This window comes from Zea mays, chromosome 3 (assembly GCF_902167145.1).
Source record: "Zea mays cultivar B73 chromosome 3, Zm-B73-REFERENCE-NAM-5.0, whole genome shotgun sequence".
NCBI classification, from domain to species: Eukaryota; Viridiplantae; Streptophyta; class Magnoliopsida; order Poales; family Poaceae; genus Zea; species Zea mays.
In genome coordinates, this window is record NC_050098.1 from 167,022,417 (window position 1) to 167,166,595 (window position 144,179).

Consider the following 144,179-nt stretch of genomic DNA (forward strand, 5'->3'; position numbering starts at 1 on the left):
TAACACTGTTATTCTGAATTTCAGACCTCAGGCAGTCTGACAATCCAACTTCAGGCTCAATTATCTCTAAACTTCTCTTAACAACTATGCTTTCCTTCTTAAGCAAAGTTGTTCTCCTATGTTTGGTCTTCAACTTTGATGTGGTGACCTAATATAAATTCTCACTATTTTGAAAGCTACACAGTCCCAAAGTTGGGCCTATAACCCTGATTTCACACTTAGCATAGGAATCAAAATTGGGGTCCTTTTTGCAAATGAGTCCAAAACTTAGGGTTTGGCTTGTAAATTCACATATATGTGACCCAAATGACTTAAGATACTTATTTGACTTGGTTTTTGCACTTTAGCCCAAAAGTGGACTAATTTTGCACATAGGCCCCTAGGGTTTAGTTTTAGGGTTTTCCAGGGTTCCAATTAGGGTTTTTGGTATCCCAGGGGCATAAATGTGATTCAACTTTGTTTTTGGGGATATTTTATGACTCTTTCCCTAAAGTCTTTAGGTTTTCTCATCTTGGGTTAGGTTTTGCCCCTTTGGGCCTGATTTAGGGTTAGGTTCCCTATCCAGGGTCCTATTTGCAAAAACACTTAAACAATACAACTTGTTTGAAATTTTTACCTAGTGAATGCACTCTAGGTGTATCAAACATATGCAATGTCAATGCTTATGATGTCATGCTCAAGTTTTAGTTACAGTAACACCAGGGGTGTTACATCCTTCCCCCCATAAAAGAATCTCATCTCGAGATTTAAAGTCCTAGGGTGAGTAATGGAAAAGAAAATGTGTCACATTTTTATTCCCTTATTTCTGGTACAAGGCAGGGGTGGTGTGGGGGTTCACTCCTTTATTACAATAACTGTACACATTTTACAAATTACATGAGGCTAGAAAGCCTGGGAAATTCTTATTCAAAAAGTCTTGAGTTTCCCATGTAGCCTCTTCCTCAGAATGTTGGTCCCATTGTATCTTGTAGAACTTGAGAGTTTTTCTCCGGGTAACCCTGTCCTTTTGATCCAGAACTCGAATAGGATGTTCCGAGTATGTTAAATCTGGTTCCAGGACAACATCTGTCACTTCAATGGTTCGATCGGGAACCCGAAGACACTTCTTCAATTGCGACACATGGAACACATTATGGATAGCAGACAGAATTTCGGGGAGTTGCAGTCGATATGCTACTGGCCCACATTGCTCAAGTACCGGAAATGGACCAATATACCTGGGTGCAAGTTTCCCTTTAACCCCGAAACGTGATACACCCTTCATTGGTGAAACTTTCAAGTAGACATAATCGCCCACCAGAAAGCATAATGGTTGTCGTCGTCGGTCTGCATAACTCCTTTATCGAGTTTGAGCTTTCTTCATATTATGAATAATTTTCTGAACCTTTTCTTCGGCCTCCTTTACCATATCAGGCCTAAAGAAGTACCTTTCTCCAGGTTCAGACCAATTTAGCGGAGTTCGACACCGTCGCCCATATAAAGCTTCAAAAGGTGCCATCCTGATACTTTCTTGATAGCTGTTATTGTATGAAAACTCCGCTAAGGGAAAACATTCATCCCATTTCTATGAGAAGTCCAGAACACATGCCCGCAGCATATCCTCAAGTATTTGGTTGACCCTCTCAGTCTGTCCACTTGTTTGAGGATGATAGGCCGAATTGTGGAGCAATTTGGTACTCAAGGATTTATGAAGTTCTTCCCAAAATTTGGATACGAACTGAGGTCCACGATCCGACACTATAGTTTTTGGAATACCATGCAAACTGAGAATACGGTCAATGTATAATGCTGCATAAGTGGCCACTGTATATTTGGCCCTGACGGGTAAGAAGTGGGCAATCTTTGTGAGTCGATCAATGATAACCCAAATAGAATCATACCCTTTGGCCGTCCTGGGCAGTCCCACAATAAAGTCCATACTTATGTCTTCCCATTTCCATGTTGGGATTGGCAAAGATTGTAATGGACCAGCAGTTTTCATGTGTATGGCCTTGACACGTCTGCAAGTGTCACACTTAGCCACATAGCGTGCAATCTCGATCTTCATCTTTGTCCACCAGTAATGTTGCTTCAAGTCTTGGTACATCTTAGTGCTTCCGGGATGAATAGAATAACGACTAAGATGTGCTTCATCAAGAATTTGCTGGCGGAGTTCTTCATTTTTTGGCACTACTATGCGGGTTTTAAACCATATCACACCTTGATCGTCTTCCTTGAAACATTTGGCTATTCCAGCCCTTATCTTCTCTCGTATGTGCTTCATACCCGGATTATCCTTTTGAGCATCAATTATCCTTTGCAAAATGATTGACTCAAGCTTTAGCTGATTCAGAGTTCCTTGTTGGATCATCCCCAGGTTTAACTTTTCCATCTCCTGACACAAAGTGTTGTCAGAGCTCTTCACCATAAGACAGTGGCAGGAAGCCTTACGGCTTAGTGCATCTGCCACCACATTGGCTTTGCCTGGGTGATAATGGATCTCCAGTTCATAGTCCTTAATAAGCTCAAGCCATCGTCTTTGCCTCATATTTAATTCTGACTGGGTGAAGATGTACTTCAAACTTTTATGATCTGTATAAATATGACAGACATTTCCCAGCAGATAATGACGCCAAATTTTCAGGACATGAACCACAGCAGCTAGCTCCAGATCATGAGTTGGGTAATGCTCCTCATGTCGGCGCAACTGCCTTGAAGCATATGCAATTACTCGGCCCTCTTGCATTAATACACAGCCGAGTCCACTGCCTGACGCATCACAATATACATCAAAAGGCTTGGTGATGTCCGGTTGAGCTAATACCGGAGCAGTGGTTAATAATGTCTTCAATTTTTCAAAGGCTTCATTACACTTAGAAGACCAATTGAATTTAATGTCACTCTTCAGTAAACTTGTGATTGGCTTCACAAGCTTAGAAAAATCTGGTATGAATCTGCGATAATATCCAGCTAGTCCAAGAAAACTCCGGACTTGGTGAACAGTGGTTGGGGGTTTCCATTCCAGAATATCTTTGACTTTGCTAGGATCTACCGCAATTCCTTTGGCCGATAACACGTGCCCCAAAAATTGAATTTCCTCCAGCCAGAACGCGCACTTGCTGAACTTGGCATACAGCTGATGTTCCCTCAGGCGCGTCAATACAATCCGTAGATGTTGAGCATGCTCCTCTTCATTATTAGAATATATCAAGATATCGTCGATGAAGACCACCACAAACTTGTCCAACTTGGGCATGAACACCGAGTTCATCAAATAGATGAAGTGGGCAGGAGCATTTGTTAGCCCAAAGGACATTACCAAATATTCAAATAAACCATACCGCGTAGTAAACGCGGTCTTCGGTATATCCTCGGGCCGAATACGGATTTGGTGATAGCCCGACCTGAGATCAATTTTGGAAAATACCCTCGCCCCAGTCAGTTGATCAAATAAGATGTCGATCCTTGGAAGAGGGTACTTGTTCTTGATGGTGACCTCATTCAGGGGTCGATAATTCACGCACATACGTAAGGTTTGATCCTTCTTTTTAACAAAAATGGCGGGGCAACCCCATGGAGACAAGCTTGGCCGGATGAATCCCTTATTTAGTAGATCTTGTAATTGAATCTTCAATTCCGCCAACTCATTAGGGGGCATACGGTACGATCTTCGGGAGATGGGGGCCGTACCGGGCTTTAGCTCAATTACAAATTCTACATCTCTTTCAGGGGGCAGTCCAGGCAAATCTTCCGGAAATACATCTGGAAACTCACATACTACCGGAATATCCTTGATCTCCGGTACAATGGCTTCATATATTCTACCAGAAGCTTTGGCTGGATTGATTACGGGGAGAGACAAAAGATTCTCTTCTTGATTATACCTCAACCTGACGGTTCTGAGTTTAGTGTTGAGAATTGCCTTGTGTTGGGTTAACCAATTCATACCCAAAATTACATCTATATCCTGGCCTTTCAGAACAATCATGTTAGCAGGAAAGTTTCGTCCGGCCATTGTTACTGGCACTTCATAGGCCACTTCTCTAGTAAAAATGTGTCCCTCAGGTGATTGAATTTTAAATCCCTCTTTTGATTCATGGCATGCAATGTGATGTTGCTCCACAAATTTCTTGCTAATGAACGTATGCGAAGCACCAGAATCAAAAAGAATAATTGCAGGGTGACTGGCCACGGAAAACGTACCCATCATCACCGGTTCTCCTTCCGGTGTAGTGGCCACTTGGGTATAGTATACTCGCCCCGTCTTCTTTGTATTCCTCCCCACATTATTTCCCTTGGGCTGAGTTGATTTCCCAGATCCTTGTTGAGCATTTGATTGATTTTGCTTGGGATATGGGCAGCCTTTGATGAAATGTCTCGACTTGCCACAATTGAAACATCCGGTTGAAGAGCTGGGCAAAGCAGGGAATCGAGTGCCCGGAGCACCCGACTGATTTGTGATAGTGGGGGTATTGTTGGGACGGATGATAATTGGCTGCTTGAAAGGGAATGAGGGTGGACGAGAAAAAGTGTGATTTTGGCTAGAAGGCCGGATCACAAACCGTTGCCTCTTCGCCAGGCCCTGACTAGGCTTCTCACCACCGAATCCCTTGTTCTTCCCAGAACTTGCGTATTTTGCTTCAACAGATAAGGTTGTACTGACAGCCTTTCCATACGTGAGATCTATACATGTCGCCATCTTTCTCTGCAATCGGTCATTTAGACCCCTCATAAAGCAGTTCTTCTTCTTCAAGTCAGTATTCACCTGATCGATGGCATACTGCGACAGGTGATTAAACTTGTTGAGATACTGATTGACGGTATCTCCTCCTTGTTTCAGCTTCATGAACTCTTCTTGTTTCATATGCAGAACACCTTCGGGTATGTAGTGCTCACAAAAGGCTGCTTTCAACTCTTCCCAGCTGACTTGATAGTTGGCAGGTTGAATGGCCACAAAATTTCCCCACCAGGTACTGGCAGGGCCACGTAGTTGTTGTGCTGCGAATAATGGCTTCTGCGCCTCTGAACAGCGGAGAAGACCAAACTTTTGTTCAATAACCCGTATCCACTCATCGGCTTCCAGCGGGTCCTCTGCCTTGACGAATAGCGGTGGACGGGTTTCCGAGAAATCCAGATAGGTGGTTTCACGGGGGCCTTGCTGATAACCCCTTCCACCCTGCTGCTGGAGCTGTTGACCCGCCATTTCCCTAAGGAAGCGGGTATTGTCTGCGGTGGCGTTCACCAAGGCGGCAATCGCCTCGGCCAATGTGGGAGGAACCGGAGGTGGATTTGGGGTGACATCCCTTCCCCCAGAAGTTCCCGCTGTGTCCTGTCCTCGAGTCCTGGTAGGCATCTGAGGCAAAGAACATTTGAAGACATAATATGCCAGAGAAAACCTTCCATTTTACATTACTATAAAAAGTAATGATACATACTCGATGTTACATAACAGGATACATTACCCATTATACAAAAGTTCAACCTATTATACAACTTACTACTTCTACTTCTACAACTACACTACTACTCCTGCTTCTGATTGTTCTTGGTAGCTTCGTCGTCAGGGGTGGGAGACCATACGTCGACCAGCCTCAAGGAAGGAGGGGGCCTAAAAAGGTCTAACTCTCCACCAAGCGCTTCTCCCGCAGTATGCGAGGGTCCGGCTTCAGACCTGACGGGATCCGCAGGGACATTTGGGTGTAATTGCGAATACAATACATGAACTTCTTCATGTAAAGTATTGCAATATACCTGCAAGTTGTCAATAGCAACGCTAAGTTCGTTGACTCGTGCTCGAGCCTTCGCTTCCTTAGCTAAAGCTACTGAGCGAGATTGCACTGCCCAATAAATTAGTCCTGCATTGTAACTCTGCTTGAAGTTGATTCACGCGGGCTTCGAGATCACCAATAGGATCGTTACTCCCGCTACTGCTGTCTTGCTCTTGCTCCCGTGGGGCAAGTTGGTGTCGAGGCACACCGATGGGTCCAGTATGCTTTCGCGCCGTTTTCCTTGTACGCGGCGGCATTTGCTAAGGGGGAAAATTTATTAGTATAATTCTTAGCATGATGCATGAATAAGTACAGAATCAACCTTAGTCGATTCAATCTTCTATACATTGCACTCTCCCTAGCTGGTCTTTGAAATAAACTCTTCAGAAATACTTAGGTAAGAAGAGAAGCAATTTTCTAGATAAGTCATAGAAAATTCTTTTGAAGATGCTACATAATATCTGTCAAGAAGGGCTACGCTCCGATACCAGCTGTGACGGAACCTCCCAAGTAATTAGGCCCACCTACAGTTGCCCTTGTCCAACGGACCTCAGACAACCCTGTAAGTGCCCCTGAACTACTTGACAAGCTCGGTATCTTTCCTTACCTTTCCAGGAACGTCTCACCCGTCTTGCAGACATTACAGAACATCGGAGATATAGATATGCGGAAGCGATTACATAAACTTACATTTATTAAAAAGTAAGACCAAGTTGTTTATTACAGACCAGAACTATATAACGAGTGCAGAGTAATATTATTACACATACCAAGGGAGGCAAAAACTCCTCCCGACAGTTATCACACAAAAAGTCTTAATGGAGGATCCTTTCCTCCCGCACTTCACTCTTGCTTTTCTTCATTAGGAACCACCTTGGAGCAAAAGCAACAAAGGTTTGTCGCTTCCTCACCTAAAAACAACGGAGGGATAAACCCTGAGTATGGAATTACTCAGCAAGTCTTACCCGACTAAGGAAAAGACTCTCAAGGGTATGCTGGATAAATAGGAATCAAGGGGAGGCTTTAGCAAGAATCAACTTAGATACTTTTGCAGAAATAGCTTACTAAAGTGAGTCCTTACTTTCTATATTTTAACGCTAGATTGAATATTAATAGACACTGTTTGCATCTAGTCTAATTTCATCATCTCATCAATACAACATCCTTTTTATTCATAATGTTCACATCTTGACTTAGGTTGCAGGGAAGTGACCAAGTCTTCATAACCGCGAAGGTATGGCGATCCGAATCGATTATACTCAGCTGAGGATCTCCAATCCCACGACATATGTAGCACTTAACCCTTGCATATGTCAACCCGCCACCGGGGTTCTTAAGACCAGATCAGGTTCACGCAAACCGAGAGCACAGATACACCACCGTCCAGCCTCTTGCCACAGTGGGTACACGCTACTCCCGCCACCGCTCCACGCCCATTTCGTGTTATCTTATTCTGGCCTTAGTCTGCCCGAGGCAAGGCTTACCCATGACGAGGCATGTGACCAGTTAAAGGGTCCTCGATCAGCACGCCTACATACGCATTCAATCCTTAAACAACCTGGGTAGAACATCACCTGTTCCTAACCCAAGTCTCGATTTAAGTACTTCCATCCTTAGGATTGTTTCTATTCCTTAGGATGAAAAGAGCATCACAGGGAACTTTGCAGTAAGATCCCACCACGCTCTCAATGAAAGTATTCTTGCAGGTAGAAGTCATCTTTCCTCAGGATAACCCCTGAGCTAGGCAGTATAGCAAAAGACAACCTCTATCCACAAGATCTAAGCAGGGCTAAGCATTTTTTTTGTAAATCAAATTTTGATACTTCACCAGAAGTATCTATAAAGGTGTGGATATCAAGGAAAGCAATGCATCAAAGGGTTCCAAGCAATTCCTATGAACCTAATGCACATTTCACTTGACTTAAAGTGTGCGAAAAAGTATTTAAAAACACAAGGAAAGGGTTTGCATGCACCGGGGCTTGCCTTCGTTAACAGGTGAGTCTGGCTCGGATCCACAAATATCAAAGTAGAAGCAGTTGCCTGCTTGAGAATCCGAGGGTGGTGGTGTCCTTTCTTCGGTGACTTCCACTTCTTCTTCGCGTTCTAATCATAACCATACATATGTATAAGAATGGATGCCATGGAATGCTCATGAGGGTGCAAAGATAATATAAACTTATTATCTAAATCTTGAATACAACTTTCCTTCACGGAACTCCGAGAACTTAGGGTTTCCGGAGTCAGTAAAGGAGTTCACAGGGCAGGGGGGTGTTTTGGGGTTTGGTGATCAAACAAGGTCCAAGTCAATCCAAACTCTACCCAAGGCTTCTAAATAATATGAGGAGCTCATATAAAAATTTTGAGCATTTTTGGGATTACCATTTATCTTTTAAAAATCCAAAACTACTACTTTTAACTACTTTAAATGCCTTAAAATTCCTTATTTAACCTAAAAATCACAAAACTATTTTTATTAAATTCTAGGGAAAATAAGAAACCTAGGAAAATTGGTTTCATAATTTTACCATTTTTCTACATTTTTTTATAATTGTTTTGGCTCTGGAAATAAAAGAAAAAGAAAAACCAGGGAATAGTACTGGGCTGATTGCAGCCCAGTGGCCCAGCTTAGAGGGAGAAAGGCGCCCGCGCCCGGCGACTTTGCACAGAAACCCCCGCGGTTCTGTCTAACTACGAACGAGTTCTTTTACTATTTAACAGAGTCACTGACGTTTACAGATGGACCCCCGCACTTCCATCTATTCTCGGTTCGAGGTCCCCAACGGCGTTCACGCCCAGCCGAGCTCCGGCGAGCACCTACGCCGGCCGATTGGGGCTATTACTGGCGCTCTCCGACGACTAACACCTAATTCATACCTTAATCGGTGTTTCCCCTAACATAATTTCACCAATCGCGCACTAAAACTCTCTGGCCACGGTAGCCGAGAACATCACGGCTAGGCGGTGGCGTTCCCGGTGATCCCTGGCAGCCCGGTTCAATTGGGTGGGTCGGTGAGCATCACAGACGCATGAGAACGCTTAGACAAGGGAGCAGAGGACGGGGACTGGCCGGAGTACGGCTGGCGACGGTGAGGCTCGTTTCACGGTGGCGGAAACCGGTTTTGGGGAGAACTAGGAATTCTCGAGCTCTAGTGAGGGACTGCTAGCAATTAGCGGTGGCTGAGCGCGTGAGGATGTGGTGAAGCTCACTGCGGGGTCAATTTATAGATCCCCGGGGCGGTGGCGCTCAATTTGAGCGGATAGCGGAGGCGGCCGGAGATGGGGAAGAATCCTGGCGCGCGTGAGTACGTGTCCTATGGCGTGGCAGTAACTCCGGTGATCGACAGGCAGTTAAAGGGGGTCACGGCGATGTGGTGGCGTTGTTAGGACACGCGGCGCACGGTCGGACGGCGGCTATCACCGGCGTTCTTACCGGCTTCCACCGCGATGACACAGTACGGTGGCCGGAGTTCTTTAACGACTGGAGCTTATCCACGGCGGTGATCTCCAGGTGTTGTCCACTGACCCTGAGCACACGTCGGGCCGGCAGTTGCACGAATCGCGGCGACAATCGGTCGCCGGCGGTGAGACTCTTCTGCCGTGGCTGATCTGATCTGTTTGAGTACTGTACCATGGGAAGATGGTCTTCAGTCTATCTGACAGACAAAGTTGGAGCCCAATTTGCTCCAATTTTTATGTGAAACCTATGCCAACTTTCTGTAGTAAAGTTGTAGAGCTATAATTCATCTATAACTTTGCTACAATGTGCTCCCACAAAAAGTCACTGGATCCCATTCAAAATCGAGCTCAAAGTTCATCCCATAACACTATTATTCTGAATTTCAGACCTCATGCAGTCTGACAGTCCAACTTCAGGCTCAATTATCTCTAAATTTCTCTTAACAACTATGCTTTCCTTCTTAAGCAAAGTTGTTCTCCTATGTTTGATCTTCAACTTTGATGTGGTGACCTAATATAAATTCTCACTATTTTGAATGCTACACAGCCCCAAATTTGGGCCTATAACCCTGATTTCAAACTTAGCATAGGAATCAAAATTGGGGTCCTTTTTGCAAATGAGTCCAAAACTTAGGGTTTGGCTTGTAAATTCACATATATGTGACCCAAATGACTTAAGATACTTATTTGACTTGGTTTTTGCACTTTAGCCCAAAAGTGGACTAATTTTGCACATAGGCCCCTAGGGTTTAGTTTTAGGGTTTTCCAGGGTTCCAATTAGGGTTTTTGGTATCCCAGGGGCATAAATGTGATTCAACTTTGTTTTTGGGGATATTTTATGACTCTTTCCCTAAAGTCTTTAGGTTTTCTCATCTTGGGTTAGGTTTTGCCCCTTTGGGCATGATTTAGGGTTAGGTTCCCTATCCAGGGTCCTATTTGCAAAAACACTTAAACAATACAACTTGTTTGAAATTTTTACCTAGTGAATGCACTCTAGGTGTATCAAACATATGCAATGTCAATGCTTATGATGTCATGCTCAAGTTTTAGTTACAGTAACACCAGGGGTGTTACAGATTCTTTCTCCCATTTTCCTTTTTTATTAGAAATAGCCTAAACTAGTGGAGATTAATTATTTATTTTTGCCAAAACCTTAAGAGTCATGACATGTTGCATCATGCTGAGTTTAAAATGTTCTTTGAAGTGTCGCACAAGTTTGAATTTATTTGAATTTGAAACCTAGTTTGAATTTAGATTCGAAAAACCCTATAGAAAAAGAAATGGAAAAGGAATTAGAAAATTTAGAGAAAAAGAAAAGGGGAAAGCAGCCCAAACTAGCCCACCAGGCCCAGTCCCGCGCGCGCGCCTGCCGCCCCTGACAGGCGGACCCCGCCTGTCGGCGCTAGTTTCCTTCGCCCGTGTGCTCTCTCTCTTTCTCTCTCTGCCTCGCGGGCCCGGATTTCCAGTCGTCAAGCCGTTGCCCTGCACGCCCCTTTCCTCTATCTCTCTGCGCCATGGGCCAACCATGTCAGTTCCGCCTTCTCCACACTCGCCGTGGACCGGCGCTTGCGCACTCGTGCACGTCGCCGGGTTTCTCGGCCACGACGCCCACCCACGCGCCCAGCTCCCTTATTTAGATCCCCGCCAGTGCCCCGCGCACACCCCTCACCTCATTTCGTGCAGCTTCACCCTCTCTCGCGCTCTGCCCTCGCCGCCAGTCACCGACGGAGACCCACGCCCGTGTTCCCGGCCATCCAGCTCACCGGAGACCGCTCCAAGCCTCCCCGAGCTCTGCCCCGAGGTGAGACACCTTTGCCAGTGCCCAATTTCCCTTATTGTGTTATGTGCTCGGCCAATTTCGCCTTCGCCGGTGCTCGGCTGCGGCGGTCCGCCGTGCTCGCGTGGTGGCTGGCAGATTTAGCCTGGTCTAGTTCACCGTAGTAGACCCCTGTGTCACCCCTGCCTCTGCTGAAGTTAGCCAAGGCCTTAGCGCGCCTTAATTCCCCTCCTCGTGGTCGGAATGGCTCACCGGAGTTTCTCCGGCCCGCCCGAGACTTTCTCACTGCCGTTCTCCCCTCTCTGCCCGTGGATTCGTGGCCTCGTCCCCGCCATTGAATTCGCCATGGCGCCCTCTTCCCCTCTGCCCAACTCCGGCAACCCTGAAGCCAGCCTAGCTCGCGCCTGCCTCAACTCCGGCGACCTCACCGCCGCGGAGAGGAGCGACGCCGCTTCGCGCACATCTGTTTCCCCGGTCTGATCCCCTCCGTCCGATTCAGATCGAACGGCTCGGACCGCGGGATACCGCTTCGCGCACGCGCGCCTGACGCCCCGGCCCGCCTGTCAGCGCCACTCGCAGCCGCTCATCCTTCCCGGTCTGATTTCCCTCGTCCGATCTTGATCGAACGGCTCGAACCCCCTCGGACCCCCCTCCGTCCGATCTTGATCGAAAGGCTCGGACCCCTGCAGTCGTCCGTTTCCCTCTGGTGCTAGGCCCGCTCGGTCAGCACGCTCTCCCCCCTCTGTCGCTGACACCCCCTGGCCCACTTGTCAGTGCTCGCCCGCCTGCGCGCCCGCCCGCGCGCCTGCCCTCTGCCGCAGATCTAATCTCAGCCGTTGGTTTTAGATCTGACGGTTAGATTCACCCGATACCCCTTCGCGCGGTAGTTTTCTTAAAGAAACCCCCTGGTTTTAGGAAATCAACTCGTCGTCCTCTGTTTTAGCGCATGGGTCCCTGGTTTGTTTTAATTAGACCCCTAGACTTTTATTTAATCACAGATTTAGCCCTAATTTCATATTTCAATCTTCAAAACTTGTTTATTTCATATCTTTTTCATATGAACTCCAAATTTAGTGGTTCAAATTGCAAAATGTTCACCAAATTATTTTCTATTCAAGTAAAATATGACCAACTATAATATGTACACTTTAATTTTTACACTTAGGATATAGAATTAAAGTATACGTTGATTTATTTATTTAATGAAATAAATAAAAGGAGAACCCTAGGAATAAAATATATTTAATTTTGTGAGATTAGTGTTATGCATTTCATGGATTCATTTTTGGTTTAACCTTTAGACCCTAATGTGGTAAATAGAATTAGGAATGTAATTATGGATAATACTAAAAAGATAATCAAATTTCCAAATGAGAGTAGTTTATCTTATAATTCTTACTTTCATTTGTTTTAACCACTACTTAACCTTTTTGAGCTAGGTTCCAAACATTTAGAGAGTAATCAATTCCCCAATTAGGATTAGTCCATTTTTATAACTTGACCTCATTCCTCTGTACTTAATATTGTACCTTCTTGAGTTGTGTGCCAACATTTGTACATGTGTGATGTGATGTTCATTTTTACCTTCCAAATGTATTGAATGTATGCTCGCTTTACTTAGACAACGAGCAGCTCGTGGTTCCTGAGTGTGTTGCCGAAGATCCCTCTGAGCAACAACCTGGTGATGGCAAGTGTCCTCAGACCTATCATGTCCTACTTTACTTTATAATTCATTGTCCCGTATTACTTTAATGAAACCTAAGGATTGACTAGTCTGTACTTAGCTTACCCTTGTTTACCTTTTTGGGTTAATCATGGTTAGCTTATGCTATTGCTTTAACTTAATCAATGAACATGATGTGATCTTTTATGATACGATGATGTTATCCCGATGGGGTCCTTGTGATTACTTTAGGGGGCTTAGGATGTTTCCTGAGTACCTCTCCGTAAGGACCTGTTTGGGGAGTGACAACCTGGGATAACAGTGCAACCATGAGGGTGGAATGGGACGCCCTTAACTGATTAATTAGAGGAACCAGAGGAGTAGTTGGCTTCGCCGTAGGGCCATCAATGGGGTTCGGGCACAGTACTTCCTCTGCCGAGGTTGGTTGCAGAGGTTCTTTGATTTGGTTTTGTTAGTCACCCTTCCTTTGGGGAGATGTACTGTGTTTATCAAACTGGAGAAACCTAATGGGCGGCTATGGCCTCTGGGAAAGCTTTGTAAAGGCTACGTAGTGAGACCCTGCTAGCTCACCTTGGTAGTGATCAATGGGGAGGCTAGAACCCCGGGCAGAATGGGAATCATGGCTTGTGGGTAAAGTGTGCAACCTCTGTAGAGTGTTAGAAACTGGTATATCAGCCATGCTCATGGTTATGAGCAGGCTTGGGATCCTCTTCGATTAGAAGAACGATGGTTACTTTTATGATGATGATTAACAATGATGCTATAAAATCTGATCTTTGGTATTCCCTTGTTTGAGGAAGTACTTTTGGGTAATAGTTGGGTTATTACTAAAAGTTGGCTCCACTAATAATAATAAATGCTTGACTAACTTAAAAGCAACTGCTTAGCTTCAACTCCATATACAGCTAGTCCACCTTAGCCAAACGGGACATTTGCTGAGTACGTTGCTGTGTACTCACCCTTGCTTTACAAACCACCCCACCCCAGGTTGTCCCCATTGTTCTTAGTGCTCAAGAGGTGAAGTTGGTAACATAGATGACTTTGAGGAGTTCCAGGAATACGACGAGTTCTAGTTCTTTTTTAGTGGCAAACCCCCAGTCAGCTGCCTGTGTAGGCTTAGCATCTACGTTTCGTATTTCCGCACTTTGATATTTATGTTGAAAAATGGTTATGTATTAGACTCTGTGGATGTCTTGGACATCTCGATGTAATAAAGTACCTTTCCTCTATTTAATTCAAGCACTATGTGATGATGTCCAATTATGTAATCACTGTGTACGTGAGTTCTGATCCTAGCACGTACATGGTTCGCATTCGGTTTACCTTCCAAAACCGGGTGTGACAGATCGCTAGACCCATCACTCGTGACGCTGCTCGCGGGTGTCACTTCCACGACGCTCTCGATACCCTGTTGCGTCGGGCCTTCGACCGACACACCTGGTCTATCGAGTACCGTTGTGTAGTCTACCAGCATCGTCGCGGGCTATACCCGGACCAGTGGGAGGCTACTTGTTTGGTGCGCCATCCGGACGATGATCTCCGGGGTGTAGAGGCCTTCTTAGAGCACTATTCTATCACTGAGAGGGACACTGCCGAGGCAGCCATGCAGAATGCAGCACGACGAGCACTTTCTCAGTATTGCTTGTTGTTCAGCGGGGTAGCTGATGGCCTTGACCTGAAGTACTACCCTCGTTGTTCAACCGACAGTGCTAGAGGTGTGATTGTCTCGCCAGTTGGTGAGGGCAATCCCAGGCTGAGCAACATGGTCAACTTGGTCGCCATGCTCAACACAGAGTTGGACCACGCCCTTGACGAGTTGGGCAAGGTTTGGGTAGAGGTTGCGGAATTACGTGATGAGTGCGCTGCACGCCACTATCTGGATGTTGGTTCTCCCGCCCCTATCGAGATTCAGCACCCTTACCGTTCACCGCCCCGTGGTCGCTTCGACTATGGTACCCCAGACTGCAGGACCCAGATAGATTTGGATCCCTAGATCGATAGAGTTGGAGTCTGTAATAATGCTTAGTTCAGTGTCTTTGTCTAGTCAGTTTTAGTTAGAGTTAGTTTGCTTATCTTATGTTGGATGCTTGTTATGATGGACATGTAATGAAGTTGGATCTTTGTAATCATTGTCACCAAGGTGTGGGTATCCCCTGCAACTTGGTGTAGTTATTAATAAAGTCAGTTATTTAGTTGGGTAATCCATTTATTTCCACTTTCCTCTTTATCTGAGAAGTTGTTAGTGAAGATGATCAATTGTTCAGTGCTATAAAGATTTTCCATACATCTTTTCTTATGCTGAAAGACTGCAGAGTTAGATTTGATATATATATGAGTAATTTCTACAGTTGTCTGAGAACAGACACAAAGGTGCGAGGCGTGCTCAGCCAGAACAGCAGGCACTCCAAGAGGAGACAGCTCCGCAGCAGCATTTGCCACCGCCACCACCGATGACCATTGAGCAATGTTCTTGATCTAGACACAAGCAGTTCAGGCAATCGGACAGACCCTAGCGGCAATGCAGCAGGTGCAGCAGCAGCCACCACCACCTCAGCCTCAAGTGCAAGTTCAGATGCCACAAGTGCCCAGAGACAAGCGGGCAGAATTCATGAGGGGCCATCCCCAGTCTTTGCTCACTCTGCTGACCCCATGGATGCCGAAGATTGGCTGCGTACCGTGGAACGTGATTTGCACACTGCTCAGTGCAACGATCGTGAGAAGGTGTTGTATGGTCCCCGACAGCTGAGGGGAGCAACACAGTCTTGGTGGGAGTCTTACCTCGCCACCCATGCCAACCCTAAAGCCATCACTTGGGAAGAATTTAGGGACAATTTCCGTCGTTACCATGTGCCCGAGGGACTGATGAAAGTGAGGAAGGAGGAGTTTCTCGCCCTGAAGCAAGGTCCCCTGTCCGTCAGTGAGTACAGGGATATGTTTCTGCAGCTGTCGCGTTATGCCCCAGAAGATGTCAACACGGATGCTAAGAGGCAGTACCGCTTTCTGAGAGGATTGGTTGATCCCCTCCATTACCAGCTGATGAACCACACTTTCCCTACCTTCCAGCATCTAATCGATAAAGCAATCATGACTGAAAGGAAGCGTCGGGAGATGGAGGACCAGAAACGCAAGATTGGTGGACCTCAGGTTGGGAGTAGCAGCCATCCTCGCTACTCAGGCAACTCACCTCAACCATTCAAGCAAGGTCACCAACATCAGCACCAGCATCAGCGACAGAACCAGCAGCAGCAGTACCAGAGGCTGTTTCCTCAGCAGCAGCAGCAGTACCGTCAGAACAACCAGCAAGGAGGAAATCAATACCAGCATTAGAGCAACCATGCAACCCATCTTCCTGCCCTAGCAACCAACCAGACCAACCAAGCAACGCCAGCGCAAGGAGGAAGTCGTGCATGTTTCCACTGTGGGGAACAAGGCCACTGGGCGAATCATTGCCCAAAGAAAGCAGCTCAGCAGCAGCCAGCTCCCAATGCCCCAGTTAGACAGAATGCAATTCAACAAGGCGGCAACAACCGTGGGCAACCTCGTGCCCAGTATGGAAAGGTGAACCACTTGGAGGCCGACACTGTCCAGGAGACTCTAGGAGTGGCACTTGGTACGTTTTCAGTCGAGTACCATTCTGCAAAAGTCTTATTTGATACTGGAGCAACACATTCTTTTGTGACTGCATCATGGGTAGAATCACATAATATACCAGTAGCACCCATGTATCCACCTATGAGGGTTAGTTCAGTTGGTGGAAGAACCCAAACAAATGGATTTTGCCCTAGTACAAGAGTCCAAATAAGGGGGATAGAGTTCCCCGCTGATCTAATAGTTATGGGTAACCAGGATACAACTATAGATGTCATCCTATGGATGAATTGGTTAACCATGTACCAAGCCAGTCTTAGCTGTGACAAGAGAACAGTGAAGTTAGTGTCCCTATCAGGAGAAGAAGTGTTAGTGGAGTTGGTCTTGTCTGGACCAAGAAAAGGAGACTGTCACCAAGTCACCGCCCACATTGAGGAGATTAAACCATCAGAGGCTATCAATGTAGTATCAGATTTCCCAGATGTATTTCCCGAGGAGTTACTAGGTATGCCACCTGAAAGGAAGGTTGAATTTGCCATAGAGCTTATACCAGGCACCGCCCCTATTTCCAAGAGAGCCTATCGAGTGTCTGGACCAGAACTGGTGGAACTCAAGAAGCAGCTTGATGAGTTGTTAGAGAAAGGCTACATCAGACTGAGTACCTCGCCTTGGGCAGCCCCATTGCTATTTGTGGAGAATAAGGATGGAACAAAGAGAATGTGCATTGACTACAGATCCTTGAATGAAGTTACTATCAAGAACAAGTACCCCTGCCTAGAATTGAAGATTTATTTGACTAGTTGAGAGGAGCTAGTGTGTTCTCAAAGATAGATCTGAGGTCAGGCTACCATCAGCTCAGAATCCAACCCTCGGATATACCGAAGACAGCATTCATCACCAAGTATGGACTGTATGAGTTCACGGTCATGTCATTCGGTTTGACGAATGCGCCAGCTTACTTCATGTACTTGATGAATAGTGTGTTCATGGACTACCTTGACAAGTTCGTAGTGGTGTTCCTTGATGATATCCTTATATATTCCCAGAATGAGCAAGAGCATGAGGAGCATTTGAGAAAGGTACTTCAGAGGCTACGAGATTGTCAGTTGTATGCCAAGCTTAGCAAGTGCGAGTTCTGGATCAGTGAAGTCCTATTCTTGGGTCACATTATAAACCGAGAGGGATTGGCTATAGATCCGAAGAAGGTAACAGCTATCTTGGACTAGAAAACACCAAAAGATGTCCGAGGAATCAAGAGTTTCATCGAAATGGCCGGTTATTATCAGTGTTTCATTGAAGGTTTCTCCAAGATCGCCAGGCCAATGACAGCCTTATTGGCAAAGAAGGTTGAGTTCAAGTGGACCCCAGCATGCCAGAAGTCCTTTGAGACATTGAAGGAGAAGTTGGCAACAGCACCAGTACTGATTCTGCCAGATGTTCACAAGCCATTCTCAGTATATTGCGACGCTTCGTATACCGGACTGGGATGTGTGTTAATGCAGGAAGGGAGAGTAGTGGCATACTCGTCCTGACAGTTGAAGATTCATGAGAAGAAATATCCTACTCATGATCTGGAATTAGTAGCCGTGGTTCATGCATTGAAGACCTGGAGGCACTATCTTTATGGGCAGAAGTGTGATATCTACATGGATCATAAGAGTCTTAAGTACATATTCACTCAGTCAGAACTGAACATGAGGTAGCAAAGATGGCTAGAGTTGATCAAAGACTATGAGCTGGAGATTCATTACCACCCAGGCAAAGCAAATGTGGTTGTAGATGCCCTAAGCAGAAAAAGTCAAGTCAACATGTTGGTCGCTCACCCGATGTCGTACGAGCTAGCGAAGGAGTTCGACAGGTTGAGTCTCGAATTTCTGAACAACACTCTAGGAGTGACAATTGAGTTGGAACCCACTCTAGAGCAAGGCATCAGGAAAGGTCAGAAGGATGAGGAGAAGATCAACGAGATCCGGCAGCTGATCATAGATGGAAAAGGCAATGATTTTCGTGAAGATGCTGAAGGAGTGGTATGGTTCAAGGATAGAGTGTGTGTTCCCGACATCAAATCGATCCGGGAACTGATTCTTAAGGAAGTTCATGAGACAGCATACTCTATACACCCTGGCAGTGAGAAGATGTACCAAGACCTGAAGAAAAGATTCTGGTGGTACGGCATGAAAAGAAAGATAACAGAGTATGTGGCAGTATGTGACAGTTGTCAGAGGATTAAAGCAGAACATCAGAGACCTACAGGTTTGTTGCAACCGTTGCAGATTCCTCAGTGGAAATGGGATGAGATCAGAATGGACTTAATAGTCTGTTTGCCCCACACTCGTACTGGTTATGACTCCATCTGGGTAGTAGTGGACCATTTGACAAAGGCGACCCATTTCATACCAGTCAATACCACCTACAACAGTGCAGTGTTGGCCGAACTATACATGGCTCGGATTGTGTGCTTGCATGGTGTTCCGAAGAAGATAGTATTAGATAGAGGCACCCAGTTCACCTCTCATTTTTGGCAGCAGTTACATGAAGCCTTGGGCACACATTTGAAGTTCAGCTCAGCTTATCACCCGCAGACAGATGGTCAAACAGAGAGAACCAATCAGATTCTGGAGGATATGTTGAGGGCTTGTGCTTTGCAAGACAAGATAAGTTGGGACAAGAGATTACCATATGCAGAATTCTCTTACAACAACAGCTATCAGGCCAGTCTGAAGATGTAACTATTCGAAGCGCTCTATAAGAGGAATTGCAGAACTCCATTGCATTGGGACCAACCTGGTGAAAGACAGGTGTTCGGTCCAGATATTTTGCTTGAAGCCGAAGAGAACATCAGAATGGTCCGAGAGAATTTAAAGGCAGCGCAGTCGAGACAGTGAAGCTATGCTGACATCAGAAGAAGGGAACTCAGTTTTGAAGTGGGAGACTACGTCTATTTGAAGGTGTCACCTATCAGAGGAACCAAAAGGTTTGGTGTCAAAGGCAAGCTAGCACCTTGTCGGTGTTTCGAAACCCGGGGGGTCTCTGGACCGACGAGTGAATTGTCGCCGCGTGCCCCAGCCCAGATGGGTCGACGCAAGGCGGAACGCGAACGGGGGAAAGGAAGCAGCCGGAGGGAGGCAGGCGTGTGAGAGAGCGAATCCCGCGGCCTTCGTGTTAGCCCCGCGCCTGAGTCGGGTGCGCTTGCAGTAGGGGGATACAAGCGTCCACGCGGGAGTGGGAGCGAGCGGCCTTGAGCGAGCGTCGTCCCATTCTTCTCCGCGCGGGCCAACCTTCTGTAAGAGGGCCCTGGTCCTTCCTTTTATAGGCGTAAGGAGTGGATCCAGGTGTACAATGGGGGGTGTAGCAGAGTGCTACGTGTCTAGCGGAGGAGAGCTAGCGCCCTAAGTACACACCGTCGTGGCAGCCGGAGAGGTTTTGGCACCCGATTCGTGTGGTGTCGTGGCCGTTGGAGGAGTGCTGGAGCCTGGCGAGAGGACAACTGTTGGGGCTGTCGAGTCCTTGCTAACGTCCTCTTGCTTTCATAAGGGGGCCGAGAGCCGCCGTCGTCACAGAGCGTGCGGGGCGCCATCATTGCCTATCTGGCGGAGTGAGCCAGATGGGACGCCGGTCTTGTTCCCCGTAGCCTGAGTCAGCTTGGGGTAGGGTAATGATGGCGCCTCCTGTCGATGTGGTCGGTCCGCGCCCTAAGTTGGGCGATGTGGAGGCTCCTCCGAGGTCGAGGTCGAGTCTGTCTTCCGTGGTCGTGGCCGAGTCCGAGCCCCTGGGTCGGGCGAGGCAGAGACCGTGGGCTGAGGCCAGGGCTGAGTCTGAGCCCTGGGGTCGGGCGAAGCAGAGTCCATCGTCTTCCGGGGTCGAGCCCATGTCCGAGCCCTAGGGTCGGGCGAGGCGGAGTTCATCGTCTTCCGGGGCTGAGCCCGAGTCCGAGCCCTGGGTCGGGCGGAGCGGAGTTCACCGTCTTCTGGGGCTGAGCCCGAGTCCGAGCCCTGGGGTCGGGCGAGGCAGAGTTTCCTATGACGCCCGAGGCCGGCCTTGGCTACTGTCATCCTCACTCTGTCGGGTGGCTCAGCAGTCGGGGCGGCGCAGTCGGCGCGGCGCAGTCGGCGCTGTCCTCTTGTCAGACCGGTCAGTGGGGCGGTGAAGTGACTGCGGTCACTTCGGCCCTGTCGACTGGAGGGCGTGCGTCAGGATAAAGGTGTCAGGCCACCTTTGCATTAAATGCCCCTGCGATTTGGTCGGTCGGCGTGGCGATGTGGCCAAGGTTGCTTCTTGGTGAAGACTGGGCCTCGGGCGAGCTGATAGTGTGCCCGTTGCTGGAGGGGGGTCCTCGGGCGAGACGTAGGTTCTCCGGGGTCGGCTTCCCTTGCCCGAGGCTAGGCTCGGGTGAGGCACGATCGTGTCCCTTAAATGGACCGATCCTTGATTTAATCGCACCGATCAGGCCTTTGCAGCTTTGTGCTGATGGGGGTTACCAGCTGAGATTTTGGGGCCTTGAGGGTACCCCTAATTATGGTCCCCGACAGTAGCCCCCGAGCCTCCAAGGGAGTACTAATACTCGCTTGGAGGCTTTTGCCGCACTTTTTTGCAAGGGGACCAGCCTTTTTTGGTTGCATTCTGTTCCGGTGGGTGCGCGCGAGTGCACCCGCCGGGTGTAGCCCCCGAGGCCTCGGAGGAGTAGTTTTACTCCTTCGAGGTCTTTGTGCGCTTCGCAACACTTCGGCTAGTCTAGTTGTTCCCTCATGCGAGTTGGCCGTAGCCCGAGTGCACGGTCGGGTCCCAAGTTCTCGGCCTGGTATGTTGACGCTGTCAACGGTTTGGCTGCAGCCGGTTTTGCGAGAGCAGCCCCCGAGCCTCTGCACAGGGCGAGAGGACGGTCAGGGACAGACTCGACTTTTTTACATACGCCCCTGCGTCGCCTGTCCGCAAGGAGGAGGGGGGGAAAGCGCCATGTTGCCCTCAGGTGGCACCGAACATGGTGTCTCCAGTTAGCTGCTGGCGGGTAATCCGAGCGGACGTCCGTGCCCCATTTGATAGGGGTCGGCTAGAGGCCCAGAGGCGCGCCCAAAAGTACCTGCGGGTGATCTGCCGGACCCAGTCCCCTGTCGACGAGGTCCGAGGGCTCGATGCCTCCCTCTGATGGGATTCCGTTACAAGATCGTTCCCGCTGGTCTCGGAAATGTCCTAGGGTACCTCGGGAGCATAGCCCGAGCCTTGGTTATGTATCGAACGTACCCATGGTCATCCCTCGCTCTGTGTCTGAGGTGACTGTGAACCCTTCGAGGGCCAGCCTATGAACCCCTGATCAGTAGTGGGCGCGGAGCCCGAGTGGCCTGAGGCGTTCGTTGAACCCTTCGAGGGGCCGACCATCGAACCTCTGACCAGTAGTGGGTGTGGAGCCCACGTGCTCTGAGGCGGCTGTTGAACCCCTCCGAGGGGCCAGCCTTCGAACCTCTGATCAGTAGGGAGGCTCGGAGCCTGTTTCCTTCACGGAGAAGGGTCCTTTTCGGGGTATCCCCCTTTCCCGGTCCCTGTTGTAAGAGAGAGAAAGAGGAAAAAGGAAAAGGATGCGAAGTCGAATGATGTGGCGTACCTTTTTCGACGCGGTCATTATGGCGAAGGTGAAGCGTCGCTTGCTTCTCCCGCCTGAGGCGCCGCCTGTCCTGCCGCGGAGTTAATGCGACGGGGTGAGCGGTTCGCGGGGCGGCCGTTGGGCGTGCGCGGGCCGTTCGAGGAACGGATCACGGGCGCGTCGTCTTCACGCCGTGAGAGAGGGCTCCCCCGCTGCCCCTGGATGGGATGTGAGCTTGGCTGACGACGTGACCGCTGCTTCTACCCGCCTGCCACCGCCATTACTGCCGGCCCAATTTTGACCGCATTTGACCGTCGCGCTTGACTGGCACTGCAGGGTTGCCTCAAGTCGCGGTATTGACTCCGCAGTCGAGGAGGCGCGGTAGTGGCGTGAGTGGCGGTGCAGTTGTTCACACGTAGCAGCCGGTGCGCCGGTTGCATGACGCGTGGGCCGGGACCTCCATGTTGGGCTCGTTGGAGTCGAGGAGGTGCGCCCACTTGGCGCGGTTGCATGCCGCCTGCATGGCTGCCCGCCCTTTCGCCCGCTGGTCTGGGCAAAGGTGGAGAACTGCTTGTAACCGCCGGGTGGTTGCATGCACCGCGCGCGCGTGGCGGTTTGGCTTCTTCTCCCCTGGACCGGCTTGCATGACGTGTGGGCCCCAGCCCCCGCGCCGTGGGGGGAGAATCTTGGAGCGTGTTGGAGAAGGCTCGACCCGCAACGGTTGAGGGCGCAGGTAGGGAGAGCCACCTTTAAAAGGGGGGCGACCCCCTTGGAGGGCAGCCATGTCTTCGCGCTCCCCACATGCATTGTGTCTTTCCACCTTCCGAGCCCCCGGGCGGGGGACGCCCGGAACCCTTCCGTCTTGTCGTCGGAGGAAACGCAACTTCGTGGAAGTTGGTACCTTTCAGCCATCGTTCGGCTTCAAGGATTTTCATCATGCAGCCCGGCTGCACCCCTCCGCCGGCGGTCACCCAAGATGGTGACCTCCAGTTCGATGGTGGGGGAAAGCGAGCCGGGCCGCGGCCTCTGCCCCTCCCTCAGCCTCAAGGATTTTCATCACTAGTGCTGGGGAGGGGAGTGTGCCGAGTTGGGGTCGGCCCCTGCGTGGGCGGTGGCCCGCTCCTTCCCTTAGTGATCGGGGGGAGGGGCGTCCGCCGTTCGCGGCATGGGCAGCTGCAGCGTGCCCAGCTCTCTGAGCCGAGCGGCTTCGGAGCCGCTCCCGGTGCCGCCTTCCGCCACGGCAGCTGGAAGAGGTTCCGCCGCCGATGAGCTTGCCGGCGCCACCCGCGGACCGACCTTCAACTCTACGGCCTTCTGCCCGTCCTTGCCTCACGAGTTTGGGCACGGGCGGGGGCCTCCTGGCAGCAGCATCCGCCCTGAGGTCATCGCTGCTGCTGTTCGGCCCCCCGGAGCAGAAGTCTTCATCGTCGCCGCTGCTGGGGCGGGCGACGGCGAGCCGTTCGTCGGTCTTCTGTTACTCCGCAGGCCCCCCAGTCGTGTGGGGTTGTTCGTACCTGCGGAGGTGGAACCGGAGTTCCGTTTGTAATGGCACCTTGAGTGCCGGTGTTTTGTTCATTGTGGCTGTCGAGGCTTGAACGTGTATGTACTTTTGGCGGGGAGCCGTGTTTTTTCTTCATTTCGAGCACTAAGACTCGCCTTGTCGATTATCTGAACCGCTTCGCCAAGCGTGAGTCGCCTCGTGCGAAGGAGACGAGTGAGGTATCCGTATCCCTGGAGGCGTAGGAGTCCCTCAGCTCGGTCGGCCTTGCTGTCCGAGGCTTCTCTTGCTTAGCTAAAGGAACCCCTCGGCCACACTTCGATGAGCCGAAGCTGGAGGTAGCGGTGTCAGCACGGACGGAGGCAGAGTTGGCTTCGAAAAGGAGGTGCGGTTGGCCAGAGCCTGGCCGGGTCGTCCACTAGCGGAGCCGACGCCAGAGTTGAGCTGCCGAGGCCACAAGCCGAGATGATGTCTTTGGGGGACAGCTGGCCGAGGCCTCGGGGTGGCCGGCCGAGCCGCCTGCTCGGGCCGGATTCTCGAAGAAGACCCTGGCGGCGATGGCCCGGGTGTGGTGCTGATGTCGTCCTTCAGAGTGGGGGCCCTCCGACCGCGTCGCCGTCCGAGGCTAAGTCAGACCCCGCTGAAGGTGTAGTTGATGCCGAGGGTGCTGCTGCCCCTTCGGCTGTCGACGTCCGAGCCTGCAGGATCAGGTCAGTCTTGTAGTGTGTGTATGTTTTCCGCGGCCGGCGAGGCCTAAACACACCTGTCGTCGTGTTGTAAAGCTGCATCTCTTTTCCTCTTGTTTCGAGTGTCCGAACTCATTTGTCAGTAACAGAATTGTTTGTGCGGGCAAGAGTTGCTTTTCACGGAAGGTGATGAGTGAGGTATCCGTATCCTGGAGGCGTAGGAGTCCCTCGGCTCGGTCAGCCTTGCTGCTTACGCGCGCTCTTACTCGTCCATAGGGTTCTGTTACCGACGCAGTTGAGAAGGCCCGAAAAATCATTTCGGCAGAGGAGCTTCTCGAGCATGAAGACTTGTTCGGTCCGCGGAGTCACTTATCCGAGCGTGAGTTACTTATCGCAGAAGGTGATGAGTGAGGTATCTGTATCCCAAAGGCGTAGGAGTCCCTCGGCTCGGTCAGCCCTGGCTGCTTACGTGTACTCCGTCGTTTTCAGGATCCACTTTTGAAGTAGTCGAAGAGCACGAAAAGCAATCTAGGCAGAAAAGATTTTTTTCTTTTTTCGAGGAAAATTTTGACGCAGAGGGGGTTGCCCCATTCTAGCCCCCGAGGGAGGGTCGGGCTTTGCCGAGGCAAGGCTGACCCTTCCTTGATGACCAGACTTGGTGTGTGAACGAAGTATACGAGCAACTTGAAAGCATCTTAAGGGTAGAAGCGACGTAGCTGTTGGATGTTCCAAGCGTTGCTGTAGACCTCGCCTTGGCTGTTGGCTAGCTTGTACGTTCCGGGCTTCAAGACATTGGCGATGACGAACAGCCCTTCCAAGGGAGGCGTGAGCTTGTGCCGCCCTCGGGCGTCTTGTCGCAGCCGAAGCACCAGGTCGCCCACCTGGAGGTCTCGGGACCTAACCCCTCGGGCGTGGTAGCGTCGCAGGGACTGCTGGTACCGCGCCGAGTGTAGTAAGGCCATGTCCCGAGCCTCCTCCAGCTGGTCCAGTGAGTCTTCTCGGTTGGCTTGGTTGCTTTGGTCGGTGTAGGCCCTCGCCCTCGGGGAACCGTATTCTAGGTCTGTGGGCAAGATGGCCTCGGCCCCATAGACTAGAAAGAACGGTGTGAAGCCCGTGGCTCGTCTCGGCGTTGTCCTCAGACTCCAGACCACCGAGGGGAGTTCCTTCATCCACCGCTTGCCGGACTTGTTGAGGTCGTTGTAGATCCGAGGCTTGAGTCCTTACAGGATCATGCCATTGGCCCGCTCCACTTGCCCATTCGTCATGGGGTGAGCCACGGCAGCCCAGTCCACCCAGATGTGGTGATCCTCGCAGAAGTCCAGGAACTTTCTGCCGGTGAACTGGGTACCGTTGTCGGTGATGATGGAGTTCGGGACCCCAAAGCGATGGATGATGTTGGTGAAGAACGCCACCGCCTGCTCGGACCTGATGCTGTTTAGGGGTCGGACCTCGATCCACTTGGAGAATTTGTCGATGGCGACCAATAGGTGCGTGTAGCCCCCGGGTGCCTTCTGCAAGGGGCCAACGAGGTCCAGACCCCACACAGCAAACGGCCAAGGTATGGTCTGCAGAGCCTGAGCGAGCAGGTGGGTCTGCCTCGTGTAGAACTGACACACTTCGTAGGTGCGGACAATTCTAGTAGCGTCGGCCACCGCCGTCGGCCAGTAGAATCCTTGTCGGAAGGCGTTTCCAACGAGGGTCCGAGGTGCTGCGTGATGGCCGCAAGCCCCCGAGTGTATCTCTTGCAAGAGCTGCTGGCCTTCGGCGATGGAAATGCATCGCTGGAGGATGCCTGAGGGGCTGCGGTGGTAGAGCTCCTTCCTGTCTCCCAGCAAGACGAAAGACTTGGCGCGCCGCGCCAACCGCCGAGCTTCGGCTTGGTCGAGGGGCAGCTCCCCTCGGTGGAGATATTGCAGGTACGGGGCCTGCCAGCTTTGATTAGGCATGACCTCGCTTGGTTCCCCTTCGACGCGCAGTGCCTCACCCTCGGGGGCCGAGGGTACCTCGGGATAAGCCGAGGGTACCTCGGACCGTGCCGAAGGGTACCTTGGACTGGGCCGAGGGTACCTCGGACTGAGCCGAGGGTGCCTCAGGCGGAGCCGAAGGTGCCTCGAGCTCGGGCGTGTCCTCGGTCTTGACGGAGGGTTGATGCAGGTCTCGGGAGAATACGTCCGGGGGAACTGTTGTTCGTCCCGAGGCTATTTTAGCCAGCTCGTCCACAGTCTCGTTGTAGCGTCGGGCGATGTGGTTGAGCTCGAGCCCGTAGAACTTGTCTTCCAGGCGCCGAACCTCATCGCAGTAGGCTTCCATCTTTGGGTCGCGGCAGTAGGGAGTTCTTCATGACTTGGTCGATGACGAGCTGCGAGTCACCGCGAGCGTCAAGGCGTCGGACCCCTAGCTCGATGGCGATTCGCAACCCATTTACCAGAGCCTCGTACTCTGCCACATTGTTGGACGCCGGGAAGTTGAGGCGTAGCACGTAGCGTAGGTGCTTCCCGAGGGGCGAGACGAAGAGGAGGCCTACGCCGGCCCCCGTCTTCATCAGCGACTCGTCGAAAAACATGGTCCAGAGCTCCGGTTGGATCGGAGCCATCGGGAGCTGGGTGTCGGCCCATTCAGCCATGAAGTCCGCCAAGACCTGGGACTTGATGGCCTTCCGAGGGGCGAAAGAGATCGCCTCGCCCATGATCTCCACCGCCCACTTCGCAATCCTACCCGAGGCCTCTCGGGACTGGATGATCTCTCCTAAGGGGAAGGAGGACACCATTGTCACCGGATGAGACTCGAAGTAGTGTCGCAACTTCCGCCGTGTCAGGATCACCGCGTACAGCAGCTTCTGGATTTGTGGGTAGCGGATCTTGGTCTCAGACAGTACCTCACTGATGAAGTAGACTGGCCTCTAGACGGGCAATGCATGCCCTTCTTCTCGTCTCTCAACCACGATCGCGGCGCTAACCACCAGGGTGGTTGCGGCGACGTAGATCAAGAGGACTTCTCCGGCAGCGGGGGGCACCAAGATGGGCGCGTTCGTGAGAAGCGCCTTCAGGTTCCCGAGGGCTTCCTCGGCCTCAGGGGTCCAAGTGAAGCATTCAGCTTTCCTTAAGAGGCGGTACAGAGGCAGACCTCTTTCGCCGAGGCGGGAGATGAAGCGGCTCAGAGCCGCGAGACATCCCATGACCCTCTGTACGCCTTTCAAGTCCTTGATTGGCCCCATGCTGGTGATGGCCGCAATCTTCTCCGGGTTGGCTTCGATGCCCCGCTCGGAGACGATGAACCCCAAGAGCATGCCTCGGGGGTTCCCGAAGACACACTTTTCGGGATTAAGCTTCACGCCTTTTGCCTTGAGACATCGGAATGTCGCTTCAAGGTCGGAAAGGAGGTTGGAGGCCTTCCTCGTCTTGACTATGATGTCATCGACGTAGGCCTCGACCGTTCGGCCGATGTGTTCTCCAAACACATGGTTCATGCATCACTGGTACGTTGCCCCCTCATTCCTCAAACCAAACGGCATTGTAACATAGCAGTACATGCCGAAGGGTGTGATGAATGAAGTTGCGAGCTGGCCGGACTCTTTCATCTTGATCTGGTGATACCCTGAGTAGGCATCGAGGAAAGACAGGGTTTCGCACCCAGCAGTGGAATCCACGATCTGATCGATGCGAGGCAGAGGGTAGGGAACCTTTGGCCAAACACATCCGCCATTTCACCCCTTTCTTTCTTACTAGCACAGGGTTGGCAAGCCATTCGGGATGGAATACCTCTTTGATGAACCCTGCCACCAGTAGCTTGTGGATCTCCTCGCCTATGGCTCTGCGCTTTTCTTCGTCGAATCGGCGCAAAGGTTGCTTCACGGGTCGGGCCCCAGCTCGAATATCTAGAGAGTGCTCGGCGACTTCCCTCGGTATGCCGGGCATGTCCGAGGGACTCCACGCGAAGACGTCGGCGTTCGCGCGGAGAAAGTCGACGAGCACTACTTCCTATTTGGGGTCGAGCTCAGAACTGATCCGGATCTGCTTGGAGGCGTCGTTGCCGGGGTCGAGAGGGACGGACTTGACCGTCTCTGCTAGTTCGAAGTTGCCGGCGTGGCGCTTCACGTCGGGCGCCTCCCTAGAGAGGCTCTCCAGGTCAGCGATGAGGGCCTCGGATTCGGCGAGGGCCTCGGCGTACTCCACGCACTCCACATCGCATTCGAATGTGTGTCGGTACGTGGGCCCGACGGTGATGACCCCATTGGGGCCCGGCATCTTGAGCTTGAGGTAGGTGTAGTTGGGGACGGCCATGAACTTCGCGTAGCATGGCCTTCCCAGTACCGCATGGTAGGTTCCACGGAACCCGACCACCTCGAACGTGAGGGTCTCCCTTCGAAAGTTGGAGGGCGTCCCGAAGCAGACGGGTAGGTCGAGTTGTCCGAGGGGATGAACGTGCTTCCCGGGGACGATCCCGTGGAAAGGCGCAGCGCCCGTCCGGACCGAGGACAGATCGAATCCGCAGGAGCCTGAGGGTCTCGTCGTAGATGATGTTGAGGCTGCTGCCTCCGTCCATGAGGACCTTGGTGAGCCTGACGTTGTCGATGATGGGGTCGACAACGAGCGGGTATCTCCCCGGGCCCGACAGCGTAGTCTGGATGGTCGGCCCGGTCAAAGGTGATGGGCTCGTCGGACCAGTCTAGGTAGACTGGCGCCGCCACCTTTACCGAGCAGACCTCCCGACGCTCTTGCTTGCGGTGCCGAGCCGAGGCGTTCGCCACTTGCCCGCCGTAGATCATGAAGCAGTCGCGGACCTCGGGGAACCCTCCTGCCTTGCGATCTTCCTCCTTCGCGTCGTCGGGGGCCTTGCCACCCTCCGCGGGTGGCCCTGCCTTGTGGAAGTGTCGTCGAAGCATGGCACACTCCTCAAGGGTGTGCTTGACGGGCCCCTGATGATAGGGGCATGGCTCCTTGAGCATCTTGTCGAAGAGGTTGGCACCTCCAGGAGGTTTCTGAGGGTTCTTGTACTCGGCGGCGGTGACAAGGTCCGCGTCGGCGGCGTCGCGTTTCGCTTAGCGACTTCTTCTTGCCCTTCTTCTTGGCGCCGCGCTGAGTTGACGCCTCGGGAGCATCTTCCGGTGGGCGGCCCTGGGGCTGCTTGTCCTTCCGGAAAATGGCCTCAACCGCCCCCTGGCCAGAGGCGAACTTGGTGGCGATGTCCATCAGCTCACTCGCCCTGGTGGGGGTCTTGCGACCTAGCTTGCTCACCAGGTCGCGGCAGGTGGTGCCGGCGAGGAACGCGCCGATGACATCTGAATCGGTGACGTTGGGCAGCTCTGTGCGCTGCTTCGAGAATCGCCGGATGTAGTCCCGGAGAGACTCTCCCGGCTACTGGTGGCAGCTCCGGAGATCCCAGGAGTTCCCAGGGCGCACGTACGTGCCCTGGAAACTGCTGGCGAAAGCTTGGACCAGGTCGTCCCAGTTGGAGATCTGCCCCGGGGGCAGATGCTCCAGCCAGGCTCGAGCGGTGTCGGAGAGGAACAGGGGGAGGTTGCGGATGATGAGGTTGTCATCGTCCTGTTCCACCTAGTTGGCAGGCCAGCCGATAGTCCACGAGCCACAGTTCCGGTCTCATCTCCCCCGAGTACTTTGTGATAGTAGTCGGGGTTTGGAACCGGGTCGAGAACGGTGCCCGTCGTATGGCGCGGCTGAAAGCCTGCGGACCGGGTGGTTCGGGCGAAGGACTCCGATCCTCCCCGCTGTCGTAGCGTCCCCCACGCCTGGGGTGGTAGCCTCGGCGCGCCCTGTCGTCGAGGTGGGCCCGTCGGCTGTGATGATGGCGCTCGTTGCCGAGGCGACTCGAGGCCGCAGGCGCTGTGTTGCGCGTGCGCCCGGAGTGGACCGAGGCTTCCCGCATGAATCGGGAAGTCACGACGTGATGTTCCGAGGGGAACCCCTGCCTTCGGGAGGCAGAGCTTTCGGCCCGTCGGACCGCGGCGTCCTCCAGGAGATTCTTGAGCTCTCCCTGGATACGTCGCCCCTCGGTGGTTGATGGCTCCGGCATCGCACGGAGGAGTACTGCCACTGCAGCCAGGTTCCGGCCGACTCCGCTGGAATCCGGCAGCGGCCTCACCCTGACGTCGTCGGCGATGCAGGTGCTGGATGTCCTGGGGGAGATGACGCGCTTCTCCGACCGGGGGTTGGATCGCCCATTCCTGCCCGACATCCCGGCGGATCGGCACAAGCGTTCCTGCTCCCTCGTCGAGCCTGGCCTGCCTCTCAGCGGATTTGCTCGAGCTGTGGGTCAGGACCCCCCGCCGGGACTGGGGACCACAAGCTAGCTCCCGAAGGATGTCAACGCGAGGCATGGGCCTAGGGGGATCACCGCTTTTCGGCATACCACGATGGTTGCCTTCGCCGGGACCCCCTAGATCGACGTGGAAACATTCACGACTCGGGCCGCAGGTCCTCGCTAGTCGAGGCCGCGGCTGCCGTTAGAACAGTCAGAAAGGCAGTAGTCACATGCGATCATGAAGTCCCGCATGGCACTGGGGTTACCAAGTCCTGGAGAAATCCCAACAGAGGTCGGGCTCGCCATCTTCCTCGGACCCCGAGGGCTCGTAGGTCGAGTCAGCCGTCAGTCGGTCCCAGGGTGACCGTACACGATACCCCAAAGGGTTTGGGCTCGCCTCTTAGAGAGTGCTCACCGAAGTAGAGTCGCTTGGTGGGTCGAGGCCGAATCCAAAAGACACGAGATGGGAATCGGTCGGTACCTTCCGGTCGACGGTCGGTGACGAGGTCGCGTCTGGGACTGACTGCACCGTCGTCTCAGGTACAAGGGTGATGCCTAGCAAGTCCTTCGCGAGCGTGCTGGCGTCGTGCAGTTTGCTTGAGATCAGCGCAGTTGCGGGGAGGCGGCGCTCGTCTTCGTCTCAGACGCGAGATCGATGCCCGACGCGCCCTCCGTTGGGGCACCGGCGCCGTCGACTCGCTTGATAGCCAACGAGATGCTGCTTCCCGCTTGGCCTTGGTTGCCCCGCCTCCTCCTCCGTCGGCGGGGGAGGGGATGGGACAAGCCCGAATGTCGTCCTTCCACCATGTGGGGAAGGCGTCGTCGATTTCCCTGCCGGTGAGCGGTTTGTCGACCGCCATTGTCGCTGTCGCACGGCGGGGGAAGGAGTATCATGTCGTAGCTGCCGTCGAGGGACATGATTTCAAGGTTCCCGAAACGGAGCACCGTCCCGGGCTGGAAAGGTTGCTGGAGACTGCCCATCTGGAGCTTGACGGGAAGCTGTTCGTCAACACGCAGCAGGCCCATACCTGGCGCGCCAACTGTTAGGTGTTTCGAAACCCGGGGGGTCCCTGGACCGACGAGTGAATTGTCGCCGCGTGCCCCAGCCCAGATGGGTCGACTGCAAGGCGGAACGCGAAGGGGGGAAAGGAAGCAACCGGAGGGAGGCAGGCGTGTGAGAGAGCGAATCCCTGCGGCCTTCGTGTTAGCCCCGCGCTTAGTCTGGTGCGCTTGCAGTAGGGGGATACAAGCGTCCACGTGGGAGTGGGAGCGAGCGGCCTTGAGCGAGCGCCGTCCCATTCTTCTCCGTGCGGGCCAACCTTCTGTAAGAGGGCCCTGGTCCTTCCTTTTATAGGCGTAAGGAGTGGATCCAGGTGTACAATGGGGGGTGTAGCAGAGTGCTACGTGTCTAGCGGAGGAGAGCTAGCGCCCTAAGTACACGCCGTCGTGGCAGCCGGAGAGGTTTTGGCACCCGGTTCGTGTGGTGTCGTGGCCGTCGGAGGAGTGCTGGAGCCTTGCGAGAGGACAGCTGTTGGGGCTGTCGAGTCCTTGCTGACGTCCTCTTGCTTCCGTAAGGGGGTCCGAGAGCCGCCGTCGTCACAGAGCGTGCGGGGCGCCATCATTGCCTATCTGGCGGAGCGAGCCAGATGGGACGCCGGTCTTGTTCCTCGTAGCCTGAGTCAGCTTGGGGTAGGGTAATGATGGCGCCTCCTGTCGACGTGGTCGGTCCGCGCTCTAGGTTGGGCGATGTGGAGGCTCCTCCGAGGTCGAGGTCGAGTCTGTCTTCCGTGGTCGTGGCCGAGTCCGAGCCCCTGGGTCGGGCAAGGCGGAGACCGTCGGCTGAGGCCAGGGCTGAGTCCGAGCCCTGGGGTCGGGCGAAGCGGAGTCCGTCGTCTTCCAGGGCCGAGCCCATGTCCGAGCCCTGGGGTCGGGCGAGGCAGGAGTTCGTCGTCTTCCGGGGCTGAAGCCCGAGTCCGAGCCCTGGGTCGGGCGGAGCGGAGTTCGCCGTCTTCCGGGGCTGAGCCCGAGTCCGAGCCCTGGGGTCGGGCGAGGCGGAGTTTCCTATGACGCCCGAGGCTGGCCTTGGCTGCTGTCATCCTCACTCTGTCAGGTGGCTCAGTAGTCGGGGCGGCGCAGGCGGCGCAGTCCTCTTGTCAGACCGGCCAGTGGGGCGGTGAAGTGACTGCGGTCACTTCAAGCCCTAGTCGACTGGAGGGCGTGCGTCAGGATAAAGGTGTCAGGCCACCTTTGCATTAAATGCCCCTTGCGATTTGGTCGGTCGGCGTGGTGATGTGGCCAAGGTTGCTTCTTGGTGAAGACTGGGCCTCGGGCGAGCCGATAGTGTGCCCGTTGCTGGAGGGGGGTCCTCGGGCGAGACGTAGGTTCTCCGGGGTCGGCTTTCCTTGCCCGAGGCTAGGCTCGGGTGAGGCACGATTGTGTCCCTTGAATGGACCTGATCCTTGATTTAATCGCACCCATCAGGCCTTTGCAGCTTTGTGCTGATGGGGGTTACCAGCTGAGATTTAGGGGCCTTGAGGGTACCCCTAATTATGGTCTCCCGACACACCTCTTTATATTGGACCGTATCAGATTCAAGCTAGACGTGGAGAAGTGGCTTATCAACTCAGCTTACCAGAGAATCTGTCCGCTATGCACGATGTGTTCCATGTGTCTCATTGAAGAAATGCTTGAGAGTGCCAGAAGAGCAGTTGCCAGCAGAGGATCTTGAAGTTCAAGAGGATCTGACTTATATTGAGAAGCCAACTCAAATTCTGGAGACAGCAGATCGGGTCACCCGGAGAAGTACCATTAGGATGTTCAAAGTCAAATGGGGTCATCACTCAGAGGAAGAAGCAACCTGGGAACGAGAAGATGATTTAAAAGCCAAGTACCTTGAGCTCTTTGCTAGCCAGCCCTGAATCTCGAGGGCGAGATTCTTTTAAGGGGATAGGTCTGTAACACCCTAATTTTGGGGATATAAAATTTCTTTCTAATGATCACCCAAAATCATGTGTTACTCTTCTCTCTCTCACCCTAGGTTCTATCTCTCTCTAGATTCTCTCTCCCTTTTTGCCTTTTAAGTAGAATTAGCTTAAGTTAGAGAGATTTAATTATTTATTTTGCCAAAACATTTTGGGTCATGACATGTTGCATCATGCTGAGCTTAAAATATTCTTTAAAGTGTTGCACATGTTTGAATTTATTTGAATTTGAAACCTAATTCGAATTTAGAATTTAAAACCCTAGAGAAAAGAAATAGAAAAGGAATTAGAAAATTCAGAGAAAAAGAAAAAGAGAAAGGTGCCCAGCTAGCCTAGCTCGGCCTAGCCAGAGCGCGCGCCCGCGCCGCCTGACAGGCAGGACCCCGCCTGTCAGCGGCAGCTCTCCCTCCCACGCGCCCTCCCTCTCTCGCCTGCTGCCCAGTGGGGCCGACCTGTCGGCACCAGGTTTCTTCACCCGCGCGCCCCTCCTTCTCCCTGCCTCACGGGCCCGGATCGCCAGTCGCCGTGCCATTGCCCCGAGCACCCCTCTCTTCTCTCTCTGCGCCGTGGGCCTGCCCTGTCAGTTCCGCCCCCTCCGCGCTCGCCGTAGGATCGGCGCGTGCGCACTCGCGCACGTCGCCGGATTTCTCAGCCAAGACCCCCGCCCACGTGCCCAGCTCTCTTCTTAGAGCCCCACCAGTGCCCCGCGCTCGCCCCTGTCTCATTTCACGCAGCTCCGCCCTCTCTCATGCTCTTCCCACACCGCCAGCAGTCACCGAAGACCCGCGCCTGCGTTCCCGACCACCCAGCTCACCAAAGACCGCGCCAAGCCTCCTCGAGCTCTGCCCCAAGGTGAGACTCCCGCCCCCGTGCTTGTTTTACCTTATTCGCGTCTGCGTTTAGCCAATTTGGCCTCGTCCGGCGTGTGGCCGCGCCTGCTCGTTGCGCCCGCACGGTGTCCGGCCATCCCAACCTCATCCAGTGCCCGAGCTTTGGCCTAGGGTGTTCCCTATCACAGCTGATTACCACCTCTTGTGGCCGGGATTCCTCACTGGAGTTACTCCGGCCCGCTCGAGACCTCCTCCCCGCCGTTCTACCCTCTCTGCCCTCAGACTCGTGGCCTCTTCCCCGCCATTGAGTTCGCCGTGGCGTTCTCTCCCTCTCTGCCCAACTCCAGCGACCTCAGAACCTCCCTAGCTCACGCCTGCCTCAACTCCAGCGACCTCACCGCCGCGGAGAGGAGCAGTGGCGCCTGCAACCGTTCACCCCTCCCCGGTCTGATCCCCTCCGTCTGATCTTCATCGCACGACCCAGATCATGGATAATGCTTCACGCACACGCGCCTGACGCCCTGGCCCGCCTGTCAGCGCCCAAGCCCCCTGGCGCTAGGCCCGCTCGGTCAGTGCGCTCTCCCCCTCGGTCGTTGACGCCCCTGGCCTGCCTGTCAGTGCTCGCCCCGCGCGCGCGCGTCCTCGGCCACAGATCTAATCTCAGCCGTTGGTTTTAGATCTGACGGTTAGATTCACCCGATACCCCTTCGCGCGGTACTTTTATTAAAGAGACCCTCAGTTTATTGGAAATCAACCCGACGTCCCTGGTTTTCGCGCGCATGCCCCTGTACTCTTGCAGATTGAACCCTGGACTTTTAAATATTCATAGAATTAGACCTAATTTCATATTTTGAATTCCCAAACTTGTTTATTTCATAACTTTTGCATATGAACTCCAAATTTAGTGATTCAAATTGCAAAATGTTCATAGAATTATTCTCTATCTAAATAAAATGGTTTCATTTACTGTCTACACATTCTAATTTTTGTGATTAAGTATGAACTAATGTAAGTGTAGATTTATTTATTTAATAAAATAAATAAAAGGAAAACCCTAGAAATTTAAACATGTTTAACCTTGTGAGATTAATAATGTGTATTAAATGAAATCATCTCTATTCTAGTTTTTAGGTCACAATAAAATGAATTGAAATATGTTATGTATTTGTGGGTAATACTTAGAGAAATAATAATCTATTTCTAGAAAAGGTTAGTTTATGTTATGGTTCATATTATACTTTGATCTCATTATTCCCTATTGTGTTTTAGAATGCACTGCTATGTTTGTACATGTTTGGTGTGTTGTTTATTTTGTACTTTCCAAATGTATTGAATGCATGCTCGCTTTATTTAGACAACGAGCAGTCTGAGGTTCCTGAGTGTGTTGTTAGAGACCTCCCTGAGCAACAACCTGGTGAAGGCAAGTGTCCTCTGACCCAATATACCCTACTTACTTTATAATTCACTGTCCCGCGTTACTTTATGAAACCTAAGGATTGACTAGATTTTTATTTACCTTATCATTGTTTACCTTTTTGGGTTACCATGGTTAGCATGTTGCTATTGCCTTAACTTAATCAATGAACATGATGTGAACATTTATGATACGATACTGTTATCCTGATTATGTGGATGATCTTGTGATACCTTAGGGGGACTCAGGCCTTTTTCCTGAGTACCTCACCGTAAAGACCTGTTCGTGTAGTGACCACCCGGGATAGTAGTACAACCATGAGGGTGGAATGGGACGCCCTTAGCTGATTAATTAGATGAACCTGGGGGTGTAGTTGGCTTTGCCGGAGGGCCGTCAATGGGGGCCGGGGCGTAGTGCTCGCTCTGCCAAGGTTGGGGTGTAGAGCTTTTTTCGATTTGGTTTTGTCAGTCACCCACCTTGGGGAGGTGTACTGCGTTTGTACGACTGGCGAAACCTAACGAGCAGCTATGCACCAGGGGAGTCTTTGTAAAGGCTACGTAGTGTATCCCTGGCCATTCACCTTGGTAGTGAAGATCAGGTCTGTACAACCCAGGCTGGAAAGGGATCACGACTTGTGGGTAAAGTGTACAACCTCTACAAAGTGTTAAAAACTGGTATATCATCCGAGCTCACGGTTAAGAGCAGCCTTGGGATCCTCTTTGATTAGAAGAACTTTGGATACTTTTATGATGATGATTAACAATGTTGGTTATAAAATATGATCTCTAGTATTACCTCTTTTGAGGAAGTACTTTTGGGTAATAACTGGGTTTATTACTGAAAGTTGGATCTACTAATAATAATAAATACTTGACTAACTTAAAAGCAACTGCTTAACCTCAACCCCACATACAGCTAGTCCACTTTAGCCAAACGGGACATTTGCTGAGTACTTTGATGTGTAGTCACCCTTGCTTTACACACCACCCCCACCCTAGGTTGTCCCCATTGTACTCAGTGCTCAGGAGGTGATGCTGGCAACATGGAGGACTTTGAGGACTTCCAGGAGTACGACGAGTTTTAGTTTACTTTAGTGGCAAACCCCCAGTCAGCTGCATGTGTAGGCTTAGCATCTACGTTTCGTAATTCCGCATTTTGATATTTATGTTGAACAATGGTTATGTATTAGACTCTGTGGATGTCTTGGACATCTTGATGTAATAAAGTATCTTTCCGCTATTTATTTCGAGCATTGTGTGATGATGTCCAATTATGTAATCACTATGTACGTGAGTTTCTTATCCTGGCACGTACATGGTTCGCATTCGGTTTGCCTTCCAAAACCGGGTGTGACAATTATTCCCCATAACTTGTTGAGCGATGAACATGTGTGAGCTCACCCTTGTTGTCTCACACCCCCCCACAGGAACGAGGAGTTCGATTCGACCTAGGTGGCGTCTCCCAGTTGACTTTCTGGCGCCAAGGATGGATTTTAGTTCGATCTATATTTATATTTTATTTTGTAAGACTTCCGCTATGTAATAAGTAATCTGATTATATTGTGACATTTATCTCTATACACTCTGTTTCTTTGGCGCATGTATGAGATGCACCCGGCTTTGTTCCTTAAATCCGGATGTGACAAATATTTGTCACAGCTAGTTCTTTATTTTGCCTATACTAGCAAGATTGATAACAATATAAGTAATATTGAGAAAACCTTAGTCTTATAATACTACCTTTGTTCTCGAATATTTATCGCCCGCTAGTTCTTTATTTTGCCTATACTAGCAAGATTGAGAACAATGTAAGTAATATTAAGAAAACCTTAGCCTTATAATACTACCTTCATTCTCGAATATTTGTCATCCGCTAATTTATTTTTAAACTAAATGGCGACAAATAAAAAATGTAGAGAGTAGATTATTATATGACATGGATGTTCTGGCTTCTCCCTTAGGCAGGAGGGAATTGAGGCCGCCATGAACGCGAGCTCGCTAATGGTTCTCAATTTTTTACTCGTCGTCATCTGCTAGGCAATTCACCTCGCTCTCGCCATTAGTGCCTACAATTTTAGGTTCAGTTAATCATGTGGAGTTTAAGTGTCCTTTTTTTCTTAAACGCGTAGGAGAGCTGCACATCATTAAATTAAGAGAAGAAAATAGTCCAAAATGGGGCATGAAACACAGAACTGCAGCATCCTTATGCGCATGAAAACAACAGCACACAAAAGGAGACCAATCAGCAAAAAGTGCCAGCAGACCACACACACTGCTCTTCACTAATCACCCAAAAGAACCCTTGACCTAAAAATTACAGCACCAGGAACCAAAGCCTCAAGATGTCTAGCACCGGCAAGCATCCAGTACTCAATTTCATCCAAAAAAATTGTCTTTATGCCATTAATTGAAGGACTGACACCAACAAAAACCGCCTTATTACGATGAAGCCACAAACACCAAGCCCCCAAGATGATGATACTGTTAAAGCCTCTTCTTTTTTATTTGTGCACTTGCTTACTTACTTTCGCCCACCAGTTAGCAAAAGCGGACTCATTAGAGGCAGGAGAAAGATTAGCCATCCCCAACGAAGAAAGAATGTAATACCAAAATTGCCGCGCAAAAATGCAAGTGCAAAGGAGGTGTTGGATATTTTCTAGCTCTTGATCACATAACGGACAAACCTCAGGATGATCTAACCCTCTTTTCTGCAGTCTATCAGTTGTCCAACATTTATTCCTTATGCATTTGGGTGGAGCCCAAGTCTTCCATAACCTCTTCCATGGTTCAAAAGTAATCGAACCCATGAATAAAGCCTTATAACATGATTTAGTAGAGAACTGTCTAGAGGAAGAATGAATCCACACATGTCTATCAGCCTCCTGAGTGAGCACCACTCCCCTTAATGCGTCCTAGAGGTCTAGATATTGCTGTAGCCTAGACAAATTAAGAGGGGTCTCAATGTCGCTGACCCACTGCCAGTTCTCAAGAGCATGGGCCACCGTCCTGGAAGAAATAGCCCATTTCCCAACATTAGCCACAATAGCAGGGGCAAAATCTTGGATACGAGACCCATCCACCCACCGATCTGTCCAAAATAAAGTATTACACCCATTGCCAACCAGGGTAACAATTGAAGAAGAAAAGAAGCTCTTGACATGCTGCTGAATAGGAAATTCTAGACCAGACCACAGCTTGTTAGGAGCTGTTTTTTGCAATCATAACCATTTAGCTTGCAGCGCCCAACTTTGGTACAGCAGGTTAGAAATCCCAAGCCCACCGAGATTTAAAGGCCTTGTAACAATGTCCCATGAAACAAGGTAATTACCACCATTTACCTCCTTTCTTCCTCTCCAAATAAATCCTCTCCGAATCTTGTCTATGGAATTGATCACCCACTTGGGGATTTTCATAGCAATGAGACGATACACCAGGATGGTTGAAAGCACAAAGCGCACCATAGCTGTCCTACCAGCAAGACTAAACAACCGAGCCTTCCAATTAGGAAGTCGGTCCGCAACTTTGTCGACCCAAACCATGAGATTCGATTTTCTGAGCTTCTTGTCTGAAATCGGCAGCCCCAAATAAGTGCACGGAAAAGAGGAAGAAGTGCATTGAAGAATATTGCAGCCCATCTGCACCGCCTGGTCATTACACCTGATTGGAATGATGAAGCTTTTTTGCAGATTGGAGACCAATCCCGTGGCTGAACCAAAGCAATCCAATATTGTTTTGACACATTAAAAGTCCTCCTCAAACGGCTGAACAAAAAGGACCACATTGAAAGTCGCCTAGAGGGGGGGTGGATAGGCGAAAACTGAAATTTACAACTTTAAACACACTACAAGCCGGGGTTAGCGTTAGAATAAAAGTTAAGTCTGGAAGAGAGGGGAAAACAAATCAACCAAAAAAATAAAGCGGATGAACACGGTGATTTGTTTTACCGAGGTTCGGTTCCAAAGAACCTAGTCCCAGTTGAGGTGGTCACAAAGACCGGGTCTCTTTCAACCCTTTCCCTCTCTCAAACGGTCACTTAGACCGAGTGAGCTTTCTCCTTAATCAAACGGGTCACTTAGACCCCACAAGGACCACCACACACTTGGTCTCTCTTGCTTTGATTACAAGTCACTTAGAGAACAAGAATGAGGAAGAAGAAAGCCAACCAAGCAAACAAGAGCACAAAGGAACACAAATGATCCTCTCTCAAGTCTAAATGCGCTAGAATTGAATTTGAGATTTTGAGCGGATCGATCTCTTGAATTGTGTCTTTGGAGAGGTATCTATTGCTCTTGTATTGAATGAGAAGTACTGAATGCTTGGATTGTTGGAGTGGAGGTGGTTGTGGGGTATTTATAGCCCCCAACCACCAATTCAACCATTGGTGCAGGCTGCTGTTGATGGGCGCACCGAACAGTGTCCGGTGCGCCAGCCACGTCACCCAACCGTTAGGGTTCTGACGGTTTTGACCGTTGGAGCTTTGTCTTCATGTGGCACCGGACAGTCCGGTGCCCAACCGGACAGGCACTGTTCAGTGTCCGGTGCGCCTCTGACGGCTGCTCTGACTTCTGCACGCACTGTTCTTCACTGTTCACGTTGCAGGCGACCGTTGGAGCCGATCGTTGCGCTGGCTAGCCGTTGCTCCGCTGGTGCACCGGACAGTCTGGTGAATTATAACGGAGTGGCTCTTCTGAAACCCAAAGGTGGCAAGTTTGAAGTCATACGGCCCTGGTGCACCGGACACTGTCCGGTACGCCCGACCAGGGTTCTCTTTGGTTTCTTTTGCTCCTTTCTTTTGAACCCTAAATTTGATCTTTTTATTGGTTTGTGTTGAACCTTTAACACCTGTAGAATATATAATCTAGAGCAAACTAGTTAGTCTAATTATTTGTGTTGGGCATTCAACCACCAAAATCATTTATAGGAAAAGGTTAAACTCTATTTCCCTTTCAATCTCCCCCTTTTTGGTGATTGATGCCAACACAAACCAAAGCAAATATATAAGTGCAGAATTGAACTAGTTTGCATAAAGTAAGTGCAAAGGTTGCTTGGAATTAAACCAATTTATACTTTTACTAGATATGCATGGTTGCTTTCTTTTTATTTAACATTTTAAACCACGCTTGCACCACTTGTTTTGTTTTTGCAAATTCTTTTGGAAAATCTTTTCAAAGTCTTTTTGAAAATAGTCAAAGGTATATGAATGAGATTGTGAGAAGCATTTTCAAGATTTTGAAATTTTCTCCCCTGTTTCAAATGCTTTTCCTTTGACTTAAACAAAACTCCCCCTGAATGAAATTCTCCTCTTAGCTTTCAAAAGGGTTTTAATAAATATCAATTGGAAATATATTTAGATACCAATTTTAAAAAATTTCGAAAGGTGAGGTGGTGGTGCGGTCCTTTTGCTTTGGGCTTAATATTTCTCCCCCTTTGGCATTGATCGCCAAAAACAGAGTCTTTGTGAGCCCTTTACTTTCTCTTCTATTGGTAAATGAAATGTGAGTGAAGATTATACCAATCAAAGAGTGGTGTGGAGTGACAGCTGTTGGGGGATTGTTCTCAAATGCTATAAATCAAGAACAAGACAACACGAAGATGTTAAGTATTAAATACCCTTCGTCCGCTGAAGCATTATCTCCTCGAGGGTTTAATGAACTTCGGACGAAGGATATAAATATAATATAACGAAGGTTACGAAGGAAAAGACCTTCGTTAAGTTGGTAAATGAGTAAACAGAATAAACATATATATAAAGTGCGAAAGTAATAATACTAGCATTATCATCAATACATTTCCATTATTAAATTCATGAAAACGAATTACAAATGTACCTTCAGACTGATGTAAGGCAAAGGTACAAGTCGTGATGCAAAAAGACGTATGCCAAGTCAGCGTGAACAGTACGGGAGTACTGTTCACCTATTTATAGGCACGGGATGCAGCCCGTGTGAAATTACATTGATGCCCTTTACATTTATCAATAACTCTATAGTAATTCTTCGAGGTCCAATTTGGCTTTTCATCTTTAAGTCGGTTCCTCTTTTCTGCCGTTATGCCGAAGCTTTTCTGCATATGGCTTCATGATCGTCTTATCCTTCGTCATGACCGCTTTTCATTCCAGCTTCGTCTTAAACATGCCCTTGTATATTCGCGACCTGACTCCGAAGGTGCCTGTTCCGAAGGCGCCTGTTCACATTTTACACTTGGAAAACATTGTCAAACTGTGTTTTTGAGGACCTTCGGGAGCCGAAGGCCCCCAACAGTAGCCCCTCGCAATATCAATTTATTGTAAAGATAAATTTATATTGCGACATGGACGAAGGCTTTAAGCCGAAGGTCCGTAAAAACACCTTCCTTTTGCTAGAATAGCAACAGTCATTGACAAGCGGGGCCCTCCAGTTTTCGACATACTGGGTGTATAAATACAAGCTCTCCGCGAGTTTATTTGACACGCCCTTTTGCCACCTGCTTTTTACTCACCAGCTTTCAACCTGCGCACCCTGCTCTTAGCCTGCGCGCGACAGCATTTGCTCGGTCTTAAATTTTTGAGCTTCGGCTTCAAGTCTAGTTTGCCAGCATTCGCGAAAATGTCTGAAGATAAGACAGCTGCTGGCACTTCGAAGCTAAGCCTTTCGGAGGAGATGCACCTGGGTTTTCTTGAGTCAATGTCGAAGACCAATACTGAAAAGATTGTCAAGGAAACTTTGGAGGGTTTATCTGAAGATACTGGCGACAGTGATAGCTATGATGTGGATAGTGGCGGAGAGGATTCCGAAGATCGCCCGTGGCGGCCTAGTCACTCAAACTTCGGAAAATCAACTATAAAGCAGAGTCACCTTGAAAACATGAGGGGGAGATACTTCCGAGATATATCCATCGCGAGGGCGGATGACGGAGAAAAAACTGCGCCGACCCCCGAAGATAATGAGGTTGTGATCTTCCGAAGCTTTTTAAAGGCTGGGCTACGATTCCCCCTAAGCAAGTTTGTAGTAGAAGTTCTGAAAATATATCAAATTTACCTTCATCAACTTACCCCTGAAGCAGTGATAAGATTGGGAATCTTCGTCTGGGCCGTGAGGAGCCAGGGTTTGGAGCCAAGTGCTAAAAGCTTTTGCAATATACACGAGCTAGTATATGAGACGAAACCGTGGGGTAAGGAACAATATCATAATAATTTTGGTTGTTATAGCTTCGGTGCCCGCTCTGGGTCGAGCTGTCCCGTGCCAACCTTTCGGAAGAGATGGCCCGGGGAATGGATGAAGGAATGGTTCTATGTGAAAAATGATTTGACGATTCAGGAAGATATCAAGGATATCATCATGCGCCCTATCTGGCAGCGCTTTGGACTTCGGAAACCAAAGGTAGAAATGGACGAAGCAGCTGAAGAATGTCAGAGGGCCTTCGGCGTAGTCTGCTCCTTTATTGGGACCAGGGATTTAATGCAAGAGCACATTGCCTTCAAAGTGTGGCCACTTGTAGATGACTGGGAAATGCCGAAGGAGACCATCAAAGAAGCTGACGAGGGTGGACTAATTAGACTGAAATATACTTTCAAGTACGGAGATAAATTTGTTGAACCGGATGATGATTGGCTGAAAAGTATTGAGAATGTAAGTGATGAATTGCTTGGGACCTATTCAAAGGCTGAAAACACTGCATTATCAGCGGCTTTCGGAGGCTGAAAGAAGAAGAGGCTCAACCGAGTATTTGATGCTATTGGGTTTATCTATCCCGACTACTATTATCCAATGCGAGGTCAAAAGAGAGAAAATACTGCTCCTGCAAAGGACACTACTTCGGCTGCTCCCGGGGAGCCAGCACCGAAGAGGAAGAAAGTAAAAGTGTCCACACACCCTCCACGTTGTATTGAGTCGGCCACAGTGCCCGAGTTTATTGGCGAGGCCTCTTCGGCCACCGAAGCCAGAGAACCAACTGCAGCGCAAAAATCCGAAGAAATGGCCGAGGCACCAGCAATAAGAAAGGAGAAATCTGAAGAAAGAGAAACACCAGATGTTATAAGTCCTTCAACAAAAGTTGAGACAGCTAAAAGCCAGAGGGGGCCAGCAGCAACCCCGAAAAGAAAAAGAATGGTTAATGTGCTGGATGTCCTGGAGACGATTAAATCTTCAAGCACAACTCCAAAGAAAATTATTGAGGCGCCTATTGAAGCCTTTGCTACTGAAACTTCGAGGCAGCAATCTGAAACTGAAGCTGGGCCTTCGGAATCCACCAAGATACAGCCTTTGGAGGTCGAAAAAATGTCAAAGGCAAGTTTAGGAACTGAAAAAGCAACAATAACAGAACCGATTCTGATTGGGGAAATTGGTACTGCCACCCCCGAAGCATCCTCCAAAATACATGATTATATTGTGCGACATGCTTCGGGGAAGAAACTGTCTAAAGAAGAGATTTTTGAAGCCAATCACTATGCCCGAGAACTGAAATATCCGAAGGGGGCCATAGTATTCAACGGGACAAACGAAGATGACTTCTTATATTGCCTCACAGACAATAAAGAATTATCCGTGTGCCGGGAAATGGCTAGAAGCATGGGATTCCCGAAGCTTGAAGCTGGCCTTTGCGCCATGACGAAGGAGGATCTTGCAGATAGTCTTGCATATAACAGTCTAAAGGTACAAAGATTGTAAACTTTGAATTTTGTGGATTTTGAATGAATCCTTTACTGTTGTGTTAATCCATTCATTCTTTTTGAATAGGGCTTAATTCTCAGCAATGCCTTAAGGGCACAAAAGAATGCTGAAGACGAGAGCTGCACCATTGCTCTCAACAACCTTCGAACAGAGGTTATTAGGCTACGAAACGAAGCCTTGGAGAAAGACAGAATTCTGCTTACATTAGTGGAAAAAATGAAGGAGGACGAAGCTAACTCTAAAACTCAAGCCGAAGCACAGAGGCGTGAGATTGAAGATCTTCGTAAACAACTAGCCCGAGCCAAATAAGAACGTATTCTTGAAGAAATAAAATGAGAGTTAAGTGAACAATGGGCAGATCATTTGGAAGTTAATGTTAAAGAGCTTCGTGCTTCTCAAAGAAAATGCTATGTTAAATCCATAGAGTGCGTTAAGAAGATAAAATCCAGCTTTGCCAATGTTGGCGCATTCTCTAGCGAGGAGAATTTCTCAAGGGGCAATCCCGAAGGTCCGATGGAATGGATTAGTAACGAAGCTGAGGCCTTCGAAGAAATCCTGAATAGCCGCGGAGACATATGTGCTTTTTCGGGTGCTAGAGGAATTGCTACTGTTTTGGAGAAGAAAGGTTGTGAGCATGTAAAATCTTTAGCGCAATCCGAAGCTACTTTGTCCTCCGAAGACATTAAAGACCCCTCAGCCGAAGCAAGCATGATCGGCGGAAAATTTTTCACTGATATCTGGGACAACGGCGGCCGAGAAATGGCACAAGAAATTATTCAAAAAAGCGAAAAAGGCATCCATGATGCCAGAAAAGTAGCGGCGGCTGCCGAAAAAAGTACCGAGCCCGAAGGGCAAATAGGTATTAATTAGTGATTTTTATTATGTTGTAATTTTTGATTCCAGACTTTGTTCACGGTTTGTAATAGTAATATAGTCGTATCTTCTCTTCGCTCAGAACCTGCTGAGGCATCTCCGGGCCCCCACCCGAAGGGGGACGATGAAATTAGAAAAATGGCTGAAGCCATTATGGACAAGGTTGTTGACCAGCTACTGAACGAAGCTGCAGAAATAGTTCTAAAAGAGGATTAAATGCTACTGTAAAAACATTTGTAACGTAACGTATGTAATATATTGTAACTTTGAATGTAATATATAATCCATGTACAGTTTTAATTCTTTACGATGCATGAAATCTTGCGTACATACCGTTTTTTGAGCCTTCGGCGAAAAAACACCTTCCCTTCTTTTCATGCTTCGTGAAGAAAATTTTATATCACCAGAAGCTGTGTACGTTCATGGTGAAGATTATCCAAGCTTCGTGAAATATTCTCCGAAGCTATAGAAAAGTTTTTGTTGCCTCTCTAATGAAGCTACACTTCTTCTCGGCTTGTCTTGTGCTTTAGCACGATTTTCTCTTTTCCGAATTATTCTCCGAAGATCAATACGGTATCCCCTTCTTGTTCCATATGCAATATGCTGTATGATGCTTATGTTATGCAGAATGATGTGATGATGTTATGTTATGCAAGATGACGTTTGTGCCACAGATACATATCCCTGTAATAGAGCATACACACTTTTTATATCAGCGTTGACTTTTCGCTGTAAGCCTCCCTTAGGAGCTTCTTCGCCTTTTACTTTCAGCGGAATCAGCGCTTATTTTTCGCTGTAAGCCTCCCTTAGGAGCTTCTTCGCCTTTTACTTTCGGCGGAATCAACGCTGACTTTTCGCTGTAGGCTCAGAAAACTTACACTGCACTCGCTTAGGAACGACTTTTTACTGTTTTGAACAACTTGCTCTGTGTTTATTAAAACAAAATTTTGATAATACCAAGGTCCTTCATGCCACCATAAATTCGTATGCTTCAACGATTCAAGCCGAATGTAAAGATGCGAAAAAACTGCTGTTGAGGTAGGATATTTATCAGTAAATGTGCTTCGACTCTGGCACAGTGCTATTGACTGTGCGAGCTTCGGAGTCCTCTCTGAAATCCCTCTGATTGTGGTGACTCCCTTCTGGCTGGAGCCCTGGCTGCGTCGGTGGCGGCGGTGGAGGCTATTGCCAGGATGCTTGGGGTTCACTGTCCGAAGCAACAGAAGCTGCAGGGTGATTGCCTACATATTCTGGAATGTAAGGCGAATGGTATGAAGCAGTATGTAGAACCTGCTTCGGCTGATTCTGTTGTGTAGCAGCTTCTGCTAGCTCCTTTTGCTTCTGGATGGTAATGTGACATATCCTGGTGGTGTGGCCCTTACCTTCACCACAGAATAGGCAGTATATTTTTCTTGGTTGATCCCCAAATCTTCCCCCGAAGCCCCTGGCGCCTCTGCCCCTTAGCACTGGCGGCCGGAAGGAGCTTTGCTGCTGCCCCGAAGCTTGGGAGGAGCACTGTGGCCTTTGCTGTTGACTCGCTTTGTCGTCATTTTGAGTAGAATTGTGAATTGACCTGACGTGCCTTGGATAAAATCTTCCTCCGAAGCCCCTAGTCATTTCAGAGAACCTGAGGGCTTCCTCCCTTCTTTGGCAAAAATCATTGTCAGCTCGAATGTACTCGTCCATCTTCTGGAGCAGCTTCTCCAGAGTTTGGGGAGGCTTCCTGGCAAAGTACTGAGCTGCAGGTCCTGGCCGAAGCCCCTTGATCATGGCCTCAATGACAATTTCATTGGGCACTGTTGGTGCCTGCGCCCTCAGACGTAGGAACCTTCGGACATATGCTTGAAGATATTCTTCATGATCCTGAGTGCACTGGAATAAAGCTTGAGCAGTGACTGGCTTCGTCTGAAAGCCTTAGAAGCTAGTTATCAGCATGTCCTTCAACTTTTGCCATGAGGTGATTGTCCCTGGCCTAAGGGAAGAGTACCAAGTTTGTGCGACGCTTCTGACAGCCATGACGAAGGACTTTGCCATGACCGTCGTGTTGCCACCGTACGAAGATATAGTTGCTTCGTAGCTCATCAAGAATTGTTTCGGGTCTGAATGACCGTCGTACATGGGGAGCTGAGGTGGCTTATAAGACTGTGGCCAAGGAACAGCCTGCAGTTCTGTTGACAAGGGAGAAGCATCGTCAAAAGCAAAATTTCCGTGATGGAAATCTTCATACCAGTCATCCTCGTTGTAGAAACTCTCTTGATGAAGCTCTCTGCACGGGGGCCTTTGGTTCTGGTCATCTTGAGCAAGATGTCGAAGCTCTTCAGAGGCTTCGTCTATCTGCCTTTGAAGATTAGCTAGACGAGCCATCTTCTCCTTCTTGCGTTGGACCTGTTGATTGAGCATTTCCAAATTTTGGATTTCTTGATCCAATTCGTCCTCCGGAGGCGCTGGACTGGTGGCCTTTCTCTTCTGGCTTTGGGCCTCCCTAAGAGAAACGACATCTTGATTGTGGTCTAGCGGCTGCAGAGCAGCAGCCCCTGTTGCTGAAGCTTTTTTCGGCGGCATGACGAAGGTGATGCTTGCCGAAGATTTTCAAAACTCAAAAAATGGAAGTGAGTTCACCGGAGGTGGGCGCCAATGTTGGGGGCTTGTTCTCAAATGCTATAAATCAAGAACAAGACAACACGAAGATGTTAAGTATTAAATACCCTTCGTCCGCTGAAGCATTATCTCCTCGAGGGTTTAATGAACTTCGGACGAAGGATATAAATAAAATATAACGAAGGTTACGAAGGAAAAGACCTTCGTTAAGTTGGTAAATGAGTAAACAGAATAAACAAATATATAAAGTGCGAAAGTAATAATACTAGCATTATCATCAATACATTTCCATTAGTAAATTCATGAAAACGAATTACAAATGTACCTTCAGACTGATGTAAGGCAAAGGTACAAGTCGTGATGCAAAAAGACGTATGCCAAGTCAGCGTGAACAGTACGGGAGTACTGTTCACCTATTTATAGGCACGGGACGCAGCCCGTGTGAAATTACATTGATGCCCTTTACATTTATCAATAACTCTATAGTAATTCTTCGAGGTCCAATTTGGCTTTTCATCTTTAAGTCGGTTCCTCTTTTCTGCCGTTATGCCGAAGCTTTTCTGCATATGGCTTCATGATCGTCTTATCCTTCGTCATGACCGCTTTTCATTCCAGCTTCGTCTTAAACATGCCCTTGTATATTCGCGACCTGACTCCAAAGGTGCCTGTTCCGAAGGCGCCTGTTCACATTTTACACTTGGAAAACATTGTCAAACTGTGTTTTTGAGGACCTTCGGGAGCCGAAGGCCCCCAACAACAGCGAAGTGTAAATGATACCAATAGAGTAGAGTGGAAGCCTTGTCTTTGCCAAAGGCTCCATTTCCCTTTCAATCTATGACTTAGTATAGAAATATACTTGAAAACACATTAGTCCTAGACATAAAAGAGATATGATCAAAGGTATATATATGAGCTATGTGTGCAATGTTTCAATCAAAGTTCCGAGAATCAAGTATATTTAGCTCATTCCTAAGTTGGGTAAAGGTTTTCTCATCTAATGGTTTGGTAAAGATATCGGCTAATTGTTCTTTGGTGCTAACATAAGCAATCTCGATATCCCCCCTTTGTTGGTGTTCCCTCAAAAAGTGATACCGAATGTCTATGTGCTTAGTGCGGCTGTGTTCAACGGGATTATCCGCCATGCGGATTGCACTCTCATTATCACATAGGAGAGGAACTTTGCTCAATTTGTAGCCATAGTCCCTGAGGGTTTGCCTTATCCAAAGTAATTGCACACAGCAATGGCCTGCGGCAATGTACTCGGCTTCGGCGGTAGAAAGAGCTACTGAGTTTTGTTTCTTTGAAGCCCAAGACACCAGGGATCTCCCCAGAAACTGATAAGTCCATGATGTGCTCTTCCTATCAATTTTACACCCTGCCCAATCGGCATCTGAATAACATATTAAATCAAAAGTGGATCCCTTGGGGTACCAAAGACCAAACTTAGGTGTATAAACTAAATATCTCATGATTCTTTTCACGACCCTAAGGTGAACTTCCTTAGGATCGGCTTGGAACCTTGCACACATGCATACAGAAAGCATAATATCCGGTCGAGATGCACATAAATAGAGTAAAGACCTATCATCGACCAGTATACCTTTTGATCTACGGATTTACCTCCCGTGTCGAGGTCGAGATGCCCATTAGTTCCCATGGGTGTCTTGATGGGCTTGGCATCCTTCATTCCAAACTTTGTAAGAATGTCTTGAATGTACTTCGTTTGGCTGATGAAGGTATCCTCTTGGAGTTGCTTGACTTTAAATCCTAGAAAGTACTTCAACTCCCCCATCATAGACATCTCGAATTTTTGAATCATGATCCTACTAAACTCTTCACATGTAGATTTGTTAGTAGACCCAAATATGATATCATCAACATAAATTTGGCATACAAACAATTCTTTTGCAATTGTTTTAGTAAAGAGAGTGGGATCGGCTTTGCCGACTTTGAAGCCATTAGTGATAAGGAAATCTTGCAGACATTCATACCATGATCTTGGGGCTTGCTTGAGCCCATAGCGCCTTTGAGAGTTTATAAACATGGTTAGGGTACTCACTATCTTCAAAGCTGAGAGGTTGCTCAACATAGACCTCTTCCTTGATTGGTCCATTAAGGAAGGCACTTTTTACGTCCATTTGATAGAGCTTAAAGCCATGGTAGTAGCATAGGCAAGTAATATACAAATTGACTCAAGTCTAGCTACGGGTGCATATGTTTCACCGAAATCCAAACCTTCGACTTGTGAATATCCCTTGGCCACAAGTAGGGCTTTGTGTCTTGTCACCCACCATGCTCATCTTGCTTGTTGCGGAATACCCACTTGGTTCGTACAACTTTTTGGTTAGGACATGGAACTAAATGCCATACCTCATTCCTCGTGAAGTTGTTGAGCTCCTCTTGCATTGCCAGCACCCAATTCGAATCTCTTAGTGCATCCTCTACCCTATATGACTCAATAGAGGAAACAAAAGAGTAATGTTCACAAAAATGAGCGACTCGAGATCGAGTTGTTACCCCCTTATGAATGTCACCGAGAATTGAGTTCATGGGGTGATCTCTTTTAATCGCTTGGTGGACTCTTGGGTGTGGCGGTCTTTGACCCTGATCATCTTCCTTGTCTTGATCAACTTCATCTCCCCTTGATCCTTGTCCTCCTCTTGAGGTGGCTCATCCTCTTGATCTTCATCTTCATTGTCTTGAGACTGATCCTCATCTTGAGTAGGTGGAGATGCTTGCATGGAAGATGACGGTTGATCTTGTGCTTGTGTGGGCTCTTTGGATTCCTTAGGACACACATCCCTAATGGACATGTTCCTTAGCGCAACGCACAGAGCCTCTTCATCATCTAGCTCATCAAGATCAACTTGCTCTGCTTGAGAGCCATTAGTCTCATCAAACACAATGTCACAAGAAACTTCAACTAATCCAGTGGATTTGTTGAAGACTATATATGCCCTTGTGTTTGAGTCATAACCAAGTAAAAAACCTTCTACAACCTTAGGAGCAAATTTAGATGTTCTACCTCTTTTAATAAGAATAAAACATTAGCTACCAAAGACTCTAAAATATGAAACATTGGGCTTTTTACTAGTGAGGAGTTCATATGATGTCTTCTTGAGGATTCGGTGAAGATATAATCGGTTGATGGAGTAGCAGGCAGTGTTAATTGCCTCAACCCAAAACTGGTTCGGTGTCTTGTACTCATCAAGCATGGTCCTTGCCATGTCCAGTAGAGTTCTATTCTTCCTCTCCACTACACCATTTTGTTGGGGTGTGTAGAGAGAAGAGAACTCATGCTTGATGCCCTCCTCCTCAAGAAAGCCTTCTATTTGTGAGTTCTTAAACTCCGTTCCATTATCACTTCTTATTGTCTTGATCCTTAATCCAAACTCATTTTGAGCCTGTCTCAAGAATCCCTTTAAAGTCTCTTGGGTTTGTGATTTTTCATGCAAAAAGAACACCCAAGTGAAGCGAGAATAATCATCCACAATGACAAGACAGTACTTACTCCCGCCGATGCTTATGTAAGCTATCGGGCCGAATAAATCCATGTGGAGTAACTCCAGTGGCATGTCTGTTGTCATGATGTTCTTGTGTGGATGGTGGGTTCCAACTTGCTTCACTGTTTGACATGCGCTACAAACCCTATCTTTCTCAAAGTGAACATTTGTTAGTCCCAAAATATGTTCTCCCTTTAGAAGCTTGTGAAGATTCTTCATCCCAACATGGGCTAGTCGGTGATGCTAGAGCCAACCCATATTAGTCTTAGCAATTAAGCAAGTATTGAGTTCATCTCTATTAAAATCAACTAAGTATAGCTGACCCTCTAATACTCCCTTAAATGCTACTGAATCATCACTTCTTCTAAAGACAGTAACACCTAAATCCGTAAAAAGACAGTTGTAGCCCATTTTACATAACTGAGAAACTGAAAGCAAATTGTAATCTAAAGAATCTACAAGAAAAATATTAGAAATAGAATGGTCAGGTGATATAGCAATTTTACCAAGTCCTTTGACCAAACGTTGATTTCCATCCCCGAATGTGATAGCTTGTTGGGGATCATTGTTTTTCTCGTAGGAGGAGAACATCCTTTTCTCCCCTATCATGTGGTTTGTGCACCCGCTATCAATTATCCAACTTGAGCCCCCAGATGCATAAACCTGCAAAACAGTTTTAGGCCTTGTTCTTAGGTACCCAAATAGTTTTGGGTCCTTTCATGTTAGAAACAAGCACCTTGGGTACCCAAACACAAGTCTTGGAGCCCTTGTGTTTGCCCCCAACATATTTGGCAACTATTTTTCCAGATTTGTTAGTAAGAACATAAGAAGCATCAAAAGTCTTAAATGATACATTTGGCTCATTTGATGCAGTAGGAGTTTTCTTTTTAGGCATTTTAACATGGGTAGAATGCCTAGAGCTAGATGCCTCATTCTTGTACATAAAAGCATGATGGGAAACAGAATGAGACTTCCTAGCATGAATTCTCCTAATCTTGTGCTCAGGATAACCAGCAGGATATAAAATGTAACCCTCGTTATCCTGAGCCATGGGAGCCTTGCCCTTAACAAAGCTAGACAATTTCTTAGGGGCATTAAGCTTTACATTGCTTCCTTGTTAGAAACCAATGCCATCCTTGATGCCAGGGCGTCCCCCATTATAGAGCATGCTTCTAGCAAATTTAAAGTTTTCATTCTCTATCCCATGCTCATTGATTTTGGCAGTTAGTTGAGCTATGTGATCATTTTGTTGTTTAATTAAAGCTAGGTGATCATGAATAGCATCAACATTAATGTATCTACATCTAGTACAAATAGTAATATGATCATCACTAGATGTAGAGGGTTTGCAAGCATTTAATTCATCAATCTTAGCATGTAACATGGCATTCTCATTTCTAAGATTGGAAATAGAAATATTGCAAACATTAAAATCTTTAGCCTTAGAAATTAACTTATCATTCTCAGTTTTAAGGCTAGCAATTGATTCATTCAATATATCAATCTTAGCAATTAAACTAACATTATCATTTTTAAGATTGGTAATTGGATTATCACAAACATTTAACTTCTCAACCTTAGCAAATAAATTAGCATTCTCAGTTCTAAGGTTAGAAATAGTTTCATGGCAAATGCTAAGCTCTTTAGTCAAGTTTTCATATTTTTCTATCTCCTGAGCATAAGCATTTTTCACCTTAACATGCAACATGCTTTTTATTTTCCTTAATAAGGAATTCCTCTTGGCTATCCAAGAGTTCATCCTTCTCATGAATAGCACCTATTAATTTATTTAATTTTTCCTTTTGTTGCATGTTAAGGTTAGCAAAAAGACTAAGCAAGTTATCTTCATCATCACTAGAACTACCCTCATCACTAGATGTAGTATACTTGGGGGTGGTTCTAGCTTGTACCTTCTTTTTCTTGTCGTCCTTTGCCATGAGGCACTTGTGGCCGACGTTGGGGAAGAGAAGTCCCTTGTTGATGGCGATGTTGGAGGCGTCCTCGTCGGAGGAGGAGTCGGTGGAGCTCATGTCGGAGTCCCATTCCCGACACACGTGGGCATTGCCACCCTTCTTCTTGTAGTATCTCTTCTTCTCCTTCTTTATCCCCTTCTTGTCGTTATCCCTGTCACTATCACTAGACATGGGGCATTTAGCGATAAAATGACCGGGCTTACCACACTTATATTACACCCTTTTGGAGCAGGGTTTGTAGTCTTTCCCCCTCCTTTTCTTGAGGATTTGGCAGAAGCTCTTGATGATGAGTGACATCTCCTCGTTGTCGAGCTTGGAGGCGTCGATGGGGAGCCTACTTGATGTAGACTCTTCTTTCTTGTCCTCCGTCGCTTTGAATGCAACGGGTTGCACCTTGGGTGTGGAGGTGTCGCCTTGATCCAAGTTGACAATTTGTTTGGAGCCTTTGATCATCAATTCAAAGCTCACAAACTTGCCTATAACTTCCTTGGGAGACATTAGCTTATATCTAGGATCACCACGAATTAATTGAACTTGTGTAGGATTACAAAAAACGAGTGATCTTAGAATAACCTTGACCATTTCATGGTCATCCCATTTGGTGCTCCTGAGGTTGCGCACTTGATTGACCAAGGTCTTGAGCCAGTTGTACATCGCTTGTGGCTCCTCTCCTTGGTTGAGGACGAATCGATCGAGCTCCCCCTCGATCGTCTCCCGCTTGGTGATCTTGGTCACCTCATCCCCTTTGTGCGCGGTCTTTAGTACATCCCAAATCACTTTGGCACTTTTTAGCCCTTGCACCTTATTATGCTCCTCTCGACACAAGGAGGCGAGGATTATAGTAGTTGCTTGGGAGTCAAAGTGTCGGATTTGGGCGACTTCGTCTGAATCATAATCATCATCCCCTACGGATGGTACCTGCGCTCCAAACTCAACAATGTCCCATATGCTAGCGTGGAGTGAGGTCAGGTGATGCCTCATTTTATCATTCCACATACAATAATCTTCACCATCAAAAACTGGTGGTTTGCCTAATGCGACGAAAATTAAAGGAGTGTGTTTAGAAATGCGAGGATAGAGTAGGGGGATCTTACTAAACTTCTTGCGCTCATGATGCTTAGAAGTGACGGACGACGTGTCGGAGCCGGATGTGGAAGGCGATGAAGAGTCGGTCTCGTAGTAGACCACCTTCTTCATTTTCTTCTTCTTGTTGCCACTTCGGTGCGACTTGACGTGGGGAGGTGATTCCTCCCTTCCTTTGGCGCCAGACTCCCTTGATGGAGCATTCCCATGGCTTGTGGCCATTTCCATTTCCCTCTTGGCGGATCCTCCCGACATCACTTCGAGTGGTTAGACTCTAATGAAGTATCGTGCCTTTGATACCAATTGAAAGTCGCCTAGAGGGGGGTGGATAGGCGGAAACTGAAATTTACAACTTTAAACACACTACAAGCCGGGGTTAGCGTTAGAATAAAAGTTAAGTCCAGAAGAGAGGGGAAAACAAATCAACCAAGAAAATAAAGCGGATGAACACGGTGATTCGTTTTACCGAGGTTCGGTTCCAAAGAACCTAGTCCCCGTTGAGGTGGTCACAAAGACCGGGTCTCTTTCAACCCTTTCCCTCTCTCAAACGGTCACTTAGATCGAGTGAGCTTTCTCCTTAATCAAACGGGTCACTTAGACCCCACAAGGACCACCACACACTTGGTGTCTCTTGCTTTGATTACAAGTCACTTAGAGAACAAGAATGAGGAAGAAGAAAGTCAACCAAGCAAACAAGAGCACAAGGGAACACAAATGATCCTCTCTCAAGTCTAAATGTGCTAGAGTTGAATTTGAGATTTTGAGCGGATCGGTCTCTTGAATTGTGTCTTTGGAGAGGTATCTATTGCTCTTGTATTGAGTGAGAAGTAGTGAATGCTTGGATTGTTGGAGTGGAGGTGGTTGTGGGGTATTTATAGCCCCCAACCACCAATTCAACTGTTGGGGCAGGTTGCTGTCGATGGGCGCACTGGACAGTCCGGTGCGCCAGGCACGTCACCCAACCGTTAGGGTTCTGACGGTTTCGACCGTTGGAGCTTTGTCTTCATGTGGCACTAGACAGTCTGGTGCCGCACGGGACATGCACTGTTCAGTGTCCGGTGCGCCTCTAACGGCTGCTCTGACTTATGTGCGCACTGTTCTTCACTGTTCACGTTGCAGGTGATAGTTGGAGCCGTCCGTTGTGCTGGCTAGCCGTTGCTCCGCTGGTGCACCGGACAGTCCGGTGGCACACTGGACAGTCCAGTGAATTATAGCAGAGTGGCTCTTCTAAAACCCGAAGGTGGCAAGTTTGAAGTCGTATGGCCCTGGTGCACCGAACACTATCTGGTGGCACACCAGACACTCCGGTGCGCCCGACCAGGGTTCTCTTCGGTTTCTTTTGCTCCTTTCTATTGAACCCTAACTTTGATCTTTTTATTGGTTTGTGTTGAACCTTTAGCACCTGTAGAATATATAATCTAAAGCAAACTAGTTAGTCCAATTATTTCTGTTGGGCATTCAACCACTAAAATCATTTATAGGAAAAGGTTAAATCCTATTTCCCTTTCACACATCATCAGCATAAACAGACAGTCTGCTTCGAATATTAGCACCCTCCAAGCTATGCAGCAGCCCCCTACTTTCAGCCAGATTAAAAAGACTATTGAGAACATCCATAACCGAGATGAACAACATCGGAGAGAGGGGATCACCCTGGCAAAGCCCTCTCCGATGCCTAATAGGAATACCAGGAGACCCATTCAAAAGCACTTGTGTAGAGGAAGAGGCCAGAATATTTGATATCATATTCCGCCACACAGGACCAAAACCAAGATGTGAAAGCACTTCAAACAAGAAGGCCCAAGAGATCGAATCAAATGCTTTGGAGATATCCAACTTCAAGAACAAACTAGAGACTCTCTTCTTGTGGAGAGACTTAATTGAATGTTGCACCAACATGAAGTTGTCATGAATTGATCTGCCTCTCACAAAGGCACTCTGATTAGATGCCACCAACTCCTGAAGGTAGGGGCTTAATCTATTAGCAAGCATTTTGGTGACCAACTTAGCAAAACTATGAATTAAGCTAATTGGTCTAAAATCTCTTGCAGACAAGGCAACTTCTTAGGGAGGAGAGCTAAATAAGCTGAATTCAGCATCCCCAACTTGTGAGCATTTCCTTGATGGAGGGAATTCAAGGCTACCAACATATCTGACTTAATAATATGCCAACAACATTTGTAAAATTTACCAGTGAACCCGTCAGGACCCAGAGCCTTATCAGATGGGAGAGCACCAATAGTATTGCGAACCTCCTTCTCTGAGAAAGGAGCCTCCAGTGAACTCAAGTCAATAGCTTCTTTGTGGCAAGCAATCAGATTAAGAGAATACGGTCTCTGAATATTAGAACCCAAAAGATTATAGAAAAAATCATCCAGAACCTCCTGCATTTGTTCATGACTGGCGACAGTTCTCCCCTCATTCTCCAAATGGGAAATAAAATTCCTCTTCTTGCGGAGGTGAGCTTGTAAGTGAAATTTTTTTGTTGGCATCTCCACCTCTCAAGTAGTGCAACCGGGAACGCAAACGAGCAACTGTTCTTTCCAAAGAATCAAGGACAAGGCAGTGCTGCTTCAATTTCTGCAGCAGCCATATTTCATCTGTAGACAACAGCCTGCTGTCCTACGCCATCTCCAACCTGTGCAGTACCTTGCGATCCAGCCCCAGCTAAGAATTGACATTTACAACCGCATTATGCCCCCATGACTGCAACCTTCATGCCAATCTTTTAAACTTCATCGACACCCTCTCCAAAGGGCAAGAAGGTCGAATCGACTGATCCTAAGAAGCAGCAACCTCTTCCAAAAAACCGGGGAGCTTAGGCCAGAAGCTCTCAAAATGAAACCTACGTTTCCCTCTAAGATCCGCATTGAGCTTAAGGATTAGAGGACAATGGTTTGACAAATTTTGGTTGAATAATACTCAAGTTATGAAACCTACGCTTCCCTCATAATATTTGGAATCCAACAAAATTGGTTTGACAAATTTTGGTTGAATAATACTCAAGTTATGAATTTACTAAGTTCTCTGCTCATTTTAAAAATAATAACAGAAATGGTTAAAGGGAAATAACTTGGCATCAGGGTCCCTGGCGTGTACTTCCTATTTTCCTTACAGACTAGTCCTCGAGTCACCATTCAAATGTGTCTCTAACAAATCAGAAACCCCCTGGGGTTTCACTAAACCTAACCCGAGGTCCTTCCTCTATTTAAATAGTACCACGATGGAGGAAGGGGCAGAGGGGCTTACTGGCGGCGAGATTGCTCCAGCAAGGTGGTCGAGGATATAGGGGAGGTCGTGGTGGTCACATCGATGTGCGAGTCGACATCGGGGGTGGTCGGAGTCGGCCGGTCCACATGCGCAGGCGGGGGAGTTCGTCGGCGGCGAGGGCTCCGGCCTAACCACGGCGAGATAGTCCAATTGGTTGGCTCGGGAGGCTTGACCAGGTGACATAGAGGTGGTACATGGAAAGAATTGGAAAATGGCGCAGAGACTTACCCGGTCCACGTTCGCCGGTGAGCGGAAGAAATCCGACGAGGGGGATTCGGGGTCTCCGGTGAAGCTCTGCCGGTTCTGAGCGCTTGGGGAGCTTCACGGGTCTCTGGCGAAGCTAGCCAAGGCACGAGATCGAGTGGAGATGGGCTGGAGTGGCCTGGCCACAGTGGCTGAGTGCTCGGGTGGCTTGGCGGGCGGCGCAGAGCTCGCCGGAGCTAAGGACAGAGTCAAGACAGTGGGGGCAGGCGTGGAACGAAGTGTGGCGCGTCCGAGGGTGGTCTTTAAGGGCGCGGGTGAGCTCGACCGAGGGCTGCTCTGACACGCGCTCGGGGCGAGCGCGGGGGAGCGTCAGTGCGCGCTCTGGCGCCTGGGCACGGCCTCGAGCACAAGGCAACACAGAGAGTGGTTATGTTCAAGCGCTCATTAGCTCCAAATCTTCACGATTATGGCCATGATCCCTTTGAGAGACCTTCCTTTGTCGTTTATGTGTGGCGGCTTATAGATTTTGTTGACTGGAGCCAAAGATATGGGGTGATCAAATCGGGTTTGTCTCACTGCGTGAATCCGAGCTAAAACCCTTGACTTGACGTGTCTAGGGCACAAATCTCGATGCCATCTTCACACACGTTGCAGAGGGGTTAATTTAGCACAACTTTGTCAATGGGGGCTTCAGGTTTTAAGTTAGGGATTAAGGTGAACACGCTCGAGTTCTAGGTGAGGGCTGAAATTCAGAAATCTGAATTTTCAGATTTCCATAGAGAGCTTCCACTTGCATGGCCTTTTGGGGGATTTTAAACAATTATTTTGGCCAAACTTTTCTAGTAGTTATTGTAGCTTAATTAGTGTATTTCAACTTTTATAATTGGCCTAAGCCATGATTTCAAGTTTTTCATGGTCTTTTTACCAATTTCCCCCTTTTCACTTAAATGACCTAGTTAAGGTTATTCTAGGGTTTTGGACATTTTCCCCACTTTGAGTGCATGATATGATTAAGGCATGATTCTTAAGATAAAAAATCTTAGTTGAGTTTTTGCTCCTAAGTTTTTGGTGTCTTTTGCTCAATTTAATCCACATGAGATAGTGGCCTTGATGTTAGGACTGAGAAGAAACTGTAACACCCCATGTGTTTATCACCAGTTTAACAATGAGTATGGATTTAAGCATGAAATAATAACGGTCTCTATGTCTTAATATTTTCGCCTATCGTGAGTTCGACATCATATTTATCTTTATCTCTCGGGGCTCTTCTTAAAGTTGTCACGAAACTCAGAACGTAATTGTTCCGAGAACTAGCGAGTCTTGAGATCGTTTAAAAATGTATCGACTGAGAGAACACGAATCTAGAAACTTAACTCAGTTTGGTGATTTTGCCCAAATGAATTTATTAGAACTGGACTCAATAGGTTATTCAAACAAAACTAACCGGGACTGAACTAACTATTATTTAATCTCGTTCCATGTCGTAAATCCAGAAATTTAAATGTGTGACCGATAATATATCTAGCCTGACTCAATTTGGCTTTTCCAAACTTTAACTCCAGATCCGTGATATTTTGTCATGCACTTTTGGTAGATAGAGAAAATGAAATAAAAAAAAGGGGGAAAGAAAAATATTTCTACATCCATAGCTGTAGACCCCCGCTTAGAGCTTGTTCGGTTAGCTCTCAATCCATGTAGATTGAGTGAGATTGGATGTGTTTAAATCCCAAGCAAGTCAAACTTCTTCTTAATTTTTTCCAATCCCATCAATCTATGGGTAACAGGATTAACCGAAAAGACCTTACTTGGAGGATTTTTATCCATAAGCCTTATCCTCGCGTACATTCAAATTCCTAAAAATTATCTAAATCCCTGGAAATTATCTAGGTACATTGCTTCTCTGTTAGATTCGTTCTTGAAACCCATGTGAGCGCTTCTACCAGCCTCCCTTTATTCCTATCTCCAGCACATCATACTGGATCAAGCCGTCGTCTGTCTCCCGCAGATTTTTATTCACATTCGTTCTCATCCCCTTTCTGTTCATTCACGTGGAGTACTCATCTCCTCACGCCGGTGTACAGGTTCAAAGCTGTCGCATCCCTTATGCCTTGTTCGGTTGCTAGGGATTGGAGCCCCGGATTAATTCCTAATCGAATTATTTCTCTAATTTATATAAATTTTGATAAGTTGAAATAAATCCTAGTCTATTTCGGTGAAATCGAACAGGGCCTTATCAAAATCCAAGCCAATCCTTATCTAGTGCACAGCCAGCCACTAGCCTCGGACGTCCTGAAGCTACGCAGAAAAAAAATCTCTCGTACGTTTCCTGTGTCAGCGCTTCCTCCCTACTTCTCCCTCTCCCTGATATTTTCTCTCGTGCGTACAGCTCTCCTATCCTCTCTGCGCGTTCAGCTCTAGCTTCTGCGCCGCTGTTCTCTCTGCCGCTCAGCTCTCTTTCTCTGCTGCGCGCGTCGGCCTCCTACGTGCGTCTTCCTCCTGACCGCGCTTACTCCCTCTGCTTCTCTCTCGCAGCGCTCAGCCTTGCCGCGGTTCTTCCACCGCGGCTCTTCCACAGCTCGAGTCTGCCTAGCTTTGCGCCCATCTCCCTGCTTCCCTGTCGTGCTTCTCTCTCCCATCCCTTCCCCTGCTCACCGCCGAGAACCTCCTACAGGCCTAGGCTGACCAAACACCGCCCGCGCCTAGCCCTCAAGCTCGCCCAGCCAGCCGAGGTCCTTCTCACAGCGCCGGCCTCTGTTCTGCTCCACTGCGCCGAGCTCCTCCCTCGCCATGGTCGCGCGCTATCCCTTCAGCTCGCTCGGCTGCTTCTACTCCCTCTCCGGTTCGCCCGTGGGAGTCGCGTCCTAGCCAAGCTCTCTGCTCGGCGTCCCTGCTCGCCGGCGATGCCCCTGCTCCAGCTCGCCGTGCCCTTGGTCCAAATTCCCTGCTTCCCTGCTGCGCCGTCGAGCCTTCGCTAGCCATGGCCGAGCGCCCTCCTGCTGCTCACGCCCAGCTTTTCCTCGTCCTTGGTGCTCGCTCCGGCCACGGACGCTGTCGAGCCGTTTTCTCTGTCCTGTGCTCGCGCGGCTTCCTGTTCGCGAGGCTCAACCTTAATCCCCATCGCGCCTCGCTCCTCCCTCTGTCCCTGCTGCGCCGTCGGCAGCTGGTTGCCTGGTTGGTGTCGTGTGTGCCTGGGTGCTGCCCCCGTTGGTCGCCTCTGTGTGAAATCGTCGTCGCATCCATGATTTTGGCATGTCTCCCCGCTTGCCGTCATCCCAAGCGCCGCATCAGACTTACCCTATATGATGTTCACCAATATGATGTTTACCAAGTGCTCGACAAAAGGTTTGAACGAGTCGTACTGCCATCGTCTCCATCGAATGGAAATCGTCGCGCTGGCACGTCGATGTCGTCGATCGCTATCCTCGTCTACGCCAAGTCCCAAGCCGCGAAGACGCTCTTGTACGTGCTGGCCACGCGTCACCAGCTCGACAAAAAAAGAATCCCATGGGTATTTGGTCAGGAATAGAAACTGTGTGCATCGCTCGCCAGCCGTGTATGATCAAAGACGTCAACCGGAAACTGTCGTCGTGCTTCCAACTATCGCGTCGAATTAGTCAGGGTAAGCAAATTTGTTATTCGTGTTAGTGGATTGATGCATAGTATGACTAGGTATATTAATCATGATGATTCGGTGGTGAGTCGGATTGCTAATTCGGTTATTAGTTCGATGAAGGGAACTGTAGGTATACTAATTATATCAGTCCTATTGCCTTTAGTATATGTGTGACGTGGGGTAGGTATACTATTTGTTAGGATGCCCAAGTCGTCTACAGTGATTTGGTCGATGTCGTGTGGAGAAAGAGGTCTAGTAGGTCCTAGTGCTTGCGGGACTGTAGGTGTTAAAATGTGATGTTTTATTAATATATGTGATACACAGGTTAACCGGAAAATTAGTTTAGAAAGTTAATGAAAGTTCTTCTATCAAATTTTATAAGTGTTAGAGGTCCAAGAATTGTGAAGTTAAAGTTATAAGTCGTTAGTGTGCTCTCTAAACTAGGTATGATATTCTATGTGTGTTGGCCAGTTTCATAATTGGAATGGATGTTGATTGCTACCTCGAATATTTAGTTAAGGCTGTACTTCAAGTTAATTAAGACGCACGATTTAAATAATTAATAAAAAGCTAGAAACAACGATGACTCCACACGCGGATTTTAATCATAATATCTTGTGAGGTTAGTTTAAATCATATCTAGTTAGGTTGTAAGAACATGATTGTCGTAAGTAACAATATATCGATAATTAGTGTCCGCAATGCCTCGTCATTAAGTGGGTTATTTCTCTTTTGCGTAGCATCGTAATATCTTGTGTTATTCTTCCTTATATTCATACATGTGCATTGTGTATCCCATGAGGTACGTTAATTAACCACGAGATGCGGAAGACCAAAGCTGAGTCGACCACAAGAGGCTGGAAAGCGTGAGCCGCTCGCAAGGTGATGCTGATGAACGAACCTGAAGATGGATAATCTGACGAATGTCAAGACAAAAGATGATCGTCAAGTGATCGACGTCTAACAAACACTAACCTAGTGTTCTTCCAGGCAAGCCCCGGTGCATTTACCCCTTCCTTGTGTTTTTAAATAATTTTTACACACTTTAAGTCTAGCGAAATGTGCATTAGGTTTATAGGAGTTGCTTAGAAACCCTTTAATGCATTGCCTACCTTGATATCCATACCTCTATAGATACTCTTGATGAAGTACCGAAATATGATTTACAAAAATACTTAGCCCTACTTAGATCTTGTGGATAGAGGTTGTCTTTTGCGTTAAGGCCTAGCTCAGGGGTTATCTTGAAAAAGGATGACTTCTACCTGCAAGAATATTTTCCTTGGGAGCATGGTGGGATCTTACTGCAAAGTTCCCTATAATGCTCTTTTCATTCTAAGGAACACAAACAATCCTAAGGATGGAAGTACTTAAATCGAGACTTGGGCTAGGAACAAGTGATGTTCTACCCAGGTTGATTAAGGATTATATAGAATGTAGGCCTGCTGACCGAGAACCTTTTAACTGGTCACATGCCTCATCATGGGTAAGCTTTGCCTCGGGCAGACTAATACCAGAATAAGACAACACGCAATGGGAGTGGAGAGATGGCGAGATTAGCGTGTACCCTTCGTGGCAAGAGGCTGGACGGTGGTGTATCTGTGCTCTCGGTTGGCGTGAACCTGATCTGGTCTTAAAAACCCCGGTGGCGAGTTGACATATGCAAGGGTTAAGTGTTACATATGTCGTGTGATTGGAGATCCCCAGCTGGGTATTAATCGATTCAGGATCGCCGTTACTTCTCGGATATGAAGACTTGGTCACTGACTTGCAATCTAAGTCATGGATGGAATCATAATGAGCAAAAATCGTGTTGTATGGATTAATGTGATGATGAAATTAGACTAGATGCAAACAAGGTCTATTAATACTTAATCTAGAATTAAAATGTTGAAAGTAAGGATCCACTCATAGTAAGCTTTTCTGCAAACAGAGTCCTTGATTCTTGATAAGCCATACCTTGAATCCTTTTAAAACCAACATACCCTTGAGAGTCTTTTCTTTAGTCGGGTAAGTCTTGCTGAGTACTTGCGTACTTAGGGTTTTATTCCCATTGTTGCTGCAGGTTACGAGTCGCTTTGATTGTGGTTGATGTTAAGTGCGAGTGGGCTCGACCTTCTTATATATGTATATCCCATCTTTAGCTTCTTTTTTGAGGATGGTCACTTAAGCTAGCATATACTTCAAACTTACAAAAAGTTTTGCAATATTTCAAAGTGAAATTCTTTTGTAACTACTCCGATCTTGTAACTTGTATACTCCTTGTAATAAGATTCCGCTGCAAGAAGTTGGTGTGTGATTGGTGTTTACTTAATCATGCGATCTTGGTTGTAAGTGGTTTATCCGGTGTCCTTGGGCACTCGGACGGATCCTGTTAAGTTATCTAGTGCACATGCATAGCCATCTGAGGTCTTTGAGACAAGGACAGGTGCATGTGGGCCCGATAACTTGGGAGGTTCTGCCACAAAAACCCTATGTAACACCTGGGTGTTATAGACAGTCTCCTTCAGGGTGCCATGAAGGAAGGCGTTCTTGACGTTGAGCTGGTAGATCGCCCAGTTCCGGGAGAGGGCGAGGGACTGAAAGGGAAATGTGCCCTTGGGCCATTTCTAAGTATTTTGGTGATTGAGTGCCAACACAAGTGCTTTTGTGTTAATCTATGCAATGTGGTGGACAAAGTGCAAATCAAGTCAAAAGGTATGTTTCTAGACTTAGTACATTGTTTTATGGACTAATGTATTATGTCTAAGTGCTGGAAACAGGAAAGATTGAATTGGAAATGAGATGGCTATGTACAGCCGAAGTCAGCTCGGTCTGGGTGCACCGGACAGTGTCCGGCAGTGCACCGGACAGTGTCCGGTGCGCCAGGCTGACTCTGGTGAACCTGCTGCTCTCGGGAGTTCGACGGCGGTGTACGGCTATAAATCACCGGACTGTTCGGTGGCACACCGGACTGTCCGGTGAGCCGTTCACAGGCGAACTCGTCGCTCTCGAGAGTTGATTAACGGCGTACGACTAAAATTCACCGGACTGTCCGGAGGTGCACCAGACTGTCCGGTGAGCCAACGGTCAGCCAGGGCAACGATCGGCCGAGGATTCCGCGCGTGACGCGTGGCCGAGCCAACAGTCACATTGGTGCACCGGACTGTCCGGTGTGCACCGGACAGTGTCCGGTGCGCCAACGGCTCTCAGACTCCAACGGTCGGCTTCGCCAAATAAGGAAGGATATCTGCACCGGACAGTGTCCGGTGGTGCACCGGACTGTCCGGTGCGCCAGTCGACAGAAGGCAAGATCTGCCTTCCAGGAATGTTCTCAACGGCTCCTAGCTGCCTTGGGGCTATAAAAGGGACCCCTAGGCGCATGGAGGAGCACACCAAGCATACTCAAAGCATTCCTAAGCACCAAGACTTCGATTCCACGCATTTGTTTCTTCGTTATAGCATCTAGAGCTCTTGTTGAGTTGTGAACTCATCGGGTTGTGTTGCGAGCTCTTGTTGCGACTTGTGTGCGTGTTGACATTCTGATTTTGTGTCTTGAGTGTGTTGCTCATCCCTCCCTTACTCCGTGCTTCTTTGTGAATTTCAAGTGTAAGGGCGAGAGGCTCTAAAGTGTGGAGATTCCTTGCAAACGGGATATAGTAAAGCAAGCAAAACACCGTGGTATTCAAGTGGGTCTTTGGACCGCTTGAGAGGGGTTGATTGCAACCCTCGTCCGTTGGGACGCCACAACGTGGAGCAGGCAAGCGTTGGTCTTGGCCGAACCACGGGATAAACCACTGTGCCATCTCTGTGATTGATCTCTTGTGGTTATTGTGTTTTGTTGAGACTCCTCTCTAGCCACTTGGCATTATTGTGCTAACGTCTAATCAAGGGAGATTGTGGATTAAGTTTCAAGTTTCACAGGATCACCTATTCACCCCCCTCTAGGTGCTCTCAATTGGTATCGGAGTCGTTCTCTTCACAAAGGGACTAATCGCCCGAAGAGATGGATCCTAAGGGGAAGGGAATCGTGATCAACGATAAGGAGAAGGAGTCCTTCGTCAACGAGCCAAAGGATGACAAGCCTACCGACTCGGGCTCGGGCCACAAATGAAAGGATGGGAAGAAGAAGAAGACAAGGCGCATCAAGGAGATCGTCTACTACGACGACAGCAACGAGTCCACTTCTTCCCAAAAGGACAACGACGACAACGACTACGAGAGAAGGAAACCGGTTAATTCGAACTTTTCTTTTGACTACTCTCGTATTCTGCAAAGTACAAATGCTCATTTGCTTTCCATTCCACTTGGCAAACCTCCTCACTTTGATGGAGAGGACTACGGATTTTGGAGCCACAAAATGCGTAGTCACCTGTTCTCTCTCCATCCGAGCATATGGGAGATTGTGGAAAGTGGAATGAAATTTGATAGCTCGGATAGTCCTATGTTTATCAATGAACAGATTCATAGAAATGCACAAGCTACTACTGTGTTGTTAGCCTCTTTGTGCAGGGACGAGTATCATAAGGTGAGCGGCTTGGACAATGCCAAGCAGATCTAGGACACCCTCAGGATCTCACATGAGGGGAACGACGTCACCTTACTCACCAAAATGGAGTTGGTGGAGGGCGAGCTTGGAAGATTCGCAATGATCAGGGGAGAGGAGCCAACCCAAACATACAACCGGCTCAAGACCCTCATCAACAAAATAAGGAGCTACGGAAGCACACGATGGACGGACCACGACGTCGTTCGTCTAATGCTAAGGTCCTTTACTGTACTTGATCCACATTTGGTGAACAATATCCGTGAAAATCCTAGGTACACCAAGATGTCGCCCGAAGAAGTTCTTGGGAAATTTGTAAGCGGGCGAATGATGATCAAGGAGGCGAGATATGTCGACGACGCATTGAACGGTCCAATCCATGAGCCTCAACCCATTGCTCTCAAGGCAACAAGGAGCAAGGAGGCGCTACCTAGCAAGGTGGCACAAGTTGAGGCGGCCGGACTCAATGATGAGGAGATGGCCCTCATCATCAAGCGCTTCAAGACGACGCTAAAGGGTCGCAAGGGGCAGCCAAGCAAGACCAAGACAAAGGGGAAGCGCTCATGCTTCAAATGTGGTAAGGTTGGTCATTTTATTGCTAACTGTCCCGACAATGATAGTGACCAGGAACAAGGGAACAAGAGGGAGAAGAAGAAGAACTATAAGAAGGCAAAAGGCGAGGCACATCTTGGCAAGGAGTGGGACTCGGATTGTTCGTCGTCCGACTCCGACAACGAAGGACTCGCCACCACTTCCTTCAACAAGTCATCCCTCTTCCCCAACGAGCATCACACTTGCCTCATGGCAAGGGAAAAGAAGGTAAGCGCTCGTAACACTAGTACTTATGCTTCTTCAAGTGAGGATGAGTCTAGTGATGATGATGAAATATATTATTCATGTTTATTTAAGGGTCTAGATAGAACCAAGGTGGATAAAATAAATGAATTGATTGATGCTTTGAATGATAAGAATAGATTGCTAGAAAAGCAAGAGGATCTCTTATATGATGAACATGATAAGTTTGTAGAAGCTCAAAAATCCCTTGCTTTAGAAATAAAGAGAAATGAAATGCTATCTTGTGAATTGTCTACATGCCATGACTCTATTTCTAGTTTAAAAAGCATAAACGATGACTTGAATGCTAAGTTAGAAATAGCTAATAAATCAACATCTTGTGTAGAACATGTTGTGGTTTGCACTAGGTGTAAAGATTTTAATGTTGATGCTTGTAGTGAACACCTAGTTTCAATTTCTAAATTGAATGATGAAGTGGCTAGTCTTAATGCCCAACTTAAGACTAGCAAAAGCAAATTTGATAAGTTAAAATTTGCAAGGGATGCCTACACAATCGGTAGACACCCCTCAATTAAGGATGGACTTGGTTTCAAGAGGGAAGCCAAGAACTTAACAAGCCATAAGGCTCCCATCTCCGCCAAGGAGAAGGGGAAGGCCCCTATGGCTAGTAGTCTGCAAAAGAACCATGCTTTCATGTATCATGATAAGAGACATTCTAGGAATGCTTTTAGAAGTTATGATACTTTTGATTCTCATGCCATGGCTGCTTCTAGCTCTTCCATTATGTATAATAGAAATGTTGCTAGGAAAAATGCTATGCCTAGAAGAAATATTGTTCATGTTCCTAGGAAAGAAATGAATGAACCTTCTACAATTTTTCATACTTGCAATGCTTCCTTTGCTATTTGTAGAAAGGATAAGAAGGTAATTGCTAGGAAGTTAGGGGCAAGATGCAAGGGTGATAAATCTTGCATCTGGGTCCCTAAGACCATTGTGACTAACCTTGTAGGACCCAACATGAGTTGGGTACCTAAGACCCAAGCCTAAATTGCCTTGCAGGTTTATGCATCCGGAGGCTCAAGCTGGATTATCGACAGCGGATGCACAAACCAAATGACGGGGGAGAAGAAGATGTTCACCTCCTACGTCAAGAACAAGGATTCCGAAGATTCAATCATATTCGGTGATGGGAACCAAGGCAAGGTAAAAGGGTTAGGGAAGATTGCTATTTCATCCGAGCACTCTATTTCTAATGTATTTTTAGTTGAGTCGCTTGGATATAATCTGTTATCCGTTAGTCAATTATACAATATGGGATATAATTGTCTATTCACAAATATAGATGTGTCTGTCTTTAGAAGGTGTGATGGTTCACTAGCTTTTAAGGGTGTACTAGACGACAAACTTTATTTAGTTGATTTTGCAAAAGAGGAGGCCGGTCTAGATGCATGCTTAATTGCTAAGACTAGCATGGGCTGGCTGTGACATCGCCGCTTAGCACATGTGGGGATGAAGAACCTTCACAAGCTTCTAAAGGGAGAACACGTGATAGGTTTAACTAATGTGCAATTCGAAAAAGATAGACCTTGTGCAGCTTGTCAAGCAGGCAAACAGGTGGGAAGCTCTCGTCACACCAAAAATGTGATGACCACATCAAGACCTTTGGAGATGCTTCACATGGACCTCTTCGGACCCGTCGCCTATCTAAGTATAGGAGGAAGTAAGTATGGTCTTGTCATAGTTGATGACTTTTCCCGCTTCACTTGGGTATTCTTTTTGCAGGATAAATATGAAACCCAAGGGACCCTCAAGCGCTTCCTAAGGAGAGCTCAAAACGAGTTTGAGCTCAAGGTGAAAAAGATAAGGAGCGACAATGGGTCCGAGTTCAAGAACCTTCAAGTGGAGGAGTACCTTGAGGAGGAAGGGATCAAGCACGAGTTCTCCGCTCCCTACACACCACAGCAAAATGGTGTGGTAGAGAGGAAGAACAGGACACTAATAGACATGGCGAGGACGATGCTTGGGGAGTTCAAGACCCCCGAGCGCTTTTGGTCGGAAGCCGTGAACACGGCTTGCCACGCCATCAACAGGGTCTACCTTCATCACCTCCTAAAGAAGACGTCGTATGAGCTACTAACCGGTAACAAACCCAATGTTTCGTATTTTCGAGTTTTTGGGAGTAAATGCTACATTCTAGTGAAGAAGGGTAGGAATTCCAAATTTGCTCCCAAAGCCGTAGAAGGGTTTTTGTTAGGTTATGACTCAAATACAAAGGCGTATAGAGTCTTCAACAAATCATCGGGTTTGGTTGAAGTCTCTAGCGACGTTGTATTTGATGAGACTAATGGCTCTCCAAGAGAGCAAGTTGTTGATTTTGATGATGTAGATGAAGAAGAAGTTCCAACGACCGCAATACGCACCATGGCGATTGGAGATGTGCGGCCACAGGAACAAGATGAGCAATATCAACCTTCTTCCTCAACAATGGTGCAACCCCCAACTCAAGATGATGAACAGGAGGCGTGTGATCAAGGGGGAGCACAAGATGATCATGTATTGGAGGAAGAAGCACAACCGGCACCTCCAACCCAAGTTCGAGCGACGATTCAAAGGAATCATCCCGTCGACCAAATTTTGGGTGATATTAGCAAGGGAGTAACTACTCGTTCAAGATTAGTTAATTTTTGTGAGCATTACTCCTTTGTCTCTTCTATTGAGCCTTTCAGGGTAGAAGAGGCCTTGCTAGATCCGGACTGGGTGTTGGCCATGCAGGAGGAACTCAACAACTTCAAGCGTAATGAAGTTTGGACACTGGTGCCTCGTCCCAAGAAAAATGTTGTGGGAACCAAGTGGGTGTTCCGCAACAAACAGGACGAGCACGGGGTGGTGACGAGGAACAAGGCTTGACTTGTGGCAAAATGTTATGCCCAAGTCGCAGGTTTGGACTTTGAGGAGACTTTCGCTCCTGTGGCTAGGCTAGAATCAATTCGTATTTTGCTAGCATATGCTGCTCACCATTCTTTCAGGTTGTTCCAAATGGATGTGAAGAGCGCTTTCCTCAACGGGCCGATCAAGGAGGAGGTGTACGTGGAGCAACCCCCTGGCTTCGAGGATGAACGGTACCCCTACCACGTGTGTAAGCTCTCTAAGGCGCTCTATGGACTTAAGCAAGCCCCAAGAGCATGGTATGAATGCCTTAGAGACTTTTTAATTGCTAATGCTTTCAAGGTTGGGAAAGCCGATCCAACTCTTTTCACTAAGACTTGCGATGGCGATCTGTTTGTGTGCCAAATTTATGTTGATGACATAATATTTGGTTCTACTAATCAAAAGTCTTGTGAAGAGTTTAGCAGGGTGATGACGCAGAAATTCGAGATGTCGATGATGGGCGAGTTGAACTACTTCCTTGGGTTCCAAGTGAAGCAACTCAAGGATGGCACCTTCATCTCCCAAACGAAGTACACGCAAGACTTGCTAAAGTGGTTTGGGATGAAGGACGCCAAGCCCGCAAAGACGCTGATGGGAACCGACGGACACACCGACCTCAACAAAGGAGGTAAGTCCGTTGATCAAAAAGCATACCGGTCAATGATAGGGTCTTTACTTTATTTATGTGCTAGTAGACCGGATATTATGCTTAGCGTATGCATGTGTGCTAGATTTCAATCCGATCCAAGGGAGTGTCACTTGGTGGCCGTGAAGCGAATTCTTAGATATTTAGTCGCTACGCCTTGCTTCGGGATCTGGTATCCAAAGGGGTCTAACTTTGACTTGATTGGATATTCCGATTCCGACTATGCTGGATGTAAGGTCGATAGGAAGAGTACATCGGGGACGTGCCAATTCTTAGGAAGGTCCCTGGTGTCATGGAATTCTAAGAAACAAACTTCCGTTGCCCTATCCACCGCTGAGGCCGAGTATGTTGCCGCAGGACAGTGTTGCGCGCAACTACTTTGGATGAGGCAAACCCTCTGGGACTTTGGCTACAATCTGAGCAAAGTTCCCCTCCTATGTGATAATGAGAGTGCTATCCGAATAGCGGAAAATCCTGTTGAGCACAGCCGCACAAAGCACATTGACATCCGGCATCACTTTTTGAGAGACCACCAGCAAAAGGGAGATATCGAAGTGTTTCATGTTAGCACCGAGAACCAGCTAGCCGATATTTTTACCAAACCTTTAGATGAGAAGACCTTTTGCAGGCTGCGTAGTGAGCTAAATGTCCTAGATTCGCGGAACTTGGATTGATTTATAGCATACATGTGTTTATGCCTTTGATCATGTTCCTTATGCATTTTGTTGCTTACTTGTGGTGCTCAAGTTGTACAAACACTCCCTGGACCTCACAAGTCCTTTTTGCAAGTGATGCACATATTTAGGGGGAGCTGTGCTACAACTTGACCCTTTGAGACTAACCGTGTGCTTGAGTTTGCTTGTTTTAGTCTCAAAGGAGGTTTGAAAGGGAAAAGGTGGACTTGGACCATGAAAGACTTCCACTGCACTCCGATGAGAGGGTAACTTATTCCAAGTTCATCTCATGTACTCTTATTGCCTTTGTATTCTTATTGAAGATTTTGGTGAGGCAATGGGGTTCTAGGGCCAAGATTGATCCCGTTTTGGTGCTTGATGCCAAAGGGGGAGAAAATAAAGGCCAAAGCAATAAATGGATCAGCTACCACTTGAGAGTTTTTGGGATCAGCTACCACTTGAGAGTTTTTTGAAAATAGTAGAATAGAGTTTTTGGTTTGTCAAAACTCTTTTATTGTCTCTCTTGTCAAAAGTTGGCTTCTTGTGGGGAGAAGTGTTGATTATGGGAAAAAGGGGGAGTTTTTGAATCTTGAATCAATTTCTCTTGGAATGACTCTCTTTATGTTTTAACAAGTGTGTTTGACTTAGAGATAGAAATTTGAGTTTGATTTGCAAAAACAAACCAAGTGGTGGCAAAGAGTGATCCATATATGCCAAATATGAATCAAAACAATTTTGAGTTCTCATTTGCATTGATATTGCACTTGTTCTAGTTGCTTTATGTTGTGTTGGCATAAATCACCAAAAAGGGGGAGATTGAAAGGGAAATGTGCCCTTGGGCCATTTCTAAGTATTTTGGTGATTGAGTGCCAACACAAGTGCTTTTGTGTTAATCTATGCAATGTGGTGGACAAAGTGCAAATCAAGTCAAAAGGTATGTTTCTAGACTTAGTACATTATTTTATGGACAAATGTATTGTGTCTAAGTGCTGGAAACAGGAAAGATTGAATTGGAAATGAGATGGCTATGTTCAGCCGAAGTCAGCTCGGTCTGGGTGCACCGGACTGTCCGGTGGTGCACCGAACAGTGTCCGGCGGTGCACCAGACAGTGTCCAGTGCGCCAGGCTGACTCTGGTGAACCTGCTGCTCTCGGGAGTTCGACGGCGGTGTACGGCTATAAATCACCAGGCTGTCCGGTGGCGCACCGGACTGTCCGGTGAGCCGTTCACAGGCGAACTCGTCGCTCTCGGGAGTTGATTAACGGCGTACGACTAAAATTCACCGGACTGTCCGGTGGTGCACCGGACTGTCCAGTGAGCCAACGGTTAGCCGGGGCAACGGTCGGCCGAGGATTCCGCGCATGACGCGTGGCCGAGCCAACAGTCACATTGGTGCACCGGACTGTCTGGTGTGCATCGGACAGTGTCCGGTGCGCCAACGGCTCTCAGACTCCAACGGTCGGCTTCGCCAAATAAGGAAGGATATCTGCACCGGACAGTGTCCGGTGGTGCACCGGACTGTCCGGTGCACCAGTCGACAGAAGGCAAGATCTGCCTTCCAGGAATGTTCTCAACGGCTCCTAGCTGCCTTGGGGCTATAAAAGGGACCCCTAGGCGCATGGAGGATCACACCAAGCATACTCAAAGCATTCCTAAGCACCAAGACTTCGATTCCACGCATTTGTTTCTTCGTGATAGCATCTAGAGCTCTTGTTGAGTTGTGAACTCATCGGGTTGTGTTGCGAGCTCTTGTTGCGACTTGTGTGCGTGTTGACATTCTGATTTTGTATCTTGAGTGTGTTGCTCATCCCTCCCTTACTCCGTGCTTCTTTGTGAATTTCAAGTGTAAGGGCGAGAGGCTCCAAAGTGTGGAGATTCCTTGCAAACGGGATATAGTAAAGCAAGCAAAACATCGTGGTATTCAAGTGGGTCTTTGGACCGCTTGAGAGGGGTTGATTGCAACCCTCGTCCGTTGGGACGCCACAATGTGGAGTAGGCAAGCGTTGGTCTTGGCCGAACCACGGGATAAACCACTGTGCCATCTCTGTGATTGATCTCTTGTGGTTATTGTGTTTTGTTGAGACTCCTCTCTAGCCACTTGGCATTATTGTGCTAACGTCTAATCAAGGTAGATTGTGGATTAAGTTTCAAGTTTCACAGGATCACCTATCACCCCCTCTAGGTGCTCTCAGGGAGAGTATGGCGCGGACGGTGGCAAACTTGATGACGAGGCTGAATGTCTCATCGTAATCCACGTCGGGTCACTGGGTGAAGCCCCGAAGAACCTAGCGAGCCTTGTAGCGGTTGAGGGAGCCATCCGAAGTCAGCTTGTGGCGAAAGAGCCACTTGCGAGTGACCACATTAGTACTAGGCAGACGTGGCACCAGGTCCCAAGTGTGGTTGGCCAGCAGGGACGCGTACTACTCCTCCATGGCCCGACGCCAGTGAGGTCGGCGAGGGTGGTGCAGACAGAGGAGGGGACTAGGGAGGCGTCCGGTGGAGTGGCGGTCGTATCGGCAACAAGGATCAGCCGGTCGACAGGCTAAAGAACACCGGCGGCACGACGAGTCACCATGGGGTGAGTGTGCTCAGGGTCGCGATGTATGGGGACCAAGTGGTACACCAATGACTTAGGGGCCACGACAGCGGCTGGTCTACAGCTGTGATAGACGACGGCTGGATTGGCGAATTGGGTCGCGCTCGTCGAGGGGCCCGGATCCGTGGGCGCCGAGGGAGGGGCGCTCCCGCGGCGGTGGTAGACGATGGCGGGGTCGATGAAATGGGTCTCGCTTGTTGACGAGGCCGAGGTCGTCGGGGCCGCACGGGGTGCAGACGGGGTCGACGGGGCCGCACATGGCGCGAGAAGGGTCGACGTAGCTGCACGCGGCATAGGCAGGATCGACGGGGCCGCGCGTGGTGTAGGCGTGGGCGACAGGGCCGCACATGGTGCGGGAAGAATGGCGAGCGGGGGCGGTGAAGCCGCGCGTGGCGCGAGCAACAGTGCGAGGCGAGGTGCCTGGGGGGAATGGGTACTCGGATCAGACTCAGGGAGGGAGTCGAGATCGGTGGGTGGGCAGGAGCCAGCAAGGGGAAACACATCTTCGTCGAAGACGACGTGACGAGAGATGATGATGCAATGGGATGTGAGCTCAAGACAGTGATACCCCTTGTGGTCAGGGGGTAACCAAGGAAGAGGCAGCGAGTGGAGCGTGGAGACAGCTTATGAGGGGCAGTTGCGGAAGTGTTGGGACAGCTAGCACAGCCAAATACGCGTAGGAAGGGGCGGTGTCGTAAAGGGCGAAATAGGGGCTGGGGTGGCTGACCGCCTTCGAGGGGAGGCAGTTGAGGAGGTGGGTGGCTGTGTGAAGGGCCTCTGCCCAGTAGCTTGCAGGAAGAGATGCCTGGAAGAGAAGGCAACATATCATGTTGGTGGTGGTGCGAATCATGCGCTCGGCCCGACCGTTCTGGGCAGAGGTGTAGGGGCACGAGAGACGCAACTGAACGCCACTGGTGAGGAAGAACGACCGAGAGGCATGGTTGTCAAACTTGTGGCCATTGTCACACTGTAGTGCACAAATGGGGCGACGGAACTGGGTGCATACCTGATGAGGACATCACTTCTATGCATACAATGAATGGACCGATAACACGATCGCATGCACGACAGCTAAATCTCTAGGTACGTTCTACCCTAGTCAATTGTGTTTCAGAGCTTACGCTTGGGGCCATGGATGTTTCAATGATTAGGAACCTTGGAGAGGACCAGCAAGGACTTGGGAAAGTCCTAGGTGTTGAGGAGGAGCAGCAAGGGCGCCCACAACAGGAAGGAGATCAAGTCCGACTCGGCTGCGACTCCATCTCGGGTTCCAGGACCAGTCTGCACTAAAATGGATGCCCAAGATGTATCCGGACTCCGATTGCGACGGACTTGATATGTGTCGGTGACCATAATTAGGGGTACCCTCAAGGCTCCTAAATCTCAGCTGGTAACCCCTGTCAGCATAAAGCTGCAAAGGCCTGATGGGTGCGATTAAGTCAAGGATCGGTCCATTCGAGGGACACGATCACGCCTCGCCCGAGCCCAGCCTCGGGCAAGGGCAGCCGACCCCGGAGGATCTACGTCTCGCCCGAGGACCCCCTCCAGCAACGGACACACCTTCGGCTCGCCCGAGGCCCAGTCTTCACCAAGAAGCAACCTTGGCCAAATCACCACGCCAACCGACCAAATCGTAGGGGCATTTAATGCAAAGGTGGCATGACACCTTTATCCTGACGCACGCCCTCCAGTCGACAGAGCCGAAGTGACCGCAGTCACTTCGCCGCTCCACTGACCGATCTGACAAGAGGACAGCGCTGCTTGCGCCACTCCGACTGCTGAGCCACTCGACAGAGTAAGGCTGACAGCAGCCAAGTCCGGCCTCAGGCGTCATAGGAAACTCCGCTTCGCCCGACCCCAGGGCTCGGACTCGGGCTCGGCCCCGGAAGACGGCGAACTCCACTCCGCCCGACCCTAGGGCTCGGACTCGGGCTCAGCCCCGGAAGACGACGAACTCCGCCTCGCCCGACCCCAGGGCTCGGACTCGGGCTCAGCCCCGGAAGACGGCGAACTCCGCTCCGCCCGACCCCAGGGCTCGGACTCGGGCTCAGCCCCGGAAGACGGCGAACTCCGCTCCGCCCGACCCCAGGGCTCGAACTCGGGCTCAGCCCCGGAAGACGACGAACTCTGCCTCGCCCGACCCCAGGGCTCGAACTCGGGCTCAGCCCCGGAAGACGACGAACTCCGCTTCGCCCGACCCTAGGACTCGGACTCAGCCCTGGCCTCAGCTGACGGTCTCCGCCTTGTCCGACCCGGGGGCTCGGACTCGACCCCGACCTTGGAAGACAGACTCGACCTCGACCTCGGAGGAGCCTCAACCTCGCCCAACCTAGGGCACGGACCGACCACGTCGACAGGAGGCGCCATCATTACCCTACCCCGAGCTGACTCAGGCTACGGGGAACAAGACCGGCGTCCCATCTGGCTCGCTCTACTATACGAGTAATGATGGCGCCCCGCATGCCCTGTGACGACGGCGGCTCTTAGCCCCCTTACGGAAGCAAGAGGATGTCAGCAAGGACTCGACAGCCGCGACAGCTGTCCTTCTGCCAGGCTCCAGCGCTCCTCCGACGACCATGACACCACGCGAACTAGGTGCCAAGACCTCTCCGGCTGCCACGATGGCATGTACTTAGGGCGCTAGCTCTCCCCCGCTAGACACTTTAGCACACTGCTACACCCCCATTGTACACCTGGATCCTCTCCTTACGCCTATAAAAGGGAGGTCCAGGGCCCTCTTACAGAGGGTTGGCCGCGCGGGGAAGGACGGGACGGCGCTCGCGCAAGGCCGCTCGCTCCCTCCCGCGTGGACGCTTGTAACCCCCTACTGCAAGCGCACCCGACCTGGGTGCGGGGCTAACACGAAGGCCGCGGGTTCCACCTCCCACGCCTGTCTCCCTTCGGCTGCTTTCTCCCCCCTTCACGTTCCGCCTCGCGCCAACCCATCTGGGCTGGGGCACGAGGCGACAATTCACTCGTCGGTCCAGGGACCCCCGGGTTTCGAAACACCGACAGTTGGCGCGCCAGGTAGGGGCCTGCTGCGTGTTGACGAACAGCTTCCCGTCAAGCTCCAGATGGGCAGTCTCCAGCAACCTCTCTAGCCCGGGACGGTGCTCTGTTTCGGGAGTCTTGAGTTCATGTCCCTCGACGGCAGCTATGACATGATACTCCTTCCCCCGCCGCGCGGCAGCGACAATGGCGGTCGACAACCCGCCCGCCGGCGGGGAAATCGACGACGCCTTCCCCACATGGTGGAAGGACGACATTCGGGCTTGTCCCGTCCCCTCCCCCGCCGACGGAGGAGGTGGCGGGGCAACCAAGGCCAAGCAGGAGGTGGCACCTCGTGGGCTGTCGAGCGAGTCGATGGCGCCGGCGCCCCAACGGAGAGCGCGTCGGGCATCGGCCTCATGTCTGAGATGAAGACGAGCGCCATCTCCCCGCAACACACCAACCTCAAGCAAACGGACGACGCCAGCACGCTCGCGAAGGACTTGCTGGGCGTCACCCTTGTACCTGAGACGACGGTGCAGTCAGTCCCTGACGTGACTTCGTCATCGCCCGTCGACCAAAAGGTACCGACCGATTCCCATCTCGCGTCTTTTGGATTCAGCCTCGACCCGCCAAGCAACTCCGCTTCGGTGGACACTCGCATAGAGGCAAGTCCAAACCCTCTGGGGTATCGTGTGCGGTCACCCTGGGACCGGCTGACGGCCGTCTCGACCTACGGGCCCTCGGGGTCCGAGGAAGATGGCGAGCCCGACCTCTGTTGGGATTTCTCCGGACTTGGTAACCCCAGTGCCGTGCGGGACTTCATGATCGCATGCGACTACTGCCTGTCCGACTGTTTCGACGGTAGCCGCAGCCTCGGCAACGAGGACTGCGGTCCAAGTCGCGAATGTTTCCACGTCGATCTAGGGGGTCCCGGCGAAGGCAACCATCTTGGTATACCGGAGAACGGTGATCCCCCTAGGCCCGTGCCTCACGTTGACATCCTTCAGGAGCTAGCTGTGGTCCCCGTTCCGGCGGGGGGTCATGACCCACAGCTCGAGCAAATCCACGAGATGCAGGCCAGGCTCGACGAGGGAGCAGGAACGCTTGAGCCGATCCGCCGGAACATTGGGCAGGAATGGGCGGGCCAACCTCCGGCCGGAGAAGCACGTCATCTCCCCCAGGGCATCCAGCACCGCATCGCCGACGACGTCAGGGTAAGGCCGCCACCGAACTCCAGTGGAGTCGGCCAGAACCTGGCTGCAGCGGCAATACTTCTCCGCGCGATGCTGGAGCCATCAACCACCGAGGGGCGGCGTATCCAGAGAGAGCTCAAGAATCTCCTGGAGGACGCCGCGGTCCGACGGGCCGAAAGCTCCGCCTCCCAAAGGCAGGGGTACCCCTCGGAACATCGCGCCGCGACTTCCCAATTCATGCGAGAAGCCTCGGTCCACACCGGGCGCACGCGCAACACAGCGCCTGCGGCCCCGGGTCGCCTCGGCAACGAGCGCCATCATCACAGCCGTCGGGCCCACCTCGACGAGACAGTGCGCCGAGGCTACCACCCTAGGCGCGGGGACGCTACGACAGCGGGGAGGATCGGAGTCCTTCGCCCGAACCACCCGGTCCGCAGGCTTTCAGCCACGCCATACGACGGGCGCCGTTCCCGACCCGGTTCCGAACCCCGACTACTATCACAAAGTACTCGGGGGAGACGAGACCGGAACTGTGGCTCATGGAGTATCGGTTGGCCTGCCAACTGGGTGGAACGGACGATGATAATCTCATCATCCGCAACCTCCCCCTGTTCCTCTCCGACACCGCTCGAGCTTGGCTGGAGCACATGCCTCCGGGGCAGATCTCCTACTGGAACGAACTGGTCCAAGCCTTCGCCGGCAATTTCCAAGGCACGTACGTGCGCCCTGGAAACTCCTGGGATCTCCGAAGCTGCCGCCAGCAGCCGGGAGAGTCTCTCCGGGACTACATCCGGCGATTCTCGAAGCAGCGCACCGAGCTGCCCAACGTCACCGATTCAGATGTCATCGGCGCGTTCCTCGCCGGCACCACCTGCCGCGACCTGGTGAGCAAGCTGGGTCGCAAGACCCCCACCAGGGCGAGCGAGCTGATGGACATCGCCACCAAGTTCGCCTCTGGCCAGGAGGCGGTTGAGGCCATCTTCCGGAAGGACAAGCAGCCCCAGGGCCACCCACCAGAAGATGTTTCCGAGGCGTCAACTCAGCGCGGCACCAAGAAGAAAGGCAAGAAGAAGTCGCAAGCAAAACGCGACGCCGCCGACGCGGACCTTGTCGCCGCCGCTGAGTACAAGAACCCTCGGAAACCTCCCGGAGGTGCCAACCTCTTCGACAAGATGCTCAAGGAGCCATGCCCCTACCATCAGGGGCCCGTCAAGCACACCCTTGAGGAGTGGGCCATGCTTCGACGCCACTTTCACAAGGCCGAGCCACCCGCGGAGGGTGGCAAGGCCCTCGACGACGGTAAGAAGGAAGATCACAAGGCGGGGGAGTTCCCCGAGGTCCGCGACTGCTTCATGATCTATGGTGGGCGAGTGGCAAACGCCTCGGCTCGGCACCGCAAGCAAGAGCGTCGGGAGGTCTGCTCGGTAAAGGTGGCGGCGCCAGTCTACCTAGACTGGTCCGACAAGCCCATCACCTTCGACCAGGCCGACCATCCCGACCATGTGCCGAGCCTAGGGAAATACCCGCTCGTTGTCGACCCCATCATCGGCAACGTCAGGCTCACCAAGGTCCTCATGGACGGAGGCAGCAGCCTCAACATCATCTACGCCGAGACCCTCGGGCTCCTGCGGATCGATCTGTCCTTGGTCCGGACGGGCGCTGCGCCTTTCCACGGGATCATCCCCAGGAAGCGTGTCCAACCCCTCGGAAAACTCGATCTACCCGTCTGCTTCGGGACGCCCTCCAACTTTCGAAGGGAGACCCTCACGTTCGAAGTGGTCGGGTTTCGAGGAACCTACCACGCAGTGTTGGGGAGGCCATGCTACGCCAAGTTCATGGCCGTCCCCAACTACACCTACCTCAAGCTCAAGATGCTGGGCCCCAACGGGGTCATCACCGTCGGGCCCACGTACCGACACGCGTACGAATGCGACGTGGAGTGCGTGGAGTACGTCGAGGCCCTCGCCGAGTCCGAGGCCCTCATCGCCGACCTGGAGAACCTCTCTAGGGAGGCGCCAGACGTGAAGCGCCACGCCGGCAACTTCGAGCCAGCGGAGACGGTTAAGTCTGTTCCTCTCGACCCCTACAGCGACGCCTCCAAGCAGATCCGGATCGGCTCCAAGCTCGACCCCAAATAGGAAGCAGTGCTCGTCGACTTTCTCCGCAAACGCCGACGTTTTTGTGTGGAGTCCCTCGGACATGCCCGGCATACCGAGGGAAGTCGCCGAGCACTCGCTGGATATCCGAGCTGGAGCCCGACCCGTGAAGTAGCCTCTGCGCCGATTCGACGAAGAAAAGCGCAGAGCCATAGGCGAGGAGATCCACAAGCTAATGGCGGCAGGGTTCATCAAAGAGGTATTCCATCCCGAGTGGCTTGCCAACCCTGTGCTTGTGAGAAAGAAAGGGGGGAAATGGCGGATGTGTGTAGACTACACTGGTCTAAACAAAGCATGTCCGAAAGTTCCCTACCCTCTGCCTCGCATCGATCAAATCGTGGATTCCACTGCTGGGTGCGAAACCCTGTCTTTCCTCGATGCCTACTCAGGGTATCACCAGATCAGGATGAAAGAGTCCGACCAGCTCGCGACTTCTTTCATCACACACTTCGGCATGTACTGCTATGTTACCATGCCGTTCGGCTTGAGGAATGCGGGTGCAACGTACCAGCGATGCATGAACCATGTGTTCAGTGAACACATCGGCCGAACGGTTGAGGCCTACGTCGATGACATCCTAGTCAAGACGAGGAAGGCCTCCGACCTCCTTTCCGACCTTGAAGTAACATTCCGATGTCTCAAAGCGAAAGGCTTGAAGCTCAATCCCGAAAAGTGTGTCTTCGGGGTCCCCCGAGGCATGCTCTTGGGGTTCATCGTCTCCGAGCGGGGCATCGAGGCCAACCCGGAGAAGATCGCGGCCATCACCAGCATGGGGCCCATCAAGGACTTGAAATGCGTACAGAGGGTCATGGGATGCCTCGTGGCTCTGAGCCGTTTCATCTCGCACCTTGGCGAAAGAGGCCTGCCTCTGTACCGCCTCTTAAGGAAGGCCGAGTGCTTTGCTTGGACCCCTGAGGCCGAGGAAGCCCTCGGGAACCTGAAGGCGCTCCTCATGAATGCGCCCATCTTGGTGCCCCCCGCTGCCGGAGAAGCCCTCTTGATCTACGTCGCCGCGACCACTCAGGTGGTTAGCACCGCGATTGTGGTTGAGAGACGAGAAGAGGGGCATGCATTGCCCGTCCAGAGGCCAGTCTACTTCATCAGTGAGGTACTGTCCGAGACCAAGATCCACTACCCACAAATTCAGAAGCTGCTGTATGCGGTGATCCTGACACGGCGGAAGTTGCGACACTACTTTGAGTCTCATCCGGTGACTGTGGTGTCATCCTTCCCCCTGGGGGAGATCATCCAGTCCCGAGAGGCCTCGGGTAGAATTGCAAAGTGGGCGGTGGAGATCATGGGCGAGACGATCTCGTTCGCCCCTCGGAAGGCCATCAAGTCCTAGGTCTTGGCGGACTTCGTGGCTGAATGGGTCGACACCCAGCTCCCAACAGCTCCGATCCAACTGGAGCTCTGGACCATGTTTTTCGACGGGTCGCTGATGAAGATGGGGGCCGGCGCGGGCCTGCTCTTCGTCTCGCCCCTCGGGAAGCACCTACGCTACGTGCTATGCCTCCACTTCCCAGCGTCCAACAACGTGGCTGAGTACGAGGCTCTGGTAAACGGGTTGCGAATCGCCATCGAGCTAGGGGTCCGACGCCTCGACGCTCGCGGTGACTCGCAGCTCTTCATCGACCAAGTCATGAAGAACTCCCACTGCCGCGACCCAAAGATGGAAGCCTACTGCGATGAGGTTCGGCGCCTGGAAGACAAGTTCTATGGGCTCGAGCTCAACCACATCGCCCGACGCTACAATGAGACTGCGGACGAGCTAGCTAAAATAGCCTCAGGGCGAACAACGGTTCCCCCGGACGTATTCTCCCGAGACCTGCATCAACCCTCCGTCAAGACCGATGACACACCCGATCCCGAGAAGGCCTCGGCCCAGCCCGAGGCACCCTCGACACAGTTCGAGGTACCCTCGGCTCGGCCCGAGGTACCCTCGGCCCTCGAGGGTGAGGCACTGCGCATCGAGGGGGAGCGGAGCGAGGTCACGCCTGATCGAAACTGGCAGACCCCGTACCTGCAATATCTCCACCGAGGAGAGCTAACCCTCGACCAAGCCGAAGCTCAGCGAGTGGCGCGGCGCGCCAAGTCGTTCGTCTTGCTGGGAGATAAGAAGGAGCTCTACCACCGCAGCCCCTCTGGCATCCTCCAGCGATGCATTTCCATCGCCGAAGGTCAGGAGCTCTTACAAGAGATACACTCGGGGGCTTGCGGCCATCACGCAGCACCTCGAACCCTTGTTGGAAACGCCTTCCGACAAGGTTTCTACTGGCCGACGGCGGTGGCCGACGCCACTAGAATTGTCCGCACCTGCGAAGGGTGTCAGTTCTACGCAAGGCAGACCCACCTGCCCGCTTAGGCTCTACAGACCATACCCATCACCTGGCCGTTTGCTGTGTGGGGTCTGGACCTTGTTGGCCCCTTGCAGAAGGCACCCGGGGGCTACACGCACCTGCTGGTCGCCATCAACAAATTCTCCAAGTGGATCGAGGTCCGACCCCTAAACAGCATCAAGTCCGAACAGGCGGTGGCGTTCTTCACCAACATCATCCATCGCTTTGGGGTCCCAAACTCCATCATCACCGACAACGGCACCCAGTTCACCGGCAAAAAGTTCCTGGACTTCTGCGAGGATCACCACATCCGGGTGGACTGGGCCGCCGTGGCTCACCCCATGACGAATGGGCAGGTAGAACATGCCAACGGCATGATTCTGCAAGGACTCAAGCCTCGGATCTACAACGACCTCAACAAGTTCGGCAAGCGATGGATGAAGGAGCTCCCCTCGGTGGTCTGGAGTCTGAGGACAACGCCGAGCCGAGCCACGGGCTTCACACCGTTCTTTCTAGTCTATGGGGCCGAGGCCATCTTGCCCACAGACTTAGAATACGGTTCCCCGAGGACGAGGGCCTACGCCGACCAAAGCAATCAAGCTAATCGAGAAGACTCACTGGACCAGCTGGAAGAGGCTCGGGACATGGCCTTACTACACTCGGCACGGTACCAGCAGTCCCTCCGACGCTACCACGCCCGAGGGGTTCGGTCCCGAGACCTCCAGGTGGGCGACCTGGTGCTTCGGCTGCGACAAGATGCCCGAGGGCGGCACAAACTCACGTCTCCCTGGGAAGGGCCGTTCGTCGTCGCCAAAATTCTGAAGCCCGGAACATACAAGCTGGCCAACAGTCAAGGCGAGGTCTACAGCAACGCTTGGAACATCCAACAGCTACGTCGCTTCTACCCTTAAGATGCTTTCAAGTTGTTCGTATACCTCGTTCACACACAAAGTCTGGTCATCAAGGAAGGGTCAGCCTTGCCTTGGCAAAGCCCGACCCTCCCTCGGGGGCTAGAAGGGGGAACCCCCTCTGCGTCAAAATTTTCCTCGAAAAAAGAAAAAAATCTTTTCTGCCAGAATGCCTTTCGTGCTTTTCGACTACTTCGAAAGTGGATCCTGAAAACGACGGAGTACACGTAAGCAGCCAAGGCTGATCGAGCCGAGGGACTCCTATGCCTCCAGGATACGGATACCTCACTCATCACCTTCTGCAATAAGTAACTCGCGCTCGGATAAGTGATTCCGCGGACCGAACAAGTCTTCACGCTCGAAAGCTCCTCTGCCGGAACGATTTCCGGGCCTTCTCGACTGCGTCGGTGACAGAACCCTATGGACGAGTAAGAGTGCGCGTAAGCGGCAAGGCCGACCGAGCCGAGGAATTCCTACGCCTCCTGGATACGGATACCTCACTCATCACCTTCCGTGAAAAGCAACTCTCGCCCGCACAAACAATTCTTTTACCGACAAATAAGTCCGGATACTCAAGCAAGAGGAAAAGAAACGCAGCTTTACAACACGACGATGGTATGTTTGGGCCTCGGCGGCCGCAGAAAGCATACACACACTACAAGACAACCCGATCCTGCAGGCTCGGACGTCGACAGTTGAAGGGGGCAGCAGCACCCTCGGCGTCAAATACACCTTCGGCGAGGTCCGACCTAGCCTCGAACGGCGACGCGGTCTGAGGATCTCCACTCTGAAGGACGACATCAGCACCACACCCGGGCCATCGCCGCCAGGGTCTTCTCCAGGAATCCGGCTCGAGCAGACGGCTCGGCCGGCCACCCCGAGGCCTCGGCCAGCTGTCCCCCGAAGACATCAGCCCGGCTTGTGGCCTCGGCAGCTCAACTCCGGCGTCGGTTCCGCCAGTGGACGACCCGGCCAGGCTCCGGCCGACCAAGTCTTCTTTTCGAGCCAACTCTGCCTCTATCCGTGCTGACACCGCTACCTCCGGCTTCGGCTCATCAAAGAGCGGGCGAGGGGTTCCTTTAACTAAGCAAGAGAAGCCTCGGACAGCAAGGCCGACCGAGCCGAGGGACTCCTACGCCTCCGGGATACGGATACCTCACTCGTCACCTTCGCATGAGGCGACTCACGCTTGGTGAAGCGGTTCAGATAACCAACAGGCGAGTCTTAGTGCTCGAAATGAAGAAAAAACACGGCTCCGTGTCGAAAATACATACATGTTCAGGCCCTGACAGCCACAATGAACAAGACACTGCACTCAAAGTGCCATTACAAACGGAACTTCGGTTCCGCCCCCGCGGGTACAAACAACCCCCCACATAGGAGGGCCCGCGGGGCGACAAGCTCCGGGCGACTCGCTAGCGACCTCTGCGGTAGCAGCCATGATCCCAGGACGGACGCGGCCACCTGAAGGCTCTCGTTCGCGTTCCCACTCAAGAGACGCGAGTCAGATATTAAAGCCAAAGAGCCAGGGGTCGGTCCATAGGCAGCGCTGACGGCCTCGACGGTGGGGAAGCTTCCCCCTACGGCGCGGGGGCTGGGCCCCACGCGTCATGCAAGCTGGTCCAGGGCAGAAGGAGCCAAACCGCCGCGCGCAGGGCATGCAACTGCCCAGCGGTTACAAGCATTCCTCCACTTTCGCCCAGATCAACGGGTGAAAGGGTGGATAGCCATGCAATCGGCATGCAACCGCGCCAAGTGGGCGTGCCCCTTCGACTCCAACGCGCCCAGCATGGAGGCCCAGACCCACACGTCATGCAACTGGCGCGCCGGTTGCTACGTGCGAACAACTGCACCGCCACTCGCATCACTACTGCGCCTCCTCGACTGCGAAACCAGTACCACGACTCGAGGCAACCCTGCATACGATCCAACAGTGCCAGCCAGGCACGATGGTCAATATGGCCAAAAAATGGGCCGGTAGTAATGGCGGTGGCAGGCGGGCAGGAGCAGCGGTCACGTCGTCAGCCAAGCTTACGTCCCACCCAGGGGCAGCGAGAGAACCCTCTCTCACGGCGTGAAGACGGCGCGCCCGTGATCCGTTCCTCGAACGGCCCACGCACGTGCAACGGTCTCCTTGCGAACCACTCGCCCTGTCGCATTAACTCCGCGGCGGGACAGGCGGCGCCTCAGGCAGGAGAAGCAAGCGACGCTTCGCCTTCGCCATAATGACCGCGTCAAAAAAGGTACGCCACGTCATTCGATTTCGTATCCTTTTCCTTTTCCTCTTTCTCTCTCTTACAACAGGGACCGGGAAAGGGGGATACCCCGAAAAGGATCCTTCTCCGTGAAGGAAACAGGCCCCGAGCCTCCCTACTGATCAGAGGTTCAAAGGCTGGCCCCTCGGAGGGGTTCAACGGCCGCCTCAGAGCGCTTGGGTTCTGCGCCCACTACTGGTCAGAGGTTTGATGGCCGGCCCCTCGGAAGGGTTCGACGGCCACCTCAGGCCACTCGGGCTCCGCGCCCACTACTGATCAGGGGTTCGTAGGCTGGCCCTCGAAGGGTTCACAGTCGCCTCAGACACAGAGCGAGGGATGACCCTGGGTACATTCGATACATAACCAAGGCTCGGGCTACGCTCCCGAGGTACCCTAGGACATTTCCGAGACCAGCGGGAGCGATCTTGTAATGGAATCCCATCAGAGGGAGGCATCGAGCCCTCGGACACTGTCAAAAGGGGACCGGGTCCGGCAGATCACCCGCAGGTACTTTTGGAGCGTGCCTCCGGGCCTCTAGCCGACCCCTAACAAATGGGGCACGGGCGTCCACTCGGATTACCCGCCAGCAGCTCACCGGAGACACCATGTTCGGCGCCTCCGAGGGCAATATGGCGCTTTCCCCCCTCCTCCTTGCGGAAAGGCGACGCAGGGGCGTATGTAAAAAAAGTCGAGTCTGTCCTTGACCGTCCTCTCGCCCTGCGCAGAGGCTCAGGGGCTGCTCTCACAAACCCGGCTCCGGCCAAACCGTTGACAGCGTCAACATACCAGCCCGAGAACTTGGGACCCGACCGTGCACCCGGGCTACGGCCAGCTCGCATGAGGGAACAACCAGACTAGCCAAAGTGTTGCGAAACGCACTAAGACCTCGAAGGAGTCAAACTACTCCTCCGAGGCCTCGGGGGCTACACCCGGCGGGTGCGCTCGCGCGCACCCACCGGAACGAAATGCAACCAAAAAAGGCTGGTCCCCTTGCAAAAAAGTGCGGCAAAAGCCTCCAAGCGAGTATTAACACTCCCTTCGAGGCTCGGGGGCTACTGTTGGGGACCATAATTAGGGGTACCCTCAAGGCTCCTAAATCTCAGCTGGTAACCCCCGTCAGCACAAAGCTGCAAAGGCCTGATGGGTGCGATTAAGTCAAGGATCGGTCCATTCGAGGGACGCGATCACGCCTCGCCTGAGCCCAGCCTCGGGCAAGGGCAGCCGACCTCGGAGGATCTACGTCTCGCCTGAGGACCCCCTCCAGCAATGGACACACCTTCGGCTCGCCCGAGGCCCAGTCTTCACCAAGAAGCAACCTTGGCCAAATCGCCACGCCAACCGACCAAATCGCAGGGGCATTTAATGCAAAGGTGGCCTGACACCTTTATCCTGACGCACGCCCTCTAGTTGACAGAGCCGAAGTGACCGCAGTCACTTTGCCACTCCACTGACCGGTCTGACAAGAGGACAGCGCCGCCTGCGCCACTCCGACTGCTGAGCCACTCGACAGAGTAAGGCTGACAGCAGCCAAGTCCGGCCTCAGGCGTCAAAGGAAACTCCGCTTCGCCCGACCCCAGGGCTCGGAGTCGGGCTCGGCCCCGGAAGACGGCGAACTCCGCTCCGCTCGACCCCTGGGCTCGGACTCGGGCTCAGCCCCGGAAGACGACGAACTCCGCCTCGCCCGACCCCAGGGCTCAGACTCGGGCTCAGCCCCGGAAGACGGCGAACTCCGCTCCGCCCGACCCCAGGGCTCGGACTCGGGCTCAGCCCCGGAAGACGGTGAACTCCGCTCCGCCCGACCCCAGGGCTCGGACTCGGGCTCAGCCCCGGAAGACGACGAACTCCGCCTCGCCCGACCCTAGGGCTCAGACTCCGGCTCAGCCCCGGAAGACAACGAACTCCGCTTCGCCCGACCCCAGGACTCGGACTCAGCCCTGGCCTCAGCCGACGGTCTCCGCCTTGTCCGACCTGGGGGCTCGGACTCGACCCCGACCTTGGAAGACAGACTCGACCTCGACCTCAGAGGAGCCTCCACCTCGCCCAACCTAGGGCACAGACTGACCACATCGACAGGAGGCGCCATCATTACCCTACCCCGAGCTGACTCAGGCTACGGGGAACAAGACCGGCGTCCCATCTGGCTCGCTCCACTATACGAGTAATGATGGCGCCTCGCATGCCCTGTGACGACGGCGGCTCTCAGCCCCCTTATAGAAGCAAGAGGATGTCAGCAAGGACTCGACAGCCCCGACAGCTGTCCTTCCGCCAGGCTCCAGCGCTCCTCTGACGGCCACAACACCACGCGAACTGGGTGCCAAGACCTCTCCGGCTGCCATGATGGCATGTACTTAGGGCGCTAGCTCTCCCCCGCTAGACACGTTAGCACACTGCTACACCCCCATTGTACACCTGGATCCTCTCCTTACGCCTATAAAAGGGAGGTCCAGGGCCCTCTTGCAGAGTGTTGGCCGCACGGGGAAGGACGGGACGGCGCTCGCGCAAGGCCGCTCGCTCCCTCCCGCGTGGACGCTTGTAACCCCCTACTGCAAGCGCACCCGACTTGGGCGCGGGGCTAACACGAAGGCCGCGGGTTCCACCTCCCACGCCTGTCTCCCTCCAGCTGCTTTCTCCCCCTTCGCGTTCCGCCTCGCGCCGACCCATCTGGGCTGGGGCACGCGACGACAATTCACTCGTCGGTCTAGGGACCCCTCGGGTTTTGAAACACCGACAATATGGTTGGAAAGATAAAGAGATTATCAAACCAACCCAACTGGTTCCACACTAAAATTCATCCGGAGTTAACGGGAATCGTCGAAACAATTCAGCATTCAGATTCTGTTTTGGTGCTGCAACACCGTCTGTTGGGCCGTTGGGCCGTGTATTGTGGCGGAACCTCCCAAGTAATTAGGCCCACCTACAGTTGTCCTTGTCCAACGAACCTCAGACAACCCTATAGGTGCCCCTGAACTACTTGACAAGCTCGGTATCTTTCCTTACCTTTCCAGGAACGTCTCACCCGTCTTGCGGACATTACAGAACATCGGAGATATAGATATGCGGAAGCGATTACATAAGTTTACATTTATTAAAAAGTAAGATCACGTTGTTTATTACAGACCAGAACCATTTAACGAGTGCAGAGTAATATTATTACACATACCAAGGGAGGCAAAAACTCCTCCCGACAGTTAACACATAAAAAGTCTTAATGGAGGATCCTTTCCTCCCGCACTTCACTCTTGCTTATCTTCATTAGGAACCACCTTGGTACAGAAGCAACAGAAATCTGCTGCTTCCTCACCTAAAAACAACGAGGGAATAAACCCTGAGTATGGAATTACTCAGCAAGTCTTACCCGACTAAGGAAAAGACTCTCAAGGGTATGCTGGATAAATAGGAATCAAGGAGAGGCTTTAGCAAGAATCAACTTAGATACTTTTGCAGAAATAGCTTACTAAAGTGAGTCCTTACTTTCTATATTTTAATGCCAGATTGAATATTAATAGACACTGTTTACATCTAGTCTAATTTCATCATCTCATCAATACAACATCCTTTTTATTCATAGTGTTCACATCCTGACTTAGGTTGCAGGGAAGTGACCAAGTCTTCATAACCGTGAAGGTACGGCGATCCGAATCGATTATACTCAGCTGAGGATCTCCAATCACACGACATATGTAGCACTTAACCCTTGCATATGTCAACCCGCCACCGGGGTTCTTAAGACCAGATCAGGTTCACGCAAACCGAGAGCACAGATACACCACCGTCCAGCCTCTTGCCACGGTGGGTACACGCTACTCCCGCCACCGCTCCACGCCCATTTCGTGTTATCTTATTCTGGCCTTAGTCTTCCCGAGGCAAGGCTTACCCATGACGAGGCATGTGACCAGTTAAAGGGTCCTCGATCAGCACGCCTACATACGCATTCAATCCTTAATCAACCTGGGTAGAACATCACCTGTTCCTAACCCAAGTTTCGATTTTAGTACTTCCATCCTTAGGATTGTTTCTATTCCTTAGGATGAAAAGAGCATCACAGGGAACTTTGCAGTAAGATCCCACCACGCTCTCAATGAAAGTATTCTTGCAGGTAGAAGTCATCTTTCCTCAGGATAACCCCTGAGCTAGGCAGTATAGCAAAAGACAACCTCTATCCACAAGATCTAAGCAGGGCTAAGCATTTTTGTAAATCAAATTTTGATACCTCACCAGAAGTATCTATAAAGGTGTGGATATCAAGGAAAACAATGCATCAAAGGGTTCCAAGCAATTCCTATGAACCTAATGCACATTTCACTTGACTTAAAGTGTGCGAAAAGTATTTAAAAACACAAGAAAAAGGGTTGCATGCACCGGGGCTTGCCTTCGTTAACAGGTGAGTCTGGCTCGGATCCGCAAATATCAAAGTAGAAGCAGTTGCCTGCTTGAGAATCCGAGGGTGGTGGTGTCCCTTTCTTCGGTGACTTCCACTTCTTCACGTTCTAATCATAACCATACATATGTATAAGAATGGATGCCATGGGATGCTCATGAGGGTGCAAAGATAATATAAACTTATTATCTAAGTCTTGAATACAACTTTCCTTCACGGTACTCCGAGAACTTAGGGTTTCCGGAGTTAGTAAAGGAGTTCATAGAGCAGGGGTGGGGGTCTTGGGTTCTAGTTATCAAACAAGATCCAAATCAACCCAAATTCTACCTAAGGCTTTTAAATAATATGAGGAACTCATATAAAAATTTTGAGCATTTTTGGGATTACAACTAATCTTTTAAAAATCCAAAACTACTACTTTTAACTACTTTAAATACCTTAAAATTCCTTATTTAACCTAAAAATCACAAAACTATTTTTGTTAAATTCTAGGGAAAATAAGAAACCTAGGAAAATTGGTTTCACAATTTTACCATTTTTCTACATTTTTCTACATATTTCTAAAGCTTCACTGAAAAAGAAAAAGGAAAGAGTGTAACAGTAATGGGCTGGTTTCAGCCCAAACGGCCCAGTCCGGGGGAAAAGTGCGCCTGCGCGCGCCCGCGCTCTGGCAGCTTTGCGAAGACACCCTCGGGGTCCTAACTAATCAGAAGCGGGTTCCGTTACTGTTTCTTCAGGTCACTGACAAATTGCAAAGAAGTCCTCAAACTTCTATCCCTTCACAGAGGGAGGTCCTCGACGACGATGAGCGCGGCTTCGCTCCGGTTAGCAACTGTACCGGCCAAATGGGGCTATGACCGGCGCTCCCGAGCGACTAACACCTAATTGAATCTATTCCAAGCCTTTCCCCCAACTCAATTTCGGAATTGGAGCTCTACAACCCTCTGCCCACAGGGACAGCGAAAGCTATGGAAATTCATTCGTGTTCCCAGTGATTGGTGGGCTTCTAGTTTAATTGGACGGTTTGGAGAGCATTACTAGCATATAGGGACATGAGAACAACGCGCGAATTGGATGGTGCCTTACCAGAACGGACAAACCACGGGGAAGTGGTGTTTTACGATGGCGGAGACCAATTTGGGGGAAAACCCGAATTGCGGAGCTACGGTGAGCGAGTGGAGATGAGAGTGGGTGCTATAGCTTGACGATTACATGGCGCAACTATCCCTGCCCTCAATTTATAGGCTCCAAGGGCGGTGGCCGGTGAATTTCGGATGGCGTGGTGGCGGTCGGAGAGTGAAAAGAGTGCTGTTGCAAGAGATGGGTGGCTGTCACCGTGGCGGGGTCACCGGCGATCACCGGATATGCACAAGGTGAACTACTGCGACGTGGTAAACCACCGAGGCACGTGGCGCACGGTCGCGAAGTGGCTAACTCCGACGAGCTTATCCGAAGGGGTCATGATCCAAGCTTGGTACGGCGACCGGAGTAGAATAGTGACCGGAGTTCACCCACGCCGCGTTATTTCCTACCCTTATGAGCTATCTGCAACCCACGACACACGAATCGCAACGGCGACGAGGATCGCGGCGCGGGATCACCGGCGGCGAGGGGATCTGAACCTGTAACGCCCTGAATTTGGGGGTAGAATTTTTTCTTCTTTTCTCTCACCAAATTCGGGCGTTACTCTCTTTTCTCTTTCCCCGTTTGCTCCTTCTTCCCAATTTCAAACCAGTATAGCGGCAGGTGTCCGTGTCATGTATAAACCAAAACCTAAGTGTCATGGGTGTTGCATCATGCCGAAGCGCATTTCTTTGTCTGATGATGAGTGTTCGTCTTGTTCCGTTCCGGATTTCGGTTCGCAATTTAATTCCATTTAGTGGTCCGCGCTCGTCATGGATTTTCGATCCGCGAAGTGGCCCGGCCCAGCCCAACCTAGTCCAGCCCAGCCCAACCGGCCCGGCCCGCCCCGGGCTGCGCGCCCCTGGCGCCCAAACCCCCCCATGCGCCCCCTCTCTCTCTCTCTCATTTGGATCTCCCGCGCAACAACCTCTCCTCTCCCTCTTCCACCTCTCTCTCCCCGTGGTGCCCTAGGATTTGGAGACGGCGATCACCGGATTTTGGACCCCGAGGTGAGCTCCCCTCCCCTCCCCTTCTCCTCTCTCTCTCTCTCTCCCTCCTCTTCTTCCTCCCCACGCGCGCCCCCCTTTCTTCCCCTGCTCGCGCGCGCCCCTGCCCGCCCCTGCCCGGCCCCGCGCGGCGGCGCCCGCCCTCCCCCGGCCGCGGCGGCGTCCGCTCGCCCCTCCCCTCGCGCGCGGCGGCGCCCCCCGCCCCTGCCCGGCCCCGCGCGGCGGCGCCCGCCCTCCCCCGGCCGCGGCGGCGTCCGCCCGCCCCTCCCCTCGCGCGCGGCGGCGCCCGCCCGCCCCTGCCCGGCCCCGCGCGGCGCTCGCCCGCCCTCCCCTCGCGCGCGGCGGCGCCCCCCGCCCCTCCCCCGGCCCGCGGCGGCGCTCCCCGCCCCTACCCGCCCGCGGCGGCGGCGCTCCCCGCCCCCTGCTCGCCCGCGGCGGCGCTCCCCGCCCCTCCCCGGCCCGCGGCGGCGATCCCGCCCCCCTAGCCGGTTCAACCGCCCCGGCCCCGGCTCGGCCGCCCGTTCCCCCGTCCCGGCCTCGCCCGACCGTATCTTCGCTCGCCCACGCTCGCGGTGATTATTCGTTAATTAGCGTGTTGCGTCGCTCGCTTCGCCGCGCGACGGATTTGTCTAAATTCAGATTCTATCTTGTGTTGCGTCGTGCGCTTCGTCGCGCGACGATCCATTTTTGTTTCAGGTTGTTTAAGGTGTAACGCCGCGTGTGTATTCACGCGACGTTCCACTTTGGACTCAGTTTAGTCGACGTATGCCGTCGTGCGCTTCGTCGCGCGACGCTTAACGTCTCCTCGTAACTAAGGCGAAGTGTCTCGTTGCGTGCTCGGTCGCGCGACGAGTCGTTAACTTCTTAACTTGTTTTAGAGAGCTTTGTCGCGCGTCTCGCCGCGCGACCACCTTTTTATTTATCTCCACCTGCTGATAATAATTAGACATGAAACATGACTTTACTTTACGCTAAACATAGTGTCTACATTAAATTTCCTTCCATTAAGCGAGTGGTTAATTTATAATCATGTAACGTGATCGTTTCTCGACTGTCTTTTCCTCTTTCTCTCTTAACCGTACTCGCGAGCCCGCGTGGAACGTCTGTTTACTTATTGCATTCTATTATATGGTGTACTGTTCTTTTGTATTAAATATGTGGATGTATGTATGTTTGCGCTCGCATAGAGAACGATCCGGTCGAAGAGCCCGAGGAACTCGCAGGAGAAGCCCCTGAGCAGCAGTCGGTTGGTGGAGGCAAGTGTCCCTTGACCTATCTCTGTCCTATTCATTCTTTAATTCACCTCCCGCTTTACACATTTATGCCTAAGGATTGACTAGCTTTTGTTATCCATATCCTTGTTTACCTATTTGGGTTGGATTATTATTGTTTAGCTTTATGCTATTGCTTAACTCTAATCAATGAACATGATGAGATTATCTATGATACGCTGTTTTCCCTTCTCTTATTATGATGTTGTACTTGTGGCCTTAAGGGGGCTCGAGCGGTTTCTCGAGTGCCTCTCCTTAAGGACCTGTTCTATGGATGACCGCCCGGGAAAACAGTGCAACCATGAGGGTGGAATGGGATGCCCTTAGCTGAATAATTAGAGGATCCGGGGTGTAGTTCACTTAGCCGTCGTGCCGTCAATGGGGCTCGGTGTATGCGGCTCGCTCTGCCAAGGTTGATTTGTCCCTTGGGGAGGAGTGCGGTACATTTAGGAAACCTAACGGGTGGCTACAGCCCCGGGGAATCTTTGTAAAGGCTACGTAGTGATGCCCTGCTGGGTCCCCTTGGTAGTGATCAATGGAGAGTCATGATCTCCGGGCAGAAAGGGAATCACGGCTTGTGGGTAAAGTGCACAACCTCTGCAGAGTGTTTGAAAACTGATATATCAGCCGTGCTCGCGGTTATGAGCGGCCAAGGGAGCTCCAGTGATTAGTGGTACTTGATCAGAGATACTTTGGTACAGGTGGTTATGAGATTGATGGTTTTGGTTATGACTATGGTGCTGGTAAGTGGTATTCTTTCCGTTTGGAAAGGGTACATCGGGTTAATAACTTGGGTAAATGTTAAAACTTGGCTTTCTACTAGTAAGTAATAATCTGACCAACTAAAAGCAACTGCTTGACTTATCCCCACATACAGCTAGTCCACTACAGCCAAACAGGATACTTGCTGAGTATGTTGATGTGTACTCACCCTTGCTCTACACACCAAACCCCCCATCCCCAGGTTGTCAGCATTGCAACCACTGCTCAGGCGAAGATGAAGCCGTGGAAGGAGACTTCTAGGAGTTCCAAGACTACGACGAGTTCTAGGCGTGGGTTAGCGGCAACCCCCAGTCGGCTGCCTGTGAAGGCCGCGTTTATCTACGTTTCTTTTCCGCACTTTGATTTACTGTAAGAACTATATGGACGTCTCAGACGTATGATGTAATCTACTATTATTCCCTTAATACTATTTTGAGCACTGTGTGATGATGTCCATGTTATGTAACTGCTGTGTACGTGAATAACTGATCCTGGCACGTACATGGTTCGCATTCGGTTTGCCTTCTAAAACCGGGTGTGACATAAGTGGTATCAAAGCCGTGCTGACTGTAGGACCGCTAGCCTAGAGTAGAATGGTCGTTCTAAGGACTATAGACCTCTGTCCCTTCCTTGACTTTGATATCCCTTCAAAAGTTGGTCATACCGACCCAACCTATGTTCTACTATATACTATACCTTGCTGAAAATCATGTTTTATCCTAATCCTTCATTTATTTATGGTTCATTACTTGCTGGTCATATTGATTCTGTTCTCACCCTTTTGCTTGCGCTGTCTTTTGTAGATGGCTCGTCTTAGACACACTGCTCGAAAGTCCGTCATCCCCTTCTTACCCTCCCGCCTTGCTGAGCGTCCGCTTCGCCGTCCCGTGGCCGGACAGTCCAGCCACTTGGAGAGACTACACCACCGCCTGCATGAGGAGCAGGAACGTCGATGACGGGAGCAGGAGCAGCAGGGCTCTTCTTTCTCGCTCCAGCAGGAGATAGAGTCTGTGAGGAGCTGCTCCCCTGTGCTTCCCCTGGAGGCGCCCCCTGCACCACCACAGGGCGCCCCAGCCCCTGGAGTAGCTGCTGGAGGAGACCCAGACGACGGAGATGGCAACGACAGCTCGAGCCACGACACCGACTTCTCTGCTAACCATGATCCGGAAGGATGGGTTGCTCGACCCATCACTCGCGACGCTGCTCGCGGGTGTCACTTCCACGATGCGCTCGACACCCTGTTACGTCGGGCATTTGACCGGCATACTTGGTCCGTCGAGTATCGCTGTGTGGTCTACCAGCACAGTCGCGGGGTCTACCCGGACCGCTGGGAGGCAACCTGCTTGGTGCGCTGTCCGGAGAACAGTCTCCAGGGTGCGGAGGCCTGCTCAGAGCACTATTCTATCTCTGAGCGGGACTCAGCTGAGGCAGCCATGCAAGATGCTGCACGGCGTGCGCTTTCGCACTACTGCTCGGTTTTCGGTGGGGCAGCTGGCGGTCTTGACCTGAAGTATTACCCCCGCCGTCCATCTGGCAGCACAGGAGGCGTGATTGTCTCACCTGTCGGTGAGGGCAATCCTAGGTTGAGCAGCACAGTCAACCTAGCCGCCGTGCTAAACACGGAGCTGGACCATGCATTAGACGAGCTGAGTAGGGCTCGTGCTGAGATCGCCCTGCTGCGGGCTGAGCGCGCAGAACGTCGTCACCTGGACGGTGGTTCCCCCTCTCCCGTCAGGACTCAGCACCCGTACCGCTCACCTCAGCGTGGACACCAGTCTTATGGCAACCCCGACTGCAAGACCAAGATAACTCTAGAACCATAGATCGTTAGAGTTGGATCTTGTAATTAATACGAAATATATACATAGAAGCTTCAGTCTTAGCGTTAGTCTCGCTCTTAGTTAAGTCTTAGTTAGACAGGGTAGTTTGCTATATCCTGTGCATTCATGTTTGTCATGATGAACTATGTTTGGTTTGGATCTTTGTAATGATTATCACCAGAGTGTGGGTATCCCCTGCATTTTGGTTTACCTATTATGTTAATAAAGTTAGTTATATAGTTGGGAAACATTTTATTCCACTTTCCTCTTTATCTGAGAAGCTGTGTGGTCTGTGTTGGAGATCAGTGAAGATGCTCATCTGTTCAGTGCTGTTGAAGAATTCTATCCTCTTTTCTTATGCTGCAAGATTTGCCAGATCAGTTCTGATGTGTGGTTGCATTCTGCAGATGTCAGAGAACAGGCGCAGAGGAGGAAGGCGTGCTCAGCAGGAGCGAGCCGCTCAATAGGAGGAGGTGCCCCAGCAGCAGCACCTGCCGCCCCCACCCCCGATGTCCATCGAGCAGATGTTTCTGATGCAGACTCAGGCAGTTCAAGCCATCGGTCAGACTTTGGCCGCCATTCAGCAGCAGCAGCAGGCCCCACCTCAGCCTCAGATGCCTCAGATGCCCAGAGACAAGCGTGCTGAATTCATGAGAGGTCATCCACCAACGTTTGCTCATTCTTCTGACCCCATGGATGCTGAAGACTGGCTGCGCACTGTGGAGCGGGAGTTGCATACCGCTCAGTGCGATGATAGGGAGAAAGTTCTGTATGGTCCCCGTCTGTTGAGAGGAGCAGCCCAATCATGGTGGGAGTCTTACCTCGCCACCCATGCCCACCCTGACGCCATCACCTGGGAAGAGTTCAGAGGTAGTTTTCGTCAGTACCATGTCCCTGCAGGTCTGATGACAGTGAAGAAGGAGGAGTTCCTGGCCCTCAAGCAAGGGCCATTGTCTGTCAGTGAGTACCGAGACAGGTTTCTGCAATTGTCTCGCTATGCTCCTGAAGATGTCAACACTGACGCCAAGCGACAGTTCCGTTTCCTAAGAGGCTTGGTTGACCCTCTGCAGTACCAACTGATGAATCACACCTTCCCGACATTCCAGCACCTGATTGACAGAGCAATCATGACAGAGAGGAAGCGTAAGGAGATGGAGGATCGTAAGCGCAAGATCAGTGGACCCCAGCCTGGAAGCAACAATCGTCCTCGTTTCTCAGGCAATAAACCTCAGCAGTTCAGGCAGAACCAGCGTCCACCTCAGCATCAGCAGTTCCAAAGGCAGTATCCTCAGCATCAGTACCAAAACCGTCAGAGCAATCAGTCAGGAGGTCAGTTTCAGAGGCAGAATCAGCAGGCACCTCGTCTTCCTGCCCCAGCAACCCAGCCGAACAGTCAGGCAGCACCAGCTCAGGTTGGAAACAGAGCATGTTTCCACTGTGGAGAGCAAGGCCATTGGGTGATGCAATGTCCGAAGAAGGCAGCCCAGCAGCAGTCAGGCCCCAATGCCCCAGCAAAGCAGAATGTGCCTCAGTCTGGAGCAGGCAATCGCTCTCAGCCGCGCTATAATCATGGAAGGCTGAACCACTTGGAGGCTGAAGCAGGTCAGGAGACCCCCGGCATGATAGTAGGTATGTTCCCAGTCGACTCCCATATTGCAGAAGTGTTATTTGATACTGGAGCAACGCATTCTTTCATTACTGCATCATGGGTAGAAGCACATAATCTTCCAATTACTACCATGTCAACCCCCATTCAAATTGACTCAGCCGGTGGTAGAATTCGAGCTGATAGCATTTGTTTGAATGTAAGTGTGGAAATAAGGGGGATAGCGTTTCCCGCCAACCTTATAGTAATGGGTACTCAGGGAATAGATGTCATCCTAGGGATGAATTGGCTAGATAAGTATCAGGCAGTTATCAGTTGTGATAAGAGGACAATCAAGTTGGTGTCCCCACTAGGAGAGGAAGTGGTGACCGAGTTAGTCCCGCCTGAGCCAAAGAAAGGAAGTTGTTATCAGATAGCTGTTGATAGCAGTAAAGCAGACCCAATCGAGAGGATCAAGGTTGTGTCCGAGTTCCCAGATGTGTTTCCAAAGGACTTACCGGGTATGCCACCAGAGCGAAAAGTTGAGTTTGCCATAGAGCTTCTTCCTGGAACCGCCCCTATCTTTAAGAGAGCTTACAGAATATCTGGACCAGAGTTGGTTGAGCTTAAGAAGCAAATCGATGAGTTGTCAGAGAAAGGTTACATCCGGCCAAGCACCTCGCCTTGGGCCGCTCCTGTCCTATTTGTGGAGAAGAAAGATGGCACCAAAAGGATGTGTATCGATTACCGAGCTTTGAATGAAGTCACGATCAAGAACAAGTATCCTTTGCCCAGAATAGAAGATCTGTTCGACCAGTTGAGAGGAGCCAGTGTGTTCTCCAAGATTGATCTGAGGTCAGGTTATCATCAGCTCAGGATCCGACCTTCGGACATTCCGAAGACGGCATTCATTTCCAAGTATGGGTTGTATGAGTTCACCGTGATGTCTTTTGGTTTGACCAATGCGCCAGCGTTCTTTATGAACTTGATGAATAGTGTATTCATGGATTATCTTGATAAGTTTGTGGTGGTATTCATTGATGATATTCTGGTTTATTCTCAAAGCGAAGAAGAGCACGCAGATCATTTGAGGATGGTATTGCAGAGATTGCGAGAGCACCAGTTGTATGCAAAGTTGAGCAAGTGTGAGTTCTGGATCAGTGAAGTCCTGTTCTTGGGTCACATAATCAACAAAGAAGGATTGGCTATGGATCCGAAGAAAGTGGCAGACATTCTGAACTGGAAAGCACCAATGGATGCTCGAGGAATCAAGAGTTTCATTGGAATGGCCGGATATTATCGGCGATTCATTGAAGGGTTTTCGAAGATTGCGAAACCGATGACAGTGTTGCTAGGCAACAAAGTTGAGTTCAAGTGGACCTAGAAATGCCAAGAGGCCTTTGAAGCGCTGAAAGAGAAGTTGACTACAACGCCTGTCCTAGTCTTGCCTGATGTGCACAAGCCCTTCTCGGTGTATTGTGATGCTTGCTACACAGGTTTGGGATGTGTGTTGATGCAAGAGGGAAGAGTTGTGGCTTACTCGTCCCGACAGCTGAAGGTTCATGAGAAGAATTACCCAATCCATGATCTAGAATTGGCAGCAGTGGTTCACGCACTGAAGACATGGAGGCACTATCTGTATGGACAGAAATGTGATGTTTACACAGATCACAAGAGTCTGAAGTACATATTCACTCAGTCAGAGTTGAACATGAGGCAACGAAGATGGTTAGAGTTGATCAAAGATTATGAGTTGGAGATTCATTACCATCCAGGCAAAGCAAACGTAGTGGCAGATGCTTTGAGCAGAAAGAGTCAAGTCAATCTGATGGTCGCTCATCCGATGCCTTATGAGTTGGCCAAAGAGTTTGACAGGTTGAGTCTCGGATTTCTGAACAATTCTCGAGGAGTCACAGTTGAGTTGGAACCTACCTTGGAGCGCGAAATCAAAGAAGCGCAGAAGAATGATGAGAAAATCAGTGAGATCCGGCGACTGATTCGAGATGGCAGAGGCAAAGATTTTCGAGAGGATGCAGAAGGCTTGATATGGTTCAAAGACCGCTTGTGTGTTCCCAATGTCCAGTCCATTCGGGAGTTGATTCTCAAGGAAGCTCATGAGACAGCCTATTCGATTCACCCTGGCAGTGAGAAGATGTATCAGGATCTGAAGAAGAAATTCTGGTGGTACGGAATGAAGAGGGAAATCGCAGAGCATGTGGCTATGTGCGATAGTTGCCGAAGAATTAAGGCAGAGCACCAGAGACTTGCTGGATTGTTGCAACCGTTGCAGATCCCTCAGTGGAAATGGGATGAAATCGGTATGGATTTCATAGTCGGATTGCCTCGCACTCGAGCCGGCTACGATTCCATTTGGGTAGTAGTGGACCGCTTGACCAAGTCAGCCCACTTCATACCTGTCAAGACCAATTACAGCAGTGCAGTATTGGCAGAATTGTATATGTCTCGGATCGTTTGTCTTCATGGTGTGCCAAAGAAGATAGTGTCAGACAGAGGAACACAGTTCACCTCTCATTTCTGGCAGCAGTTGCATGAAGCTTTGGGCACGCATCTAAACTTCAGTTCAGCTTATCATCCGCAGACAGATGGCCAGACCGAAAGGACCAATCAAATTCTTGAAGACATGTTGAGAGCCTGTGCGTTGCAAGATCAGTCCGGATGGGATAAGAGATTGCGTTATGCGGAGTTTTCCTATAACAACAGTTACCAGGCCAGTTTGAAGATGTCACCATTTCAGGCGCTCTATGGAAGGAGTTGTAGAACTCCGTTGCAATGGGATCAGCCCGGAGAAAAGCAAGTGTTTGGGCCAGACATTTTGCTTGAAGCCGAAGAGAACATCAAGATGGTCCGAGAGAATATGAAGATAGCGCAATCAAGGCAGCGAAGCTATGCAGACACAAGAAGAAGAGAGCTGAGTTTCGAAGTCGGAGACTTTGTTTACCTGAAAGTGTCACCGATTAGAGGAGTCAGAAGGTTCGGAGTGAAAGGCAAACTAGCACCCCGCTACGTTGGTCCGTATCAGATTCTTGCAAGACATGGAGAAGTGGCCTATCAGCTCAGTTTGCCCGAGAATTTGTCTGCTGTGCATGATGTCTTTCATGTGTCTCAGTTGAAGAAGTGCTTGCGTGTGCCAGAAGAGCAGTTGCCAGTGGAAGGTCTTGAAGTCCAGGAGGACTTGACCTACGTTGAGAAGCCAGTGCAAATCCTTGAGGTTGCAGACAGAGTCACCCGAAGGAAGACCATCAGAATGTGCAAAGTCAAATGGAATCATCACTCTGAGGAAGAAGCAACCTGGGAGCGTGAAGATGATCTGATGGCTAAATACCCTGAGCTTTTTGCTAGCCGACCCTGAATCTCGAGGGCGAGATTCTTTTAAGGGGGATAGGTTTGTAACGCCCTGAATTTGGGGGTAGAATTTTTTCTTCTTTTCTCTCACCAAATTCGGGCGTTACTCTCTTTTCTCTTTCCCCGTTTGCTCCTTCTTCCCAATTTCAAACCAGTATAGCGGCAGGTGTCCGTGTCATGTATAAACCAAAACCTAAGTGTCATGGGTGTTGCATCATGCCGAAGCGCATTTCTTTGTCTGATGATGAGTGTTCGTCTTGTTCCGTTCCGGATTTCGGTTCGCGATTTAATTCCATTTAGTGGTCCGCGCTCGTCGTGGGTTTTCGATCCGCGAAGTGGCCCGGCCCAGCCCAACCTAGTCCAGCCCAGCCCAACCGGCCCGGCCCGCCCCGGCCTGCGCGCCCCTGGCGCCCAAACCCCCCCATGCGCCCCCCTCTCTCTCTCTCTCATTTGGATCTCCCGCGCAACAACCTCTCCTCTCCCTCTTCCACCTCTCTCTCCCCGTGGTGCCCTAGGATTTGGAGACGGCGATCACCGGATTTTGGACCCCGAGGTGAGCTCCCCTCCCCTCCCCTTCTCATCTCTCTCTCTCTCCCTCCTCTTCTTCCTCCCCACGTGCGCCCCCCTTTCTTCCCCTGCTGGCGCGCGCCCCTGCCCGCCCCTGCCCGGCCCCGCGCGGCGGCGCCCGCCCCTCCCCTCGCGCGCGGCGGCGCCCCCCGCCCCTGCCCGGCCCCGCGCGGCGGCGCCCGCCCTCCCCCGGCCGCGGCGGCGTCCGCCCGCCCCTCCCCTCGCACGCGGCGGCGCCCGCCCGCCCTCCCCTCGCGCGCGGCGGCGCCCCCCGCCCCTCCCCCGGCCCGCGGCGGCGCTCCCCGCCCCTGCCCGCCCGCGGCGGCGGCGCCCGCCCCTCCCCGGCCCCGCGGCGGCGCTCCCCGCCCCCTGCTCGCCCGCGGCGGCGCTCCCCGCCCCTCCCCGGCCCGCGGCGTCGATCCCGCCCCTCCCCGGCCCGCGGCGTCGATCCCGCCCCCCCCCCCCCCCCCCCCCCCCGGTTCAACCGCCCGTTCCCCCGTCCCGGCCTCGCCCGACCATATCTTCGCTCGCCCGCGCTCGCGGTGATTATTCGTTAATTAGCGTGTTGCGTCGCGCGCTTCGCCGCACGACAGATTTGTCTAAATTCAGATTCTATCTTGTGTTGCGTCGCGCGCTTCGTCGCGCGACGATCCATTTTTGTTTCAGGTTGTTTAAGGTGTAACGCCGCGTGTGTATTCACGCGACGTTCCACTTTGGACTCAGTTTAGTCGACGTATGCCGTCGTGCGCTTCGTCGCGCGACGCTTAACGTCTCCTCGTAACTAAGGCGAAGTGTCTCGTTGCGTGCTCGGTCGCGCGACGAGTCGTTAACTTCTTAACTTGTTTTAGAGAGCTTTGTCGCGCGTCTCGCCGCGCGACCACCTTTTTATTTATCTCCACCTGCTGATAATAATTAGACATGAAACATGACTTTACTTTACGCTAAACATAGTGTCTACATTAAATTTCCTTCCATTAAGCGAGTGGTTAATTTATAATCATGTAACGTGATCGTTTCTCGACTGTCTTTTCCTCTTTCTCTCTTAACCGTACTCGCGAGCCCGCGTGGAACGTCTGTTTACTTATTGCATTCTATTATATGGTGTACTGTTCTTTTGTATTAAATGTGTGGATGTATGTATGTTTGCGCTCGCATAGAGAACGATCCGGTCGAAGAGCCCGAGGAACTCGAAGGAGAAGCCCCTGAGCAGCAGTCGGTTGGTGGAGGCAAGTGTCCCTTGACCTATCTCTGTCCTATTCATTCTTTAATTCACCTCCCGCTTTACACATTTATGCCTAAGGATTGACTAGCTTTTGTTATCCATATCCTTGTTTACCTATTTGGGTTGGATTATTATTGTTTAGCTTTATGCTATTGCTTAACTCTAATCAATGAACATGATGAGATTATCTATGATATGCTGTTTTCCCTTCTCTTATTATGATGTTGTACTTGTGGCCTTAAGGGGGCTCGAGCGGTTTCTCGAGTGCCTCTCCGTAAGGACCTGTTCTATGGATGACCGCCCGGGAAAACAGTGCAACCATGAGGGTGGAATGGGATGCCCTTAGCTGAATAATTAGAGGATCTGGGGTGTAGTTCACTTAGCCGTCGTGCCGTCAATGGGGCTCGGTGTATGCGGCTCGCTCTGCCAAGGTTGATTTGTCCCTTGGGGAGGAGTGCAGTACATTTAGGAAACCTAACGGGTGGCTACAGCCCCGGGGAATCTTTGTAAAGGCTACGTAGTGATGCCCTGCTGGGTCACCTTGGTAGTGATCAATGGAGAGTCATGATCTCCGGGCAGAAAGGGAATCACGGCTTATGGGTAAAGTGCACAACCTCTGCAGAGTGTTTCAAAACTGATATATCAGCCGTGCTCGCGGTTATGAGCGGCCAATGGAGCTCCAGTGATTAGTGGTACTTGATCAGAGATACTTTGGTACAGGTGGTTATGAGATTGATGGTTTTGGTTATGACTATGGTGCTGGTAAGTGGTATTCTTTCCGTTTGGAAAGGGTACATCGGGTTAATAACTTGGGTAAATGTTAAAACTTGGCTTTCTACTAGTAAGTAATAATCTGACCAACTAAAAGCAACTGCTTGACTTATCCCCACATACAGCTAGTCCACTACAGCCAAACAGGATACTTGCTGAGTATGTTGATGTGTACTCACCCTTGCTCTACACACCAAACCCCCCATCCCCAGGTTGTCAGCATTGCAACCACTTCTCAGGCGAAGATGAAGCCGTGGAAGGAGACTTCCAGGAGTTCCAAGACTACGACGAGTTCTAGGCGTGGGTTAGCGGCAACCCCCAGTCGGCTGCCTGTGAAGGCCGCGTTTATCTACGTTTCTTTTCCGCACTTTGATTTACTGTAAGAACTATATGGACGTCTCAGACGTATGATGTAATCTACTATTATTCCCTTAATACTATTTTGAGCACTGTGTGATGATGTCCATGTTATGTAACTGTTGTGTACGTGAATAACTGATCCTGGCACGTACATGGTTCGCATTCGGTTTGCCTTCTAAACCGGGTGTGACAGAACCTGGGATATTTGGGTGGCACTGTACCATCGAGGAACTTGTTCAGAGTGTCTGACAGACAATGTTTGGGTCGATTTTGCTCTCAATTCTTAGTGATAACCCATGTCAAGCTCTATAGAAAAATTGTAGAGGAAGGTACCATCTACAAGGTTGCCATATGGTGTTGCCACTGAAAATCATTGGATCATGTCTGAAATGGGGCTTGAAGTTGGTGGTAGTTCACTGTTAATCTGAAAATTCAGGCCCATCAGCCTGACAATCCAACTTTGAGCTGAATTATCTCCAAATTTCTCATAAAACATGGCTTGCACTCTTAAGCAAAATTGTTCTCCTATAATTGGGCTACAAACTTGTTGTGGTCACTTTGGGCAAAAACCCTATATTTCAAAAGATACAGGGCTCCAAAGTTGAGCCAAAACTCTAAAATTTCAGACTTAGAATAGAATCCTATTTGGGGTCCATTTTGCATTTAAGTCCAAAATCCAATGTTTGGCTTTCAAGTCCACATATTTGTGAACCAAATGACTTAAAATACTTATTTGACTTGGTTTTTGCACTTTAGTCCAAAAGTGGACTAATTTTGCACATAGGTCCCTAGGGTTTGGTTTTAGGGTTTTTCAGGGTTCTAATTGAGATTCTTGATGTCCCAGGGGTATAAATGTGACTCAACTTTGTTTTTGGGAACATTTTATGACTTTTTCCCTAAAGCCTTTAGGTTTTCTCATCTTGGGTTAAGTTTTGCCCCTTTGAGCCTGATTTAGGGTTAGGTCCCCTATCCAGGGTCCTATTTGCAAAAACACTTAAACAATACAACTTGTTTGAAATTTTTACCTAGTGAATGCACTCTAGGTGTATCAAACATATGCAATGTCAATGCTTATGATGCCATGCTCAAGTTTTAGTTACAGTAACACCAGGGGTGTTACATCCTTCCCCCCATAAAAGAATCTCGTCCCGAGATTTAAAGTCCTAGGGTGAGTAATGGAAAAGGAAATGTGTCACATTTTTATTCCCTTATTTTTGGTACAAGGCAGGGGTGGTGTGGGGGTTCACTCTTTTATTGCAATAACTATATACACTTTACAAATTACATGAGGCTAGAAAGCCTGGGAAATTCTTATTCAAGAAGTCTTGAGTTTCCCATGTAGCCTCTTCCTCAGCATGTTGGTTCCATTGTATCTTGTAGAACTTGAGAGTCTTTCTCCGGGTAACCCTGTCCTTTTGATCCAGAACTCGAATAAGATGATCCGAGTATGTTAAATTTGGTTCCAGGACAACATCTGTCACTTCAACGGTTCGATCGAGAACCCGAAGACACTTCTTCAATTGCGACACATGGAACACATTATGGATAGCAGACAGAATTTCGGGGAGTTGCAGTCGATATGCCACTGGCCCACATTGCTCAAGTACCGGAAATGGACCAATATACCTGGGTGCAAATTTCCCTTTAACCCCGAAACGCGATACACCCTTCATTGGTGAAACTTTCAAGTAGACATAATCGCCTACCAGAAAGCATAAGGGTTGTCGTCGTCGGTCTGCATAACTCTTTTGTCGAGTCTGAGCTTTCTTGATATTATGAATAATTTTCTGAACCTTTTCTTCGACCTCTTTCACCACATCAGGCCTAAAGAAGTACCTTTCTCCAGGTTCAGACCAATTTAGCGGAGTTCGACACCGTCGCCCATATAAAGCTTCAAAAGGTGCCATCTTGATACTTTCTTGATAACTGTTATTGTATGAAAACTCCGCTAAGGGCAAACATTCATCCCATTTCTGTGAGAAGTCCAGAACACATGCCCGCAGCATGTCCTCAAGTATTTGATTGACCCTCTCAGTCTGTCCACTTGTTTGAGGATGATAGGCCGAACTGTGGAGCAATTTGGTACCCAAGGATTTATGAAGTTCTTCCCAAAACTTGGATACGAACTGAGGTCCACGATCCGACACTATAGTTTTTGGAATACCATGCAAACTGAGAATACGGCCAATATATAATGCTGCATAAGTGGCCATTGTATATTTGGCCCTGACGGGTAAGAAGTGGGCAATCTTTGTGAGTCGATCAACGATAACCCAAATAGAATCATACCCTTTGGCCGTCCTGGGCAGTCCCACAATAAAGTCCATACTTATGTCTTCCCATTTCCATGTTGGGATTGGCAAAGATTGTAATGGACCAGCAGTTTTCATGTGTATGGCCTTGACACGTCTGCAAGTGTCACACTTAGCCACATAGCGTGCAATTTCGATCTTCATCTTTGTCCACCAGTAATGTTGCTTCAAGTCTTGGTACATCTTAGTGCTTCCGGGATGAATAGAATAACGACTAAGATGTGCTTCATCAAGAATTTGCTGGCGGAGTTCTTCATTCTTTGGCACTACTATGCGGTTTTTAAACCATATCACACCTTGATCGTCTTCCTTGAAACATTTGGCTGTTCCAGCCCTTATCTTCTCTCGTATGTGCTTCATACCCAGATTATCCTTTTGAGCATCAATTATCCTTTGCAAAATGATTGACTCAAGCTTTAGCTGATTCAGAGTCCCTTGTTGGATTATCCCTAGGTTTAACTTTTCCATCTCTTGACACAACGTGTTGTCAGAGGTCTTCACCACAAGACAGTGGCAGGAAGCCTTACGGCTTAGTGCATCTGCCACCACATTGGCTTTGCCTGGGTGATAATGGATCTCTAGTTCATAGTCCTTAATAAGCTCAAGCCATCGTCTTTGCCTCATATTTAATTCTGACTGGGTGAAGATGTACTTCAAGCTTTTATGATCTGTACATATATGACAGATACTTCCCAGCAGATAGTGACGCCAAATTTTCAGGGCATGAACCACAGCAGCTAGCTCCAGATCATGAGTTGGATAATGCTCCTCATGTCGGCGCAACTGCCTGGAAGCATACGCAATTACTCGGCCCTCTTGCATTAATACACAACCGAGTCCACTGCCAGACGCATCACAATATACATCAAAAGGCTTAGTGATGTCCGATTGAGCCAATACCGGAGCAGTGGTTAATAATGTCTTCAATTGCTCAAAGGCTTCATTACACTTAGAAGTCCAATTGAACTTAATGTCATTCTTCAATAAACTTGTGATTGGTTTCACAAGCTTAGAAAAATCTGGTATGAATCTGCGATAATATCCAGCTAGTCCAAGAAAACTCCGGACTTGGTGAACAGTGGTTGGGGGTTTCCACTCCAGAATATCTTTGACTTTGCTAGGATCTACCGCAATTCCCTTGGCCGATAACACGTGCCCCAAAAATTGAATTTCCTCCAGCCAGAACGCGCACTTGCTGAACTTGGCATACAGCTGATGTTCCCTCAGGCGCGTCAATACAATCCGTAGATGCTGAGCATGCTCCTCTTTATTTTTAGAATATATCAAGATATCGTCGATGAAGACCACCACGAACTTGTCCAACTCGGGCATAAACACCGAGTTCATCAAATAGGTGAAGTGGGCAGGAGCATTTGTGAGCCCGAAAGACATTACCAGGTATTCAAACAATCCGTACCGCGTAGTAAACGCGGTCTTCGGTATATCCTCGGGCCGAATACGGATTTGGTGATAGCCTGACCTGAGATCAATTTTGGAAAATACCCTCGCCCCAGTCAGTTGATCAAATAAGATGTCGATCCTTGGAAGAGGGTACTTATTCTTGATGGTGACCTCATTTAGGGGTCGATAATCCACGCACATTCGCAAGGTTTGATCCTTCTTCTTAACAAAAATGGCGGGGCAACCCCATGGAGACGAGCTTGGCCGGATGAATCCCTTATTCAGTAGATCTTGTAATTGAATCTTCAATTCTGTGACACCCCAGTGTCACCTAGGGTTTCTCTTAAAAAGCCAAACCAAGAACCATTATTTTATGTGAACCAGAGTAAGCATGAGCATCAAGATAACTTAAGTGATAAAGAATTCACCAAGTATATGTTTAAAGGTGTCATGATCAAAACAATTGAGTCTTTGAAAAGATAAGAATGTGCAACCCTAATTAAGAACTCTAAGTGAACCCCATGGACAAAATTCAAGAAAATAAGCAAAAGGGAATGAAAAGTTTAAAATTTTGAGTTGAGCCAATTATATAAGTTAAAGTATATTTGATAAGCAACAAAATAGATTGAGAAAGCTTAGCCAAAATAATTCAAGAAAACCCCCAAATCAAGCTCCTTTTGTTGGGACTCATTGGGAATTCTGAATTTCAGAATTCTGAAATTCAGACCTTGAGCCAAAGATCAGGGATGTTCACCTTGATCCCTAACTCGAATCCTAATGGCCCCATTGACAAATTTGTGTCTAACTAACCCCTCTGTCGTGTGCCAGAAGATGGCATTGGGACGCGAGCCCTAGACACGACAAAACTTGGGATTTGCCTCGGGTTTGGGCAGGGAGACAGACCCGATTTCCTGGCTCCATATCTCTGCAACCAGTAGGCAAAATCCTATGACCTCCACACAAAAATGGTAGCTTGTAGGGAGGAGAAGAGGTTTCGTGCACTGGCCAAGGCGAGAGCAGGCTCGGATGAGCGACCACACGCGCCAGAGCTTGGGCAGAACGCACGGGCACACGTGTTCAACCCTGGTCGGCACGCCAGAGCTCGCCCAACCCGCGCGCGCGCTCGCCCCGGCGTCCGGTCAAGTCCGCCGCGCGCCCACGCCCTCGGCCGTGCCCGCCCGCGCCTATAAAGCCTCCCCGAGCGCACCTCTCTTCGCCCCGCACTCACCCTCACCGGCCAGCCACCGTTCCTTAGCTCCGGCGAGCGTATTTCCGCCCGCCATTGCCGCCAGAGCTACGGCCGCCGTGGCCAGCCCACTCCAGCCGCCCTCCAGCCCAACCTGTGCTTCGGCTAGCTCCGCCAGTAGCCCGTGAAGCTCGCCAAGCCCTCGGACCCGACCGGACTTCACCGGAGGCCCGAGATCAACCTCACCGGACTTCGGTCTTCCGCCGCCGCGCGTGGACCGAGCTATCCAGTGAGTCTCCGCCCAATTCCTTTCGCTCATGTCTTCTCTGGCATCCCGTGGACCTCTCTGACCTATTTGATTGAACTACCTCGCCGTGATCAGGCCGGTCTCCTCGCCGCCGACGAGCATCCCCGCCTGCGCGCGTGGACCGACCAACTCCGGCCATCTCCGTCGACGTTCCGCACACCGTTGTGATCCCCGCGACCTCCCCTTCACCCTCGACCACTTCACCGGAACAGTCTCGCCGCCGGTAAGCCCCTCCGCCCTTTTCTTCGCCGCAGCTACTGTTTGAGGAAGAAGAAGGACCTCGGGTTAGGTTTTGTAGAACCCGAGGGGTTTTCTGTAATGTCAGCGACCCATATGAATAGTAACCTAAGGACTGATTCGCGAGGAAAACCTAGAAAAACCGCCAGGGACCCCAGTGCAAAGTGTTTTTCCCTTTAATCAATTCTGTTATTCTTTTTAAATAACCAAAGAACTTAGAAAATTCATAACTTGATGAAATCTTAATGAAAAGCTGTCAAACCAATTTTGCTAGCTCTGGAATATTATGATCTATCATTTAAAATTATTGAACCATATGCTTTCTGTTTTAAATTTTAGAGTTTAAAATTAAAAACAGAAACTCCCTAAACCTTGTTTAATTAAGAAAAATTAGTTTTTCTTCTGTACTAAGCTTAAGAAAATTTGTAGATGCTTATACCCTAATTAGACACTGTTTAAAAATAATAGGAACCCCAGTATTAGAAATTATGATGTAGTTATTCATTTAAAGCCATTTTGTCCACAACTTAGAGAAAATCAGAAAAGCATTAGAAAATGTTGAACAGTGATTAGTAATATTTTTCCTAGTTTACTTATGCAACCAAGAACCTAGGAAAAATGCAGAGACCATTAATTAGGACCAGTTTCTAATTAAGATGCTTTAATCAGCCTTATGTAGACTGAAAATCAATTATTAAAATTGCAACACCATAACCAAAGTGGTTAACAAAAATCCAGTGAACTTATAACCACCAGAGCCCCACTACAAAAATACAGAGCACCCCAGCCTAACTTTTTTAAGTAAGGAGAATAAATACAAAGTGGTAATAAGGCATTTTCCCAATAAATCATAAACAACCTCAAATAATAAGATAATGGGCAACCAAAAATTAGCTAAGTCTATGATGAGATAAACCACCAGAAAAAAATACAAACCCATGAAAAAGAAGTGAACCCATGCCTTTTGCTAGCAATTTGTGAGAAAGACCATTTGACTTAAATAATGCAAACCACCCCTTCCCTTAAGCAAAAAGAAACCAAACTCCAGAATGATTGCTCTTGCACAAAATACTAGCTAAGAAAAATAAGAACTCTGTTGTTTGATGTTTTTCAAACATAGTGGTAGTAGAAAGCACCCCTTTGGCTAGAAACCTTAAGAAAACCATAGGAAAAGAATTAAAAGGTATTAATGACTAGAAATTTGTATCAAGTCATGTTATGACACCTAAAAGCCAGCAAAAATAAGTTTTAAGGAATTACCCACTGTTAAATAATAGTTGTAGTTCAAAGTACCCCTTCTGCCTTAAGATTTGGCAATTTTGTCCAGAGAAAACCATTCACTTTCTGAACCCCAAATTTTGAGACAGAGAATCATACACCAGTAACAAGCCACTGTAATTTTTGCAGAATTTTTGGAATTCTATAAAAGCAACTTGTAGTTCAAACCTACTCCAAAACATTAAAGAGAATAAAAGAAAAGAGAAGAAGGAATAAACCTCATCCCATTAAAACCAACCCAATTTACTAAGTATACCACTAAAAGGGTTTTACATAAGTAAGGTTAACTTGTTTAAATTCAAAAGACCCTACATCTTTAAAAGTTGTAAATTCTAAAGCACATATGGTATCATGCATATATCTTACGCATTGCATTCATTAGATTGTAATCTTGCCGACGGAGAGTACGTGCTCATCCCCGAGCAAGGACCTGTCCAAGAGGAGGACCAGGAGCAGGCTTCAGAGGCTGCTATTGAGGATCTCCCCGCAGCCCCAGCAATTGAAGGCAAGCCCCGGTTTTATGCATAACCATGTTAATATATGCTACTTTACTACACTTAATGCTTGTAGGACTGTAATGTGCACTTAAGTGTAGGAGTTGCTTGAAACCTCTAGTTGCATGAACTTAGGACTCCTTTTTGAGATGAATACTAGTATGCTAGGTCGAGTAGCTGCTTGCTAATCAGGATCTCGGTAGAAGTCGAGTGATTTTTCTAGCACTCGCGCGAGGTCAGGAATTGATTGTATTCATCTTGATAATGGGATATATGTTGGTCTATGGACTTGGATCCAGGGAGGATGCCTTGTCCATGAGACGGGAAAAATTAATTAAGGATTAATGTGTGGATACCTGAGTCAAGCTTTTGAACGTACTAAGCACATGCCGGGAAAAATGGTAACCGGTAAACCTAGTACCTGAGTGAAGCCGGGCGCGGACTTTATCCCTCATGCGACCTGAGACTGGGTCTCCCATGCTAGCTATGGTGGGTACAAGTGCGGTCACTGCACGGCGGCAGCCGGGGTCAGTGGAGCATTGTATGCCAAGGCGGTGAGGCCTGGACGCGAACGGGGAATCGATGGGGACGGTTGTCATGTGTGGGGTCGGAGTACCCTGACATGCCGTGTGTTTAGGTTTACCTTGCAAGGTTTAAAAACTCGATTCGAATCGTCTGCTTCTCGCAGCTAATGAGACTGCTTGATTCCTTGTACTGCATCGAGTAAGAAGTGAAATGTGGTTATATGAGATAACTTGTTGGTTGAACTAATTGGTTGTTACCATGTATGCTTAGAAGGAGCAAATCTAGCTAAGTTAATGATGGTAGAATTTGAAAAGCTTAAAATTGATTTTAGAAACAGCTAGTGCTTTTGGCAAACCAAACCCCTCAGCCAAACAGCTGCATAGTCTAGAGGTAGAGGAGTAGACTCCTCACACCGGTTAAGTCTAGCTGAGTATTAGTATACTCAGCCTTGCTTGTGGCACCATTTTTGCAGGTACCATGCAGGATGTAGTTGATGGTGTGACTTGGCCTACCACCCTGCCACCGGGTTGGACGGTCGAGTGGGATGTTGCTCCGGCAGGAGAGGAGCATGAGGAGTAGTGGGCTAGGCCTTGCCCATTTCCTCATTACCGACGACATCGATTATCCGCTGCACTTTATTTTGTGAACTTATTTGCTACTCCAAAAACTCCGATTTATGTAATAACTCAGTACTTAAGTTGAGGTTTCCTGTTTTATTGTATTTCTTCTGTGACTCACCTTCGAGTGAGATTGTGGAATTTGATCCTGGTTAAGTGGCTCTATCAGACGAGATCTGAGGGACTGACGGGTTATTCCGATTTAAGTGTGTTACGGCCCCTGAGGCGTGACTTAGGCACTTAAGCTGGAATAATTCGGATGGTTCTGCCACAGCTGGTATCGGAGCAAATTCCACCACAGAGAAGGACAATAAACCATGAATACCAATTTTTAAAATCTAAAACCTGCCTAGAAACTGTTACGGATCGTCAGGACTAGACCGCTAGACCTAGGACGAAAGGCCTTAGGTATAGAGGGAGAAATAGGTGGCTAATTAATTAGGCCCTGTGGGCCAATACTTATATTTTAGGATGCCCTAAAAAGGCACCCTATTTCCCTTTTGAGAGGCAACGTTTCTTTCCGCATGCATGCATTATAAAACACAAAGAGGAATTAAAATTTGAGCTAACCCCTTTTCTTTAAAATCATCCGGGCTCTCTTTTTCTTTTTCCTTCCACCATAATCTTTATCTTGATTCCCTTCCGCAGATGAATTCACCTACCCCCGCCAGTGGAGGAGACTCTCGTTTCAGTTCTGACTTCCTTTCTCGCGATGGCTTTCCTTCCATCTTGTGGGAAGTGCTTAACTCCGCCGGTTACCCTACGCCCCCTATGTACACGGTGCAGTTGTATGAGGAGCATCGGGTACCTCGTTATCGGGTCTGGCTAGCTTTGGAGGCTCATCCCCTTCAGCCGGGTTGGCGTTCTCTTGACTCTGAGACGATTAGACTCAGGACGGACGACACCGTTGAGGCAGCAGCCATGAAGACTCTGACGACTTTCTGTGGCTACCATCCCCTGGAGATGGTGATGCACCCCTTGGGACTCTTCCCTGCTGAGAAGAAGGATGATCCCATGTGGTGTAACCGCGTGAGCCATGTGAAGGATGTGTGGGCAATGTATCCTGACTTGGTTGGGAGGGTCACTGTTCAGTGCATGAGTGCGCTGTACCGCCTTCAGGCCCTTCAGAGCGATGCTATGACACTTCTTGCTAACACCGCTCAGGCTGCCAAGCTCACTCTCGACAGTCGGGAAGATTTTGTGGTCGACCTATCCACAGAGTTGGTGGAGAAGGATCTGCAGGTGGAAAGGCTGAGCCAGCGAATTACCACCCTCGAGCAGCAAGTGGAGATCCGAGACAACACTATTGATGTCTTGGAGAACCAGCTTCACGACGTGCAGAGGGAACTTGAGGAAGCCAATGACCACTTGGACATGCACCACCTGGAGATGGAGGCCAATGAAGCAGGAAGCGAGGGAGAAGAGGCTCCCGAGGAGCTAGGACCAGCTCCTGGTGCCAATGGGACTACCTCCGCGATACCTCCTTCACCCGTATCCAGTGTCGCTTCCACCGCTCAGGGTTGAGCAGTCGCTTTGACATTTCTTTAGGCGGATAGAAACCTATGCGAGCTTAGTAGTATCACATTTTGGACTAGGCTTGTGGGTACTTTCCCCTGATTAATGTAACCCTGTAAACTTTTGATATCTGTGGGATCCTTGTCACCATGTTATCTTCATTTTCGAACCTAATATTATGATTATGGCCTTTTCCTTCCATATGAGATGATATCTTGTCGTTCGGAAACATGAGTCGGGATAACATTGGCGACAATCTCTGTTTTCAGATGGCAGCGAGGCAGCGTCGCGGGCAGAATGAGCAAGCTCCCCCGCCACCTCCTCCAGCTCCCACAGTGCAGGAGCTGATGGCCCAGCAGAATGAGATTCTGCGACAGCTCTTGCAGCGCCAGCCCCACCAACAGCATCATGGTGGAGGCCAGCATCAGCGACCCCCGGCTATGGCAACCTACCAGGAGTTCCTGAGCACGCAGCCGCCCTTGTTCACCAAGGCAGAGGATCCGTTGGACGCCGATGTGTGGCTTCGCGTCGTCGAGTCCAAGTTTCCCCTCCTCACGGGAGACTGCCCTGATGAGGCCAAGGCTCGCTTCGCCGCACAGCAGCTTCGCGGCCCAGCTCGGACTTGGTGGGACCACTTCCGTGCTATGCTCCCCGCTGATCGTGAAGTATCTTGGGAGGAATTCAAGACTGCCTTCAGAGGACACCACATTCCAGCTGGCATTCTGGATAGGAAGTTGAATGAATTCCTGGCCCTCAATCAAGGAACCCGCACGGTACTGCAGTATGCGCAAGCCTTCAACGACTTATGCCAGTATGCAGGGTATCATGCTGATTCTGATGAAAAGAAGAGGGATCGCTTCCGCAGGGGTCTCAATACCAAGCTGCGGGAACGACTCAACACTGTCCGGGCCAATAGCTTCAATGAGTTGGTCAACATGGCCATCTCTCAGGAGGATTGCATTGTTGCTCACCGGGCAGAGAAGAAGAGGAAGGCACCAATGGCAGCACCATCCGCTCAGGCTCAGAGGTTCCGGATTGTTTCTCACAATCAGAGCAGGGGTTTTCAGCAGCAGGCAGGCAGATGGGTGATCAGGCCACCTCAGCAGCAGCAGCAGCCGGCACCCAACCGCTATCCAGCTCCCGCCCCAAGGAACAATCAGCCTCCGCAGCAGCAGCAGTTCCGCCAGGGCAATGGGAACAAGTGTTTCACTTGTGGCAATGTGGGCCACTATGCCAAGAATTGTCCCAGGAACCAGCAGAGGCAGATGCCAGCACCAAATCAAGACAAGGGAAGAAAGCAGAAGGTGCAAGTCAGGCAAGGGAAGCTCAACTTCACTACTCTAGAGGAAGTGCCAGAAGGAGCTCCTATCATGACCGGTACCTTTTCAGTTTATAATCAACCTGCTTTAATTCTGTTTGATTCTGGTGCATCTCATAGTTTCATTAGCCAAAAGTTCAGTGCTAATTGCAAACTGCCATTCTCTCACTCGAAGGGGTCATTCATGATAGTCACACCTGGGGGTAAAATTGCAACTAATCAATTAAACCAAAGTGTGCCTATTCAACTGGGAAGCCACATTATCAAAACCACTCTTCTTGTATTGGGATTGGAAAATGTGGACATTATTCTAGGAGCAAATTGGATGACCTTGCACCAAGTTGTGCTTGATGTAGCCAGTCGTACCGTGGAAGTTAATTCTCCTTTCTGCGGGAATTTCACTTTGATTCTGCCTAGTCAGGGTTCTTCTCAGTCATGTGCTTTCTCTATGACGGAGTTACCCCTGAAGAAGATCCCAGTGGTCTGTGAGTATGCAGATGTCTTTCCTGATGAATTGCCAGGAATGCCACCGGACCGGGATATTGAGTTCGCCATCGAGTTGCAACCGGGAACGACCCCAATTTCCAAGAGGCCCTACCGAATGCCACCCGCTGAGTAGGCAGAGTTGAAAAAGCAGTTGCAAGAGTTGCTGGATAAGGGATTTATTCGCCCAAGCACTTCGCCTTGGGGATGTCCAGCGCTATTTGTGAAGAAGAAGGATGAAAGCTTGAGGCTGTGTATAGATTACCGCCCTCTTAATGCGGTAACTATCAAGAACAAGTATCCTTTGCCTCGTATTGATGTTCTCTTTGACCAGTTGGTCGGGGCCAAGGTGTTTTCCAAAATAGACCTTCGCTCTGGCTACCATCAGATCAAAATACGAGCAAGTGATATTCCGAAGACGGCATTCTCAACCAGATATGGGCTGTATGAATTTTTGGTGATGTCATTCGGGCTGACAAATGCACCAGCATACTTCATGTATCTGATGAATTCTGTTTTCATGCCAGAATTGGACAAGTTCGTAGTGGTTTTCATCGATGATATTCTGGTGTACTCGAAGAACGAAGAAGAACATGCCGGGCATTTGCATGTAGTGCTTCAACGTCTGCGAGAGCACCACCTTTATGCCAAGCTATCCAAGTGTGATTTTTGGCTAAAGGAAATCAAATTCTTGGGTCACACTATCTCTCAGGATGGAATAGCTGTTGATCCTGATAAAGTGCAAGAGGTGATGAATTGGAAGCCACCAACGACTGTTCGCCAGATTCGGAGTTTTCTGGGATTGGCCGGTTATTACCGAAGATTTATTCCGGACTTCTCTCGAATTGCGAAGCCTATTACTGAGTTGCTGAAGAAAGAAGTCAAGTTTGTGTGGAGTCAGAAGTGCGAAGATGCCTTCCATGCGTTGAGGCAGCATCTGACCACAGCACCAGTATTGGCGCAACCCGACAGCAGCAAGCCTTTTGACGTGTATTGCGATGCCTCTGGCACCGGGCTAGGTTGTGTCTTGATGCAAGACAACCGAGTCATTGCTTATGCCTCAAGAGCACTCAGGCCTCATGAGCAAAATTATCCCACTCATGACCTCGAGTTAGCAGCAGTGGTTCATGCATTGAAGATGTGGAGGCACTATCTAATGGGAACCCACTGCAACATCTTCACTGATCATAAGAGCCTTAAGTACATTTTTACTCAGGCTGATCTCAACATGAGGCAGAGAAGATGGCTAGAGCTGATCAAGGATTATGACCTGGAGGTACATTATCACCCAGGGAAAGCTAATGTAGTAGATGATGCCTTGAGTCGGAAGTTGCAATGCAACTGTATTCTGATGGATTCTCGTGTTAACACCTTGTGTGATGAGTTGAGCAAGATGCAAATTGAAGTGATTCCTTCTGGTTCCTTGTCTCACATTGCTGTTGAGCCAGCTTTGCAAGACCAGATTATCAGGGCCCAGCTCAGTGACAAGGGTGTGCAGATTATCAAGAAGAATCTCCATCAGAAGGTTGAGAAGTATAATTGTTTCCGCCAGGATGAGAAGGGTGTGTTATGGTTCAAAAGCAGATTGGTAATTCCTAAGGACCAGGATCTCAAGAAGAAAATTTTGGATGAGGCTCATCTCTCCAAATTCTCTATGCATCCGGGAAGCACCAAGATGTACCATGATCTGAAGCTTTTATACTGGTGGACCAGAATGAAGAGGGAGATAGCCCAGTATGTATCAGAGTGTGACACCTGTCAGAGGGTTAAGGCAAGCCACTTGAAGTCCGCTGGAGCTTTGCAACCACTGTCCGTACCTTCGTGGAAGTGGGACGATATCAGCATGGATTTCATTGTGGGTCTACCCAACACCTCCCGTCATCATGATTCAATTTGGGTTATTGTGGACCGATTGACGAAAGTGGCACATTTTCTTCCTGTGCACACCACTGATAAGGCTCAGAAGTATGCAGAATTGTATATCGACCGGATCGTGTGTTTGCATGGATTACCTCGGACCATTGTTTCTGACCGAGGAGCCCAATTTGTTGCCAGATTTTGGGAACAATTGCAAGAGTCTTTGGGAACCAAGCTAATCAGGAGTTCAGCTTACCACCCACAGACTGATGGTCAGACGGAAAGGGTAAACCAGATTCTGGAAGATATGCTGAGAGCTTGTGCGATCGATTGTGGCAAGAACTGGGATAAGCACCTCTCCTTGGCAGAGTTTGCTTATAACAATAGTTATCAGTCCAGCCTAAGGATGGCACCTTTTGAAGCTCTCTATGGAAGAAGGTGCAGGACACCACTCAATTGGTCTCAGCCTGGTGAAAGAGAAGTTTTTGGACCTGATTTGGTGACTGAAGCCGAAAGGAAGGTCAAGCTGATCAGGAAGAATCTAGAAGCTGCTCAGGCCAGGCAGAAGAGCTATCATGACAGAAGAAGGAAACCTCTCCAGTTCGAGGTGGGAAGTTTTGTATACCTCAAGGTATCACCCACCAAGGGAGTGCAGAGGTTTGGAATCAAAGGCAAGCTAGCCCCTTGGTACATTGGACCTTATGAGATCATTGAAGCATGTGGACCAGTGGCATACAAGCTGAAGTTACCTTCAAAGATGTCTGCCATTCACAGTGTATTCCATGTATCTCAGCTAAAGAAGTGTGTTCGATTGCCGACTGAGATTCTAGCAGAGCCAGAATTGGAGATAGAGCCAGATCTCTCGTACCAAGAGTACCCCTCCAAGATTCTGGATTGCAAGGAAAGATCAACTCGGGCTAAATCGATCAAGATGTTTAAGGTCCAGTGGAGTAATCACTCAGAGGAGGAAGCTACTTGGGAAACCGAGGAATTCTTAAGATCCAATTTCCCCGATTGCCTACCTAAGGAAGCTGGTACGTAATCACCCCCAACCCCTCCTCCTGCCTTTCGAATCTAATTTCCAAAAATATGATCTTAATTCAGAATGAAGTAACTATAAAGTAAAACTTAAAAGGACTTCCTTCTGAAGTTGCAAAGAGAATGACATTCGAAGAGCAGTTTTGCCCTAATAATAACAATCATCACCCTTTTTTTTTCCTATCAGTCTCACCCTTCGCTTCACCCCGAGAGGACTCTGGCCTGAATCTCGGGACGAGATTCCTTTAAGGGGGGAAGGCTGTGACACCCCAGTGTCACCTAGGGTTTCTCTTAAAAAGCCAAACCAAGAACCATTATTTTATGTGAACCAGAGTAAGCATGAGCATCAAGATAACTTAAGTGATAAAGAATTCACCAAGTATATGTTTAAAGGTGTCATGATCAAAACAATTGAGTCTTTGAAAAGATAAGAATGTGCAACCCTAATTAAGAACTCTAAGTGAACCCCATGGACAAAATTCAAGAAAATAAGCAAAAGGGAATGAAAAGTTTAAAATTTTGAGTTGAGCCAATTATATAAGTTAAAGTATATTTGATAAGCAACAAAATAGATTGAGAAAGCTTAGCCAAAATAATTCAAGAAAACCCCCAAATCAAGCTCCTTTTGTTGGGACTCATTGGGAATTCTGAATTTCAGAATTCTGAAATTCAGACCTTGAGCCAAAGATCAGGGATGTTCACCTTGATCCCTAACTCGAATCCTAATGGCCCCATTGACAAATTTGTGTCTAACTAACCCCTCTGTCGTGTGCCAGAAGATGGCATTGGGACGCGAGCCCTAGACACGACAAAACTTGGGATTTGCCTCGGGTTTGGGCAGGGAGACAGACCCGATTTCCTGGCTCCATATCTCTGCAACTAGTAGGCAAAATCCTATGACCTCCACACAAAAATGGTAGCTTGTAGGGAGGAGAAGAGGTTTCGTGCACTGGCCAAGGCGAGAGCAGGCTCGGATGAGCGACCACACGCGCCAGAGCTTGGGCAGAACGCACGGGCACACGTGTTTGACCCTGGTCGGCACGCCAGAGCTCGCCCAACCCGCGCGCGCGCTCGCCCCGGCGTCCGGTCAAGTCCGCCGCGCGCCCACGCCCTCGGCCGTGCCCGCCCGCGCCTATAAAGCCTCCCCGAGCGCACCTCTCTTCGCCCCGCACTCACCCTCACCGGCCAGCCACCGTTCCTTAGCTCCGGCGAGCGTATTTCCGCCCGCCATTGCCGCCAGAGCTACGGCCGCCGTGGCCAGCCCACTCCAGCCGCCCTCCAGCCCAACCTGTGCTTCGGCTAGCTCCGCCAGTAGCCCGTGAAGCTCGCCAAGCCCTCGGACCCGACCGGACTTCACCGGAGGCCCGAGATCAACCTCACCGGACTTCGGTCTTCCGCCGCCGCGCGTGGACCGAGCTATCCAGTGAGTCTCCGCCCAATTCCTTTCGCTCATGTCTTCTCTGGCATCCCGTGGACCTCTCTGACCTATTTGATTGAACTACCTCGCCGTGATCAGGCCGGTCTCCTCGCCGCCGACGAGCATCCCCGCCTGCTCGCGTGGACCGACCAACTCCGGCCATCTCCGTCGACGTTCCGCACACCGTTGTGATCCCCGCGACCTCCCCTTCACCCTCGACCACTTCACCGGAACAGTCTCGCCGCCGGTAAGCCCCTCCGCCCTTTTCTTCGCCGCGGCTACTGTTTGAGGAAGAAGAAGGACCTCGGGTTAGGTTTTGTAGAACCCGAGGGGTTTTCTGTAATGTCAGCGACCCATATGAATAGTAACCTAAGGACTGATTCGCGAGGAAAACCTAGAAAAACCGCCAGGGACCCCAGTGCAAAGTGTTTTTCCCTTTAATCAATTCTGTTATTCTTTTTAAATAACCAAAGAACTTAGAAAATTCATAACTTGATGAAATCTTAATGAAAAGCTGTCAAACCAATTTTGCTAGCTCTGGAATATTATGATCTATCATTTAAAATTATTGAACCATATGCTTTCTGTTTTAAATTTTAGAGTTTAAAATTAAAAACAGAAACTCCCTAAACCTTGTTTAATTAAGAAAAATTAGTTTTTCTTCTGTACTAAGCTTAAGAAAATTTGTAGATGCTTATACCCTAATTAGACACTGTTTAAAAATAATAGGAACCCCAGTATTAGAAATTATGATGTAGTTATTCATTTAAAGCCATTTTGTCCACAACTTAGAGAAAATCAGAAAAGCATTAGAAAATGTTGAACAGTGATTAGTAATATTTTTCCTAGTTTACTTATGCAACCAAGAACCTAGGAAAAATGCAGAGACCATTAATTAGGACCAGTTTCTAATTAAGATGCTTTAATCAGCCTTATGTAGACTGAAAATCAATTATTAAAATTGCAACACCATAACCAAAGTGGTTAACAAAAATCCAGTGAACTTATAACCACCAGAGCCCCACTACAAAAATACAGAGCACCCCAGCCTAACTTTTTTAAGTAAGGAGAATAAATACAAAGTGGTAATAAGGCATTTTCCCAATAAATCATAAACAACCTCAAATAATAAGATAATGGGCAACCAAAAATTAGCTAAGTCTATGATGAGATAAACCACCAGAGAAAAATACAAACCCATGAAAAAGAAGTGAACCCATGCCTTTTGCTAGCAATTTGTGAGAAAGACCATTTGACTTAAATAATGCAAACCACCCCTTCCCTTAAGCAAAAAGAAACCAAACTCCAGAATGATTGCTCTTGCACAAAATACTAGCTAAGAAAAATAAGAACTCTGTTGTTTGATGTTTTTCAAACATAGTGGTAGTAGAAAGCACCCCTTTGGCTAGAAACCTTAAGAAAACCATAGGAAAAGAATTAAAAGGTATTAATGACTAGAAATTTGTATCAAGTCATGTTATGACACCTAAAAGCCAGCAAAAATAAGTTTTAAGGAATTACCCACTGTTAAATAATAGTTGTAGTTCAAAGTACCCCTTCTGCCTTAAGATTTGGCAATTTTGTCCAGAGAAAACCATTCACTTTCTGAACCCCAAATTTTGAGACAGAGAATCATACACCAGTAACAAGCCACTGTAATTTTTGCAGAATTTTTGGAATTCTATAAAAGCAACTTGTAGTTCAAACCTACTCCAAAACATTAAAGAGAATAAAAGAAAAGAGAAGAAGGAATAAACCTCATCCCATTAAAACCAACCCAATTTACTAAGTATACCACTAAAAGGGTTTTACATAAGTAAGGTTAACTTGTTTAAATTCAAAAGACCCTACATCTTTAAAAGTTGTAAATTCTAAAGCACATATGGTATCATGCATATATCTTACGCATTGCATTCATTAGATTGTAATCTTGCCGACGGAGAGTACGTGCTCATCCCCGAGCAAGGACCTGTCCAAGAGGAGGACCAGGAGCAGGCTTCAGAGGCTGCTATTGAGGATCTCCCCGCAGCCCCAGCAATTGAAGGCAAGCCCCGGTTTTATGCATAACCATGTTAATATATGCTACTTTACTACACTTAATGCTTGTAGGACTGTAATGTGCACTTAAGTGTAGGAGTTGCTTGAAACCTCTAGTTGCATGAACTTAGGACTCCTTTTTGAGATGAATACTAGTATGCTAGGTCGAGTAGCTGCTTGCTAATCAGGATCTCGGTAGAAGTCGAGTGATTTTTCTAGCACTCGCGCGAGGTCAGGAATTGATTGTATTCATCTTGATAATGGGATATATGTTGGTCTATGGACTTGGATCCAGGGAGGATGCCTTGTCCATGAGACGGGAAAAATGAATTAAGGATTAATGTGTGGATACCTGAGTCAAGCTTTTGAACGTACTAAGCACATGCCGGGAAAAATGGTAACCGGTAAACCTAGTACCTGAGTGAAGCCGGGCGCGGACTTTATCCCTCATGCGACCTGAGACTGGGTCTCCCATGCTAGCTATGGTGGGTACAAGTGCGGTCACTGCACGGCGGCAGCCGGGGTCAGTGGAGCATTGTATGCCAAGGCGGTGAGGCCTGGACGCGAACGGGGAATCGATGGGGACGGTTGTCATGTGTGGGGTCGGAGTACCCTGACATGCCGTGTGTTTAGGTTTACCTTGCAAGGTTTAAAAACTCGATTCGAATCGTCTGCTTCTCGCAGCTAATGAGACTGCTTGATTCCTTGTACTGCATCGAGTAAGAAGTGAAATGTGGTTATATGAGATAACTTGTTGGTTGAACTAATTGGTTGTTACCATGTATGCTTAGAAGGAGCAAATCTAGCTAAGTTAATGATGGTAGAATTTGAAAAGCTTAAAATTGATTTTAGAAACAGCTAGTGCTTTTGGCAAACCAAACCCCTCAGCCAAACAGCTGCATAGTCTAGAGGTAGAGGAGTAGACTCCTCACACCGGTTAAGTCTAGCTGAGTATTAGTATACTCAGCCTTGCTTGTGGCACCATTTTTGCAGGTACCATGCAGGATGTAGTTGATGGTGTGACTTGGCCTACCACCCTGCCACCGGGTTGGACGGTCGAGTGGGATGTTGCTCCGGCAGGAGAGGAGCATGAGGAGTAGTGGGCTAGGCCTTGCCCATTTCCTCATTACCGACGACATCGATTATCCGCTGCACTTTATTTTGTGAACTTATTTGCTACTCCAAAAACTCCGATTTATGTAATAACTCAGTACTTAAGTTGAGGTTTCCTGTTTTATTGTATTTCTTCTGTGACTCACCTTCGAGTGAGATTGTGGAATTTGATCCTGGTTAAGTGGCTCTATCAGACGAGATCTGAGGGACTGACGGGTTATTCCGATTTAAGTGTGTTACGGCCCCTGAGGCGTGACTTAGGCACTTAAGCTGGAATAATTCGGATGGTTCTGCCACAAATTCTGCCAACTCATTAGGGGGCATACGGTACGATCTTCGGGAAATGGGAGCCGTACCGGGCTTTAGCTCAATTACAAATTCTACATCTCTTTCAGGGGGCAGTCCAGGCAAATCTTCCGGAAATACATCTAGAAACTCACATACTACCGGAATGTTCTTGATCTCCGGTACAATGGCTTCATATATTCTACCAGAAGCTTTGGCTGGATTAGTTACGGGGAGAGATAAAAGAATCTCTTCTTGATTATAGCTCAACCTGACGGTTCTGAGTTCAGTGTTGAGAATTGCCTTTTGTTGGGTTAACCAATTCATACCCAAAATTACATCTATATCCTGGCCTTTCAGAACAATCATGTTAGCAGGAAAGTTCCGTTCGGCCATTGTTACTGGCACTTCATAGGCCACTTCTCGAGTAAAAATATGTCCCCCAGGTGAATGAATTTTAAATCCCTCTTTTGATTCATGGCATGCAATGTGATGTTGCTCCACAAATTTCTTGCTAATGAACGTATGCGAAGCACCAGAATCAAAAAGAATAATTGCAGGGTGACTGGCCACGGAAAACGTACCCATCATCACCGGCTCTCCTTCCGGTGTAGTGGCCACTTGGGTGTAGTATACACGCCCCGTCTTCTTTGTATTCTTCTCCACAGTATTTCCCTTGGGCTGAGCTGATTTCCCAGATCCTTGCTGAGCATTTGATTGATTTTGCTTGGGATATGGGCAGTCTTTGATGAAATGTCCCGACTTGCCGCAATTGAAACACCCGGTTGAAGAGCTGGGCAAAGCAGGGAATCGAGTGCCCGGGGCACTCGGCTGATTTGGGGTAGTGGGGGTATTGTTGGGGCGAATAATAATTGGTTGTTTGAAAGGGAATGAGGGTGGACGAGAAAAAGTGCGATTTTGGCTAGAAGGCCGGATCACAAACCGTTGCCTCTTCGCCTGGCCCTGATTAGGCCTCTCACCACCGAATCCCTTATTCTTCCCAGAACTTGCGTATTTTGCTTCAACAGATAAGGCTGTACTGACAGCCTTTCCATACGTGAGATCTATACATGTGGCCATCTTTCTTTGCAACCGATCATTTAGGCCCCGCATAAAGCAGTTCTTCTTCTTTAAATCAGTATTCACCTGGTCGATGGCATACTGCGACAGGTGATTAAACTTGTTGAGATACTGGTTAACAGTATCTCCTCCTTGTTTCAGCTTCATGAATTCTTCTTGTTTCATGTGTAGAACACCTTCGGGTATGTAGTGTTCACAGAAGGCTGCTTTAAATTCTTCCCAGGTGATTTGATGGTTGACAGGTTGAATAGCCACAAAATTCCCCCACCAAGTACTGGCAGGGCCATGTAGTTGTTGTGCTGCGAATAACGGCTTCTGCGTTTCTGAACAACAGAGAAGACCAAACTTTTGTTCAATAACCCGTATCCACTCATCGGCTTCCAACGGGTCCTCTGCCTTGACGAATAGGGGTGGACGGGTTTCAGAGAAGTCCAGATAGGTGGTTTCATGGGGGCCTTGCTGATAACCCCTTTCTGCCTGCTGCTGGAATTGCTGTTGACCCGCCATTTCCCTAAGAAAGCGGGTATTGTCTGCGGTGGCATTTACCAAGGCGGCAATCGCCTCGGCCAATGTGGGAGGAACCGGAGGTGGGTTTGGGGTAACATCCCTTCCCCCAGAAGTTCCTGCGGCGTCCTGTCCTTGAGTCCTGGTCGGCATCTGAGGCAAAGAACATTTGAAATAAACATAATATGCCAGAGAGACCTTCCATTTTACATTACTATAAAAAGTAATGATACAGACTCGATATTACATAACAGGATACCTTACCCATTATACAAAAGTTCAACCTATTATACAACATACTATCTCTACTTCTACAAGCTATACTACTATTCCTGCTTCTGATTGTTCTTGGTAGCTTCATCGTCAGGGGTGGGAGACCACACGTCGACCAGCCTCTAAGAAGGAGGAGGCCTAAAAAGGTCTAACTCTCCACCAAGCGCTTCTCTCGTAGTGTGCGAGGGTCCGGCTTCAGACCTGACGGGATCCGCAGGGACATTTGGGTGTAATTGCGAATACAGTACATGAACTTCTTCATGTAAAGTATTGCAATATACCTGCAAGTTGTCAATAGAAACGCTAAGTTCGTTGACTCGTGCTCGAGCCTTTGCTTCCTTAGCTAAAGCTACCGAACGAGACTGCACTGCCCAATCAAGCGCCAAATCTCGGACAGCTAGTTGATCTTGCAGGATGCGGATGTAACTTCTTAAATCATTTATTCGGTCACCGTCCGCCACCCATAGATTAGTCCTGCGCTGCAACTCCGCTTGAAGTTGATTCACGTGAGCCTCGAGATCACCAATAGGATCGTTGCTCCCGCTACTGCTGTCTTGCTCCCGTGGGGCAAGTTGATGCCGAGGCACACCGATGGGTCCAGTATGCTTACGTGCCGTTTTCCTTGTACGTGGCGGCATTTGCTAAGGGGGGAAATTTATTAGTACAGTTCTTAGCATGATGCATGAATAAGTACAGAATCAACCTTAGTTGATTCAACCTTCTATACATTGCACTCTTTCTATCTGGTCTTCGAAATAAACTCTTCAGAAATACTTAGGTAAGAAGAGAAGCAACTTTCTAGATAAGTCTTAGAAAATGCTTTTGAAGATGCTACATAATATCTGTCAAGAAGGGCTACACTCCGATACCAGCTGTGGCGGAACCTCCCAAGTAATTAGGCCCACCTACAGTTGTCCTTGTCCAACGGACCTCAGACAACCCTATAGGTGCCCCTGAACTACTTGACAAGCTCGGTATCTTTCCTTACCTTTCCAGGAACGTCTCACCCGTCTTGCAGACATTATAGAACATCGGAGATATAGATATGCGGAAGCGATTACATAAGCTTACATTTATTAAAAAGTAAGATCACGTTGTTTATTACAGACCAGAACCATTTAACAAGTGCAGAGTAATATTATTACACATACCAAGGGAGGCAAAAACTCCTCCCGACAGTTAACACATAAAAAGTCTTAATGGAGGATCCTTTCCTCCCGCACTTCACTCTTGCTTATCTTCATTAGGAACCACCTTGGTACAGAAACAACAGAAATCTGCTGCTTCCTCACCTAAAAACAACGAGGGAATAAACCCTGAGTATGGAATTACTCAGCAAGTCTTACCCGACTAAGGAAAAGACTCTCAAGGGTATGCTGGATAAATAGGAATCAAGGAGAGGCTTTAGCTAGAATCAACTTAGATACTTTTGCAGAAATAGCTTACTAAAGTGAGTCCTTACTTTCTATATTTTAATGCCAGATTGAATATTAATAGACATTGTTTGCATCTAGTCTAATTTCATCATCTCATCAATACAACATCCTTTTTATTCATAGTGTTCACATCCTGACTTAGGTTGCAGGGAAGTGACCAAGTCTTCATAACCGCGAAGGTACGGCGATCCGAATCGATTATACTCAGCTGAGGATCTCCAATCACACGACATATGTAGCACTTAACCCTTGCATATGTCAACCCGCCACCAGGGTTCTTAAGACCAGATCAGGTTCACGCAAACCGAGAGCACAGATACACCACCGTCCAGCCTCTTGCCACGGTGGGTACACGCTACTCCCGCCACCGCTCCACGCCCATTTCGTGTTATCTTATTCTGGCCTTAGTCTGCCCGAGGCAAGGCTTACCCATGATGAGGCATGTGACCAGTTAAAGGGTCCTCGATCAGCACGCCTACATACGCATTCAATCCTTAATCAACCTGGGTAGAACATCACATGTTCCTAACCCAAGTTTCAATTTTAGTACTTCCATCCTTAGGATTGTTTCTATTCCTTAGGATGAAAAGAGCATCACAGGGAACTTTGCAGTAAGATCCCACCACGCTCTCAATGAAAGTATTCTTGCAGGTAGAAGTCATCTTTCCTCAGGATAACCCCTGAGCTAGGCAGTATAGCAAAAGACAACCTCTATCCACAAGATCTAAGCAGGGCTAAGCATTTTTGTAAATCAAATTTTGATACCTCACCAGAAGTATCTATAAAAGGTGTGGATATCAAGGAAAACAATGCATCAAAGGGTTCCAAGCAATTCCTATGAACCTAATGCACATTTCACTTGACTTAAAGTGTGCGAAAAGTATTTAAAAACACAAGGAAAAGGGTTGCATGCACCGGGGCTTGCCTTCGTTAACAGGTGAGTCTGGCTCGGATCCGCAAATATCAAAGTAGAAGCAGTTGCCTGCTTGAGAATCCGAGGGTGGTGGTGTCCTTTCTTCGGTGACTTCCACTTCTTCTTCACGTTCTAATCATAACCATACATATGTATAAGAATGGATGCCATGGGATGCTCATGAGGGTGCAAAGATAATATAAACTTGTTATCTAAGTCTTGAATACAACTTTCCTTCACGGTACTCTGAGAACTTAGGGTTTCCGGAGTCAGTAAAGGAGTTCATAGAGCAGGGGTGGAGGTCTTGGGTTCTAGTTATCAAACAAGATCCAAATCAACCCAAATTCTACCCAAGGCTTCTAAATAATATGAGGAACTCATATAAAAATTTTGAGCATTTTTGGGATTACAACTAATCTTTTAAAAATCCAAAACTACTACTTTTAACTACTTTAAACGCCTTAAAATTCCTTATTTAACCTAAAAATCACAAAACTATTTTTGTTAAATTCTAGGGAAAATAAGAAACCTAGGAAAATTGGTTTCACAATTTTACCATTTTTCTACATTTTTATACATATTTCTAAAGCTTCACTGAAAAAGAAAAAGGAAAGAGTGTAACAGTAATGGGCTGGTTTCAGCCCAAACGGCCCAGTCCGGGGGAAAAGTGCGCCCGCGCGCGCCCGCGCTCTAGCAGCTTTGCGAAGACACCCTCGAGGTCCTAACTAATCAGAAGCGGGTTCCATTACTGTTTCTTCAGGTCACTGACAAATTGCAAAGAAGTCCTCAAACTTCTATCCCTTCATAGAGGGAGGTCCTCGACGACGGCGAGCGCGGCTTCGCTCCGGTGAGCAACTGTACCGGCCAAATGGGGCTATGACCGGCGCTCCCGAGCGACTAACACCTAATTGAATCTATTCCAAGCCTTTCCCCCAACTCAATTTCGGAATTGGAGCTCTACAACCCTCTGCCCACGGGGACAGCGAAAGCTATGGAAATTCATTCGTGTTCCCAGTGATTGGTGGGCTTCTAGTTTAATTGGACGGTTTGGAGAGCATTACTAGCATATAGGGACATGAGAACAACGCGCGAATTGGATGGTGCCTTACCAGAACGGACAGACCACGGGGAAGTGGTGTTTTACGGTGGCGGAGACCAATTTGGGGGAAAACCCGAATTGCGGAGCTATGGTGAGCGAGTGGAGATGAGAGTGGGTGCTATAGCTTGACGATTACATGGCGCAACTATCCCTGCCCTCAATTTATAGGCTCCAAGGGCGGTGGCCGGTGAATTTCGGATGGCGCGGGTGGTGGTCGGTGAGTGAAAAGAGTGCTGTTGCAAGAGATGGGTGGCTGTCACCGTGGCGGGGTCACCGGCGATCACTGGATATGCACAAGGTGAACTACTGCGACGTGGTAAACCACCGAGGCACGTGGCGCACGGTCGCGAAGTGGCTAACTCCGACGAGCTTATCCGAAGGGGTCATGATCCAAGCTTGGTACGGCGGCCGGAGTAGAATAGTGACCGGAGTTCACCCACGCCGCGTTATTTCCTACCCTTATGAGCTATCTGCAACCCACGAGGCACGAATCGCAACGGCGACGAGGATCACGGCGCGGGATCACCGGCGGCGAGGGGATCTGAACCTGGGATATTTGGGTGGCACTGTACCATCGAGGAACTTGTTCAGAGTGTCTGACAGACAATGTTTGGGTCGATTTTGCTCTCAATTCTTAGTGATAACCCATGTCAAGCTCTATAGAAAAATTGTAGAGGAAGGTACCATCTACAAGGTTGCCATATGGTGTTGCCACTGAAAATCATTGGATCATGTCTGAAATGGGGCTTGAAGTTGGTGGTAGTTCACTGTTAATCTGAAAATTCAGACCCATCAGCCTGACAGTCCAACTTTGAGCTGAATTATCTCCAAATTTCTCATAAAAACATGGCTTGCACTCTTAAGCAAAATTGTTCTCCTATAATTGGGCTACAAACTTGTTGTGGTCACTTTGGGAAAAAACCCTATATTTCAAAAGATACAGGGCTCCAAAGTTGAGCCAAAACTCTGAAATTTCAGACTTAGAATAGAATCCTATTTGGGGTCCATTTTGCATTTAAGTCCAAAATCCAATGTTTGGCTTTCAAGTCCACATATTTGTGAACCAAATGACTTAAAATACTTATTTGACTTGGTTTTTGCACTTTAGTCCAAAAGTGGACTAATTTTGCACATAGGTCCCTAGGGTTTGGTTTTAGGGTTTTTCAGGGTTCTAATTGAGATTCTTGATGTCCCAGGGGTATAAATGTGACTCAACTTTGTTTTTGGGGACATTTTATGACTCTTTCCCTAAAGCCTTTAGGTTTTCTCATCTTGGGTTAAGTTTTGCCCCTTTGAGCCTGATTTAGGGTTAGGTCCCCTATCCAGGGTCCTATTTGCAAAAACACTTAAACAATACAACTTGTTTGAAATTTTTACCTAGTGAATGCACTCTAGGTGTATCAACCATATGCAATGTCAATGCTTATGATGCCATGCTCAAGTTTTAGTTACAGTAACACCAGGGGTGTTACATGTATCGCGTCGGAGCCCATTAGGGGCGAGTCTAGGGGTCACGCACGCCCTAATACTCTATTTATTCAGCAGCCACCGCCACATTAGGTTTGGGTTTTGCTTAGATTAATTCTGTCATCGAATAGTGTCGCCGTCATCGGTTTGTGAGACCCCATCCCGTAGTCAATACAATTTTGGTTGCGTTTCTTTCCTGTTCTTGCTTGTGTTCTTGATTGCGCTTGCAGGGATAAGCCTTTGTGGCAAGGTCACTCGTGTATCACGGGTGATAACCAATGGAGCCGTGGTGTAGTGATTGTGAGGAACCATTCGCTCGGATCCTTGGATCATCAATATCGAGATCTCCACTCAATCAAGTTATCGTATCTCACGGAAGATCGGGCCGCGTCTTCTATCAATTGGTATTAGATTTCCAGGTTGCCCGTGAGGTATAATCCTACCTTTAGATTAGTTTTGTTTCATCCCATATTCCACAAAAAGCCAAAATAAATAAATAATTACGATCAGTTTATTCCGCCCAAAAACCATCGCCTTAGCCTTTGCACAATTCAGTTTGAGTCCGCAGTTCTGAGTTCGTGTTCTAGGTTGAGTTTGGTTGCTGGTTTAAATTTGTTTTGGTTCAGTTTGATTCTGTCCATCCGCTTCCATCCTACAAAACTGACCCTATCCACAAAACAGATCCTATCCCTAAAACCGACCCTATCCACAAAACAGATCCTATCTCTAAAACCGACCCTATCCACAAAACAGATCTTATATCTAAACCGACCATATCCACAAAACAAATCATATCTCTAAAATCGACTCTATCCACAAAATAAGATCCTATCTCTACAACCGACCTTATCCACAAAATAGATCCTATCTCTAAAACCGACTCTATCCACAAAACCGAACCCCCCACTCTTCCAACACCTCGCCAGAAACCCTGATTCGGTGTCCAAACTTAAAACAACCGTAACTTTCGCCTCGGAACTCGAATTGGGTCCATTTTTTTCAAATTGCACAGAATTAAATTTTGCATCTGATTCTTTCTGGGTTTACCGGATTCGCTATTTTTTAAAATTCCCAAATTCGGCTTGGAAATAGGACTTCTCATTTTTCCAAACATTTATTTCGATTTTAGGGCAAACTTGTAGAAATTCCAGAGGACGCGTCATTGCACAAAAAAATCTGAAACTTGGTGTGTTTTCTTCTTATGTGCTGCTACAAAAGAAAAAATATAAAAAAATATTTGAAAAAAAATCGCAAAAAAAAGAAAAGCACAAATACAGAAATGCCAGTGTTCTGTGCACCTCTGTGATTATTTTGCCCCAAGCCTGTTTTCTTGCTGCACCTAGATACTTCTACCTCTTTTCTTGGGCTTTGGTCCAACTGTTCTATTATATTTTCTAGGTCAGCAACTAGGACGAGTACTTGGAACACTTATTCAGCATTGGTATTTGTTACTGACTTGTGTGCCACATATATATATTTAGTCAGCCTTCCCAGAGCTCTAGCTTTCTCTCGAGTAGAACATGTACTCCTTTGCAATCACACCCACGCTCGTTGGACAGTCACACCGGTCACAGTTTGCCATCTGCAGTGCTGGTAAGAACCTTGTAAGAGCGGGGTAAGACGCTTCATAATTCGTATTCCACCACCACCACCACCACCCTGAGAGATAGTTGTAGGGTTCACATTGTTTGTTGTCTTTTTGTCTCTGTTTTGTGCTAACAATTACAGGACCAAAGAATCAAATGGACAAGGACAAGGGGCCTAAGCTTAACGATGATGAGTGTGTCTCTCAGCTGGAATTGAAGGAGATGATGCGCGCGATGACTGAAGCTTTTAAAAAATACCAGGACTCTGTGGCGACATCCTATGAGCAGCTTGATCGACGAGTTGCTGAACTTGTTACACGCATGGACGTACTGGAGGCTCATCCCCCACCACCAACTCCAGCCCCAGCTCACTCTCCTGTGGACGACGACGACGATGACGACGATGTTTATGCACCACTGCGACAACGCCTCGAACGTAATCGACGAGTTATGGGAGGTAATGGTAGACGTCATCATCATAATCCTGAACCAGACCATGATCCATTTGCTAAGATTAAGTTCTCTATTCTACCGTTCATGGGTTCTTATGATGTTGAAGCTTACTTAGACTGGGAGATGATGGTAGAACAAAATTTTAATTCCCATCTTGTTCCTAAGCAGCATAGGATTAGACAAGCCGCTAGTGAATTTAGATATTTTGCTATCATTTGGTGGAATGAACTTGTTAACACACGTGCTACACCACAAACATGGAATGCGTTAAAAGAGGAGATGCGAGCTCGCTTTGTTCCCCCTTCTTATAGACGTGATCTTCAAAAAAAATACAACGCTTAGATCAGGGAGACATGTCGGTACAGGAATACTACCAAGAGCTTCAGAAAGGTATGCTACGATGTGGGGTAGTTGAGGATCCGGAGGATCAAATGTTTAGGTTTTATGGGGGATTGAGGTGGGAGATTCAGGATATTGTTGATTATAAAGAATATCATTCTATACAACGCTTGTTCCATCTTTCTATGTTGGCAGAAAAAGAATTACAGGGTCATCAACAGCAGAGGAGCAGCACTTTCACGCCACACCACGCCAGCCACCGGTGCTAACCAAGGCGTCATCCTCTTCGGGCGTACGGACGTCCACATCTTCCGCCACCAGCGGCACACACAGCACCGCACCTTCGGCATCACAGGGACACGACAATAGCAAGTCCTTGGTGCCTTCGGGTGTTGTAGCAAAACCTGCTACGACCACCTCTTCCATAGGCCGCTCCTCCGACATCAAGTGCCACTGCTGCTAGGGACTTGGCCATATTCAGCGAGATTGCCCCAGCAAACGGGCATACATTGCTACTGGTGATGGTGGGTATGTTAGTGCTTCTGATGTTGAAGATGAAGATATTGTTGGAGCTAACATTGCAGAGACTTATGATGGTGATGAAGAGGTTCTTGGTACAACAGCGACCGAGACCTATAAGGCCTTGATTGTGCAACGAGCTTTGAGTGCCACGGCTAGTGACGATGACAACAGAAAGCGCCACAACCTCTTCAACATGTTCCTCATCGTCAAGGACTACCGTGTACATACCATCATTGATGGTGGTAGCTGCAACAACTTGGTGAATGTTGAGGTGGTCAAGAAGCTTGGCTTGACCACACGAGAGCACACCCACCCTTATCACATTCAATGGTTTAACAACAGCGGTAAGTTTAAGGTAACAAAAACAGTAAGGGTGCATTTTTCTATTGGCTCTTACCATGACTTTGCTGATTTCGATGTGGTGAGTATGGATGCTTGCTCTCTTTTACTGGGACGTCCTTGGGAGTTTGATACTGATGCTATTCACCATGGTAGATCTAATAAATATACTTTCATGCATAAGGGAGAGAAAATTGTGTTGCTTCCTATGACTCCCACTGAAATTGTCCACTTTGAACATGAGAAAAAGACTAATGCTAAGCAAAAAGGTGTTTTGAACTCTAAAAATCAACAACCCATTAAGTTAAAAACTCCTACTTTGCTAGCCACTAAATCTGATCTTGATGAGTTACATGCCTCTGTTGGACTTTGCTATGCCTTAGTGTGCAAAAATGCTTTCTATTCCATTGATGATACGTCTATTACTTTGCCACCGACTATTGCTAACCTTTTGCAAGAGTATATGGATGTGTTTCCCTCTGAGATACCCCCTGGATTACCACCTGTGCAAGGCATTGAGCACAAGATTGATTTAATTCCAGGGGCGAGCTTGCCCAACCGTGCTGCCTACAGGACCAACCCCGAGGAGACTAAGGAGATTCAGCGCCAGGTCCAGGACCTTCTGGACCGCGGGTACATTCGTGAGAGCCTTAGTCCTTGTTCTGTTCCTGTTCTTTTGGTTCCTAAGAAAGATGACACTTGGCGCATGTGTGTTGATTGTAGAGCCATTAATAACATCACAATTTGGTACAGATATCCTATTCCTAGATTGGATGACATGCTTGATGAATTAAGTGGTTCTATTGTTTTCTCTAAAATTGACTTGCATAGTGGATACCACCAGATGCGTATGTCTTTAGGTGATGAATGGAAAACTACATTTAAAACTAAGTTCGGTCTTTATGAGTGGTTAGTCATGCCTTTTGGGTTAACTAATGCGCCTAGCACTTTCATGAGATTGATGAACGAGGTTTTACGTGCTTTCATTGGTAAATTTGTGGTGGTATATTTTGATGATATTCTTATCTATAGTAAGTCTCATGATGATCATATTGAACATTTACGTGTTGTTTTTGATGTTTTGCATGATGCACGTTTATTTGGTAACCTTGAGAAGTGCACCTTCAACACCTATCGTGTGTCTTTTCTTGGATATGTTGTGACATCGCTGGTCATTGAGATGGATGAGGCAAAAATTGTTGCCATCACGAGCTGGCCACTTCCAACCACGGTCACACAGGTTCGAAGTTTTCTTGGTCTTGCAGGATTCTACAGGCGATTTGTGCGGGATTTCAGCACCATTGCAGCACCTCTCCACGAGTTGACAAAGGATGGAGTGCCGTTTCGTTGGGGACCATCACAACAACAAGCATTTGATGCCCTCAAGTCGAAGCTCACACAAGCACCACTGCTGCAACTTCCTGATTTTGATAAGACATTCGAGCTCGAGTGTGATGCGAGCGGCATTGGGATCGGAGGAGTGCTCATTCAAGGAGGTAAACATGTTGCTTTCTTTAGTGAAAAATTGCATGGTCCAACTCTGAACTATTCTACATATGACAAAGAATTATATGCTTTAGTATGAGTTTTACAAACTTGGCAACATCATCTATGGTCTAAAGAATTTGTCATACATTCAGATGATGAATCTTTGACATATCTAAGGGACAATCTAATCTAAACAAACAACATGCTAAATGGATTGAATTCATAGAATCATTTCCTTACATTATTAATCATAAAAAAGGAAAGGATAATGTGATTGCTGATGCTTTATCTAGACGTTATACTATGCTGTCCCAACTTAATCATAAAATCTTTGGTTTGGAGACTATAAAGGAATTATATGCAACTGATTTAGACTTAAAAGATGCTTTTGAAAATTGCAGAGAGGGAAGAACGTGGCAAAAATTTATGCTGCGTGAAGGTCTTCTCTACCGTGCTAATAAGTTATGTGTTCCAGCTAGCTCCGTTCGTCTTCTACTCTTGCAGGAAGCACATGGAGGTGGCTTGATGGGACATTTTGGTGTTAAGAAGACCTAGGATGTGTTGTTCACTCAATTCTATTGGCCTCGGATGCGGCGTGATGTTGAGCGCTACGTCTCTCGTTGCACCACGTGCAACAAAGCTAAGTCCCGACTTAACCCCATTGGTCTTTATTTGCCTCTTCCTGTTCCTTGTGCACCTTGGGAGGATATTTCTATGGATTTTGTTTTGGGATTGCCTAGAACAAAGAGGGGGAGTGATAGTGTTTTTGTCGTTGTCGATCGTTTTTCAAAGATGGCACATTTTATACCCTGTCACAAAACTGATAATGCTTCACATGTTGCTGATTTGTTCTTCACTGAGATTGTGCATTTGCATATGGTGTGCCAAATACTATTGTTTCTGATAGGGATGCTAAGTTTTTAAGTCATTTTTGGAGAACCTTGTGGTTTAAATTGGGAACAAAGTTGTTGTTTTCTACTACTTGTCATCCCCAAACTGACGGGCAAACAGAGGTTGTTAATCACACTTTATCTACCATGTTGCGGGCTATTTTGAAGGATAATTTAAGGTTGTGGGAGGAATGTTTGCCACATATTGAGTTTGCTTATAATAGATCAATTCATTCCACAACCAAGCTTAGTCCATTTATGGTAGAATATGGTTTTAATCCTCGTGCTCCAATTGATTTGCTACCTTTACCAACTTCTGAAATAGTGAACTTGGATGCTACACAACGTTCTGAATTCATTCTTAAGTTACATGAAACAACTAAGTTGCAAATTGAAAAGATGAATGAAAAGTATCGTATTGCTGCTAATAAAGGAAGGAAGGAAATGAAATTGGAACCTGGTGACTTGGTGTGGGTTCATTTGAGAAAGGATAGGTTTCCTGATTTGAGAAAGTCTAAACTTATGCCACGAGCTGCAGGTCCTTATAAAGTTCTTGCAAAAATTAATGATAATGCATATACACTTGAGTTGCCACCATATTTTAGGGTTAGTCCCACCTTTAACATTTCAGATTTGAAGCCATATATGGGTGACGAAGATGAGATCGAGTCGAGAACGACTCCAATTCAAGAGGAGGAGGATGATGAGGACATCACTTCTATAAATACAATGAATGTACCGATAACACGATCGCGTGCACGACAGCTAAATCTCCAGGTACATTCTACCCTAGTCAATTGTGTTTCAGAGCTTACGCATGGGGCCATGGATGTTTTGATGATTAGGAACCTTGGAGAGGACCAGCAAGGACTTGGGAAAGGCCTAGGTGTTGAGGAGGAGCAGCAAGAGCGCCCACAACAGGAAGGAGATCAAGTCCGACTCGGCTGCGACTCCATCTCGGGTTCCAGGACCAGTCTGCACTAAAATGGACGCCCAAAATGCATCCGGACTCCGATTGCAACAGACTTGATATGGTTGGAAAGATAAAGAGATTATATAACCAACCCAACTAATTCCACCCTAAAATTCATCCGGAGTCAACAGGAATCGTCAAAACAATTCATCGTTCAGATTCTGTTTTGGTGCTGCGACACCGTCTGTTGGGCCGTTGGGCCGTGTATCGCGTCAGAGCCCATTAGGAGCGAGTCTAGGGGTCACGCACGCCCTAATACTCTATGTTGGAGCGAAGGCAGAAACGCCACCCTTCGCTCGAAGTCTCCGCTGCATAGCCGCTGCTCAGACAGAGACAAAGCAGGCAGGGTCACCCTTCGCTTGATCGGCACCAGACGAAGACCGGCGACGAAGGCATCCCACAGTGCGGCCTCGTCCAGCTCAGAGGCCCACGTGCGATCCGGCCCATTGTAACGGGCCCTGCGTGGCCGCCGCGTGTTACGGGCCTAATTTGTAAAGGCATCCCTGTAATTACAGTCTGTAACCCCGCTTTATGGGAATATTCTGGGGATAACCTAGGTAGCTGAGGGCACATGCATCCTTAACACAAGGAGCTGGGCGTTCAGGTACCTATAAATACCCCCGCACAGTGCCCGTGAGAGGCCTGGTTAACAAAGCTATTGCCTCCTAGCTCGTAACCCTGTTGTCACCACTATTCACCCTTGTTGGCCTCCTTGCGTTTGAGAGCGAGTCCCAACACTCTATTTATTCAGCAGCCACCGCCACATTAGGTTTGGGTTTTGCTTAGATTAATTCTGTCATCGAACAGTGTCGTCCGTCATCGGTTTGTGAGACGCCATCCCGTAGTCAATACAATTTTGGTTGCGTTTCTTTCCTGTTCTTGCTTGTGTTCTTGATTGCGCTTGCAGGGATAAGCCTTCGTGGCGAGGTCACTCGTGTGTCACGAGTGATAACCAACGGAGCCGTGGTGTAGTGATTGTGAGGAACCGTTCGCTCGGAGCCTTGGATCATCAACGTCGAGATCTCCACTCAATCAAGTTATCGTATCTCACGGAAGATTGGGCTGCGTCTTCTATTAATACCTAGACTAAAAAGTGAGTGAGGGTGGGTAACATGTCAGACTTCAATCGGAGAGGAAAAGTCCATAAAAATGGGAAAATCATCCAAAATCACCAAATAGTATTTGTATCCAGACAGACTGAGTACAGGGGAGGTCCAGAGGTCACAATGAACCAGGTCAAAAGCCTGCGCAGGCCCTAGACGAAGATATAGTAAAAGGAAGACGGGAATGGCGGCCAAGCTGACAAGCATGACAGAGGCCCTCAAAATGTCCCCTATTACAAGAAGAGTCTACAGTGCTAGAAAGCTTGGTCATGACGTTGGGTCCTGGGTGGCCGAGATGACGTTGCCAAGTGGTGGAGGTAGTGATGGAGACCAGGACGGCAGGTGGAGACACGTCGGTAGATGACTAGCCGGAGTGTGTAGAGGGGCCCAACGCTGTCACATTCGGGCGAGTGGGGTCCCGGTGGCCAGATCCTTCACAGAAAAACTAGTACGGTCAAACTCAATGGAACAAGAATTGTTGGTGGTGAACCGACGGACAGAAAGGAGATTGTGAGTGATGTGAGGGGCTACGAGAACGTCGTTGAAGTAGAATGGTCCAGGGAGAACCGAGGCACCTACTGAGGTGACTAGAAGAGTGGACCCGTTTCCAACGACAATCGAGGTAGGGTGTTGTAGCACCCCAAAAATTCAAATCTTGAATTTTCCCAAACATGCTCTAAATTCAAAATGAATTTTAAATTTCATTTCAAAATGTTTGTTTGCGAGTTGATATCAACAAATAAAATATAGTAGTCTATATTCTCTCCAAAATCCTCCTCAAAATACCCTACAAATATTTCCCAAGTGATCCCCCCCTCAAATTCTTTCCAGAAATACTACCCAAATATTCCACCGATAATTCTCCAAGTATTTTCCTCCTGAGAAATACCTTTAGAATCATTTTTAAAGTCCCTACAAATATTTTCTCCATAATTTTCCTCATGCTCATACGTATACGTATGCCTTCGGTGTCATACACTGGGTTCTACAAGCTAATCTCACTTATACATGACTAATACATGCTTATCTCCCACTAATCCTCGCCTCCTCCCCCTAATCCCCCCACCTAGCCTATAAATAGAGGAGCAAGGGCCTCCTCTCAAGTCACCCCAAGCCATTTCATGGCAACTCTTCCCCCCCACACGCCCACTCCAAGTCCCACACAAGCACACACTAGCAAAAGGATCGTTCGGTCGTTCATTTGATCGTTGGTCCACCTGTTCTTAGTTTGTTCGTTCGATCGTCCGATCGTTCGATCGTTCGATCGTTCGTCCGATCGTTCGTCCGATCGTTCATGGTTTGTTCGTCCGTTCATCCGATCATTCGATCGTTCGTCCGTTCGTTCATCCAAATAATCTTTGTTCAGCTGTTATGTTGCCGAAATTTTGATCGTTTGTTCTTCCAATCATTCAATCGTTCGTCCGTTCGTTCATAGTTCCTATTCATCGTTCATCGTTTGTTCATAGTCCCTATTCATCGTTCCTCATTCGTTCATAGTCCCAATTCATCGTTCATCATTCGTTCATAGTCCCTATTCATCATTCATCGTTTGTTCATAGTCCCTATTCATCATTCATCGTTCGTTCATAGTCCCTATTCATCGCTCATCGTTCGTTCGTAGTCCCTATTCATCGTTCATCGTTCATCGTTCGTTCATAGTCCTATTCATCGTTCATAGTCACTATTTGTCGGGGACCATAATTAGGGGTACCCCCAAGACTCCTAAACTCGACTGGTAATCACCATCAACACAAGCTGCAAAAGCCTGATGGGCGCAATTCAGGTCAAGGCTCCGTCCACTCAAGGGACATGATCTCGCCTCGCCCGAGCCCAGCCTCAGGCAGGAACAGTAGACCCAGGCGGATTCACACCTCGCCCGAGGGCCTCCTCAAGCAACGGGCGCACCTTCGACTCGCCCGAGGCCTAGCTCGGGCAGGCTTCGCAGTGAAGCAACCTTGGCCATATCGCCTCGCCAACCGACCGTATCGCAGGAGCATTCAATGCAAGGATCGCCTGACACCTTATCTTGACGCGCGTTCCTCAGTCGGCAGGGCCAAAGTGATCACAGTCACTTTGCCCCTCCACTGACTGACCTGACAGGAAAACAACGCCGCCTGCCTTGCTCCGACTGCTATGCCACCCGCCAGGGTGAGGCTGACAGCAGTCGAGTCCAGCCTCAGGCGCCATAGGAATCTCCACCTCACCTGACCCTAGGGCTCGGCCCCCGCCTCGACCTCGGAAGACGGTCTCTGCCTCGCCCGACCCCAGGGCTCGGCCTCAACCTCGACCTCGGAAGATGGTCTCCGCCTCGCCCGACCCCAGGGCTCGGCCTCGACCTTGACCTCGAAAGACGGTCTCCGCCTCGCCCGACCCTAGGGCTCGGCCTCAACCTCGACCTCGGAAGGCGGTCTCCGCCTCGCCCGACCCCAGGGCTCAGACCGACCACGCCACAGGGGGGTACATCATTATCCTACCCCTAGCTAGCTCAGGCTACGGGGAACAAGATCGGTGTCCCATCTGGCTCGCCCCGGTAAACAAGTAATGATGGCACCCCGCGTGCTCCCATGACGATGGCGGTTCTCAGCCCCCTACGGAAGCAAGGAGACGTCAGCAAGGTCCCGACAGCCGCGACAGCTGTGCTTCTACAGGGCTCAAGCGCTCCTCCGACGGCCACGACATCACATGCACAGGGCACTAACACCTCTCCGACAGCCACGTCGGCATGTACATAGGGCTCTGGCTCCTCTCTGTCGGACACGTTAGCATATTGCTACACCCCCCATTGTACACCTAGACCCCCTCCTTACATCTATAAAAGGAAGGTCCAGGGCCCTCGTACAAGGAGGTGGCCGCGCGGTAGGACGGGCTGATGAGCAGGCTCTCTCTCTCTCTCTCGCGAACGCTTGTAACCCCCTACTGCAAGCGCATCCACCCTGGGCGCCGGACAACACGAAGCCACGGTTCTCCCCTCCTCGTGTTCCGTCTCGCGTCGACCCATCTGGGCTGGGGCACGCAGCGACAATTTAATCGTCGGTCCAGGGACCCCCCGGGGTCGAAACGCCGACAGTTGGCACGCCAGGTAGGGGCCTGCTGCGTGTTGACGAACAACTTCCCGTCGAGCTCCAGATGGGTAGTCTCTAGCAACCTCTCCAGCCCGGAACGCTGCTCCGTTTCAGGAGTCTTGAGTTCATGTCCCTCGACGGCAGCTACGACATGGTACTCCTTCCTCTGCCGCGCGACAACGACAACGACGACCGTCAGCCCGCCCGACGGCGGAGAAATCGACGATGTCTTCCCTCCATGGCGGAAGAGCAGCATCCGAGCCTGTCCCGTCACCTTCCCCGCCGCAGGAGGAGGAGGCGGGGCAACCATGGCCAAGCAGGAGGCGGCACCTCGTTGGCTGTTGAGCGAGTCGACGACGCCGGCGCCCCAGCGGGGGACACGTCGGGCGTTGACCTTGCGTCTGAGACGAAGACGAGCGTCGTTTCCCCGCAACACGCCAACCCCAAGCGGACGGATGACGCCAGCACGCTCGCGAAGGTCTTGCTGGGCGTTAGCCTCGTACCTGAGATAACAGTGCAGTTCATCCCCGACGCGACTTTGTCACCATCCGTCGATCAAGAGGTACTGTCCGTTTTCCACCCTGTGCCTTTTAGATTCAGCTTCGACCCACCAAGCGACCCCGCTTCGGTGGACGCTTTCATAAGGCATATCCTAACTTTCCGGGGTACCATATGTGGTCAACCTGGGACCGACTGACAACCGTCTCGACCTACGGGCCCCCGGGTTCCGAGGAAGATGACGAGCCCGACTCTGGTTGGGATTTCTCCGGGCTCGGTAACCCCAGTGCAATGCGAGACTTCATGACCGCATGTGACTACTGCCTCTCCGATTACTCCGATGGTGGCCACAGCCTTGACGATGAGGACTGTGGCCCAAGTCGCGAATGTTTCCACGTCGATCTAGGGGGTCTCGACAAAGGCAACCACCTTGGTATGCCGGAGGACGACGATCCCCCTAGGCCTGCGCCTCGCGTTGACATCCTTCGGGAGCTAGCTGTGGTCCCAGTCCCTGTGGGGGGTCAGGACACACAGCTCGAGCAAATCCGCGAGATGCAGGCCAAGCTCGACGAGGAAGCAGGACAACTTGTGCAGCTCCGGCAGAACATCGGGCAGGAGTGGGCAGGCCGAGCACTAGCCGGAGAAGCGCGTCATCTGGCCCAGGACGTCCAGCACCGCGTCGCTGACGATGCCAGGGCAAGGCTGCCCCCGGCTTTCAGTGGGGTCGGCCAGAACCTGGCTGCAGCAGCAATACTACTCCGAGCGATGCCGGAGCCATCCACCACCGAGGGGCGGCGTATCCAGGGAGAGCTCAAGAATCTCCTAGAGGATGCTGCGGTCCGACGGGCCGAGAGCTCTGCCTCCCGAAGGCAAGGGTACCCCTCGGAGCATCGCGTCGCGACTTCCCGATTCATGCGGGAAGCCTCGGTCCACACCGGGCGCACGTGGGACACAGCGCCTGCAGCCCCGGGTCGCCTCGGCAACGAGCACCACCGCCGCGACCGTCGAGCCCACCTCGATGAGAAGGTGCGCCGAGGCTACCACCCCAGGCGTGGGGGATGCTACGACAGCGGGGAGGATCAGAGTCCCTCGCCCGAACCACCCGGTCCGCAAGCTTTCAGCCGGGCCATACGACGTGCGTCGTTTCTGACCCGGTTCTGAGCCCTGACTACAATCACTAAGTACTCGGGGGAGACAAGGCCAGAACTGTGGCTCGCGGACTACCGGCAGGCCTGCCAGCTGGGTGGAACGGACGATGACAACCTCATCATCCGCAACCTCCCCCTGTTCCTTTCCGACGCCGCCTGAGCCTGGTTGGAGCATCTGCCTCCTGCGCAGATCTCCAACTGGGACGACCTGGTCAAAGCCTTCGTCGGGAACTTCTAGGGCACATACGTGCGCCCTAGGAACTCCTGGGATCTCCGAAGCTACCGCCAGCAGCCAGGAGAATCCCTGCGGGACTACATCCAGCGATTTTCGAAGCAGCGCACCGAGCTGCCCAACATCACCGACTCAGATGTCATCGGCACGTTCCTCGCCGGCACCACTTTCCGCGACCTGGTGAGCAAGCTGGGTCGCAAGACTCCCACCAGGGCGAGCGAGTTGATGGACATCGCCACCAAGTTCGCCTCTGGTCAGGAGGCGGTTGAGGCCATCTTCCGGAAGGACAAGCAGCCTCAGGGACGCCAGTAGGAAGACATCCCCGAGGCGTCCGCTTAGCACGGCACGAAGAAGAAGGGCAAGAAGAAGTCGCAAGCGAAACGCGACGCCACCGCCGCAGATCTTGTCGCCGCCGCCGAGCACAGGAACCCTCAGAAGCCTCCCGGAGGGGTCAACTTGTTCGACAAGATGCTCAAGGAGTCGTGCCCCTATCATCAGGGTCCCGTCAAGCACACCCTTGAGGAGTGCGTCATGCTTCGGCGCTACTTCCATAAGGCTGGGCCCACGGCGGAAGGTGGCAAAGGCCATGACAACGACAAGAAGGAGGGCAACAAAGCAGAGGAGTTCCCCGAGGTCCACGACTGCTTCATGATCTACGATGGGCAAGTGGCGAACGCCTCGGCTCGGCACCGCAAGCAGGAGCGTCGGGAGGTCTGCTCGGTGAAGGTGGCGGTGCCAGTCTACCTAGACTAGTCCGACAAGCCCATCACCTTCGACCAAGGCGACCACCCCGACCATGTGCCGAGCCCAGGAAAGTACCCACTCGTTGTCGATCCCGTCATCGGCAACGCCAGGCTTACTAAGGTCCTCATGGACGGAGGCAGCAGCCTCAACATCATCTACACCGAGACCCTTGGGCTCTTGCAGATCTATCTGTCCATGATCCGGGCCGGTGCGGCGCCTTTTCACGGGATCATCCCCGGGAAGCGCGTCCAGCCCCTTGGGCAACTCGATCTGCCCGTTTGCTTTGGGACTCCCTCCAACTTCCGAAAGGAAACCCTCACGTTCGAGGTGGTTGGGTTCCGAGGAACCTACCAAGCAGTGCTGGGGAGACCATGCTACGCCATGTGCATGGCCGTCCCCAACTACACCTACCTCATGCTCAAGATGTCGGGCCCCAATGGGGTCATCACCGTCGGATCCACGTACCGACACGCGTACGAATGCGACGTGGAGTGCGTGGAGTACGCTGAGGCCCTCGCCGAATCCGAGGCCCTCATCACCGACCTGGAGAGCCTCTCCAAGGAGGTGCCAGATGCGAAGCGCCACGCCGGCAACTTCGAGCCAGCAGAGGCGGTTAAGTACGTCCCTCTTGACCCCAGCGACGATGCCTCCAAGCAAGTCCGGATCGACTCCGAGCTCGACCACAAATAGGAAGCAGCGCTCGTCGACTTTCTCCGCGCGAATGCCGAGGTTTTTGCGTGGAGTCCCTCGGACATGCCTGGCATACCGAGGGATGTCGCCGAGCACTCGCTGGATATTCGAGCTGGAGCCCGACCCGTGAAGCAGCCTCTGCCCTGATTCGACGAAGAAAAGCGCAGAGCCATAGGCGAGGAGATCCACAAGCTGATGGCTGTAGGGTTCATCAAAGAGGTATTCCATCCCGAATGGCTAGCCAACCCTGTGCTTGTGAAAAAGAAAGGTGGGAAATGGAGGATGTGTGTAGACTACACTGTTCTAAACAAAAGCATGTCCGAAGGTTCCCTACCCTCTGCCTCGCATCGATCAAATCGTGGATTCCACTACTGGGTGCGAAACTCTGTCATTCCTCGATGCCTACTCAGGGTATCACCAAATCAGGATGA